This window comes from Chenopodium quinoa, unplaced genomic scaffold (assembly GCF_001683475.1).
Source record: "Chenopodium quinoa cultivar QQ74 unplaced genomic scaffold, ASM168347v1, whole genome shotgun sequence".
NCBI lineage: Eukaryota > Viridiplantae > Streptophyta > Magnoliopsida > Caryophyllales > Amaranthaceae > Chenopodium > Chenopodium quinoa.
Window position 1 is genome coordinate 2,897,732 of NW_018744460.1, and position 126,804 is coordinate 3,024,535.

At 35.8% G+C, this 126,804-nt stretch overlaps 14 protein-coding genes and 1 pseudogene across 18 annotated transcripts; 14 read left to right on the plus strand and 1 right to left on the minus strand.

Moving 5' to 3' along the window:
• Window positions 1-649: 649 nt before the first annotated feature.
• Window positions 650-8,065, plus strand: LOC110697291 (zinc finger protein 830-like). 5 transcript variants are annotated; one of them, XM_021874659.1, is made up of 9 exons: window positions 650-783; window positions 897-1,127; window positions 1,528-1,627; window positions 3,128-3,344; window positions 4,788-5,004; window positions 6,752-6,827; window positions 7,353-7,399; window positions 7,497-7,693; window positions 7,820-8,065. In XM_021874659.1, the coding sequence occupies exons 2-8, from the start codon at window positions 1,039-1,041 to the stop codon at window positions 7,681-7,683; spliced, it is 933 nt and encodes a 310-aa protein (XP_021730351.1). In that variant the 5' UTR covers window positions 650-783; window positions 897-1,038; the 3' UTR covers window positions 7,684-7,693; window positions 7,820-8,065. The 5 variants fall into 5 exon arrangements, with proteins under 5 accessions (XP_021730351.1, XP_021730353.1, XP_021730355.1 ...); XM_021874661.1 differs by having other exon boundaries at window positions 7,858-8,065; XM_021874663.1 differs by having other exon boundaries at window positions 7,497-7,689.
• Window positions 8,066-10,142: 2,077 nt separating this feature from the next.
• On the plus strand, window positions 10,143-17,749 carry LOC110697387 (pathogenesis-related homeodomain protein-like). Its single transcript, XM_021874766.1, has 11 exons — window positions 10,143-10,180; window positions 10,506-11,048; window positions 12,849-13,014; window positions 13,361-13,484; window positions 13,572-13,684; window positions 13,774-14,130; window positions 14,700-14,933; window positions 15,065-15,154; window positions 15,610-15,660; window positions 15,979-16,185; window positions 17,202-17,749. The coding sequence occupies exons 1-11, from the start codon at window positions 10,143-10,145 to the stop codon at window positions 17,490-17,492; spliced, it is 2,214 nt and encodes a 737-aa protein (XP_021730458.1). The 3' UTR covers window positions 17,493-17,749.
• Window positions 17,750-19,786: 2,037 nt separating this feature from the next.
• Window positions 19,787-23,393, plus strand: LOC110697429 (GDSL esterase/lipase At4g16230-like). Its single transcript, XM_021874806.1, has 5 exons — window positions 19,787-20,064; window positions 20,529-20,662; window positions 20,902-21,147; window positions 21,692-21,947; window positions 22,071-23,393. Exons 1-5 carry the CDS (start codon window positions 19,824-19,826, stop codon window positions 22,292-22,294), a joined length of 1,101 nt encoding a protein of 366 aa, XP_021730498.1. The 5' UTR covers window positions 19,787-19,823; the 3' UTR covers window positions 22,295-23,393.
• Window positions 23,394-27,347: 3,954 nt separating this feature from the next.
• On the plus strand, window positions 27,348-29,941 carry LOC110697388 (annotated as a pseudogene).
• A 1,104-nt stretch (window positions 29,942-31,045) lies between these two features.
• LOC110697389 (GDSL esterase/lipase At4g16230-like) lies at window positions 31,046-34,061 on the plus strand. Its single transcript, XM_021874767.1, is given in 5 exon segments — window positions 31,046-31,247; window positions 31,624-31,751; window positions 31,943-32,194; window positions 32,539-32,797; window positions 33,838-34,061. Coding segments are annotated over 5 exon segments (1,065 nt in total).
• A 1,404-nt stretch (window positions 34,062-35,465) lies between these two features.
• LOC110697390 (uncharacterized mitochondrial protein AtMg00810-like) lies at window positions 35,466-35,942 on the minus strand. Its single transcript, XM_021874768.1, has one exon. The coding sequence runs from the start codon at window positions 35,940-35,942 to the stop codon at window positions 35,466-35,468; it is 477 nt and encodes a 158-aa protein (XP_021730460.1).
• Window positions 35,943-48,066: 12,124 nt separating this feature from the next.
• Window positions 48,067-50,230, plus strand: LOC110697430 (1-aminocyclopropane-1-carboxylate oxidase homolog 1-like). Its single transcript, XM_021874807.1, has 3 exons — window positions 48,067-48,794; window positions 49,182-49,503; window positions 49,580-50,230. The coding sequence occupies exons 1-3, from the start codon at window positions 48,268-48,270 to the stop codon at window positions 49,829-49,831; spliced, it is 1,101 nt and encodes a 366-aa protein (XP_021730499.1). The 5' UTR covers window positions 48,067-48,267; the 3' UTR covers window positions 49,832-50,230.
• A 2,546-nt stretch (window positions 50,231-52,776) lies between these two features.
• On the plus strand, window positions 52,777-55,193 carry LOC110697292 (1-aminocyclopropane-1-carboxylate oxidase homolog 1-like). The gene is made up of 3 exons (XM_021874665.1): window positions 52,777-53,459; window positions 53,983-54,304; window positions 54,380-55,193. Exons 1-3 carry the CDS (start codon window positions 52,852-52,854, stop codon window positions 54,629-54,631), a joined length of 1,182 nt encoding a protein of 393 aa, XP_021730357.1. The 5' UTR covers window positions 52,777-52,851; the 3' UTR covers window positions 54,632-55,193.
• A 1,591-nt stretch (window positions 55,194-56,784) lies between these two features.
• On the plus strand, window positions 56,785-57,963 carry LOC110697391 (glutathione S-transferase T3-like). The gene has a single exon (XM_021874769.1). It carries the CDS (start codon window positions 56,785-56,787, stop codon window positions 57,961-57,963), a length of 1,179 nt encoding a protein of 392 aa, XP_021730461.1.
• Window positions 57,964-58,523: 560 nt separating this feature from the next.
• Window positions 58,524-59,912, plus strand: LOC110697393 (putative nuclease HARBI1). The gene has a single exon (XM_021874770.1). The coding sequence runs from the start codon at window positions 58,524-58,526 to the stop codon at window positions 59,910-59,912; it is 1,389 nt and encodes a 462-aa protein (XP_021730462.1).
• A 3,673-nt stretch (window positions 59,913-63,585) lies between these two features.
• On the plus strand, window positions 63,586-67,631 carry LOC110697293 (probable enoyl-CoA hydratase 1, peroxisomal). Its single transcript, XM_021874666.1, has 3 exons — window positions 63,586-64,400; window positions 66,244-66,526; window positions 67,250-67,631. Exons 1-3 carry the CDS (start codon window positions 63,988-63,990, stop codon window positions 67,346-67,348), a joined length of 795 nt encoding a protein of 264 aa, XP_021730358.1. The 5' UTR covers window positions 63,586-63,987; the 3' UTR covers window positions 67,349-67,631.
• A 15,008-nt stretch (window positions 67,632-82,639) lies between these two features.
• LOC110697294 (probable ubiquitin-conjugating enzyme E2 25) lies at window positions 82,640-85,446 on the plus strand. Its single transcript, XM_021874667.1, has 2 exons — window positions 82,640-83,322; window positions 84,190-85,446. The coding sequence occupies exons 1-2, from the start codon at window positions 82,885-82,887 to the stop codon at window positions 84,775-84,777; spliced, it is 1,026 nt and encodes a 341-aa protein (XP_021730359.1). The 5' UTR covers window positions 82,640-82,884; the 3' UTR covers window positions 84,778-85,446.
• A 1,366-nt stretch (window positions 85,447-86,812) lies between these two features.
• On the plus strand, window positions 86,813-92,999 carry LOC110697295 (probable protein phosphatase 2C 42). The gene is made up of 4 exons (XM_021874668.1): window positions 86,813-87,550; window positions 88,792-89,162; window positions 90,951-91,187; window positions 92,277-92,999. The coding sequence occupies exons 1-4, from the start codon at window positions 87,235-87,237 to the stop codon at window positions 92,487-92,489; spliced, it is 1,137 nt and encodes a 378-aa protein (XP_021730360.1). The 5' UTR covers window positions 86,813-87,234; the 3' UTR covers window positions 92,490-92,999.
• A 1,241-nt stretch (window positions 93,000-94,240) lies between these two features.
• LOC110697296 lies at window positions 94,241-104,564 on the plus strand. Its single transcript, XM_021874669.1, has 16 exons — window positions 94,241-94,732; window positions 97,126-97,320; window positions 97,665-97,739; window positions 98,384-98,551; window positions 98,945-99,108; window positions 99,220-99,435; window positions 99,758-99,884; window positions 100,413-100,601; window positions 100,809-100,895; window positions 101,445-101,602; window positions 101,932-102,051; window positions 103,165-103,390; window positions 103,545-103,604; window positions 103,710-103,883; window positions 103,972-104,081; window positions 104,194-104,564. The coding sequence occupies exons 1-16, from the start codon at window positions 94,511-94,513 to the stop codon at window positions 104,357-104,359; spliced, it is 2,457 nt and encodes an 818-aa protein (XP_021730361.1). The 5' UTR covers window positions 94,241-94,510; the 3' UTR covers window positions 104,360-104,564.
• A 14,448-nt stretch (window positions 104,565-119,012) lies between these two features.
• Window positions 119,013-119,995, plus strand: LOC110697297 (calmodulin-like). The gene has a single exon (XM_021874670.1). It carries the CDS (start codon window positions 119,150-119,152, stop codon window positions 119,645-119,647), a length of 498 nt encoding a protein of 165 aa, XP_021730362.1. The 5' UTR covers window positions 119,013-119,149; the 3' UTR covers window positions 119,648-119,995.
• Window positions 119,996-126,804: the final 6,809 nt, after the last annotated feature.

Sequence of the window (126,804 nt, forward strand, 5' to 3'; positions counted from 1 at the left end):
ACTTAACTAGACGCTTCCTAACGTTTTTGAAACTCTGTTTTTGTTCTTCATTCTGGAACATACGAGCTTTCATACAACCTTGTTCCTTTCTCCTCTCTCCTCTCGCTGTACTCTTCTCCGCCATATCGAAAGCCGATTTCCCTCTCCGCCATATCGCTCAGATCTCCGCCATATCAGACACAAACCAAGAAACAATACTGACTGTTGTTAAGTTCAACATTGATAATTTGTCTTCGCTATTGAAGAACTATTTTCAGTCATTAACAACTTGGTGATAATATTAGATGAACAACAGCTCAAAGCAAAGCTGCACCGCAGCAGATTATTGTCTGATTTGGAGATATCACAGTAGGAGGAGAAAAAAGGGACAAAAGATATATATTCACAGATCCAAATCGATTGCCGGTGAACAACACCATGATGCATAATCGAATTACCAAATTTTTTGTGTAATAATCAAATTTGATAAAGTCATAATCAAATTACATATGGGACCAAAATTCTAGTCCAACAACGAACAAATTACACCTAAAACACCGACTAAATGATGAGTCTACCCTTACTAAAGTGTGCGAATTGATCACTGCACCCCATATAAACATAAGATGTTAATATGCTATATTAACCGGTATTTTCTCCTCTCACAACCAAGGCAACAAACACTAAAAATAGCTTATTAAATTGATCAAACTCCTAATATTGGTCAAATCCGCTAATTTTACCCCAAGGTGGGAAACCGCTGATAATTCTTCCCGCTCGACTCCCAGCTCAACACAGCGTTACGTATGTATTTATTTTCAATCTTTTGATTTGTTTTTATTGCAAATTAATTTTTTCTACTGCAAGATTACGAAAATTTATTTTAATTAACGAAAATTGCAATATTTATTTTGCAGAGTAGAAATTCCAATGGTAAATTGGTAATATAATAAATTACATGCTGAAGGAAGAAGCAAAGTTCGTAAAATCTCAAATTCTAGGGTTTTTTTCTGCACACTATCATAAATTTCTGGAATTTTTTTTAATTGAATCTTAACAATGGCTGATCGAGATAGGAAGAAGGCTTTGTTTCGTGCTAAATTAAACGAGAAACAGCGAAAAAATCGCATTGATTCGCCCCTTGTGAGGTATAATTGTCTAATTTCATTCAATTTGATTTCAATTTTTGGTTCGAATTGTTTGTAGAAACCCTAATTAAGGAGATACATGGTATTAGTAGTAGTTAGCTTGTTGCAGGTGGTGTCAATTGGCATATAATAGGATAAGACAGGAATTTTTTTGATAGTGCATACATATTATGTGTCATATTCTGCTGCTTGTTTTGCTGGTATATTAATTGGATTGTAACTCATCATTAAGATTAGAATTTTGATTCCCGATTGATGGAATTGCTAAAGTTTTCTTTTTGGTGTTGTTGCAATCTATGATTGGTGATTTTCATGTACTTGTAGATTTGATTTTGAGCTTAAGGTGGTGCTGTATCAGATTATTGATTTCCAATTTGTCTGTTTTCCTTCTTAAATGCAGGTATAATGAAATTGGCAAGCCTGTTTGTCGAGTTTGTGACTTTGTCTTAAAATCTGATTCTGATTGGACAGTACACCAAGCCTCTCGGAAGCATCATGAGGTAATATCGAAATAGTTCTACCTGATTACTCAGAGTTCTTTCTGTAAAAATGAATTGATTATAAAAGCAAACAAAGTAGGTCCATTTCTAGACTCCTGCCCTATTATTAGTTACTGTTTAAAATCTTAAGACAAGGCTTGAATGAGCTTTTTAAAGCTGAGAAGAACTAGCAGCAGTAACTTTTTTTTTTTTTGTTGGGGGGTGGGGTGAGATGGGGTGGTGGTGGGTGTGGGTGGTTAAGATGTAAGTGACCTTACTCTTCAGTCTTCACAATGGCAGTTTGTTGAATTCTATCCACAGTACAGGAAGTTGTGGAATGACCTAAATAGTTAAGAGCATCTAGAAAGGCACGAGGGACAGTGTTTAAAAGCACCAGCGGATGTGCGAAGCTAGGAGCAGCTGTGAAAAGCATTAGAAACTAGAAATAGGTGCCCTCTGATAGAAGTGAGCTGTGAGAACTCTTGAGCATCAAAAAGTCCCTATAATTGTCATATCTTTGAAGTATATCAGCTAACTCAATATATGTATATTGTCGTCTCCAGTTTTTCTTCTCTTCATATCTTGATTGTGATCTTGTAACTTCTTAGTGGCATGTCAAGTTGACTGGATTGCTTCTCAAAGTTTGTTATTAAAATGCATCCTATTTTAACCACCAGACTTAGGGGAATGAGTGGGTAAAATTGCCTGCAACTTTACCCTGACAAGTTGATCCTTGATTATGTTAACATGTGCCCAGATATGGCTCGTACTATTTGGCCAATTTTTGATACATTATAATCCTTCCATCCCGTATTCTAATCTCTAATGAATATCGAACCATTTTTTTTATAATATGCTATTTACCATCTTCAGTATTTCCTTATTATCAGACAGTCCGGCCTTTTTGTGTTCTATATTTTTCTTTTGTTTGTTTTTTAGTTGACATGTTTATTTCATCACATTTGCCAACGCATAAGCTCATCATTTTATATCTTGAATTATTAATAAGTAAAGACTATAAAAAGTTGATGTTATGAAAATATACATTGAAACGATTCTAACAAGATCCCACATGATTACGTTGTATCATAACTATAGATCACAAAAGGTAGTCAAATTGGAGTTTGTGAATAGTGTCAAAGTAAAAAACATGTCAATATTAAACTTGCCTATTACGTCCCTTCATTCATGTCATTCTTGGTTTTCCTCAACCATGAGGTATCTTAGCTTGGTAAATACATCTGGAAATGTTTTATTACTTCTTTTTTTCTCTTGCATGGTCTACCTGGTGATTTTCCTTGTTTTCCATAGTCATCTTATAAAACAGTAAAGCCTCAATAGATGGACAACTTTAGTGTTCTGACTTATGTAACATCAGTTCTGTGCTTGTAATTTTCTTTCTTTTTTATTTATTTATTTATTTTTATATATATCAGAAGATATAGTGTGTATCCTAAAGATATGTGCATTTAGTTTTTTTTTTTTTCCCAGCAACTAATCATATTAGTGGATACTTTTCAGGCAATTAACAATCTTAAAGCAAGTGCTTCCAAAAAAGGTGCGGTCAACAATGCAAAATCTGAGACTGTTAAAGAGTCTTCGAAGAAACAAGTGGACAATTTTCCAAAGTCCAAGGATGATAAATCAAGAATATCTTCTGATGTACAGAAGTCCCGGTCATCCTCAGCGCTTCCTGCTGATTTCTTTGACCATGGGGACAATAAAAGACAGAAAGTTGGTGAGTACCTGTATTTTATGCAGATATTCTCTCCTCTTGAACTCGCTGTGCCTCCTTCCAAATAATGTACGGAGTATTTGCCTTCTAACTCGTTAAAACAAAAAGTTCTTGGGAAAGAGGGAAATTTGAAAAAAAATAAATATATATGCAACTTAAGAAGACTAATAAGTAATAAAGTATTACTCCGAATTCCTCATGCAAACCAAACTACTTTAAATAGTTTTGAATTCGGTTAACATTTTCATAAGAAGAAATCTTGAATTATTATCAACTTCACAATAATTATGAAATGCTTTGTTTACTCATTATTTATCTGGGTGGGTTAAGATTTTTAAGAATGATGCGTTTTGTCTTATTAGGCTAGTCTCCGCATGGCACAAAAATTAGTGATTCCTATGGCTTCATACTAAAACATTGCATTACAGTCAATATTAAATCATCTGAATTTCCCCTTATTTTTTTTCTTGTCTTAGATGTAGTAGAAGAAATAAATTAGGTTTCTCTTTATGGGAAAGAGTATATATTGTGTTTGAGATTGCATAAAGTTCCTGTGGTTCTGCAAGGTGCCTTTGCCTAGTTTCTTTTCCATGCTTTCTACTTGTAGATTAGATCACTTGGACTTTTCTTTGTACCCTTTCTGCGAGCTACAAACTTGACACTGGATAGGGGTTACACTATGTTTTTTTAGACCTCCTTAAAACTTGACAAGTGTGGATACTGACTCACACTAGGTTACTGTTGTCATCATCTGATATACAGGGATGGTGTGCCCTCTTTCTTTAGTTCCATTAAAATGAGATGCATACATGCATCGGTGCAAATAGTGTAATTAAGGTTCTAGTCTTTTACTTTATTGGTTTTTGCTTGCTCTTTCTTATAAAGGAGCTATGAAATGTTTAATAGAACAACATAAGACACGATCTAAAATGCTAGTGTGATATATCTGTCACATATTGTGGTGATGTTATAGATTTTCTAATCAATATTCATTGGACCATTAAACTATGATATATCTGCCACATGAATTTGTTTTTAACTGTGCAATATCCATTGGACCTTTCAAGTGAAGAATCATACTTTCCTTAAAGAGGGTCCTCTTTTTATTTTGTAAATACTTCCTCTGTTTCTTTTAACATGACACTTTTCTTTAAAGATGTGTGCCAAACTGCCAATGCAAAACTTAAGTTATTAATGCCTTTCAATTTCATTAAGTAAAAATTATTAAAATATGATTTATTGAAATTATTTATCGAGATGAATGCATGAATCTAACTCACATGATGACTGTGTTTACCCTTACACATAAATGACAAAAGACATAAGTAGAATGTGTGAATTGTGCAAAAGTCAATTAACAACTAAAAAAAACTGAGGAAGTAACATTTAGGAATTACTACCCAGTACCCACCATTTGACCCATATATCTGGAACTTTTATTTGCAGTATCTGCTCGAGTACAGGAAATTGATACTAGTGTGGGTGCAATCCCATCTATGCCTGCAAAATCTAGTCAACATGAAATTCAGCCTGCTAGGGTTGCAGAAAATGTAACGGCTCCTTCTGAAACTAAGCAGATTGGAGAGTTGCCCCAAGGTTTCTTTGATAACAAAGAAGCTGATCTACGTGCACGCGGTATTGAACCTGTGAAGCCAGATGTCAAGTGAGTTTCTCATTTTTCCAATTTGCATTCATCTTGTAGTTCTGGCTCTTACATTGCTGTAATTATCTTGATTCTATACCTTTGATTGTATTGTATAGGCGGTATAGCTTAAAAACTGATAATTAAGCTTTGGAAAAATCACATACTGGTCAAGTTTTTTTTTTTTTTTTGTTTTTTTTTTTGGGTTGTTGATTTTCAGAAATGCTTCTAAAATTAGTGTTTCAGCGCGGCAGTTCCAGTATCTGAGGGTCAAAGAGTCAAAACATAAACAAAATCAACTGGGCTTTACAGTAGCATACTTCTGTAACAACAAAAAACTACTGTAAATTAAGTATAAACATGTGAAGAAGAAAAGATCTACTGTAGGTTAATGTAGAGCAAACACATATCAAAGCACAAATGCACCACCTCCCCCCCCCCCCCCCCCCCCCGTGCGTCTTTTGTAGTATGAAAACAGGTTTTAAAATGACTATCATACCAAGATTATGTTTATGCTCTTGGAGAGCGGTGGATATGCTATCTGACTTCCCTAATCTTCACAGTTCAAATGCATGTATAATCATCCTATGAAAGTTATGTGCAGAAAAGATGTGCTATAGTAGTAAGGAATTTTGATGTGCTAATGATTGATTAGGATTTTGTTCTGAGGTTTGAATTTATTGCCCTGATATTAGGAGTCCTGATATGAAAATAAGCATCAGATAACAATAAACCTGAGGTCAAACATTGCTTTTAGTGTCCTTTAGTTTTGCCTTTGTTTTGATGCCTGTAGGTGTTAGGAAGAATTATCTAGGATAAGGAAGGCAATCTTATGGTCGACTTTAACATTTAACATTGGAACAATGTCTTTTCCTCCTCTGGTTTGTGCTTTTGTCTCATTGGCGAGGAAGAGCAACAACAACGTCCTTTGTTCTCTCTATTTTTTTAGTGTTGCTTTGCATTCATCCTTTCATCAACTTGGCCCAACTATGTTTTCTTTGTACTAATATACTAATCTTGCACCATAACTTCTGATGTTACACTTGCACTTGCTGCTGGTCCAGCTAAAAACCATGGACCTAAGACTGACCTCTTTTTGCTTAAGCTGCTTAATTGGTACCTTTGGTCTCAAATTACCTTAAGTACATCCATCTTTTTTCTTGGAGAGGGGAATGTGTTGAGAACTTTTTCTTTTCTAGTGCTAGACTTCAAAAGCCATTGGTGAAATCACTAAGCAGGCTGACCAATTTCCTGTAGAACTTTGCCTACATTATATACTGGACCTTTGAAATTGGCCAATCTACCGAGGTATTTTTTTTTTCTCTATTTGTTAAAAGGAGGCTTAAACATCTCATCTGTGTTGGTGAGTATTATTTTCAGACAAGCTGCGATAGCATACTGTATATAGAAGGTAGTTTCATGTGACCTGACCATTCATGATCTTGTGAAGTTTTCTGTGGGTCTGATTTTGATTTTATTTACTGGAGTCTGATTATAACTGCTAGGCTTCAAGTATTTTGGGGTTGTGCGTGTATGATTGAATTAATTCTCTATTTCTTTGATATTATTGATTCATAATATATTTCCTTTTCCTATTGCTGTGGGATTTGTGAATGACATCAACTCAATGTGTTTAAAATGAATCTGAGAACCTCTGATGTGCATTAGGATTTAATCTTATTTGTTCAGTAGGTAATTAGAAGGTTGCCACATTTTTATTATACTAATTATGGCTTTGGATGATGATATATTTGTTGATCTTTGTCAGAGATGAGTACAAGGAATTTGAAAAGTTGATCCAAGAGGACTTGGCAGAGGTGGACAACCGCTTTGAAGAAGAAGAGGTGAGATCTTGCCTGTTCCCTTGAATAAAGAAACATTACTCTCTCAGTCTTTTGATAACAATGTATCTATTCTTTCACAGCTTGTTTGGTAAAGGCTAAAGGGTAATAAATGAGGGCAATATGAATGAATATATATATATATATATATATATATATATATATATATATATATATATATATATATATATATATTTTTTTTTTTTTTTTTTTTCCCTTTTTTTTTTATTTTGTGAGTTTCAAGTAAAATCCTATGTCGGCACTCATGAAATACTTGAGGGGTTGTGTTACCGACTTTACAGTGACTTTAGCGTGATACTTACCTTGCAGAATTTGATTTCATTTACATTCCATGACTGCAATTTGATACAACCTACCAAATTTTTTGGCAGGGCTTAGTTTTATTTTTGAATGAGATTGCATTCTTGTGTGTTGGTTTAATTGGGTTCTTGTCATGGCTCATGAAAGATAATTTTGATGAAGTATGGCTTGACACTCATGCCTTGTTTGCATTATATTTTGTTACAGATTGACGCAGCTGAGCAGATAGAGGAGGAAGAAATTGTAGAGCAAAAGTAAGCTGAATTGCTGAACTATTTACAAAATTACAAGACTTCTGACTGATTTCAAATAAATGTATAACTGTGTTTCTCCACCCCTTCCCCTTCTCAGGACCTACAGGAACAAAGTGGAGGAGCTAAAGAGAAAGAAAATGGAACTTCTAGCTGCTAGATCTTCCAGAGCTGGTAAGGTGTCTGAAGATCCAGGATCAAAGGCTAAACAAGATAGCTCGTCAAGTGAAGACGAAGATGAAGATGATAAGAGCTTTGCAGTTGATTGGAGAGCACAACATCTGTGAAACGCTGTAGGTAAGTCCCCATTTTCCTTTCTATCTGTTTAGTGCTTTAACCAGTCTTCATATATAACTATGATACTGAAAATTCTATCGCTGCTACATTTAATGACTAGGCATTTTTTTTAAACTTTCGTTACAGATTGAAGTGCTAGTTGAGTAGTTGGTCACATTTTTCAGGTTCAATGAAGTAAGCCAATTTCTTGTAGCAGTCTACAGTCAAGGATCCTGGAACTGAGAAGAACAAACAATTTTGTGTATTGCACTAACCTGTACATTCTCTTATGTATGTGAACAAAGCCAATGTTGGTCAACAAAGGAAAATTAAACAATATTATCCTCTCAAGGGATTGAGTTGAGAATATATATTCCATTGGTTCATTTTTCATGCTGTTGTCACTTTAAGATTACAATTACATCCTGGTTTTGACGAGTCGGAAATTTTTGGAAGATGAAGTGTAATTTGGTGATCCTGCATGAAATGAACTTTTAACAACCTTTCTGTAATTTCACAGAAAGTTCCCTCCTTTAGCCTGTTCACGAGAGTATAAATCTCACAACATTAGCATTTGAGTCCCCATAAAATGATTGAGCTAGAGACTGAACAATCAATCCATTGCTTTTGCTCGAGTTTTTCCTGTTCGATATGCCTTGTCTTAGCTGTTTGTTGATTTCCCTACCAAGGTACTTTCATGGAGGAACAAACAGATGATTTCCTCGGTGGTTGACTGGTTGTATAATAAACTTAAAGATCACGGTGGACTCTGATTCAGTGGAAGTACAGAAAGTGGACGTGAGAGATGAAGCAGAGAAAAACATCTACTCCGTATGAAAATAATATATACATCGTACTTGTCGACCATTATTGTGCTAGTTTTATGCAACAAGATCCTAAGCTTGATAAATCAACTTGATTGATATTCAATAGGTGCGATTGCTGAAAATTATGTCCTTGGCTTGAGATCGGATGCAAGATGTATATAACTCAAAAACTATGTAAACGTTGTACAAAACTTGACATTATTCAGTTCAAATAATATGAACATATTTACATATTATAACAGCGAAGTAAGAACTTTTTTCATTGATGACAAAATAAAGAAAAAATAAAGAACATTTTTCATTTTTGACAAAATAAAGAATTTTTTTTTCATAGCATAAAATATACATTCAAATTTGTCCATAATATTTTAATTATTCTTTATTTAACAATTTTATTCATTTGGGAATATGTTAATACTATGTAAATTAGATTCAATCTTGTGTTTGTTGACATTAATTATGGTGCATTTTATTCATTTGATTTTCTCTTTTAAAGTTCATATTAGTTGTAAATTAAAGTTCAAGGTAGCCTTTATTAACTCTTAAAACTTATGAAGAAAAATAACTTCAAATAAGGTCATGATATACTTAAGTGTAATGTTTGACATAAAAAACAATGGAACTTAAAATTCTTGTGGTGTTTGGTTGACTAATTTATAGGAAGTACAAATTCATGGTCAATTCTATTTTTCGCAAAATGAATTTACCTAAGGGGCCTTAGGTAGGTCATAGGTGGAACTTCCTTCAAGAATATTCACTTCTTATGACTAACCAAATACATAAATATATTTAACATTTTCAAGGAAATATAAATTTCCAATGAATTTGTACTTCTTATATTCATTTAACCAAATAAACACTTGATATATTTTATGAATTTGTATTAATTTTAAAATGAGTGACCAAGTCACACACCAATTGTCATTCGATGAATTTACTCTGTATTTTACATGGCGACTTAAAATCTGTATATATTTCAACGTTTTCCTATAATTACCTTACCAACCCGGGATCAAAATTCGTAATCCGGTCACCTGAAGTTTCTATTCGGGTCGTCGAGTTTCGGATTTACTTCTTCAGGAAAACGAATTTTAAAGTAAAACCAAATCACCCCAATTTTAAATTTGTTAAAAGTCAAAGATTCATGCTTGCGGTTGAGGAGAAGGGTAAAGAGAACTGCTTCAACAAAGGAGAAATTGAGTGAAAATTTATAAGTGTACATTTTAGAGTAAGATTAATAGAAATACTTATTAAACTATGTTTCATAAAATAATTTTTTAAATATTGAGGGTTCTAAATTTTAAAAATTTAGAGCTCATTTTCCATTCTTTGTGTCGCAGAATTTGACATGCTTCAGAAAAAAGGAATTAAAATTCAAGGTTGGTAAGGTTCCAACCAAATTTCTACTCATGATTTCAGGTATGCTATTTTTCTGAAGAATTCGTTGATAATTATATTATATTGATTGGAAATTTTGAGCATTAAATTATGTATATGATCTTTCACCTTCTTGAAAATGGAGATTATTATGCATTGCATATAATTTTTTTTTTTCTGATTTGGGTTTTAAGGAAATTGAAGAAAAATCCAGTTTTTTATAATCTTGCAAAATTTTCAGATTAATTGTTTGGGTTATTAGTTAGATGGGTATACTATCAGTCTTTCTGCTAAATGTTATATTGTGATTTTTGTGGAAGTTAGTGGAGTTAATTCTTTTTCAAATCCTTGCAACTGTATGTTCTTTAGACAATTGGAATACAAGAAAAGATGCGCATCATGCTCTCGCGTGTAGGATCTAATTTGCATTTTTACATTATAGTAAGTTATCTGATAGCAGTATATAAAGCCTGCAACTGGCAACTAAATTTTGTTTGCCCAAAACAATTTTGACATTTCCTGAGATATTTGGTTATGATGTATTTAATGGAGGTCAAACTGAATGAATTACTTTGGAAAGTTGATTTAATTAGGCTTGTTTATTCATGACGATATTGTTGCATTTGCAGTTCCTTTGTAATTGGGAATGTTAAGCTTGGAGGTGGAGGAAAATTGTGCCTTTTAGAATTAGACCTGTATCCTAAATCTGTTAAATCTAAGCTGAAGATGAAAACGTTGGCGCAAATGCGAAATGGGGTGCTTAAGAAGCTCAATAAGAAAAAAAAATTAGAATTCTCTTCTTTGGTAGTGAGCCCTGGCAAGCAGCTGCTGAAGCAATCAGATCAGAAAAAGAAGGCTGAATCCGCCAGAAGGAGATTGATTCATAAATCTGATGTTTCCAAAGGCCATCGAGTTGATTCTTCTAAGAAGAAGTATCGTGAAGAGAGTCGGGGTGATCGATCTTTTTGCTCAAGTTCTAAAGGTAAAAAGGACAGTGGGGGTTTGCAAAGTGTAAGTTTAAAGAGATTGAGAAAACAGAAGAGAAAGAAAGATAAGGTTGTTCCAGATAAAGCTGCACAACTGCAGAGAAGAGCTAGATACCTTTTGGTTAAAATGAAGCTAGAACAAAGTCTCATTGATGCTTATGCGGGAGAAGGTTGGAAAGGTCAGAGGTACCGGAAGCATCTTACTTTTTGAACATTTAGTTCTGTGATTGAAGAAACTCAAACCATCTTGCAGAAAATCTGGATCTATTAATTTCTGTGCATGTATTTTGCTTTATAATCAATTATGGTGAGGCATAAAGCATCATGAATTGCGACCCTTGAACCTGCTTTCTGGAGCATGATGAACAATCAATAGCAGCTAACACAGTTAGTTTCCTGTAAGCTGTAGACTTGTAGCGTGCTTAGTGTTGCATGCCATTGCCTGTCAGTTAACATGGTAGTCTAATTGAGTTTAACAAACCAAATTTAACTTTCTGGCATCTCTTCTTTCTCTTCTTGTAAACACTTAAGATAGGTGTCACAACATCTAAGCATGCCTATGTTATCTGTTGTAGAATTTTATGGATGGTAATAGAGGATCGACACATTAGGTTTTAGCATAGTTACATTCAGGGTTTATTGAAAGTTGGACTTTTTGCTGTGAATTTTTTCTCTTGGTGGCCAAACAAGAAAGCTCATCTTTGTGTTGGTCCTTTCAGTTATTCTAGGTATACTAGAATTTAACCGTGCTATCTCTTGCTAAGATGTAGTCTAGAAGTGTCTTCTCCTATTTAGTCAAATGATGTACTTCTTAAATCTGAGAATTAATCGGAGGAGCACTCGATGTTTCTGGAGGATATTTGATATTTGTGCCTGTTTGATTGAATCTCCTTCTTAAATTTTCTATTAGGTTTACTGTGTAACTCTGTTTCTTTCATATATATATATATATATATATATATCATCATATTCTTCAGTTGGAGTTGATACCTTACGGCTCAGTGAGTATTGACATCATAGTTTTCAAATCTGCTAATTGCACTGTTGGATACTCAAATTCTTGTACATAGAAGAGGCAACTTGGAATAGAGAGGCTGGTAAATGTTCCATAGTGTTGTTTAAGAAATAGATGCATATTTGTTTGATAATTTTTATTACTTTTTTTAGGCCATCTTTTGTTCCTTGCACTTCCACACTTGATACATTTCCTTGTTAGATTTGAGGTATATGGGACCCTTTTTAAGTATTACTATTGTATTTGGAATGTTATTTTGTCATTGCACAATGTTTTTCTATTATATATTGTTAGAACAGCCTATACTAATAAAAAAAGTTATCATGGTAAGATGGTATGAACTATGAAATGATACAAAGTGAGTCCATAAGGGTGTTGTTTGTATTAATGCAAACTTTTAGTTTGCAAATGGGAAAAGATTTAGGATATCATTATGTAGGTGTACATCCATAGCCATATCTTAGAGACCTAATTTTACCACAGGAACCTTATGGTTGATGCGGAGACTGTAATTTAAAGCTCCCCAGTTCCTGTTCTTTACATATAGATTCTGCGGATAATGGGTGACAAGTTGGGTAGTGAAACACTTAGCCTTAATTTTCCTGATTCCCGCCAATTCAGATTGCTCATGATGGATGATAAATACTGTATATGCGTCACTGAGGTTGTTGAAGCTTTTTTTTGGTTCTTCTGGAGTTGAAATTATTGCTTATCTAGCTTATGTATTGGAGGTGTCAGTTCCCTCTTATATTTTGAGTGATCTTGAATTATGATGCTTATTTTACCATTTATATTTTTGGACACTGATTTCCGTTTGATAGATGTGGAGTGATCACTAATTCATCATCTTCGTTTCAATTTGAAGGGTGCAAAACCGTCATTCACCCCTACTTCTCCGTCCTTTTCTTTATCATATTAATAATGTTAAAAATCTATAGCATAATTAACATATTTCTTCTGTTTGTTAACAGTCGAGAAAAGATTAAGCCAGAAAAGGAGTTACAGAGAGCCATGAATCAGATACTGAAATGTAAGCTTGGAATTCGGGATACAATTCACCAGTTGGATTTACTTGCCTCTGTTGGGAAGATTGATGATTCTTTGATTTCTCCAGATGGTTCTGTCCATCATGAACATGTAAGTATGCACGTCTATCTTACTTTGTTGGCAATTACCATGTTTCTAGATGAGTTGACCTATAAAAAAAAACAATTAAAAAGCAGAAGCCATCTACTGTCATTAAATCTCTGTTACAATTCATGAAATTTTTATTTGTCGAAGGACATTAAGGGTGCTATCTCTGACTCTCTGATCTTCATTGCTAGGATATATAAATTTTTTCCTGATCTTCATTGACCTGGAGGATGAAAGCTTCATGCTATTTATTCTTGTTTTCGTGATGATTTGTTTCTATATTCTTCTTCAGCAGGCTATCTCTTGTGTCTAAATTTTAGATTAAAATTTTTTGGATTATTGCTTGTAGATTTTCTGCAAAAAGTGCAAATCTCAGGATGTTTCAGAGGATAATGATATAATATTATGTGATGGCACCTGCAATTGTGCTTTTCATCAAAAATGCATTGATCCCCCTTTGGCGACAATAGATAGTAAGCTCTGTGTCCATTGCTTGGAATTTGACTAGCTATTTTGTGTGAACTTATGCCATGGATTTTTTTTTGCTTTCACCTTTGAAGTTCCTCCTGAAGACGAAGGCTGGTTTTGTAAATATTGTGATTCTAAGATGGAAATATTAGAAGCAACAAATGCGCATCTTGGAACTCAATTCTCTGCTGATAGCACTTGGCAGGTTGGTAATTGCAGAAGGCTTTGATTTCGTGTTGGTCTTTGGCTCATGTTAGCACATATGAGACATAATTCCTAGTGGGGTTAATGTAGGATATTTTTAAAGAAGAAGCAAATTTATCTAGTGTCGGGACCAGAGATTTACACCCTGAAGAAGAGTGGCCTGATGATGAGTCCGATGATAATGATTATAATCCAGACAGGGATGAAAATGATACCAGTAATTGGTGTGGCATTGAGGATAGTGATTCACATGAGAAAACCAGTACTAGCAGCTCTTGTTGTTCATTAGAGAGTGAAGTTCTCTCAGAATCTGGATTCTCTGGAAGAGATGGAGTATTCAGCGATATTGCTTCGTTGCATCAAAAATGTGCTACAGTATCTAATGAAAATGAATGTACTAGTGGTCCCAGAAAGCGATGTGCTGTGGATTATATAAAGCTCTATGATGTAAGTAGTTCTAAATTCCATTGTTCAAGGTTTAAAATTTAAAAGCACTGTTTGCTAATTATAATGAAGATGAAATCAGAAGTTTGGCTACATCTACCTAGGATATGTTATTTTATCTTGATTTTGAGTTCCCTGCCTTTCTAAAATACAGCTCACTCTAGATGCTAATTGGAAAATTTGGATATGACAACTGTGATGTTTTTACTCTAATTACAACGCCCTCTTATTAGTTAAGTTATAATAACTGAAAATCATGGAATTAGAAGAACAAGATATTGGGAGAGGGGGGATAAGTTGTGCAATCTCAAGCACCAATAAGTTTTGAGGGGCCAAGGTAGGCCATGGGACTTTGTAAAACACTTATCACTTGTTTAATAGTTGATGTTATTAATATAAATACTATAAAATGGATTTAAGTTAGTTAATTAATGGATATAAGTTAGTCATGATCCTTTGTGTAAGTCATGATGTGTGCAAGATTGCGTCACCGTTTTTTTATTCCCCTTTTGGGGTTAACAAAATGAACAAATGATTCAGTTATACGACCATAACCTTTCTCCTGCTTGCAGGAAATGTTTGGGAAGGATGCTACTACATGTGATATGGTAAGCGAAGATGAAGATTGGGGCCCTTCTAAAAGAAGGCGGAGGGAAAAGGAGAGTGATGTTGCTAGTACCCTTATGACTTTGTGTGAAAGTGAAGCTAAACATCCAGATCTGCAAAATCTGGAAGTGGGTAACAATCACCTTCCATTTGGAAAAGTTAAAAAGCCTCTCTCAAGGATTCCTAGTGACGCCGTGCAGGTATTGGTTCCTTCATCTTCTCCCTTCCTCCTGGCAATAACCTAGAGACAATATAAACATCATGGAGACATATACAAGAAACATGGTGTCCTTGATTTGCGTCAGTGTCCTGATTCTGTTTGATGTTTCAGAAACTTCGTCAGGCATTTTCTGAGAATGAGCTTCCATCCAGAGATGTTAAGAAAAATTTATCAGAGCTGGTGGGTCTTGAGTATGCAAAGGTACAAAGAACTATTACCCTCGATGAGGAAAAGAATCGAGTCTTAACTCTTAGTTGTTGCATTGTATATTCAAATGTTAACAATTACTCCATCTATCTTGCTACCAATCTTCTCATTTATCCATCCAAATTTAACCATAAACATTCATAACTATATTTACTGGATTTGTACGAAGCACTGCTCTAAGGAATAAGGATAGTATATTTCATGTTAAATTTAGCATCAATGTTTCAATATTATCACGTGTACATATACTGGATCATTTAGTGTTAAGGTTGTTGATTTATTTTTATTTTTTTTGGCCCCCAAAGATTAATGTGGTCTATGTAAATGAGGGAGTAACATATATTTAGGCTCAAATTTTCATGCTCCTCACTCCTTACATCCCTGCTAATTGAAACCATTGGCATTTTCTGGTCACTTTGTAACTACTGATCTATTTGGGTTATGAACAGGTGAACAAGTGGTTCAAAAATGCACGCTACATGGCTCTAAAGAATAAAAAGGTAGTAAATATTCTTTAAATCTATCTTGCTGTGGGCTTCTGCTCTTGCTCGTTTTCTTGGATCATTTAGGCTTACTCTTTTCTGAGTGTCTTTTAGTATGATATTGGCAGCATTGCTACCTCTAGATGTTTTTTGGAGGGGGAAGGGGAGGGTTCATGATTAAATTTGATTGTGTCATATATTTTCAGATATACGCTGCTCTTTCTTTCTTATTTTACCATTATATTATTCATTTTGATAATGTAGCCTATACCTGTCTAGTCATTATTATTTGTTTGTCGCAGAAACTGATTCGCCTAAATTTTGTTTGTTTGGCAGAGAGAAAGAGCTTTGGACCAGTCTCCCAAGAAATCTGATACAGAAATTGGTAAAACAACTGAGGTTGTTTCTAAGAGCTCCTCCACACCCATTTTAAGCCATAAGAAGAAACGATTGAAGAAAGTCAGCTGGAAAGCTAATCTAACGTCTTTGCTCAGCCCTTCAAAGAAACAGAAATTGATGAAATCCTCTCTTGGTTGTACCAAGGTAATGTTTTTAACCATTGCATTTTTTTCTCTTTGTTTTTTCTCCGAACCAGTAGCATGCTAGAAGTGGCAGCATCTTGCACTTGGGATTTCATGGATATAAATGCCTTAGCAACTTTTCAAAAACTAGACATCATCGTTCATGTTGTAATTCTGACATACAAGTATGATCATATTTTCATCTTTTTTAATGGACTATATGGTCCTATCATTATTATGTTCTGTAATGTATAGTATAGGTATTGGAAACAAGCTACCTACTTTTGTTAATGCTTGTCTTATATATTGACTTCTACTTCAATCTATTACTGAACAAGGTCATGAAACTACATACTTAATGATAGACGGCATTACACGTTTACACATACAGTTATAGAACTAGAACATTTTGCTGTTTTTCTGAGGAGCCTGTATTACATATATAGAACCCCAAAAGTATAGAACACTGAAAGTATCTGAGGAAGACTCGCCTGTTTAAGTTCCTGAAATTGTTGGGTTTTTCATGCTTTCGATATTACCACTGTGCAGTCTCTGGGAAACTAAAAGGCTGGAAATTTTAAAAGTGAATGTTTTGCTAATAATCATGATCCTGATACTTTTAAGCTGTAGCAGCCAGTATTGTAAGTTGTCAAACTTGTCATTAGATATGAATTTGCTGCCAAAAAATGGGATTTAAGTTTAAGAGCCTTGCCGTGTCTTATTTCAAGGTCTAGGTTACTGCTGTTGAAAGACTCAGTTAAGAATAAGATAGCTGACGTTTGCAGTTATATATCGTTTGTGACTTGTGCCTTCATTTGGCTGCTTTGACATTTCAATTACTTGTAGAAGCTGCATTATTTTCGGTGCTACTATTGTTTGTTTTTCATCAAGTCTCTTCTCTTCCTCTCCGCCCCTCCTCTTTTCTGTAGCATCTTAGATTTGATTGCTCTTGCATCTTCTTCCATATTTCCTTTCCCCTGTCCACTTAACTTGAGCGTTTGAGTTACACCTTATCTCTTTCATTTGGTGATACAACAGGCTAATGCGGAGCTAAGTGATGACATGAGCTTAAAGAAGCACCTTTTATACTTGAAGGCGAAAAGTGGTCAGAAAAAAATAGTTAAACGTAAAACCGAGCCACTTCAAAGACAAAGCGCGGAAATACTGATGGAGCATGTATGCTGGATTGAAGCAAAGATCCGAAAGTTGAAACAAGCTCTATCGACTATTCAGATGGTCATAAACAATGAATCAGACGACTCTAGCTCGAGTAAACAACAGGTGGTCTATGTTCCTATTGCAGAGCTCAAAGAGAAAGCTCTATGCTGATCATTCATCACTCCAGTGAAACCCAGATTAACATACTGCCAAAATCGAATTATTAATTTTGTGAAAGGATATAGCATCAATCATTTAATTTCGGGTGATGCTGAATATGTTTCATTTGTTTTGTGGATGCTATTCTGGGGACCATATAGCTTTATCTATTGATTCAGCTCTGTAATTAGTCTCAAAAGGGTGTTGTAAATACTGGAGTACGGAAAATTTTGCAAGCTTATATATATTGACAGGAAATACCAATCTAACCTTGTATTCATCTTGATGAATATGACATGGCCGAGAAGCAATAGCATTTGGTAGTATCTGAGCTTAGTTGGTCAAAGTGTTAGAGGTATTAAAAAACAAACCCTAAGATTAGATGTCGGCGTGTATTTATTTGTCATTTGTGGGTACGGTGACTACTCAATCTCTAACTTTTGGTGCACTGTACGAATCAATAGTTATTCGCACTTACCAAAGCCGCCATAACACCTTATTTATAAATATTTACCCAAAAAAAAAAAAAAAAAACTTATTTATAAATAATTACTCGTACATTTAACTTTTAAATTGTTATAGCATAGAGTAGGGTCATAAACATTATTGTTACAATATTATGAATTTCTTACCAAAGTAGTTGCTGGTTGTTGAGTAAGTAAGTACTACAGGTCTACAGTATTTAACCTCCAAAGATAAAATAAAATCATGCACTTATTTTATCCTGTACTCCGCATTAAAATAAAAATAAAAATAAAAGGTATGAATAATCTAAATGATTTTACATGGCAGAAAATGTGTACAGCATTCTTCTCAATAATGCATTAATTTCCATAGTTTGTTGTTTTGTAAAGAATATTGCAGTATGTAGAGCTGTAAAAATTGACCAATATAATAACCTTAATAATTCACTCATATAGTCATATAATTGGAAAATGCATGGGCAAACACAACAGATCATTAAAATAGAAATATACGAGTAGATATAATTGGAAAAATAAATAATTGTTTGGTAGGTCCAATTTAAGAAAATTATCAGTCTCTTCACTCCGACTTAACTCCTACAACTGGAGATATTCATGAAATTTATTGTCATCCCAATAATTCTACTACAGTATTATAGAGTATACACTAGACTGTGCAGTAGTAGTAGTGTAGTATACTCAAGACTACAACAATTTAGTTTACTTTTATGAACTTTCATGCAAAAAAAATAAAAATAAACAATTGGGTTGTACATATATAGCTAATGGCTCGACATTAAACTTAGCTAAAAATATATATATGTCAATGTGATACTTCAGAAATCGAGCTTCACTTGTTTAAATTTGAGCTCAAACTTATTAGAAGAACGATTCAAGATTTATATCGACAAACAAGCTTTACCCATGCTAATTAATTCTTCTTTAAAAGTTAACATGTTCAAGTTTGAACAAATTTTTCATAATCATAAAAGAACTTATAAATGAACATGAATGGAGCTGTTCATAAGCTCAAAAAATTAGAACATCAAGATGTTCAAGCTTAATTGTGTACTTAACGGCCAATTAAGCTTTCACCATGCTTGTTCACTAATCGTTCACAAATGTATTGGATCATTTACACCCCTAGGTGTAAAAATGATTGAAAAGAGGGAAAACGATGAAAAAAAATCAGAGAGCTAGAGTATGGATAAAGAATTGAGCGACTGGTTGGAACAATGCGACAACTTAGGATATATTATTCCGGTCAAATTTGGATCGAATTACGTCTTTATCTCTTAGACAGTTAGACTGTTACCTATGCTAAGTCTCCATGTAAGAAATCAAAGAAGAAAACCCACAGGCCAACAAGCAATCTCCTGCGCAAGATGAACGTCAGAATTAGCCAGTTGATGATCATCAGTAACTATGTTAGTTGGTCGGTACATAAAAAATATATTTAAACCAAAATCAATTTATTACGAGTAATATCTTTAGTAAGTTCATGTATATTCTGTTAGCTACTTAGCTAGCAAGTATGTTCTAGTAAATCATACTGTATATATATAATTATACTAATATAAAAATAAATATTCGTGTATATTATATGCCAATTGCCAACCTTTAATATTTAATTTTCATCATATATTCATATTGTATCTTCTGTTAATGCCCAATTGCATTTGTTGGGATGACTTTCACGGGGTTGGGAGTTAGATTTTGCAGGGTAGCATTCAATGCCATTATTACTTTTTTAAAAAAAAAAAAATTCACTCAAACTTTTTTTTTTCTCCTATATAAATATCTTAACATTATTAACTTATCATCATTCAATTGTCAAAAAACTCACTTAGTTTTCCTTCGATCTTGTGATATAACAAAAATGGGTATTCATTCGAATAAACAAGCCCTTATTTTATCGATGATCGTTTCTTTAAGTATACTGAGTCGAAATGGAGTTGAGGGAACAATATCAAGTTTTGTGTTCGGAGATTCACTTGTAGATGCAGGAAATAACAACTACATTATATCGTTATCAAAGGCGAATTACGTGCCTAATGGTATCGATTTCGGAAGGCCGACGGGAAGATACACCAATGGACGTACCATTGTTGATATCATAGGCAAGTTCTACATACTGTTTTTCCTCTGTTTTTATGAGTCGGCTTTTTTTTTTCCCTAAAGAAGTAATGACAAAAACCACTTGGCTTTCATTTCTCCAAATCTTCACGTATTTTTAGGAAGAATGTGCAGGAATTTAAGGCTATCCTAGTATAAATGTATACCATATATCATTGACTTGAAAAGGAAAAAAACATATCATATGCTAAATTTATAATTCCTCATTTTATAAATTCCTCAAATTGTATAACGACAAAATCTCATCTGCATCATCGTCATGTTCTCTACTTATGTTACTTTATTTTCGTGCATAGTACAATATGGGCACATGTGTGATTAAAAGCGTTACATATTTTCTTGCTATTTCCCACTAGCTACCCCTTATTAAAAATGTCATTAAGTTTATAGTTATGAAATTTCTTTCTATTTATTATTTATTTATTTATTTATTATTATGTGAATTTAGGCCAGCAGCTGGGATTAGCAGGAGGATTTAGCCCACCATACTTGGCTCCAAGCACAAAAGGGAGTGTGATTATGCAAGGAGTTAATTATGCTTCTGGTGGTGGTGGCATTCTCAACCATACTGGCGCCATTTTTGTAAGACCTCTTTTTGTCTTTCTACTTAATCTCATACAAAATTAACGATCTCATAATCATCAAAAACAAAAAAATTTTAAAAATCACTCTACATATTAATTTTAAAAATGTGACAACTTTTTTCTACTATTCTACATTGTAATATTATGGTTGCGTGTATTAATTGCTAGATTATAAATTTGCTTATTAAGGTGATATACTTGTATTTTCTCTTAACGTGATAATGTGATATGTTTCAGGGTGGGAGATTGAATTTTGACGCGCAATTGGATAACTTTGCAAACACAAAGCAAGATATTATCGACAGTATAGGAGAAGCAGCAGCAAATGAGCTTATTAATAAAGCCTTGTTTTCAGTAACAATGGGTTCCAATGACTTCATCAACAATTACTTAACTCCAATATTTTCTAAACTAGAGCAGGAGTTGGTGTCACCTGATTCTTTTGTAGGTGCTATGATATCAAAATACAGTATACAACTTACGGTAAGATATATGATTATCTCGAAGATAATAAGTATTATTGAAATGAAATTGACAAAAATGAAAAAACAAATGACAAAGCTTACAAAAACGGAAGAAGTATTTTTTTTTGTATTAATTAATTTCAAATTATATGACATGTTCACTTATTAATGTGTATGTTGATTATTGTTTAGTACATCCTTATTAGGGTTACATTTTTTTTTTATTGAACTAACCATTTATAATGATGACACACTTCTGTTAGTAGAAGATCATAATAATTAGTAAACATCCTTCGTCAATAAGCTGTCACGTATAAGCTGTCACGTTGAAAGACGTACCATCTTTATTACAAAACCACCACACTTCAAAATAGTAAATGTAAAGAATTAAAAATGTTTAAATTTATATTCTACTTATGTGTCTAAAACTCAAATTTAGTTGTCACGTTACTACTTCACATACGTTATTTATGGCAATGAATTCCGAATGATGGACTAGTACATTGTTCCTAGACAATAACTTAAATAAATAAGCTGATTTTGGTTCATGTGGTTTTGAACAGAGACTTTACAATATGGGAGCAAGGAAGATAGTAGTAGTAAATGTTGGACCAATTGGTTGCATACCTTACGAGAGGGATACGAACCCATCAACTGGAGATGATTGTGTTGCACTCCCTAATCAATTAGCTCAATCATTTAATCTCCGATTGAAGAGCTTAATTACAGAACTAAGCAACAACCTCGAGGGATCTAAGTTCGTTTATGGAGATGCTTACAACATCGTTAGTGATGTCCTCGCTAATTACCAAAGTTATGGTAAGCTTTTTAATTAAATTAAACGATCTCATAAATTATTTTTTGACTTCGATCATTGACTCACTTGTTGCGAGTATATATACTCGGGTGTACCTTAAATTTGTGACTTATGTATGGTGGCAGGTTTTGAAAATGCAAATTCAGCATGTTGCTATGCGGGTGGGCGTTTTGGAGGTTTAATTCCATGTGGTCCGACATCTAAGTATTGCAGTGATAGGTCAAAGTATGTGTTTTGGGATCCATATCATCCATCTGATGCTGCTAATGTGCTGTTTGCCAATCGTCTGATTGATGGGGATATCAATGATGTTTCACCAATTAACATCCGCCAACTAGTCAACTCTTGAAACTCTATACGGAAACTCAAAAGTAGGAAGAATTTCATGAAATGAGTATTAGATAAATAAGATAATACACGAAGCTCACTTAGATTAGTAAATATTTTAAGCATGAAGTAATTAGCCAATTAGGGTCCTTAAGGAAAGCTAGTTAGGGCTAATTTTTGTATCTTTATGATTCATTTTTTTGATGATATTGAAATATAAGTGCTATTGGTAATTATGTATGTTTCCTTGGAAAGAAAATGATACGAGTAGAATTTATAAGTTTTTATATTATATTATTTGGAATAAATGTCAAAGAAAACAACAAAATATTGGGGGATGCAACAATTTAGTTTACTTCTATGAACTTTCATACAATTTTTTTTTTTTTTTTGGGCTGTACATATATAGCTAATAGCTCGACACCTTAAACCTAGCCAAAACATTTGTCAATGTGATACTTTAGAAATAGAGCTTCGCTTGTTTAAATTTAAGCTCTAATGAACTTATAATAAGAACGGTTCAAGATTTAAATCGCCAAACAAGCTTTACACAGTACATGCTAAATCTTCTTTGAAAGTTAACATGTTCGAGTTTGAACAAATTTTACATGATCATAAAAGAACTAATAGATGAACATGAAAGGAGCAGTTCATAAGCTCAAAAAAATTAGAACATCAAGATGTTCAAGCATAATTATGTCCTTAACGACCAATTAAGCTTTCACCATGCTTGTTCACTAAGGGGCCGTTTGGTTGGGGGTATTCAACAAAGGGAAAGGGAATCAACTGTCATGATTCCCTTTGTTGATGTTTGATAGGCAAATTCAATCATTCCCTTTACCCCTCCCATTACCCCATTTCCCTTTACTTTCATTCCCCACCCACCCCCACCCCCCAAGGGAATCACCCTAACCCCCAAACTCCTCTTCACCCAACTACCTTGACCAACCTTTTAACTACCTTGACCACCCTCGAAACACCAACTGCCCACCGACACCACTGCCCAACCAACCTCACCGGACCTCACTCACTTTTCGCCGGAACTCGCCGCCCCTCACCGGAACATCGCCGGCCTCCCCCGACCCTCGTTGCCCCTCACCGGAAGCTCGTCGCCCCTCCTCTCACCCGAAAATCCTTCCCTCGACCATTGCCGGAGGATCCGTGTCACGAGACTCACGACATCCTTCCCTCGACCATTGCCGGAGGATCGTTGCCCCTCCCCTGACACGGATCCTTCTTCTCGATCGTCAGCCCTTCAATCTCATCACCTTCAATACGCCCAATCCACCACGAAAACACCACCCAACGGTTGGAGAGGGGGGTTTTAGGGTATTTCGGGGCTGGGGGAAGTTTAATGAGGAAGGGGAGATCTTTTCCGGTGGTTTGCGGCGACAAGGAGGCGTGTCTAGCTTGGGCCTAGGGTGGGGGAAGGGGCGGCGTGGGGAGGCGGTGGGGTAGGTGACCAAGGTGGGTGGTGGGGGATCTTCAAAGTGTTCGAAAAAAAGAGAAACAGAACCAAAGAGGTAGGTGGTTCATGGTTGTATGTGTGGTGGCTCTCATTCCCTTTGTTATTTAAAACAAACAACATTGCAAATTAAAGGGAGTTGCATTCTATTCTTCTCCTTTCCCTTTGTTTTAGTCAGTCCCTTTCCCTTTGATGAACCAAACGGCCCCTAATTGTTCACAAACGTATTGAATCAGTTACACCCCTAGATGTAAAAATGATTGAAATAGGGTACATGAAGAAGAAAAATCAGAGAACTAGATAATATGGATTGGATAAAGTGTTGAGGGATTGGTTGAAAGCTTGGAACAATGCGACAATTGATTATAGTTGAACAACCTGGGATAAATTATTCAGGTCAATTAAATTCGGATCCAACAATGTCTATATCTTTTAGACAGTTAGACTGTTACCTATGCTAATAAGTCTCCATGTAAAATCAAATAAAAGAAGAAAACCCGCAGGCCTACTAGCAATCTCCCGCAACAAGATGAGCGTCAGAATTAGCCAGTCGATGATCATCAGTAACTATTTTAGTTGGTCGGTGCATTTAAAAATATTTAAACCAAAATCAATTTATTAATATCTTTAGTAAGTTCATGTATATTCTGTTAACTACTTAGCTAGAAAGTACTTGGTATATATGTTCTAGCAAATCGTATGTACTTCATACAATATTTATATAGTTATATAAAATTCATGTATGTATATTATATGCCAACCTTTTATATATTATCCCTGTTTCATATTATTTACAACGCTTTGATATAAAGTATGAATTATAAAAAAAAAAAAAAAGTCCAATTGTTGCAAATATTATGAAATGGAAGTAGTATTTAATTTTCATCATATTGTATCTGCTGCTAGTGTCCAATTGCATTTGTTGGGATAACTTTCGATTAGAGATATGAGATATTGGAAAATATATGTTTGATATATTTTCCGTATTGATATTATTAGGGGGAAGTTAGTGGCGGGGCGCCGGCGAAGGAGGGGGCCTGGGTTGCTGGCGGCCGGGGTGGGGTGGGGATGGCTGGCTGGCTGGCTAGTAGGAAAAGAGGGTATTTAAAAAAAAATTATTTCTAATAATATAATTTTAATGTAAATATATATATATATATATATATATATATATATATATATCCCAACTACAGTTAAATACTTAGTTTATTTTATTAATAATGTTATGTTTAACTTTGAATAAAAAAATCATGATTACTAATGATAATAAGTTTTTACAATTTACCAAAAAGAAAAATTAAAAATGGAGTGTTACCAAAGATAATTTCCCTAAATCGAAATCAAATTAAATATTAGATTAACAATATAAGAATATACTTTCCTTAATTAGCTCATTCAACTATGGTCTAAATAAGAACGAAACACACTAACATGTCACATAGGCCGTATGGCCTGTCTTGTGCCTAACTTTATGAAACTGTAGTTAGCAAATCATTTAAACGCGTGGGCAGATATGTGATATGAGCTCTACAAAAATAGTGCGGCCACAAAATAGAGTATATACACACACCAACAATGGTGACTATTAAAGGATGAGAAACGAAGATGCATTCGCAAGATCAGCTAACAATACACTATGATCTTTAAACTAAGGGGTCAAGGCCTCATGAGTCAACAAAAATTAGGCTGTGCTCTTAAAAAATGGATCGGAGTTATAGCTACGAAAGAGAAATGTAGAGTGTGTTTATCTCAGGAAAAAAAAAAAAAAAAAGGCTAAATTTTTGTACAAAGTGGTCAAGATACCTCCTAGCAATCCTACCATATGTCCATATGTACAAAGGTGAAATAATAATTATTGATACAACATTTCACGAGATGACGAGAATATTACTATCCCACCTTATAAAAAATACAAGATTATTTTTATAAATAGTGTGTTGTCAATTATATCTTTTAAAATGTGCATTTATATGTTACCCTTATCATTAATATGTACAAATTTACTTTTAAAATTATTCTCTTTTTCCAAATGTGTTATAATATCAAGAGCAGGTTAAATCTTGGGATTGTTTACAAAAATTTCCCCTGCTAAACCCACTGGGATAGATGAACCTTTAGCAAAAAATATAGAATGAAAAAAAAAAAAAAAACCTTTCGCCATATTAATGTTTTTTAGGGATCTTTGATATTGTTTAGTGTCGATGAAAAACATGAGCGGTTCATTGCTAGTGGTTGATGGTGTCTTCAGGCAAAGATGAAAACAAAGACATCAATCTAAGATTTTTTTTTTTTTTTAAAAAAAAAAAATCGGCTCTCTTGTGTCGTAAGACAAGATATTTGTAATTCGCCTTATGTCATGAGATTGGAAATATTGGTTCTCCTTGTACAGTGAGACAGTGTATTTATATATAGGTTCTCCTTGTATCGTGAGATTATATAATATTTACAGGTTCGAAAAGAATGACGGATTGGTTGATGATTGATGGATTCGGAAAGCGGAACGTTCTTGTCATTAAAAAAAATGAAGGCGACACAAGATAGAGTAGTGCATCTGGGCTTCAACAAAGTGAAAGAAATTCCAATCGCAACATTTGTGTTACTGCTGTTACAATTGTGGGAGGGTATTAGAGATAAGACATTTTAGAAATATATATGTTAATATTTTTCGTATTGATATTATTAGGAGAATAATATGTTTAGGATTATTTATGTTAAGATATTGTGTAATGAATATATCTTTTGGATATATGGTTATGAGTTATGACGGTGTATCTTTTAGGAAAATTGTTTTCTATCTTATGAGCGTAGGTTTTGTACGTATAAATAATCTACATACTCTCTTTGTGTTTTTTAATAAGTGTTACACTTTGACCGGCACATAGTTTAGACAATTTAGATAGTAAGTAAAAAAAAATAACAATAATAATAATAAAAATAAATAAAAGAAAATTAGTAGTGGGTTTGGGTGAGGACCATGAAAGAAGAAGGATATATTATTAAAATGTTCTGTTTTTTATAGTTGCAAAACTTCTCTTTTTGTGCTTGTCGATGAATGATTTCAATCGTTAATATTTTTAATTACCAATAAGTAAAAGTTATAAACATTTGATATTAAAATAGTATAAGTCGAGACGAATCTAAGATCCCACATTACTATATTTTTGCTTAAGTATATATCATCAAAGCTAGTCAAAGTGAAACGCATGAATAGTGTAAAAGTCAAACTGTTGCAACTATAAAAATAAATAAATAAACACAGAAAATAGCTTTTTGCTAAAAAAAATAAAAATAAAAGAAATGCAACACTTATTAAAATATGGTCGTATTTGATAAGTGTAACACTTATCAAAACACTGGGAAGTATTGATCAATAATAATCAAGCAGACTAATAACTCTTTCCCCAAATGTGTCACTGTCACGGGGTTGGGAGTTAGATTTTGTAGGGTAGCATTCAACGCCTTTAATCTAGTGATACAATTCACTCGAACTTTTTTTTTTTCCTCCTATGTAAATGTCTTTAACATTATTAGCTTATCATCATTCAATTGTCAAAAAACTCAAAACCAAACTTAGTTTTCCTTTAATCTTGTGATATACGAAGTAATAAAAATGGGTTTTCATTTGAATAATCAACAAGCGCTTATCTTATCGATGATCATGTCTTTAAGTATGCTTAGTCGAAATGGAGTAGAGGGAACAATAGCGAGTTTTGTGTTCGGAGATTCACTTGTAGATGCAGGAAATAACAAATACATTATATCGTTATCGAAGGCGAATTACGTGCCGAATGGTATCCATTTCGGAAGGCCGACGGGAAGATACACCAATGGACGTACCATTGTTGATATCATAGGCAAGTTCTACATACTCCACAAATAATGAACTTGTAGTTTTTAGTACTCTGTTTTCTGTTTTTGAGACTTGGCTTTTTTTTTTTCCAAAAAGAAGTAATGATAAAAACGGGAAATTCTCTGTTTCTTATTGTAAGAAACAAGTTTTGTTTCTCATGGGGTATATATCAAGATTTGGGGCTCCCACTTATGAGTTATGACACATATGCGGTCCCCACCAGTGAAAAACATCACATTATTTTCCAAAATATTATGATGAGAAACAAAAGTGTTTTTCATAATGAGGAACTGGGCTCTCTCGATAAAAACCACTTGGCTTTCGTTCTCCTAATCTTTACTTGTTTATTTTAGGAAGAATATGCAGGAAATTAAGGCTCTCTTTTATACCATATCATTGACTTGAAAAGGAAAAACACATATCATATGCTAAATTTGGTATTTTAAAATGTTCAAATAATAGTTCATGTATTGGTGAAATCTCATCTGCATCATTACTACGTTCTCCACTTATGTTACTTTATTATCGTGCATAGTGCAATATGGGCTCATGTGTGTGCGTAAAAGCGTCACATATTTTCTAGTTTGTCGACAACAACATGCTTATCTGAGTCGAATTTATTTATTTATTTATTATTATGTGAATTTAGCGCAGCAGCTGGGATTAGCAGGATTTAGCCCACCATACTTGGCTCCAAGCACAAAAGGGAATGTGATTATGCAAGGAGTCAATTATGCTTCTGGTGGTGGTAGCATTCTCAACATACCGGCGCCATTTTTGTAAGTCTTTTTTTTTTCTTTCTATTATATCTCATAATCGTCACAATAACGAATAAAAAAATCACTCTATACATTTATATTATTTTAAGTAATGTGACAACTTTTTATTAAAAAAAGAAATAAAGTAATGTGACAACTTTTTTTTTCCTACATGGCCGTAATATAATGATTGTGTATACTGCATAGTGCTAACGTGATAATGTGGTATGTTTCAGGGTGGGAGATTGAATTTTGACACACAATTGGATAACTTTGCAAACACAAAGCAAGATATTATCTATAGTATAGGAGAAGAAGCAGCAAATGAGCTTATAAATAAACTAATAAAGCCTTGTTTACAGTAAATATGGCCAATATGGGTGCCAACGACTTCCTCGACAATTACTTAACTCCAATAGTTTCAAAACTAGAGCAGAAGTTGGTGTCTCCTGATGCTTTTATAGGCGCTATGATATCAAAATACAATATACAGCTTATGGTAAGATAATATGACTATCTTGAGGATAATAAGTATTGTCAAAGTAAAATATTGACAATAATTGGAAATATATATATATATATATATATAGAATTTAAAAAACGAAGAAGTAATATTTCAAAGTATATGACATATTCGCTTGTCCATTTTTTCACACTATAAAATGGACGAGATTAATATTTTAATATAATTTTTGAAAATTTTAATCCAACGGAAAATATATATTTTTTGAGAAACTATAAAATAAGAATTAAAAACTACATAAATAAAACTAAAATTTTGATATATTAAAAAAATGTTGATAATAATATTTTATACAAAAAATAAAGTAATATAATTAATTACTTAGAGAAAAATAAGTCAATTATAAACTATATAGTCATTAAAACATTATAGTAGTCATATTTCACCGACCACTATAGAATTTTCATGTCCCTAGACAATTACATTACTGTAAATAATAAGCTGTTAGGGTTCATGTGGTTTTGAACAGAGACTTTACAATATGGGAGCAAGGAAGATAGTAGTAGCAAATGTTACACCAATTGGTTGCATACCTTTCGAGAGGGATACGAACCCATCAATGGGAGATGATTGTGTTGCATTCTCTAATCAATTAGCTCAATCATATTTACAGAACTAAGCAACAACCTCGAGGGATCTAAGTTCGTTTATGCAGATGCTTACAAAATCGTTAGTGATGTCCTCGATAATTACCAAAGTTATGATAAGCTTTTTAAATTAAACGGTCTCATAAATTATTTTAATTTCAATCATTGACTCACTTAATTGTTGCGAGTATGTATAGTATAGTTTTAAAACTGCACTTGGGTGTACCTAAAATTTGTAACTTATGTATGGTATTGGTGGCAGGTTTTGAGAATGCAAATTCAGCATGTTGCTATGTGGGTGGACGTTTCGGAGGTTTAATTCCATGTGGTCCGACATCTAAGTATTGTAGTAATAGGTCTAAGTATGTGTTTTGGGATCCTTATCATCCATCTGAAGCTGCCAAAGTATTGTTTGCCAATCGTCTGATTGATGGGGATATCAATTATATTTCACCTATTAACATCCGTTCATTGGTTAACTCTTAAAACTCTAAACGAAAAGTGAGATAAATTTTATAGAACGATTGGATCGGAGTTCTAGCTAGATGATACACTTTTACATAGTGTAGTAAATAGTTTATAAATTATGAAGTAATTAATAAGGGTCCTCGAGGATAGCTAGCTAGGGCCATTTAAAATTATAAATTCCTTAATTAATTTTTGTATCTTTATGATCCATCCATTCTTTTGATGATATGGAAATAATGTAAGTGCTATTCAGTCTTGGTGATGAATTGGTTATTATGTATGTTTCCTTGGGAAGAAAATGATTTGAGTAGGATTTATAAGTTTTTGTATTATATTATTTAGAATAAATGACAAGGAAAACAACAAAATATAGATAGCTAGGTTGTTTACAAGTTACTCGTCTTGTTTTAATTACATAAATTAAACTTACAATTTTATATTAAAAACTGTGTATCCTATTCACCCTTTTATGATTTTCCTTCAACAAACCTATAACAATTGCTTTCTATTGTATTTTTCTCCATTTTGCAAACATTGAACATGTAAATACGCATAATTTTGAACACTATTGAAATATTTCCTTTTCCTCCCCCTCTCCTTCCCTTTCCTATATTTTACTCCATTTTATCCATTTGTTTTTATCATCTCGAATTTGGTAACGTTTGAAAATTCAATAACAACCTAATTAAGTATATAAATCTAATTAAAGATAATTACAGAAGGCTGAGAAGATAATTACAGTAATCTAAGAAGAAGAAAAAGACTAATTAAGTCCAAGTCTATCCTATGAGACAAACAACTTAACATTGATATGAACATTATTAGTAAATTTAGGATGTTTATTCTTATCAAAATCATCTGTTTGTGTCCAATTGCAGGGGTGGCATTCAAATTAATATTTAATGCCTTTTTCTTTAAATTCATTTATTTACAAGCTTTTTTCTAAATCACTTTCTCCCATATAACTATTTTCATTCATTTCTCAAAAAATTTCTTCTTACCAAAATTTGATATTCATCACCTACTACATTTGATTTTACCTCATTCTTCTAGGTTAAATAAATGGGTAATTTTCGAAATAAACAAAGGACACTCATTTTAATGATGATTATTTCTATAAGTATGCTTAGCAATTGCAATTGTATAATTAGTAATGGACCAAATGCTAAAATAGCAATTTTTGCGTTTGGAGATTCATTAATTGATGTGGGAAACAACAACTACATTGTAACTCTCAGTAGGGCGGATTATCCTCCTAATGGTATCGATTTCGGTATGCCGACGGGAAGATTTTGCAACGGACGTACCATGCTTGACATCTTAGGCAAGATTTATTAATTTACTGGCAAGATTTAATGTCCCGAGTTATGAAATTAAAGTTATATGTTATGCTCTGTTTATTTCACCTTACAAGAAAGTAATATTTAATAGGAATTAATAACTTTAAACAAGAAATATAACATAGAATTAGTAAAAATAAATTCAGTTTAGTAAAAAATATTTTGAATTCAGCATGAATAATTTCAGTCCAACAAAAATAAGGTGGAGTGAACAGGGTCTTATACTACATTAAATAACTTTTTTTTTTTTTGAAATTTTAACTATTTATATTTATATAGTAGTAAATCTTATTTAAGTTAACTTTAGTTTTTTTTTTTTTAAGAAAGATTAAATATTTTTAATTGTTTTGGTGGATTTAGCCCAAGAACTTGGTACAAAAGTTAGCCCACCTTACTTGGCTCCATACACAAAAGGGCCTGTGATTCTGCAAGGGGTCAACTATGCGTCTTCTGGTTCGGGAATTCTCAACGAGACTGGCCAAATATTAGTAAAACTCCATTCTGATCTTTTTCGCCCTCTTTGTTGAATGTTTAGAGTGTATTCAATAATTACTACTCTCTCCGTTTTTAATTAGCTGTTCTACTTTTACTTATTTTCACCCAAATTCACTTAAAGTACGGAGTAATATCCCAACGAAAGTATACTAATGTGACTAATGTTAGTTACTCATGTTATTAGATTGGGAGGATAAATTTTGACGCGCAACTGGATAACTTTGCAAACACAAAGAATGATATAATCTCCCTTATAGGAGCAGCAGCAACCGAGGAACTTGTGAATAAAGCTCTTTTTGCAGTAAATTTTGGCTCCAATGATTTCATTGCCAACTACTTTGTTCCAGATATAATCAAAGAATTTTGGCAACCAAAGACACCATCTCCTGAAGAATTCACAGATTACATGATATCAAAATTAAGACTACAACTTACGGTTAGATTCGTACCATAACCTCTGACTTATATTTGAAATTAGGTACCTAATCGATGATTCTACACGGTGCTTTTTTTGTGTGGCTGGGGTTACTTATTAAGGAGTTACTCAGTTGGTCATGGGTTACTAAAGTAACTCCAGCCCGACCATACGGTGTAACCAGCCACATATAAAAATTTGTGTGCGTTGTAATATCCTTCTATGGAGTACGTAGTAGGTACTCTGTCAGAATTAGGTCTCATATTATGGAGTACGTATTTAAATTACACTATCGATGAGACTATTAATTAATTATTCGGGGTAGATTATGTAGTGCTGACATGAGTCGATGTGGTTTGGAACAGAGACTCTTCAATATGGGTGCAAGGAAATTAGTAGTGGCAAATGTTGGACCGATTGGCTGTGCGCCTGCTGAGTGATAATTGAACGGAAAAGTGGGAGATCCTAGTTGTGCTGCATCTCCTAATCAAATAGCTCAATTATATAATGTTCGGTTGAAGAACCTTCTTACAGAGTTAAGCAGCAATCTTAAGGGATCAATATTCATTTATGTTGATGCTTATCACATTTTCAATGACATCATCACTAATTACCTATCTTATGGTACGTTGTAAATTTAGTTTTAATTTATGTTTAACATTAATTTGAAGTTACTGTTAGAAATATGCCTTGAATCTGTTTTCGGGTCTTAGAGTAGTGAGCGGTAGCTCGCGAGGTAGCTCAGTAGTTCGTTGGCAAGATTGAAGGTTGCAAATAAATTAGAGCTATAGCTCGCAGAGGTATTTAGGTGCGGCTAGGTCGAGCGAGAGCTCGGGCGCGCGCAACTCCATGAGTTGCGCACGTAGTGAGGCGGTCAGCGTTTTCTACGCGTCTATCTATCTTATTCCGGAGTGTTATATATACCCCTAGGGTTGTTTTGTAGCAATATGATTGTGTCATTGAGTGTTATTAAAAAATCTGAGAGTCTTTTGTGTATTTCTCATCTGTAAGATCTGAGAAAGATAACATTAGAGATCTGAGAGACAATCAATCTGTTTTCTGTGATTGGTCTCAAATCTGTTCTGAATCTGTATTCTGTTTTCCCAAGATCAATAAAACTATTACTCTCGCCTGCCCGTGGACGTAGCGAACACATTGTTGGTGAACCACGTAAATCTGTGTGTGTTTTTCTTGTCAATTTTACATTCGATATTTGTTCTTTCTTGCATCCGTTATAACAGTTACCTTATTTGTTGAGTGTAGCGTAAATTGAAACTCAAAGATAAACTAACAACATTATTTTCTCTGTGTTATATAATATGTACTCGAGTGTACTAGTATACTACAATAAGAGGTGTCAATTCGGCACCAGGGTTGGGTTTGGTTAAGTTGGGTGAGTCTAGTTTATTTCAAAGTCGAGTCTTGCAAAATATTGTATTCATACAAGTCGAAATCTGAATCAGGTTTATTTTGAGTCGATCAAGTCATTTTTTGACACCTCGTACCTCAAACAAGGGTAATGTCAGTGCACATGCCACGAAGTTGCGCAACCAAAACACCCACAAGCAAGATTAAACTTAAGAAGTGAATTATGTTTTGAATTGTATCAATGAATTAAATTTGATGTTTCTAATGTTAGTTTGGCCTGGTATGGAATGTGGCAGGTTTTGAAGTAGCCGATAAAGCATGTTGCACTGAGGGTGGACGTTACGGGCAAATGATTCTTTGTAATCCAACATCTACATATTGCAAAGATAGATCAAAGTACGTGTTTTGGGACATGTTTCATCCAACTGAAGCTACTAATTTGGCAATTGTCAAACGTCTCATGGATGGGGATATCAATGACATTTCACCTATGAACATCCGCCAATTACTCAGCTCATGAAACCACGATTAATTAATCTATAAATATTACTCCGTATATATTGTGTGATACATTATTACATATAAAGTGTATTAAATAATAAATTTAATTAGGGTCGGGCCATAATCGAGAGAGATATTTGCAACTAGATGGGGTCATTCAAGTATTGGACTATTTACATCTCTAAATAATTATTTGTTTGGATAATGATTGTCACACAAAAAGTCAAAACAAGAAGTTTTTAGAGACAAAAAAGTCATACCATCTTATTATTGACTATCTATGTGAACGAACCATACTTTTAATATTGAAATTAAGTCTCTTGCCTCATGATGACTTGATAATAAGTGTACTACTTGCATAAAAATAGTACGAATGATTATGTAGGAATTATGAATTTTTGGATTACATTCTCTTATGTACGGACTACGGATTTATACGCAAGTTATTGTAATAAAAATAGAAGAATGTTGATGTAATTAGTTGAGATATACACTGTACTATATATGAATGAAGTTATCAATGTATATATTGAAGTGTTAATGAGTATCATTCAAAAGACGAGATGCAATTTGGCTAGCAAATCTAATTATTTAACTTTTTTTGAATAAAATGTGAAATAATTCAATGGCTAATTATATGAACTATGTTGTCAAAAGTTGGCTGCAAGAAGCCAAGAGCAGAAGGACTGCTTCATTCATTCATTATTGAAGAGAAGAGAGGATTACAAGGAGCAATCTAAGAAGAAAGAAAATTACAGAAAATGTAATCTATGTGAATGAATAATATCCTTGATGATATATATCACAAGTTGTAACTAACTTGTAACAAACTTGCTGATGTGTACAATCTGTTTTGCTCATGAATAATGCATGCGTAATCCAGCTCAGCATGTAATATGCTTTTCTATTTCTTCAGCATCATCATGTATTCTAACACCCCCACTCAAACTATGCATTGTGTTAACCATGCCTAGTTTGGAAAGTAACTCATTGAATTGCCTTGAAGGAAGAACTTTTGTAAACAAATCTGCAATCTGTGACTTTGTAGGCAAATATGTAATATGAATTATACCTTCTAATACCTTATCTCTTGTGAAATGCACATCAATCTGAATGTGTTTTGTTCTTTCATGATGCACTGGATTCTTTGCAATATGAATGGCACTTTGATTATCACAATGTAGAGTGACAGGTTTCAACTGTTGAACCCCTAGTTCTTCAAGTAATCTTACAATCCATGCCACCTCTCCTGCTGCTGCTGACATAGCCCTATACTCTGCTTCTGAGGAACTCTTTGACACAACTCCTTGTTTCTTTGACTTCCAAGTTATAGGAGACTTTCCCAACATTAGAATATAGCCTGATATTGATCTTCTGCTATCTAGGCAAGCTCCCCAATCTGAGTCTGAAAATGCTTGTAGGATTAGTTTCTTAGTAAAATGCCTTGCCCTATTGTTCCATTTATATACTTCAAAGTATGATGCAATGCCCTGAAATGAGGCATTCTAGGTTCTTGCAATAACTGACTAAGATGTTGCACAGTATATGACAGATCTGGTCTGGTATGAGTCAAAAAATTCAACTTTCCAACAAGGCATCTATACTTGCTAGGATCATCATAAAGCTCTCCTTCTGTTGCTTGTAGTTTAAGGTTCACAGGCAAAGGAGTCACTGCTGTTTTGTCTTCCTGTACACCAGCTTCTTTCAACAGTTCTTTAGTGAATTTCTTCTGTGACATAGTTATACCAGTATCCATATATCCAATTTCCATTCCAAGAAAATAGCTAAGCTTCCCCAAATTTTTGATACTGAAAACAGCATCCAGGTGGACTTTTAATTTGCAGATCTCTAATTCATCACTTCCTGTCACAATAATATCATCTATATACACTGCTGCCATGATGATGTTGTCCTGGGTTTATTTAATAAAGAGGGAATAGTCATTCTTAGACTGTTCATAACCCATAGACTTCAATTCCCCCACTAACTTGGCAAACCATTGTCTAGAAGCTTGTTTAAGCCCATACAATGATTTGACAAGTTTGCAAACTCTGTGTTCTGGGTTATGAAAACCCTCAGGAGCTGTCATATACACCTCTTCAGTCAAGTCACCATGCAAGAATGCATTATTTACATCCAATTGATGCAATTGCCAACCTTTAAATGCAACTAGAGCCAGAATACATCTAACAGTCCCCATCTTCACAACTGGTGAGAAAACTTCATCAAAATCAATCCCCCACTTTTGATTATAACCCTTAGCCACTAATCTTGCCTTGAACTTTTCAACAGAATCATCAGCCTTGAGTTTGATTTTGTAAACCCACTTGCAATCAATGGGCTTCTTATTAGGAGGGAGAGAAACTAGAACCCATGTATTATTCTTCTGTAAAGCAAGAAGTTCATTATTCATAGCCTGAACCCATCTGTCATCCTGCATAGCCTGAGAGTAAGAAGTAGGCTCTTGTAACTCTTTTGCAATGGAAGCTAAGGCATGAACTGATGAGGAGATGTGGTTGAAATGAACAAGACCACACCAGTGTGCCTCAGTGCTGCAAGATTCACTAATATTGCAAATGTAATTGTCAAAATGAGAAGGAAATTTTTATTGTCTTGAACTCTTTCTCACTGTAGGAACAGGACACTCAGTAGCTGTATCAGACAAGTCAGTAGAAAGGGAAGAATCTACTGACAAGTCAAGAGAAGGGTCAGGAGAGGAAACTGATGTAGGAACATGAGGGTTATCATTCTCCCTAATGATGATAGGAAGAAAATCATAAGAGAAAGAAAAAAAAAATCTGTGGATATAGGTAGGAAAAATTTGTGCTGTGTTTTGGCTGAGAAATGGTAAGGGAAATGTTTTTCATGGAAAGTGACATCTCTAGAAACAGAAATTTGCATTGACTCTAGATGAAGCACTTTATAACCCTTTTGATATGAAGAATATCCAATGAAAACATGAGGTGTTGCTCTTGGTTCAAACTTTGTCCTATGCTGTTTTGGGGTTGAAACAAAACACAGACAGCCAAAAACCCTCAAATGGTCTAATGAAGGTGTTGTTCCAAGCACCTTTTCATATGGTGAGCAATTTCCAAGGACTTGAAGAGGCATTCTATTTATTAAATGAACAACATATAATACACATTCACCCCAAAATTGTATAGGAAGATTGGCTTGAAAGGATAAAGCTCTAGAAGTTTCAAGAAGGTGTTTGTGTTTTCTCTCAACCACCCCATTCTGTTGTGGTGTATCTACACAGCTTCTCTGTTGAGATATACCCTTTTCAAGAAAGAAACTCTTCAATTCTCCCTCACAAAGCTCAAGAGCATTATCACTTCTAACCATTTTAACATTTTTGTCAAACTGAGTCTCCACATATTGAACAAAATTCTTAAAGAATTTAACAACATCTGACTTATAATGCATTAAAAAGATCCAAGTCATTCTACTAAAATCATCAACAATTGTTAGAAAAATTTTACAACCATTGTAAGTAGGTTTTGGATTAGGACCCCATACATCAATGTGTAAGAGTTCAAATGGTCCCTTAGACTTAATACTACTAATGGGAAAAGAGTTTCTAGTCTGTCTAGCAGCAGGACATATTTGACAAAAACTATCAAGTACACAATCTTTATTACAGACATCAGATACAGCATGGTGTAATCTGTTGACAGGAATATGACCCAACCTAAGATGCCATAACTTGACTTTATTAGAATCATTGGTACGTGTAATAGCAGCAGCAAGAGATTTTTGACCACCTTCCTTTCTTAACACTGTGTCATCCAAACAGTATAACCCATTTTTGAGCTTACCAAGAAGAATTGGCTTCTGTGAGGAGCCCTGAATATGACACTCATTATCAGTAAAAAGAGCATGACAACCCAAGTCTTTGCACAATTTAGGTATTGAAATCAAATTATACCTAAAATCAGGAACATATAGCACATTATTTAACACTATGTGACTGTCAGTGTTATAGTTCCTAGATGTGTTACTCTCGCTTGTTTTCCATTAGGAATAGTGATTGAGTTTTCAGTACCATTATATTGGTGTAGAGCATCAAATAAGGAACTGTCACAACACATATGGTCTGTAGCTCCACTATCCAATATCCGTTTAGTATGAATTAGAGAAGTGAAACATAATTTACCTGCCACATGTGTAGATTTGCTGTGTATGATAGTATCTCCTGAAATATGTGACTGCGTTTCTGCTTTCTGTTGAGTTAGTTGATATCTCAAAAACTTCTCATATTGTTCTCCAGAAATTGTAACTTCATTGCCCTGATTCTCTTTCTCTTCATGTTCAATGAATTCTGCACTTGCAGCTAATCTTTTGCCCTTGCCAGAATAGTTATTCTGAGGGTAGCCTTTAAGCTTATAGCATCTTTGCACACTGTGTCCTGGAATCTTGCAATGATCACAGTAATAGTTGACTTTTCTCTGTTCACTGTTTTTGTAATTGTGATAACCTTGTTTGCCTCTATCTTGATCAAGGTACCTCCTATTGTTCACAGCAAAAGCCATAAGTTCACTGGAAGTATTATGCACCTGATTCAATTGCTTATGTTTTTCTTCTTGTACAAGAAGTCTGTAAGCATGTGAAACGTTAGGTAAAGGATTTAGCATCAGTATACTTCCTCTAACTATTTCAAAGCCATCATTTAACTTCATCAAGAACTCAACCAATCTTCTGTCCTGTTGTGACTTGAGCAACCTCTGAGTAATTCCACAGTTGCAATTGGTGCAATCACAAATAGGAATTGGATCAATTGCATTTAATTGATCCCAAATAATCTTTATCTTGGTGAAAAATCCTAAGATATTATCCTGATCTTGCTTAATTTCATATAATGCTTGTTGTAAAGAAAATAACAATGTACCAGAAGATTGACCATATCTCTCTTCTAAATTCTGCCATATCTCTCTAGCTGTGCCAAAATACAATACACTCCTTGCTATATCTTGTTCAAGAACACCTAACAGCCATGAGATGATCATGTTGTTGCATCTTTCCCAAGCAGAATAAAGATCACTGGTTATATCAGGTCTAATCAAACTTCCATCAACAAATCCAAGCTTTTTTTTTTGCTGATAAGCTAATCAACATTGAACGCTTCCAATCACCATAAATATTTCCATCAAACTTAAAATTCACTAGTTTCTGACCTGGACTATCAGATGGATGCAAATAATATGGTGAAGTAGGATTCTGTGAAGGATCCATTGCCATGTTTATAACACAAATGCAATCACAAATTCAAGATTCAACTTCAATTTCAATAACAGCAAACAATCTGACCTCAGACACAGCAACGATCTTGATTGAGCAAAAATTTCAGATGAATGAACAAAATATGTTGAACTTCTACAGATTGTAGTCTTGTATTGCAAGATTTGAACACAATTTCAAAGAATCTGTACCAATTTGATCACCAGAAGAAAAAAAAGAAAAAAAAAACTTCAATAATTTGATCGAAAACAAATACCTCAAACAAAGGATCTCATTGAGAAATGATCAAAAACTCTTCATCTCCAGATCGTAAACCATGCTCTGATACCATGTCAAAAGTTGGCTGCAAGAAGCCAAGAGCAGAAGGACTGCTTCATTCATTCATTATTGAAGAGAAGAGAGGATTACAAGGAGCAATATAAGAAGAAAGAAAATTACAGAAAATGTAATCTATGTGAATGAATAATACCCTTGATGATCAGCTAAATATATATCACAAGTTGTAACTAACTTGTAACAAACTTGCTGATGTGTACAATCTGTTTTGCTCATGAATAATGCGTGTGTAATCCAACTCAGCATGTAATATGCTTTTCTATTTCTTCAGCATCATCATGTATTCTAACATATGTCTTCTTTGGGCTGATAATAAGACTTTGGCCTTGACTATATTCAAAATTGTTATGCAACTAGAACTATAGAAGTGTCGGGCTAAAAGTATTAATGTTCAAGAAGACACATAGGGAGTGTTTAGTTAGGTGCAAAATATTTTTCAGGAAGATTAATTTTCTATTTTCTCAAAAAAAAATTCTTGTTTAATATTTTTCTTAATTGTGAAAATAAATTGTTGAAGATGGAAAACATTTTGCCAAAGAAAGTAAAACCACTTTTTTTTTTTTTCTCCTTATTCTTTCCTCCTATTTATCCTCACACTTCCACTATCAATTTCTCTTTCTCTATACTTCTCTTGCAAAAAAAAAAGAAAAAAAAAAAACTAATTTACAAATTTATTTTTCCTCGAAAATATACTTTGAATAAAAAAAAAACGTTTCATATTCAATAATTCATGAAAACCTTTCCTAAATTTCTAAGAAATTTCGTGAATGGTTTTGGTTGACAACATGGAAACAATATTTTATATATATATATATATATGGGGAGTTTTTTCCCGAGTTTTTAGAGCACCACGTAGGATTTTAATTTTTAAAGTCATATAGAGCGCCACTTAGGATTAATTATTTTATAACGCTACAATAGGATTATGCCACGTAAAATTAGTTTTTTTAAAGCGCTACGTAGGATTATAATAATAATAAAAATAAAAAAAGCGCCACGTAAGATTGATAATTTTAAAACACTACAATAGAATTATGCCACGTAAGATTAATTTTAGACCGTTACATAGGAAAATGTTATATTTTAGCCAATGGAAAAAAAAAAGAATTGCAATTTATTTTAGATCAAAAAATTTTAATTATAAAAATAAAATCAACGCGTCTTTTGGGTGGCTAGCCATATCATAAGGCCGACTAAGACACACCCAAACACTGACCGAGTAACCCCCGATCGTCCGAGTAACCCCTAATTGATTGAGTAACCCTTGACCAACCATATAATTCCTGACCAAGTAATCCCGACTACACGGTTTGACCAGCCACATATATGAAACTTTGTGAATCAAATATTATCTATTTATATTACGAATTTTATCTAAATATGAGAATCAAGTTAATAATTCATTTTATAATAACAAAATTCAAGTAGTAAGCAAGTAAATATGTAACACCCGTTCTTTTAGAACTGAAAGCATTAGCGGAATTACGCCTGAACGGGAGGCTACTTAACTTTGATTGGCAAAGTCAAGCTTAACCTAGGTCTAAAAGTTAAATTTAAGTCATTTAAACATCCAAATTAAGTTGTTTTAACCTCAGCGCGAACTAAGTAAAGAAGAAGACAATAACAAATGAACTCAACCATAGGCAAATCAATTACATTCAAAAGCCAAGGGCAGAACAACCCTTATTGGCCAAACGAAAATCAAATAAAACCAAAATTCAAACCACTTAAACAATCAACTAACAACAAAGGCATACAAGCCCAAAAGTTGGTTTCTAAACTCTCAATTCCCAACCCATCGTCACATAGATCAAATAAACAAATAGAACCTGCAAATTATAACAACGTTCAACCCTCAAATCAGTGGGAAGCAACTAGCAGTTCTACCTCAAATCAGAAATAGAAGATTTCAGACTCAAACTAATAGAAAGAAACAACAAACAACTTGAAAACTCAAATGAAAAATCACTTAAAACCATCAAACCATACAACTATAAAATATGTATTTCAGAATAAACTTGAAACAGGAAAAAATCGATATTAAAACACTTAACTTCAATCATAATTTATATAAACTTCAAAATAAGTAATAATTTCATAGTTTCAATATTTCAAACTCAAAACCTTCAAAATAGTAGAACTGGCATGGAGGGAACGCTAGTGGCCTCACAATCCACTTCCTAAGGTTTGTCAGAACGAACCCCCGGATATCTCGCAAAGACCGTGTCTAATATTAGCCAACTCCCGGTTATGGGTTGATGCCTATAAGGTCTTACACACACCCCGGATGACAACAATTAATCCAGGTAGTTAGCATGTTCATTAACCATCAAGAAGCAACTCGGCCTCACACCTGACTATGGCCCCACACACAATTCAAAATCAATTAAAATACTTAATATAATATATATCACTCATAAATCTGTAGTGAAGCCTAAATGGTCTTACACTCAATTAAAACTGCATAAGAAAATCATATTTCTTAAATTCATTGAAACTCCATTTCAAAAGATATTTCAACTTAATAAACCACAAAAGGTATCGTCTGAGTTCGGGAATATAATTAATTATCGAAAAAAATCAACAATTAATTGCATTCACTACTCTTGGCTAAGTGATGCTCAAAGACAGTGTTATCCTTCTCCAAAGCATTACGACGTCGACAATACAATTTACAACTCACCCATATTCAAACACACATCAAAATATTTCACTTTAGGGGTTTATAATACCCAAAAACTCACTCATCACTTATTTTAAATATAATTTTCAACTAATATATGATACAATAAAAATTTCATAAATTCATTTGATAAACCCAAAAATCCAAACTACAATTTCATAAAACAACCAAAATAGGGCAGCAACATATAAGTCCAAATATCATCATAAAAACTTAATCAAACATGCTTCAAATGTGAAATAAAAATTAGGGCACATACATATACTTAATAACATAAAATTCATGATTTAAAATGCTTAAACAAAAATAAAAATGCAGCAGCCCCAAGTTTAATTCCAACAGCACTATTCACACAAATCACCTTAAAAACCCACCTTAAACATGAAACTAAGCTTAGCCCATAAGAGTATACACTCTAAAAACTTAATAGGTCATGTTAAACATGCATTTGGGATTAGAAATTTGACAAAACACATCATAAAAACTCTCTAATCACACACCTTTCACAGTGGATGGCAACGGCTCCTATAGTTAGTTTTAAGCCATTAAAACAAATCAAACTTGCTTAGAATCATGCCAAATTAATTAGGTGATAGCCTAACATGATACTAATTCATTTTAGGCAATAAAATCAACATAAATAATTATTTCAAAGCCTAGGAACATGTGAAACACAAGCAGTCATTACAGCACACTAATTCGAAAGTACATGCATTTAAAAGATAGAATTTTGCCTCAAACACACATAATTTGACTAAGATACAAACTCCTATATAATCCTAACATTATGATAATCTAGAAAATACATTCAATTGGTCACAAAAATAATATATTTACATGCTCATAAACTCTATCTAACATCACGTCCTAATTCACGTTGGCAGCACAGCTTGTCTCACAAAATCAGTCATTTGGTGGCCTTAAACACCTCCGAATTTTACCCATAATATATCAAGTCGATCGTAAAACAATCCTCTTCAATATTATAAAATAAAATCATTGAAATCAGGGCTCAGTCACAACCAAAAATCACCACAAAAACTGCTGTCTTATACGCACATAATCAGGTTATATAATCAGATTTTAAGTACCCAAAAGTCATCACAAAACCTAATGTAATCACATCAAAATATCATACACCAATTAGGGATTGATAGTAAGATATTTCAAGCATGAAAAACATGATTCAAACAACCACAATCACCCTAATTGTACACAAAAATCTGACATACATATCAAGAACGACAATCAACAAATTAATCTAACCCTAACATGATTTCTACCTATCAATTCAACTCTAAAACCTAGCATTTCTAATCTAAGGGAAGAAAGGCTAGTTACCTTTGATTAGGAGGCATGAAAATTCAGATTAAGAAGATAAAGGAGAAGAGCCACGAGATCAGACCACCCACGCCTAAAACAACCCTCTAGACACCCTTGTTGTTCATCCACTTTTGATGCTCCAAGGGGGATGAATAAGGCACGAAATTAGGAGCACTTGACAGCAGCAACTAGGGTTCAAATCACCCTTGAATTACCCCTTGAAACCCACGAAAAATAGAATGGAAGAAGGAAGATATGTGCTGCGTTTTTTTGGTGAAGAAAAACATGCAGATGAAAGCTTGCTATTTTATACGTAGAAAAGGAAGGAGAAGAGGAGGAGTTGAGCAGCCATAATTAGGTGTTATTACCATTGATTAGAGGAGGTTACTTAGGGTAAAATGATCAGCCACTAATCCCTCAAAGCTGCTGTGTAAATCAGCCTAAAATGGGCTCAAATGAAGCTCACAAATAAGCCTCACAATATATCGGTTCAAGGCTCCTCTTTTGGGCTTGATTGAATGATTAAATTAGTTTAGGCTTAAAATTGGGATTAAGGAAGCTAATAAACAAGCCTATCTTAATCTATTTAGTCATGAAATCTTTAAGGCAAAATCCGATCCATAAACAAATTCTAGTTGGCCCGAAACTAGACTAGGAAGGGAATGTAACGGGAGGCGATTTGATTCGCGTTTAAAAAACGATAATAATAAATTATATTATTGATATCTCAATAACAATAATATTAATAACTATAATAAGAATGAAAACAGTAATTTAAATAACAATACAAAAATATATATAAAGTTCATATTTATAGAAAAGCAACATAAAAAGACGAAATGCAAAACAATAATATTATTTACTTATAATGACCTAATTAACAAAAGGACATCATAACGAGTTTTATAAATATAAAATGAAAGAATAGTTTATAAACAATATCAATTTGATAAACGAGTTGACGGAAACACCCAATACAACTTTATTTATCGATATTGATACGGCCGTACGTAAAACGTCTTAAAACCTTAAAATCATTTCATACCTATTAAATTGGCACTTTAGTCAAGGAATCACCCATGATGACCCATATCAATTTTAATAGGTTAAATATCAAAAATACAATTTAAGTGTAACACTTATTGAATTGATGCTTAAGCTTAAGGAATCACCCTTTAAGGCTAATATCAACTCAGACAAGTCAAATATAATTGATAGGATTAAATCTCAAATATAAAACCTTTTAAATAAAACTTTTAATCGTTTTGTCAAAACATTATAATTAGGGTTTCAAAAGCTTGGGATGACACTTAAATCAAAATAACGATTTTAATAATTAAATTAACATTTCAATTTAGAAATTGAGATTTAAATTAGAAATTAGGTTTAATAGTTTGAAATGCATATAAAATAGTGGTTCGAAAATACGGAGTGTTACAAATATCACAAATTTTATTAGATAAATATATATTTAGTAAAATAGTTTATTCGAAAAAATACAAACAAAATATGCATCGCACGAGCTTCATCTAGTACGAGTATAAAATAGATTAAGTTTCAGCCTGTTGGCTTTCGATCTATTCTATCCAAAAAATAGTTTATTAAAAAGTATCTCAAGTGACGGAAGCAGTGACAATATAACTCAAAAGCAACTACGATGAATTTATTACGTGCGAAAAAAGAAAAAAAAAATTGATCACTCAAAAACAAACACTTTTTAAAATAATACTTGTACAGTACTTGTTTTCTCTGTAATTCCTTGGAGTCCAAGAAAATGAGACAGAGGATCATATTAGCTTCAATAATAATACATTAATAGTATAATACGTAATGATGCTTTAATATCTTTGTCACTTTGCTACAATAAGAAATTAAATAATTTTTCGATATTTGATATTTTTAGTTGTTGTACCATTTTGATTTTAACTTTATTCATATATTTTATTTTTATCTTAACTAGGTAATTATATAATGAAAAATAATAATTTGTCACTTTGCTTCAATAAGAAATTTAATGATTTCTTGATATTTTTTATTGTACCATTATGATTTTAACATTATATATGTATTTTATTTTTTTCTTCATTAGGTAATTATATAATGAAATAAATTCTTATGTTCTTATGTGTGTTTACAGCCATGACATGGGCAGCGTAGACGAGCCGGAATATGAGTGTTTTTGATGCTCCTCCTCACGATCCGAAACAGCTAGCAATTGGCTTTGTAAATTATACTCGCGAGTATATGCACTACTCTCACAAAGTACATGGTCGTGTTGTAGGTGGAGGTGGGGGAGGGATTGTGATAGAACAATGTATACTACAAGAGGGGGGGTGAATTGTAGTGTATGTAGACTATGGTAAATTTTGCGGAATTAAATCTACTACTAAGAGAAAAGACACTGAGATAGGCAATGAATAAATTCACTATGTAAAAATGATTTACAATCACTAATACGTTGCCTAGACTCAAGTTCCGTGAGGAACTCAAGTTACCCAACTGTGATCCCTCAATCACAGTTTCTCACACTTTGTGATTCTACTCCGAATCACTTGTACAGTGTAAACAACTCTCTCAAATCTCACACTTTACAACTCTCACAACCCAAACCCAATTACACAATGATTACAAGTATTTTCTAAAGAACTTAAGAGACTAAGGATGGAAGGAACTTCTCTTTTAAACACTTTGAAACTCTATGCTCAGAATACTTAAGATTGTTTTTCCACGCTTTCAAAACTTAACGTTGATCTGTTTTTATAGGGAGATTATCCAAGCTTCCATCATGTTCCTACTTCCCCCTCAATCCCACGTTCACCTATACTGGGAAGTTGGGATGTAAGTGGAGGAAGTTGAGAACCATGATTTCACTAACTTGACTCCCAAATCCAACGTGCATCCTGTTTTTAAGCAAACAGAATTTTACCAAGTCAAAAATCAGTTTAAAAGAACATTTATTAAAAAGATAAATATTTATTTATTAAAAAGATATTTAAACAATTAATTAATTTAAAATAAATTTATCTTTTAAATTAAAGAATTATTTAGATTTTATTTATTTATAAAATAAATCTTTTCAACTGATTTTATCCCAATATTTTCAAACTGATTTTATCTCTTCCTTAAATTAAGGATTTTGAAAACTGTTAAAAACTTTTCTGAGTCATCCGTCAATCGTCAAGTTCCTTCAGGAACTTCAGGTTCCTTCAGGAACTTCATGTTTCTTCTTAGTTCCTTCCAACACTTTTGTTTCTTAAGTTCATACACTGAGTAACTAAGTATATAGAGATATGAGGACATCTTGAAAGCTTGCATTCATCATCAAGTCTTCCAAACTTTGTTGTTCCTACTCCGGAACATATTACTTCAAACCTGAATCTTCTGCTTAACCAAGACTCTTTTAAACATCATTAGTCGGAGTTTGTTTTACGTAAGTCAATCATCAAAATATAAGGTAGTCAATTCAACAGATTGGCACCTGGATAAAGCCTCCAAATGGCACTGTAAAGGTGAACACTGATGCTGCAATTCTGCCTAATGGTACGGTGGGGCTGGGAGTAGTAGCCAGAAACAGTGAGGGTGCTATCCTATTTACAGGTACGAAAAGATTGAAAGGGAATTGGGAACCTAGTGTTTCGGAGGCTGCTGCCATGTACTATGGTTTGGAATTGGCCAAGCGTTTTGATGTGGACAATGTGTGGCTAGAGAGTGACGCCCTTGGTGTGGTTCAAAAAGTACGGGCTAAGAGAGTTGGTTTTAACTATGTTTTCTTGTTTGTTAGTAGAGTTATCAGTTTATGTTCGTTTTTCTCTTCGTTTTTTTGTAGTCATGTTAAACATGGAGGAAATACGGTGGCTCATTTAATTGTTAGAAATGAGGTGAACACCGGCAATGAGCTTGTAAGTTTTGCCCCATTCTCTGAAAGTCTCTTAAGGCTTGCGGAAATGGATTCTTAATATTATTTATGTGACTGCTTTTCCTCACAAAAAAAAAAATATTAATGTATATTTTCAAAATGTCAGTTTATATATATATATATATATATATTTTTAAAATAATTGACAATTTAGTAAAAGTTAAGTTATGCATTAACAATTCTTGTAAAAAAATGTGTATTAACAAACATACACAATCAAAATAAAATAACTCATAATACTCCCTCCGTCCCTTTCTTAGAAGCTTATTTCTAATATTTATTACTCACATAATAAAAAGAAATAAGCTTCTAATTTAAGGACGGATAGAGTACTGAATAATTAAGCAGAAAAAATACCCCATCATTTGTAAGTTAAAAAAATATTTCATCATTAATTTATTATCGTGGTTTAATTTTTAAAAGGCTCGCGCCTGATTAATTTATTTTTGTATTGTGCTTAATCGGCCCTTAGCAAATTGTGATGGTCTAACCCACGTGTGCCGGCTTTACATAGGTACTAGGTTAAAAGTCATCTTTTTAGTCAATTATTGTTAGATATACTCCTTGGAGTCCAAGAAAAGAAAATAGACGTAGTGGAAAAACCGAAAAGGCAACACTTTATTCTTGTCACTTAATAGCAGCCTTTGCAAAATGCAACCATAAACAAGTATATAAATCCTGATATTACATTCCAAGTGTATTAACCTTAGCCAACCAAAACAATATAAGATGTTAACTAATATGGGTGACCGAGAAGCACAATTAAGAGCATTTGATGAAACAAAATTAGGAGTTAAAGGAATTGTTGATGCTGGTGTTACTACCATTCCTTCCATCTTCATTCACCCAATTTCTAAACGACCATTACCTCAAAAAACAAACACTACTAATGTTGATGATGCTAGGTTTCAATTTCCAATCATTGATCTTCGTGTGAGCGAAAATGATTTGGATCATAAGAAGAAGGTTGTCGATAAGATTAGAGAAGCCTCGGAGACATGGGGATTTTTTCAAGTTATAAATCATGGGATTTCTGATGAAGTTACGGAGGATACATTCAAAGGAGTAAAAGAGTTTTTTGAGCTTGATGATGAGGTTAAGAAGGGTTATTATTCAAGAGATTATGCCAATAAGAAGGTTACTTATCATAGCAATACTGATCTTTACACCGGGCTTGCAACTAATTGGAGAGACACTATTGCTTGTACGATGGTTCCTAATCCTCCTCATCCCGATGAATTCCCTCCTCCTTGCAGGTTTGTCCCTTCTCATAACTCTTTCGGCTTTTTGTATCCAAAATTAGTTATCACATTGTTTCATCTTCTAGGGAAACAATATGATATAAAGTGTAAAAATATCATTTATTATCATAAAATTGTATTATTATAGTCCTTGAGTTCTTTCATCACTTTTAAAGTAAAAGCACGGTAAAAATTTATAGTTATAAACGTGCACACAATCTAATTTACAAGAGGTCGGTAACAATTGATTTAAAATTCCAAACTATAAATTCTACACATATTATGAAGTATTGTGTGTAGTAAAACTATTTTACAAATTTTGTTCAAAAAAAAAAATAACTATTTTATATGAAGTATAACGTCATATATCATCATAAGTTAAAATTTGATTATGAAATGCAGGGAGATACTACCGGAGTATACAAGTCAAGTGATGAAACTTGGAAAAGTGTTATTTGGGCTATTATCAGAGTCACTTGGGCTGCAACAAACCCATTTATGTGACATTGGTTGTGCCGAAGGGCTAAACGTTGTGGGTCAATATTATCCGGCTTGTCCACAACCCGAATTGACAATGGGTACCGCAAAACATGCTGATAGTGTCTTTTTAACTATTTTGTTACAAGATCAAATTGGTGGTCTCCAAGTTCTTCATCAAGACCATTGGGTCGATGTTCCTCCTACTCCTGGAGCTTTAGTCATTAATATAGGCGATCACTTACAGGTAAATAATTTTAAATGTATATTTTGAGATAACAAACAATTGAGTTACGAGTTTAATGCATAGTTTTTAATTTCAGTTGGTATCAAACGACAAATTTAAAAGTGTGGAACACAAAGTACTAGCTAACTACAAAGGACCAAGAATATCAGTGGCATCCTTTTTCACCACATTTTATCAAGAGACTTCTACAAGGTTTGGACCCATCAAAGAATTATTATCAGAAGAAAATCCTCCAAAGTATCGTGAGAATACGGCGAAAGAGTATAATACCTACTTCCTGGAAAAAGGACTTGATGGCACCTTTCCCCTCCTACATTTCAGGCTTTGATCTACATTTATTTAAGTTCGTGCAAGTACTCCCTCTGTCCTTTAGAGAGGGATTGGCGAGCATATATTTCACTACATACATTTTATGTGAACCTTTTTGAATTTTCAAAGTTCAATTGGTTTATTTAACTTGTTGGACATGGTTATGTTTAGTGATAGTTAGTGGTATTACACAGTTTTACCATGCCTTCTTAAGTGTGGATTTTACGTGTAAGTTTATAATTAATGTCGAATATTATGGGTAAATTAGAGGGTCATTAGGCTTCCAACTTGTTTCATTAAGTTTCTGTTTTGATTTTTAATAAGTTATTGGTTTGTTGTGGCAAAAATTTTAGAAAATTGTTGAGTACTTAACTATTTATGCACGATTTTAAACAATGTTATTACGTTGCATGTCTTTCGTTTTATATGTAAACTAGTTATGGCAAAGGCAATATCTTGAGTTTTTAGTTATGATTTGAAATTATTATCTTTAATAAATAAATAATATTTCAATTTAACTTTATTTGATTTAATATTAAATGATATCACTTAACTGACATGTTTTTTCCTTTTTTACCTTTTACGGAGTATTAGCAAATAAACGACTAGAATGCCTAGTTTTGCGTGCAGGAAATTGCCTCTGTTTGCGTGCTTCGGTTTTGAGCCGTGAAAATTGCTCGGTTAAAAAAATAAATATAGGTGCCGATCAAATGACAATTTTATTTCACAATTTGAAAATTCTATTTTAAAAGAGCAATTAGTAAAGTGTTTAACTGGTTTTAAAAAAACGTAAATTGTTTAACTTGCAATTGTCAAATGTTCTTACGAGTAAAGAAAATGGATAAAATATGTGGTACTTCTTTTTTTTTTTTTTTTTTTTATAAATAAATCAATTTATTTATAAAATCACCTTACGATATCTACAAATAAAATATAAATTTAACAAATACATAAACATTGAGTCAATCAATTAAAGAGGGGATCATTTAGTGGGGAGTAAAATAGTAAAATTTACAAGTTTATAAGAAGAGGAATAGAGCAAGTAATAAAATATGGCCGCAAAAGGAAAAGCGAAACATGTAATTATATACGTAATAAGTCTTGTGTAAGGCAGGTGTACGTTAATTTTATTGTAAGACAGTCAGTTTGAGAATAATTTTAACTTTTGTTATGATAACTTTAACTAAATTAACCACTTAAAGAGTAACTTTTAATTTGTCGTTGGTTTGAATTTTATTTTTATGTGTAATTTTTTATAAATTCTTGATTACATACTATAAAGGTTAAATAGTATTAATCTAATACATTTTAAATTTTTTTGTAAGATAAAATTTATTAAAAATAATAAATTTTGTAGTATAAAGGGTAACTTTAAATACTTTTATGATAACTTTAACCCGTCTTACAATAAGTTAACATACACCCCCCTTTTTGGAGAATTTGTGTTCAATACGGAGGAAGTACTACGACCTACGTATAAGAGTTGCATGCATGAGTATAAAACAATCACAAGTTTGACCTGTTGGCTCTCTATCCAAAATATAGTACAAAGTATATGTTAAAAAAAAACAATAATTCTTGTATAAGGTGGACTTAAAGTATAGGTAATTTTATGGTAAGACGGTCAATTTTAAGATAATTTTAACATTTTTTAAGGTAAATTTAACCCTTTTAAGGGTAACTTTTAATTTGTAATGAGTTTAATTTATTTTAATGTGTATAATCTAATGAATACATGTTATAAAAGCTAATATAATTGATTTAATACATTATAAATGTTTTTCTAAGAGTAAAATTTATGTTAAGAAAATACAGTAGTAAATTTAAAACTCCGTATTATATAAGGATAAATTTCTATACTTTTAGATCATTTTAATCCGTTTATAATAATTAATAAAAATCCACCTTAACCAGGAATTTGTGTTTAAGAGTATTTCAAGTGACGGAAGCAGTCACAAACTCAAAAGCAACAATGATCGTGCGAAAAAAATAATTGATCGGTCAAACCCATACACCTTTTAAAAACAATACTTGTACTGTTTTTTCTCTGTGATTCCTTGGAGCCCAAGAAAATCAAATAGAGGATCAAAACTATACGTTCTTTCTCAAAAAAATAAAATTACATTAATACGTAATGATGCTTTAATATCTTTGACACTTGCTTACTACGAACTTACGAAGTAAGAAATTTAATGACTCGTATTTTTAGTGTACTACTAGCTACTACGTATATGTCTATATTGATTATTTATATGTACTTAAATTATCTTCATACATTATTTAACTATATTATACAGCGTATAATGATAAACATTATTATATTACTTGTACATCTTGTTAAATGCGTATCGATATATATTTTAAATATTATTATTTATTTTTTTTTTATAATTTTAAGTAATTGACAATAGAATAAAAGTTTGTGCATAAACAAACAAACATGCACAATCAAAGTGATGAAATTTTTTTAAATACATCTTGGTGCAAGAAATGATGAAAATTTGATAATTAAATGAGCAATAATATCATTTAATCATCAAAATGAAAAATAAAAAAAACCTTGAATACACTATGCAACTGTGTGTGTAAAAAAAAAAAAAAAAAAAAAAAAAAAAAAAAAAAAAAAAAAAAAAAAAAAAACTTTTGTTAAAATGGAAGTATCCATATTAAATAAGTAGTGAAAATGCTTCATCAGGTTAACAAGTACTTCATCATTATTGTGCTTCTTATGTCGTGTCAAACTTGTGATGAATTTGTATCTGATTAGATCACTTTTGTATTGTGCTTAACCAACCCTCGTGATGGTGTAACCCGGCCATGTATGCCGACTTTACATAGGTACTACGAGCAACTTATTAGGAGTCATCCACTTGGTCAGTCAAAGAATCAAACACAAACATGTATTCTTCTTCATTTCTTATTTTTTATTGTTAGATTAGATATACTCCTTGGAGTCCAAGAAAAGATGACATAGTGGAAAAAAATAAACTTTAATCTTGTCGTTTATAGCCTTTGCAACCATATATATTCTTACAACTTATGTCCACTTTTATTTCAGCTGATAACCAAATCTTGATATTACATTCCAAGTGTATTAACCTTAGCCAACCAAAACAAAATAAGATGTCCACTAAAAGTGATCGAGAAGCACAATTAAGAGCATTTGATGAAACAAAATTAGGAGTTAAAGGAATTGTTGATGCTGGTGTTACAACAATTCCCTCCATCTTCATTCACCCAATTTCTAAACGACCTCTACCTCAAAAAACCAGCACTTCTAATGTTGATGATGCTAGATTTCAATTTCCAATCATTGATCTTCGCGCGAGCGAAAATGATTTGGATTATAAGAAGATGATAGTTGATAAGATTCGAGAAGCCTCGGAGACATGGGGATTTTTTCAAGTGATAAATCATGGGATTCCAGTGATAGTTATGGAGGAGACGTTGAAAGGAGTAAAAGAGTTTTTTGAACTTGATGATGAGGTTAAGAAAGCTTACTATTCAAGGGATTATGCCAATAAGAGGTTTACTTATCATAGCAATGCTGATCTTTATACTGGACCTGCAACTAATTGGAGAGACACTTTTGGTTGTACAATGGTTCCTAATCCTCCTCGTCCTGATGAGTTGCCTCCCCCTTGCAGGTTTGTCCCTTATAATATCTCGTTCTACTTTTAGTATTTAGAATTAGTTGTCACATTATTTCATCTACTTAAGAAATGGCATAAATAAAAATAATAAAAAAAACATTATAAATTTTTGGTTTATATGAGCCACTAGAGCGGGGATGAGAATCAATCCCAAGATCACCTGGAACCGGGAAGAAAGCTCTTACCAACTGAGTTATCCCTCACTCCAAAAAAAAAAAAAAACATTATATATAATATAACTATATTATCATACACTTTTATAATCCTTGAACTCTTTCATCAATTTTTAAGTAGAAGCGTAGTAAAAAAATATTAATTAATAACGTACCTAAATTTAGGAAAGGTCGGTTAAGACAATTGATGTAAAATTCCAACTAGATATAAATTCCACGCAAATTAGAAAGTATCATGTGTTGCAAAACTATTTTATTTTACAAAAAGGTGACAGTTGCTTGTCCCAATTAAGTGTATAACGTCAAAGATTATCATAAGTTAAAATTTGATTATGGATATGCAGGGAGATACTACCGGAGTATACAAGTCAAGTGATGAAACTTGGAAAAGTGTTGTTTGGGCTATTATCAGATTCACTTGGGCTGCAACAAACCCATTTATATGACATGGGTTGTGCCGAAGGCCTAAACGTTTCGGGTCATTATTATCCGGGTTGCCCACAACCCGAATTGACAATGGGTACTGCAAAGCATGCTGATAGTGTCTTCTTAACTATTTTGTTACAAGATCAAATTGGCGGTCTCCAAGTTCTTCATCAAGACCATTGGGTTGATGTTCCTCCTACTCCTGGAGCTTTAGTCATTAATATAGGTGATCACTTACAGGTAAATAAGTGTTAATGCATATTTTGAGACGACAATTAATTGAGTTACGAGTTTAATGCATAGTTTTATTTTCAGTTAGTATCAAACGACAAATTCAAAAGTGTGGAACACAGAGTACTAGCTAACTATAAAGGACCAAGAATATCAGTGGCATCCTTTTTCACCACATTTTTTCAAGAGACTTCTACAAGGTTTGGGCCCATTAAAGAATTACTCTCCGATACAAATCCTCCAAAGTATCGTGACATCACGGTGAAAGAGTATAATACCTACTCCCTAAATAAAGGACTTGATGGCACCTCGGCCCTTCCACATTTCAAGCTTTGACTCACAATTAAATTTGTGCACGTACATGCTCCCTTTGTCCTTTCAAGAGAGATCGAGTATATGTTTTACTTTTTTACTACATACATTTTATGTGAGCCCCTTTGAATTTTCAAAGTTCAACTAGTTTAATTTAATTTGTTGGACTTAGTTATGTTTAATGATATATAGTAAGATTTATCATGGCTTCTTAAGCGTGAGCTTTATGTGTAAATTTATAATTAATGTCAAATTTTATGGGTGAATAAGGGGGTCAGTGGGAGCTTCCAACTTGTTTCATTAAGTTTGTATTTAGATTTTAAATTAATATTGATTTATTGTGGCACAAGTTTTAGAAAATTGTTGAGTATTTAACTATTTATGCATGTTTTTAAATGTTGTTATGAAGTTTGCCTTTCATTTCATATGTTTACTAGCCTATTGGCCTAAGCAATATCTTTTTTGAATAATTTTTTTATTAAATCAAATAGTATTGCAATTTAACTTTTTTTTTATTTGATATTAAATGATATCAATTGAGTGGCACGTTTTTTCCTTTTTTATCTTTTATTGGCAAAAAAAAAACGACTAGAACATCTAGTTTTGCATGCATTAAATTACCTCTGTTTGCGTACTTTGAATTTCCATGCGTGAAAATTGCTTGGTTAGGAAAATAAATATGGGTGCTGATCAACTATTCCGTATTTTATAACACTTATTGGGTTACAATTTGCAATTATTATTTTAAAAGAGCAATTAGCAAAGTGTTTAACTTGCATTTGTCAAATGTTCTTACGAGTAAAGAATGGGTAAAGTATGTGGTATAAGGTTTTTTTTTTTAAAAAAAAAAAAATAAACCAATTCATTAATAAAATAACCATATGACATTTACAAATAAAATCTTCTTTTTTTTGACGAGTACAAACAAAAGCTAAATTTAACAAATACATAAACCTTAGATCAATCAAAGGTTTATTTCATTGGAGCTATAATCATTGAATATAACTCAGCATATATCGCTGAAATATAAAGCCTCATATTAATCAAGAAGATGATTTACCCTCATTGTGTATATTTTTTTTGTAAGAATACAAATTTAGTAAAAAATAATAATAATAAGAATAAGGGTTGAAAATAATGGAAATTAGACTAATTTCGACCCAAAAAATAAATTAACCAAACCTTTTTATAAAAACCATTAAAAAAAGTGATAAAAAACACAAATTCTTACATGTAGCTGGCCACATCGTGTAGTACTTCGTTAGTGTTAAAGGGTTACTCGTTTAATGGTGCAGGGGTTCTTCGTCAATGTTATAAGGGTTACTTAGAGCACTCCCAGCAGTGAGTGAAAAAACCCTCACGAGAGAAACTTGAGGTGTTAAAAAAAAAACCGTACTCTACAACAATGAGGATAATTCCTCTCATCCTTGAGGAGAATGAAAAACGCTCATAACTTGAGGGGATTTAAGAATGAATAGTGATTGTGTGGGGCCCACGAGCTGCTGACGCCACTTGCTTCAATTTGCTGAGAAAAGAACCAAAACGACGTGTTTTGGTGCTGCATGCATCAAAAACGACGCCGTTTGGTTTCGTTGCCAGCAAAAAAAATTTAAAATGCATGGGTACTGGCGCGCGTCAGAGCAACGAATGAGGAGGCGACACGCGTCAGTCCCATGTAATTGAGCCAATCAGATTTTTTCTCTTTTTCCCAACGGTTATGTTAAAAAAACGGTAATATTGCCGTTAAAAATATAAAAAAAAAAAAAAAAAAAATTCACCAACGGCCATAAAATTTTTTTCTCTATAAATAGACATGCATTTTGATATATTTTGATATACTTTCAAAAACACCAAAAATCTCCTATATTCACTAATTTCCTAATCCTCACTTCTTATTATTATAATTATTATTTACGTTTTTCTGAAAAAAAAATATTATTATTATTATTATTATTATTAGTGTTATTATTATTATTATTATTATTATTGTTATTATCATTATTATTATTATAATTATCATTAATATTATTGTTGTTGTAGCTGTTTTTATTTTTTGAAAATATAATTTAGTTTTTGTTCTTTTAGTAATTGTTGATTTTTTTACTAATTATTGTTTAAAGCTTTATTTATTTTTTCCAAAAATAAAAAGCTTTATTACTTTTCTACTCTATTAACTTATGGATCCTAATAACCCTAATTTTTCTAATCATTTCTCTGATTTGGGTGATGATTTTGTCACTAATCCTCGATTTCAGCTTTTCCTACAAAGGCTTGGAAACAATTCTTTGCAAAATTCAACACAACAAACACCTCATCAAACTCCTTTCCAAAACACTACCTATGAACCACATTCACCTCTTGTTTATCAAGGCACCGATTCTCAATTAGATGATGAAATGGAAGAAAATGTTCCAGACACTCCTCAATACTCTCCACCTCCTTCAAGAGTGTCTGTGAATCAAAACCAACCACTAACAAAAGGAAGTCGAATGTGGTCTGTTGCGGAGGATGAAGCTCTAATTGGTTTGTATCTTCAATTCAGTGAGGATGCAATTGTTGGTACAAGCCAAAAAGCAGCTGCGCTATGGCGAAAAATATCTGCAGCATATGATCAAGCACAGGCTGAGAGACCCCACATCCTGCCGCCAAGACCTTTGAGGAGTTTGGAAAGCCGTTGGAGAAGGATGGCAACTGATTTAATACAATGGAGTAGTTGCTATGACGAAGCTGGTAGGGCAAATGGAAGTGGTTACAACGAAGCAGACCGAATTAATAATGCAAGTAAGTTATTCTATATTTCCTCCAAGCCTACTCCACATAATTTTAATTGTCACCATGGTTGGGAAATGGTTAAAAATGACCCGAAGTGGAGGACAAAACTGAGATGGGCGTTGTCAAGAGAGGAAAGATTAGCTTGCGGTGATGCTGTCGAGGATGACAGTAGTGGAAGTGAAAAGCGGTGTAGAACTGATGATGAAGATGTTGTTCACGTTACCGGTTTCACTTCTGGGGGTCTTGCTCGACCTGATGGCGTTAAAAAGGCAAAGTCCAGGCGTAATAAGGGAAAAGGAGTGGTTGTTGACGTCTCAAACATTACCGAGCAATTAAAGCAGAATAATGCTACGAGGGAAATCGAGGCACAAATGCGGTTGAAGAAGATGGATTTCGACATGGAAAGGGAAAGAAGGAAGCAAAAACAAGTAGAGCTTCACCAAAAACAAGTCGAAATTCAAGAGAGAAGGCTTAACTACGAAATGCTGCAAGATCTAATGGCAAAGGGACCGGACCTAACTCCTGATGAAGAGGCTTACAAGGAAGAATTACGTGCACTACTCTATGGTAGAAGGAACATGTAATTTAGATCAGCTTAATGTGTTTGCTACTGTTTTTATTTAATTAATGTTTAATGTAGTCCTTTTTATTTTAATTAATGTTAAGATGTACTCCTTTTTATTTACATTAATGTGAAATGAATTATGTTTTTTATAACATTAATTATGCAGTAAATTATTTACTTTATGAAATTTGTTTTTAATAAAAATCACATGTAATGGTTAATGACAAATAAACATCTCCCAATAAAATCTCCACAGCTTTATGTTGATTAGTCAAATCAACTGTTCAAGTGTCATACATCACATGCATCTATAATTCAATTGCAATTTAGAGTGCAACGACACATCAATTTCATTGCAGAGATTGCATTGAAGTGTCATATGGACTATATATACATGCATGACACATCAATTTCATTGCAGAGATTGCAATGATACATGAATTTCAATTCAGAGTTACTCACATGCAAAATCAGAGCAACTCACATGCATTGATAGTCACTTGGACTATATATACATGCAAGTGTTATTCAAAACGGAAAGAATCCCAAACAAACCAACTATCAAACCATAACCAAAACATGTCTTTCATTTCCTCCACCTCAAGCTCTAGTTCTTCTGACGTCTCAAATAACGTTGAATTTGATCGGTTAGTTGATGATTATGCTGCTAACCACCTACCTCATATTTTAATTCCCCAACACTCATCACAAGAATCCCAGCTTAATAATGATATAGCAAATGTTCCGGAGCCTAAAAGGGATAGGGAAAGAGAAAAAGGGCATGTACAACTATATAACGATTATTTTGCGAGTAATGCAGTGTATAACGACAACCAATTCCGCCGTAGATTTCGTATGCGAAGATCTTTGTTCTGTCGCATTATGAATAAGGTGGTTGAAGGGGATCAATTCTTCCAACAACGTCCGAATGCAGCTGGAAAGCTTGGTTTATCACCGTTGCAGAAATGCACCGCTGCAATAAGAATGTTAGCGTATGGCGTAGCCCCCGATGTCGTGGATGAATATCTACGTATCGGCCAAACAACCTCAAGGAATGCATTGCAACATTTTTGTCAGGGGGTTATTTCACAATTTGAAAGTGAATATCTACGTAAACCTACAGATGAAGATTTAAGGAGAATCCTTCATCAAAATGAATTGCGTGGGTTTCCAGGCATGATTGGTAGTATAGACTGCATGCATTGGGAGTGGAAGAATTGTCCTACGGCTTGGAAAGCACAATATGCTGGTCGTAGCAAGACTGCAACCCTCATTCTTGAAGCCGTTGCTGATCAGGATTTATGGATTTGGCATGCATTCTTTGGAATGCCTGGCTCATGTAATGATCTTAATGTCCTTTACCGTTCACCGGTGTTTGATGATGTTTTACAAGGTCGTGCACCACCAATAAATTTTTGGGTAAACGGACATCAATATGAGTTGGCCTACTACTTGGCAGATGGGATTTATCCGAAATGGCCAACTTTTATACAAGGTATTACACATCCTCAAGTTCAAAAAGATAAGTTGTTTGCTGATCAACAAGCAGCAGTTCGGAAAGACGTTGAACGGGCTTTCGGAGTTTTACAAGCTAGGTTTGCTATACTACGACAACCTGCACTGGCCTTCGACGAAGATATTCTTTGTGACATTATGAAAGCCTGTATAATAATGCACAACATGATCGTCGAGGATGAACGACACAACTACACACGGGCAGATGTTTTGAGACGATACTACGAAGAAGATCGACCACAACGTCCAGCAGCGCGGGCGGGACCGAGCACAAGTGCCACGGTGAATAACAACGAGCCATTTGAATTCAACGTCGGGCGGCCGCCCAACATAGATTTCAACGCGTATTTTCAGAGGAGGATTGCCCTTCGTGATAGAGAAATTCATTCGTCTCTCAAACAAGATTTAGTAGAACACATATGGCAGAACTTTCGTCATAATACGACCGAATAAGCAAAGTTGTAGAATGTAATCGTATCGTGTTTAAGTTTTAATACTCGTCCTCGTGTATTATTTTAGCTCAAACCGCTTTTATTAAGTTCGTAAACGTACTGTTATTTAATATCCGATGTATTTGTATTGCCGTTTATGTGTTCATTTCAAAAATGTGCTTCTTATTATGTAATCGTTTAAGTTTAAGAAAACATCTTTCGTACAATCTATAATTGCTGTAATTTTTATTAATTATTATATTCTAATAAGAGCGTAAAATTCAAAATTATATTGAAAATGTTTTTTTTATTAATTTTACCCGTCATTAAATAAATACAAATATAAAACAAAAAAAATAAAAATTTACCAAAATAATTAAAAAATTATTAAAAAATATTACATTACAATTAAAATGTAATGAAAAAAAAAATTACATATTTTTAATTGTATTGGAAAGTTAAATATGTAGTATAAACATTATTAAAAAAAAAAGGATAAAAAAAAGGTGATGTGTATTTATGGTGGGGTATAGTAAATAGTGGAGGATAAAGTGATGAGGAGTTTTTTTTTAGAGCATTGGTGTAGAAAAAAAAAACCTCTCATGAGAGGAATTGGATGGGAAGAGAGAGAAAGTGGGTAGAGAGAGATTGAGGGGTTTGTTTTCTCCTCATTGCTGATAATGGTCTTAGTTAGTGTAAATGTGTTGTAGGGATTACTCGGTTAATATTACAAGGGTTACTTGACATGTTATTGGGGTCCCTTATTCGTTTACAAGCCATGGACAAGACGGGCTAGATAAAAAATAAAAAAAAGAAAGGTTTTTGTTGACAAATCTCAATCGTCCATCGTAATTTACAATATTGGCTCAATAGAAGAACCGTAAATACTCCTCCAAAACCCTCTTCTTCAATGGTTTGAGGTTTTTTAAATTTTTACGGTGACACCGGTTTATTCTGGTAAGAACCTTCTTACTTTTGTCTTTTCTAGACTAAATTATGTTCAATATTTGAGATTGGTTGTTTAATTTAAATGTAATTGTTTACTTATTAAAGGTTTGCCATTGAATTTTTGCAAATAACCTAAATGATTAAATGAATGAGCAGTTGTTTGTGATTGTTTATGGGAGTAAAACCTTAAAAAATTCGAAATTTCATAAATTCGATGTTTTGTTAAATCAAGATATTTGGAAAGTAGACCCTTTGTTTATTATGAATTTTCCGTTAATTCGAGGTTTTGTTTATTTTGAAATTCTGTGTATTCGAGGTTTTCTTTATTTTGAATTTCTGTGAATTCGAGGTTTTTTTTTTTTTTTTTTTTGAAAATTCCATATTTCAATCGTCTAGTTTTGTCGAGTACTTAAGGGATGAGTTATTGAGTTTCAATATGAGGGATGTTAGCACTCTATTATCTTGTAATTTTTTTCAATTACTAGAACATTCTTTTCTCGGTTTTTTCACCAAATACCCTTGAATTTTAACATAATTCATCAAATACCAACATTTTTCAAATTCACCATATACTCTTTAGTTTTATGAAAATTACAGTATGCCATTAATGACTAACGGACGTTAACACCATTAGTCATTATGGCTAATAATGTCACGTGGAAACCTATAATTGGTTCCTTTTTAATTATTTAATTTTAAAATAATTATTTAGTTAATTATCAAAAAAAAAAAAAAAAACCAGCCAGCCACCACCCGCCGGCGCAAATCTGACCAGAACCCCCTCGCCGGCGCGAATTCGACCAGAACATCACCTGCCGCGAGCGGAATCCGACCAGAATACCACTCGTTGGCGCTACTCCCTTTCCCTTGAACCACGGTGTCCAAGAAACAACCTAACCACCGGCCGCGAAACAACCTATCTCCTTCGAAAAACCCTTTTCTAACCACCGATCGGCGCCCAAACTTCCCTTTCTTGCGTCGGCGAACCGATTTCGCCCCTCCCGGCGCCATCTCCACCCCAACTGAACCACCACGAATGTCGAAACCCTAAAAACAAAATCTAGGGTTTTGATTTTGGTGTTTTAGCTTGATCCTCAAAATTTTCCTCCGTTACTAGATATTTTACAATGACAAAATGGATTTTGCTTCCTTATTTTATACAATTATTGCGTTATTTTGCACTTACATTTACAGTGGTTTTCGAAAAAAAGAAAAGAAAAGGAATTAATGGTATAGGTTTTGTCAGTAAGTAATGATTGAATAGTTTTGGGTGGAGTAGCCTTAAATTGTTTTACTCGTATAAAACTCATGATCTTGGTTTAAAGATCATTGTTTTTATAAAACCAAACTTTAGTATGTAACTATTATATTTTGATTATATGGGTTTTACAGATTGCTTACTTAATAGCGAGTAGTGTACGATATTACTAACTTAGACCCCGTTTATCTGTTTATTTGTAGACGGAGGCTACTAGGTGAACGTTTTAGAGGTTACTTACCTTGAGATTTACGCACGATCAAGGTAATTTTCAATGTTCATCATCTTTAGAATCCCGTTAGGAAATTGTTTTGAAATATTGTGTGCCAACTACGTGTTTATGTAATTATATGTGATGAGTGTGTTATCGTATGATAAGTGGAATCATATTTATACTAGTTTTCTATATTTTGTGTACTAGTATAAGTATTTTCGAAAATTTAAATAATTGATATCATATGAGTTTTTTAATATAATTAAAATCTTGGGAATTAGATGATTGATTATATGTAATTGATGGTCTCTAAGGCCTATTGGGAAATGAGTGGTAATTCGTATGTCATGTAAAATGACTATGTTCTAATAATACTAAAATTGAAATATTGTTACTTGGGATTAAATTGATTTGTGCAATACTTGTGTGCAATGTGATCGGATAATTTAATCTATTAAATCTACATTACAATTAAGAAGGGAAATGAAACCCGAAAGGGTGAAGAACAGGTTGCCCACTAGTAGTTATGGTTGCTACTAGTTGGTTTAAATTAACGTACATTGTTGTTTAGTCTTCCTCCTAATCACTGGGTATTAGTGAAGGGTGTGCACACTAGGGACATTTTGTTTATTTTCATGGTCATTTGGGGTCACGCGTGACCCTCTTTAAAGTAGGTGGTGACAGGGACTAGTCCCGGCTTACTGACATTCTCTTTCCCTTTCTTAATAATAAGTAATAAAAGTGTTATGTGACAATGTGGTAATGGTTTAATATCATAATGTCTATGTATTTGTATTATGTATAAAATGTTTTCGAACTAAAATTATTTATTTTACGGGATGGAGTTGGAATTACTCAGTTTATCTTATTTTGGGAGTTTTCTCTCTTTTCTTGTTTCTGATTTATTCTGCAGGTTGGTAAGAGGGTACTCGATTACGTGTGAGGAGACGTTAGAATAAACACGTAGCTAAGACAATTTAGTTTACTTCCGAACTTAGTAATTTTCCTTTTTTTTTTTACTTTATTTAAATGTTTTACAGTTTGGATGTATTGACTATTTTATTTGCCACCACTTAGACTACTTAGTTTATCAAATTGTATTTTGTTTTGCTTTGCATTTGTTTTCTATGGAAAATAAGTGTAACAGTAACACTCTCAAGATTCGATGGTTGAGTTTTGAAAGTTAAACAGGTTACTCTATTATTTTAAAAGACTCGAATTCTGGGGGTGTTGCATGACTTTTGCTTGGCCCAATTTAGGTATCTCCTGTTGGAGCCTGTGAGCTTGAACGCCCAACTCTCGAGTCTCTGCTAAATCTGGCAGACGAATTATTTAGGTCGGGTCATTTTGGATCAGCTAACATTCGTTTCGAGTTGCGTTAATTCAGGATTCGGACATGTTATGGATTGGGTCAATTTTGAGTTATATTAGATTTTGGATTTTGGGTCAATTTTTAAGTCATGAATTGGGTCAAGATTGTCGGGTATAGTCTCTACCCAAGACTCAATTGATCATTTGGCACACTCTCCAACATCACCCTCCTGGAGTCCTAGTCTCTCAATCGCTCCCGCCTTGATCAACCAATAGTTCATCTCATCGACTCACAGCAAATATAAAAAAAAAAAACAACCAAAAAAAAACATTTTCTCTTTCCACCTTCAACCAAATCCGGCAACAATGGAGAAACCCACATCAGAAAATCTGATAATCGTAACCCAAGAACCCTCAACTGGTATAGCCCAAGTAATAATAAACCGACCCAAATCCCTGAATTCGTTGACCAAATCCATGATGAGATCATTAGCTCAAGCATTCAAATCCCTCAACGCAGATGAATCCGTCAAAGTCATCATCTTGTCGGGTTCGGGTCGGGCCTTCTGTTCTGGGGTTGATCTGACTGCTGCGGAAGACGTATTCAAAGGTGATGTTAAGGATGTTGAGGGTGATCCTGTGGCTCAGATGGAGCGGTGTAAGAAGCCTATAATTGGGGCTATTTCTGGGTTTGCTGTTACTGCTGGTTTTGAGATTGCTCTTGCTTGTGATTTGATTGTTGCTGCTAAAAACACCAAGTTTATTGATACTCATGCTAGGTAATGATTTTTTTTATTTTGTTTTAATTTTTGGGGTGATTCATGAATTGGGTTTATGTAATTGTTGATAATTTATTGGAATTTTGGAGCATGATTCTTGTTTATGGGAGTAATTTGATATCTGGGTTTTGATTTTATTGATATAGAAATATATTGCTAGGAAATGGGGAATGTTGTTAATCAAATTGTTATGTCAATGTTTTATATGCTGGTATTTGGATTGCTATAGTGTTAATTAATTAATAAATCCTGGAAGTGTGATTGGGAGCTGTCCGAATGAGCAGAAATAGTCTTGGGTGTACGTAACTCTTGGTATGACAGAGTGAGTGATGGAACTTGCAGTTGTCCAACAAATGTGATTTGGGGCTCTCTGAATGTGATAAAAACATAGTCTTGGGTGCACGTAGATTTATGCGCACTTAGGAGTGTAATTGGAATGTCAAGTGTGAAGTTTAGGAAATAAGGAATGATACATTTGCTAAAATAGATGGGAAATTAGAGTGCAAGTTGGGGCTAATTAGGAGATATAGAACTATATATAGAGTTGCTATAATTTTTACCTACTAATCAGGCATATCAGGTTTGTGTGCATTTCCTGGAGGATTTAATTATTAGGCATGTGGAACTATGTAATATGGAAAATCTACTTGCTAAGAACTTAATGATGTTTCAATTACGGTTTAAGAGAGTTTATGCAGAACTATTTGTTTACATAACTCTTATAGAGTTGGGAACAATTGTGTGGCTCAACTTGCTAAACAGGTTTTGTGTAGCTCACTTGTTGCACGGGCTTAGCAATAGCATGACAATTATGAACTCTTGATAAGGAGATGAGTGTGGCTTGTTTCATGAGGCAAATGATGTCCATATTATTTTTATTATTAATAATAATGTAGCCAATAAGATTGTAGTGCATTAGCCAACTGATGGAGCACATCCTTGTCCTAGAGAGTTTGATCAATATTATAGTAAGCATGTATGTTTGTTCAAAGGCCCACCTTGTCGGAATATTTCCAGTAAAAAATGCACAGCTAACACCGGGCAACAGACAGAAAGCTAGAGAGACCATTGGAAAGTCTGGTGCAACTATAATCGGTATCCTAGAGCTAGGCATACCACAGAGAGGCATCCAGATCAGTCCAGGATCAACAAAAGAAGGGTTTGCAATTTGTGGATTAGACCTGGAACAAAACGAGGAAAGTCAACAAGAGGAATTGAAGTGGAAATATGTAATACATTCTCTCATCTTGGAAAATAAATGCAGCAAGTTTAGTGATCATAAAGTTAGGGGAGGATGAAAACATGTGGAAAAAATTAAGGAGGCTAGTTCCAGATTACTTTGAATCTGGCAGATCAACCAAGATTGCATAACTCACATGCTTTATGAGATTAACAGATTAGGAATTGGAAGAAAGTGAAACTAAAGGGTCTGCTTTCCCTTTTTTAGACGTGGAATGAGAGAAGGGAATTTGATAAGCTAAAACTTCCAAACAATGTTAGAAAGATTTCAAAGAATAATGCAAGCCTTTTCTTTTTCTCACCTCCCCTTCCTCTGTGAATGCCTTACCAAACGCATAATTTTATTAATTTGTTGTTTCTTCCTCTCCTTGGCCATTATCATTAAGTTGAAGCTAAAAGTCAGTATAATAATTTTAAATTAAATTGTAACTTTTTTTTTGGTTTGTGTGTGTGTGTGTGTGTGGCAGAAAACTACTGTATGTTCTCACTGGAAACATGCCCTTTTATTTAGCTTCAGTTGCTAGTGCAGTAGTGCTCATAATTTTTGTGTAATAATTTGTTCATAGTTCATTCACTATCATTTTCATCTGTGCTAATACTGCAGATTTGGGATATTTCCTTCATGGGGGCTCTCACAGAAGCTTTCTCGCATTATAGGGCCAAATAAAGCTCGTGAAGTGTCACTGTCTGCCACTCCTTTGACTGCAGAGCAGGGTGAAAAATTGGGATTTGTTAATCACGTAGTTGAAGTCAGTGAATTGATGAAAAAAGCTCAGGAAATCGCAACTTCAATTGCAAAGAACAACCAAGACCTTGTTTTGCGGTATAAATCAGTCATAAATGATGGTCTGAAGCTCAGCTTGGGTGATGCACTTGCACTGGAAAAGGTATTTATCTTTTCTGAGCTCATGGGCTTTTTGTTGATTTCTTTGTTTTCTGGCTGAGCTCTGAGGGTAATTAGTTCATTAATTTGGTGAGAGCCTTGCTTATTATTAGTATAATTGCATGACTTCCACATCCCCAATGAAGCTATATTGTTCTGAATTGTAATGATAATCAAATTCAGCATGCTTTCTTTCAAAAGGGTATTACTTGGTAAAGCTTAAAGTTCTCTTTCCCGTTTAAGCTGACGTGGGAGAAGGGCAAGTGGTTGTAAGAACACTGGTCTTGTTTCCAGAGCTTTACATACCAACTTTCTGCCATATAATTATACTGTGTGAGTTTTTTGTTGCTTCCCGTTTTGCATTTGACTGGTTGTTAATGCCATGTAAATATGTTATCTCCTCTATCGCAATTAAAGAATCTATTTGATCGTGGGCTGGAGCTCATTGTTTATATATCATCTGATCAATTGGAGAACTTGAGAATGTGCACATATTCCCAAGTTCTAACTGTATAGGGTTGTTTAATTATTGTTTTATATTTGTTCCATTTGAACTGTACATAATTCTAGTAATGAAAGAAGTTGCTGATACAATGTAGTAATTGTATCTCATTTTTCTCTGAGGGAATTTTAACTGATGAATCTGTAATGTTTGTCATGTTCATTTCCAATTGATATGTGTCATCTGCTTATAACTTACCATGTAAACTATGCTTCTATCTTGCAGGCGAGGGCTCATAGTTATTATGATGGAATGACAAAAGAGCAGTTTAAGAAAATGCAGGACTTTATAGCTGGGCGAAATACAGGACGGTCCAAGCTGTAAAAATGGTATCCTTTCACTTTGTTGTAAGTGTTCCAGTGATCACTGGAGACATCATTTCACCATGTTGTAAATAGTGTTCTGTGATCACTGGAGACTTCCTTTCACCTTGTTGTCGATTAAGTGTTCAGTGATCACTGGAGACTGTAAAGTTGCTGCAGATGACATTAAGGTTTCAGATCAATAATCTATTACATATTGAACCATTTTCAGATCAATATTGTAATAGATCAATAATCTATAACAATAAGTTGCTGCGGATATCTGAAAAAGCTGTCTTCCTTTATTTTGTTTTAAATTCTGCAATTTAGGATGTTTGAAAAAGTTGTCATTTGTTCTTAACACTTACTCTGTACTAGGTACTAGGTGATATCGTAACAAGTTAGACTACTAATTCTTTACAAATGACAATGTGTGACTAATATCTATGAATATGATTCTGTGATATTGGAGTAGTATATTGCTTCCAATAATAAATTTCCTTCCCTCCTTTACCTTGAAAATAAAATTGAAAAGTGCAGAGGTGGATTAGCCAAATGTTTTTATTATGTATACTCATTTTATTCATCTGCATCATATGGTGTATACACTTTGCAATTTCCCAAAACTTTTATTTAAAAAATCAAATAGCTATACTTTCGTTGTTTCTGAATGATATAGTCTTGCATTACATAGTTTTCATTGTGACATTGAGTGATTGAGAAGAATGAGAACTAATTTATTGAGAGATGTTCTTACCCAATAGAATTAAAGTAAAAGAAAAAATAACTTACGGAGTATTTTTAAAGGATTTTTTTTTTAATGAAAGGATTCCTATTTTTATAGATGAAAGTACATAATAATATAAAAATCTAAAGAAAAAAAAAATCAATTACTTGTACAAATTTATAACCTAAAATCACTATATTAAAATCTAAATTAGGCAACAAATTTACGCAAGCTTCGTGGTCACTACTAACTTTACTAATGTGAGTTAGAGAGTTAGGTGAAAAGTTTCTGCATATATCACCTACTCTACTTTTTCCCAAATTAGGTTTATTTTCAACCTTTTTCTAAATAAGGATTCATCATTTTAAACCGTCTACCAAATCCTACTCAGAAGACATTCCAATCATCGTCCATCAATTTTTCAAATCAACATCAACAATTTAATACTCTTTAGTGGCTAAACTTTCATTAATACGCCTATTTTTTGTTTTGTGAGGTAACAAAAATTAGATTATGAAAATCACGGTTTTCCTTCAATTTTTTTTTTTTTTTTTTTGAAAGGGAAATATGAGCCAATGCATAAAACATGCATTTATTAATCTCAAAGAATTGAATGACTAAATAAGTCTAATTAAGAGGTGTTTCGGGGTTTTCTGATGTCCTGCGGGAGAGTTACAATTCCGAGACTGGAACCGGGCGCCTGTACCTGCAAAACAAACGGATGCTCCGGATGATTGGAGATCCGCCTCCGACGGTCAAGTTAGTACTTGATTAAGGAGTAATTAATGCGGAAATTAAAGTGATTGGGTCTCTCTAGGTGAGAGAGTTTAATGTGTGTAATCTGCGTAATCTCCCTTAATGAGGATTAAGGGAGGTATTTATAACCTCGGGAAACGTGCCAATCTAGGTTTAGGTTAACCTTGGGCTGATTGGGCTTCCCACGGAAGTTGGGCCTAGGTGACCGGTTATCCCAGGTGTCATGGGAAGGACACGTGTCGTGTCGTAATTGGTCCATAGTGGACGGATCATTGCTTGACACGTGGCAGGCTCCTATTGGCCCATGTGACGGACACATGGCAGAACCTGATTGGTCCACTTGTCAGATGATGATTGGTGGGGAAAAATCCCCTAATCATTGGCCCCTCACAGGTGGCACGTGACTGGTCACGTGTTACCTGTGACAGGTATCGCCCTGTAACAGGCGACGGCCTGCTACAGGTGTCACTCGGCGAGAGGCCGAGAGATTCTCCCGCCAAAATTTTGAATTCTGGAAGTGACCCTTCGCCTTCTCACTTCGCCTATATAAAGGAGTGTTGACTTCGGTCATTTTCACACTTGAAAACTTTGTGAGAGAACATTCGGACCCCTGAACTTGCTCTGACATTTTGGACCCTTTCTGCCAACCGCCTGCTCTGACAAGCCGACTGCAAAGGATTTTCAGAACTTCATCAATCGTCACTCGTTCAGGTAACCGTCGGTTCTCTTACTCTTAATTTTCTCTTTACTTTATTCTTTTTTTGAAATGGCACCACGGAAGCACACGACACGACCTAGGTTAGTGATCAGCCGGTCACCGAGGACGGCTGAATCTAGGACTAGGAGTGCCGCCTGCCCTTTTCTGGACCCATCTTTGCCCTTTATACAAAGTCCGACTGTATCTGTGTCTATGCAGAGCATGATGGCCAGAACAAAAAAGACTGCCAGGATCTCAAACTCAGACGGCTCCTCCCACAGGGTGCCGATTAGTGAAACATCTGACCAGGCGCCAGATGTGGAAGTGAAACAAAGCGGCTTGAAAGCCAGCAGTTCTGAGGGAGGAGTCAAAGTGACCCCTTCCCATTTTACAGTTGACAATTCTACATTCTCTCCTGCTCCTTTTAAAGGAGAAGAGGTGGGCCCCTCCGGGAGAGGGGAGGAGTCGTCCTCTTCGGACTCGTCAGAGGACGATTCCGAGTCTAGCTCTTCTGGCCATGCTTCTCTGGACACAGAAGAGAAAAACAGTCGCCTACAAGAGGCGAGGCTTTCTCACGCAGTTGAGAAGGGGGACGATTGGGCGGAGCCATCCGCCTCTCACCGAGAGCAAAATACCCCCTACTACTGCACGGTACCTCGGGGCCAGATCACATCTATGCAAGAGAAAGTGGAGAGCTTTATCGCAAACCACAAAATGGGCCCCGACTTTTTAGTGTTCGTGCCGGATCCAGAAGACACAGTCGTCTGGCCGGCTGGTACCAGTTATGATGGCGCCTGCTTTGGCTGCTACGAGGCGGCCATCAAGGCTGGGCTGCGCTTCCCACTACATCCGGCTGTTCAGCGGATCTTGGATGGGTATGAGTTGGGGTTATGGCAGTTAGCCCCGAACTCCTGGGTCAACGTACTCGGCTATGTGGCCGGGTGCGAACTGCACGGGGTGGAGCCGAAATTCGAGGCTTTCGCCCACATGAACTACCTCAGCCGGACCCCTAAGGCAGGTGGTACCGGCTGGTATCAATTGACGAGCCACAGGGGCTACCTCATGACGAGAGGTAAAGCAAACAAATGGAAGGACTGGCGGAGCACCTTCCTTATCATTGAGAGTTCAGACACAGAGCTGAACAAGCGCTTCAACAGGTGGAACAGGAATCCGCCCCTTCTTGCAGGCGGCCGCAGCATGCCGCCTGTTCCCCCCAAGGCTAAGAAAGAGATCCTAGATAAAGGACTCTTCAAAGTAGAGTCGAAGGTGAACTCTACTTCAGGGGTACGAGAGCAAGTACCCCTGCACTGCGTCCCGAGCTTCAAATGGCTCTACGACGAGTACTTTTTGGCCGCCTGTGGCCTCAGCAGTCGGTGCTCAAGAGGTAGCCGACCTGTCGAATACTCTGTTGTTCCATGCATTTCTTGTTATGACTTTTATTAACTTTGCTATTTGTTTTTGCAGCAGACGCCATGAGCAAAATTACCGCCTCCAAGACTGCGGCGGCCATGTTGCGGGCCTCCATCATGCAACAGTCTTCAACCGACTCCCTCAACAAGGGGGCACCCTTGGTGGGCTTCGAACCTTTCACCCTCTTTTTGGAGTTGTGTTTATGCATATACTGACTCTTTTCTTCTTTTTTAGACGGGCGCTCCAAGAGCTTCTTCTTTCCAACAGCCGGACCCCAAGGCCCGGAGGACGACTGTTGCGAGCTCTCCTGGTTCTGCCAGGAAACATGTGGCGGCTGCGAACCAGCTTGGCCACCTAGAAGTATGAAATTATCCTTGTAAATTTTTGACTTGCTCCCTTCTTTACTAGGTCTAATCCGTTTGTTTATGCTTGATGCAGCCGGCCCTCAGGAGCCTGACTTGGTCGAGGTGGCCAAGTCTATGATCAAGGTCGTTCCTCCAGCTGAAAGGGAGGCGGTCAGGGGTGTCGGCACCCTTGACCTAGACGGGATTGCAGGGGTCCTTGCTGAGGTATACTTAACATATTTTTGAGTATTTGAATTCCAGGACGCCTGTTTTCTTTTTTGTTTGGAAACTGACGTCTGTTCCCCTTTTTACTTAGGCCCTGCTCCGAGTGAACGGCCTTCGCAAGCCGCTTGACCGGAAGAACAAAGAGGTAAAGGCTGCAAAAGCTATGGCCGCCTCTGACTGTGATAAGGCAATGTTTCAAATTGCGCAAAATGAAGTTCTGACCATTGATATTCTTTATTATCAGGCGCAGGCTACCGCCGCTATCCGGGCTCAGTTAGAGGCGGCCCAGAAGAGGAATAGCGAGCTGGAGGCGACCATCAACAACCTCAAGGCCGAGCTGAGACCTCTTCGCCAAAAGATGTCCTCATACGAAACCTTGGAGAAATCATTGGCGAGCGTAAAGGTACGCCTGGTGACCCAGGAGAAGAGTCTTACTCAGGAGCTCTCGGAAAAAGGCCGAGCAAGAAAAGAAAGAGCTGGTCCGGGAGATGATGGAAGACTCTGCTCAAATCCAGCGCATGACTTGGGGCCGCCTCTTCCCCAATGTCGACTTTGCCTCATGGGAAAAAACGTACCGCCAGTGTTCTGATAGATATAATCAAGAGATCCTGGCGGCTGCTGAGGAAGAGGCGTTGGAGGAGGAGGAGCAGCCGGTAGTGGCGCTTGTGCCGCTTGGGGGTAATGCATCAAAGAAGGATGCAGCTGAAGCCGAGTCCAGCAAGAAGAGTGCTGACCAGGTGGCAGCTGCTAATATTGAAGATCTGCCCCCTTCTTAAGCTTTATGTCTTCTTTCCACGGCCTGCGTGCCGTTTGTTTGTATTTACCCGGCCACGGGGCCGGGGCTCTGAATATTTTGCCGGTCTTTAATGACCGGCTTCTTTTTAATGAATTTTTTTGTTTTGCTTCAAATTTGTTCAAGTATTGAATTATTCTGATATCCAATTGTACACTATACCGACTGTTTTACATGGCCGATAGTTGCAGACAGGTACAGATAGTTAGTCACGCTGCCTATGACCCTGGACGACTGGTTGTGTGTTTCCAGGCTAGACGATCAGTCGGCCATTTATCCAATCGGTATTCGAACCATTTTAAAGACTGAATCCCCTTTAGGCAGGCGGTCCTGTCATTTGTAAAATTAACCAAGTAGGAAAGTTGTTTCCTACTTGTCATGCTTTTAGGCTAGAGACTTTAGGCCGTCTAGGCCGACTGTTTCCCGCCATATTAAATCTAGTGTGAACAGGTGCTGTATGAACACCTTTTTAGTTTCATACTAAAATTTTTAAGGAGTGACCAAGTAAACATGATTGTTACCTAGTCGCCAAGTAACTGAGTAGTAGAGGTATCAAGCGGTGGGTACCGGTTGTTCCCCTTTATTCGCCAATGTTTGTTTGCTTTTAACTCATAGGTTGTTAACCTAGCAGGAGTAGTGGTTGAGAGCCCCTGTTTGCTAAAAACAGGCGGACGACTCATACCTTTTAGGCTCCATACTGAGTTTGAGAGAGTGACTATGAGTTAACTTTGGTGTTACTCAGTCGCCGTCACTCCTGCTTGAGTAGTAAAGGTACCAGGCGGCGGAGGCCGACTGAACCTTTTGATTCGCCAATGTTTGTTGGCTATTAACTCAAGAGGTACCCCCTGCATTTATCCCAAGTAATACAGGCGGTCATCTGACTCAGATGCCAACTGCTACCACTGGTTTGGTTAGTGATAGAGTTATCCTTGTCTCAAAAAGGGCTACGTGGTTGCCCTTGGGGACAGTCGTATAGGTGCCGTGTAATTAGTTTATAGAGCAATGTTCCACCCAAAAGGGAGCTGCTCTCTGCGACGAATTTCATCCGGAGGGATGCCGCCGGACGCCTGCTATGATGTTGGGACAGGTCGTATTAGTTTAAAGATTGGATCAGTTGGCTTGGCGCCTGGACTGATCATTCGGCTTGTGGAATTGGTTAGTTCTTGGTGAACGTAGGTGCTAAGTAAGAGATGGGTAGCCGATAAGAATAAAAATTAAACATGGAGAGTAGCCGACTGTTTGTGAGTAGGCATGCCCCTCTTAAGTAAAAATGAAAACTGAGTAAAGAGAGTAGCCGACTGTTTGTTAGTAGGCGTGCCCCTCTTAGTACAAAATTGAATATTAAGTATGCAAACTTTTATTAAGTAGCCCTTGACTATTTATATCATTCAAAAGAAATATTTCTTAAGATTATCTGCATTCCAAGTTCGAGGCAACGGTTGGCCGTCTGGTGTTTCCAGACGGTAGGTACCGTCCCTGACCTCTTCACAGATTCGGTAGGGTCCTTCCCAGTTTGGAGTTAGTTTGCCAGACTCATTAGCCCTTCCAACTGCTTCCATTTTTCTAAGTACAAAGTCCCCCACTTTGAGTGGACGCCTGTGTACTTTTTTGTTGTATGATCTAGTCATTCCCAGGCGGTAAATTTCATGGCGCAAGACAGCATTGCCCCTCCTTTCAGGAAGTGAGTCTAATGCCAGGCGCATGGCTTCCCAGTTTGTCTCTTCGTCATATAGCATTACTCGAAGAGTCGGCTCGTAGTGTTCTATTGGAAGAACAGCTTCCGCACCATAAGTTAGGAGGAATGGAGTTTCTCCAGTCGCCCCTTTTTCAGTCGTCCTAATGGCCCAGAGAACATGTGGTAATTCATCCGCCCATAGGCCGCCTGCTCGTTCAATCTTTTTCTTGAGACCGTCTGAGATGATTTTATTAAAGGCTTCTACCTGGCTGTTTGCTTGTGGACGGCCGACAGATGCAAAGAAGTGTGCAATTCCTTGGTCACCCAACCAGCTTTTGAGAACAGGCGTCTCAAATTGGGGACCATTATCAAAAACCATAGACATGGGAACCCCGAACCGAGTGATAACATTTTTCCAAATGAATGAAATTACATCCTTCGTCTTGATTCCCTTTACAGCCTCCGCCTCTACCCATTTAGTGAAGTAGTCGACGGCAACAAGTATGTACCTCCTTCCGCCTGTAGCAGGCGTATATGGACCCAGAATATCCATGCCCCACTTAGCAAACGGTAGTGGGCTATGAATGGTAGTAGGGTCAGTAGCCGGACGGTGAATTAGCTTGTCAAACCTTTGGCACTTGTCACATTTTTTCACCATCTCCATTGCATCTGCTTCTAAAGTAGGCCAAAACTAGCCCTGCCGCCTTGCCCGTTGAGCAAGCGTCCTACCGCCTATATGGGAAGCACAGTAACCAGAGTGAAGATCGTCTACTATCTCTCGTCCCTTTTCTGGAGTAACACACTTTAAGAAGGGTTGAAGGTACCCCCTTTTGTGAAGTTCTCCCTTTATTATTTCAAAACTGGTTGCTCGTTTTTTCAGTGCTGCCGCCTGTTGATGATCATCCGGCAGGGTACCGTTTGTCAGATATGCCCTGATTGGATCCATCCAGGTTGAGCTTCTGTCTAAGATTCCAATAGGGTCTTCCTCAATGCTTATCTTCTCCATTACTTCCCAAAAAACAGTTCGAGGAGTATCACAGGAGGCGGAAGATGCTAATTTTGACAGTGCATCTGCCTGGTTGTTTTCTGATCTCGACACTTGGGTCAGATGGAAATCCTCAAGGGAGCCGAATGCTTGTCGTACCGCCTGTAAATACTTGATCATGGCCGGATGGGTTGCTTCGTATTCGCCATTGTACTGACTCACTATCAATTGTGAATCGGAACAGGCGTCTATTTTTCTTGCCCCTGCCGCCTTGCACATGCGGATTCCGGCTAGTAAAGCTTCATATTCTGCCTCATTGTTTGAGGCCTGAAAACTGAAGCGTAGAGCATACTCGTACCTGTCGCCCTCTGGCGACTGACATATGACGCCTTCTCCACAACCATTTGAAGTAGAGCTTCCGTCCACATATACCTTCCAGACTTGGTCTGTAACTTGAGAGTCAGGAGGACGAGTCATCTCAACAATAAAGTCAGCAAAGGCTTGCCCCTTCACTGCTTTTCTAGGCTCGAAAGTAACTTCGAGGCTCTGTATTTCTATGGCCCATTTGATCATTCGGCCTGACGACTCCATGATGGTCAGTGGCCGCTTGATAGGTTGGTCTGTATACACGACGACTGCATGTGCCAAAAAGTAGGGCTTCAATTTTTTAACAGCCATGAAGAGTGCAAGACCAAATTTCTCCACTAAGGGATACCTCAACTCGGAATTTTTCAGTACATGACTGACAAAGTAGACCGGGAGCTGACAGCCGTCTCTTTCAGCAAGGAGAACAGCGCTTAACGCATGATCAGAGACGGCCAGGTACATGTAGAGTACTTCTTTGGGCAAAGGGCTGACCAGCCTCGGCAAGGAATGCAAGTGAACTTTCAATTTCTGGAAGGCCGCCTGAGCATCCGGCCCCCATTCAAACCTTGCCTTTTTCTTAATTGCCTGGAAAAAGTATAGTCATTTGTCGCCTGATCGGCTTAGAAATCTTCCCAAGGCCGCCAGACAACCTGTTAACTTCTGAACCTCTCGGATGGTACGAGGCGACTGCATGTCGATGACCGCCTGCACCTTCTCAGGGTTCGCCTTTATTCCTCTCTGATTGATAAGGAATCCGAGAAATTTCCCAGACTCAACTCCAAAGACACATTTCTTGGGATTGAGCATGACATGGTGCCGCCTGAGTGTGGCGAAAGTTTCTCGGAGGTCCGACAGATGATCTTTCTGAAGTTTAGACTTGACAATCATATCATCAATATATGCCTCGACATTTCTCCCAATCTGATCAAAGAACACAGTGTTTATCATTCGCTGGAAAGTGGCCGGGGCATTCTTAAGACCAAACGGCATGACCGTGTAACAGTATAACCCCTGATCAGTGACGAAGGCCGTCTTCTCCTGATCTTTCTCCCATAAAGGAATTTGATGGAAACCAGAGTAGGCGTCCATAAAGCTCATCAAAGCATGGCCGGCTGTTGAGTCGACCAGGTTATCAATTTTAGGCAGAGGGTAACTGTCTTTGGGGCACGCCTTGTTTAAGTATGTGTAGTCTACACACATTCGCCAGGTGCCATTCGGCTTTTTAACAAGCACCACATTTGCAACTCAGTCTGGGAAGTAACATTGCCGGATGAACCCTGCATCAAGTAATTTTTTAACTTCAGCGGCTGCCGCCTGACTTCTTTCTTCGCCATGGTTCCGCTTCTTCTGCCATACCGGCTTCTTTTTCGGATCCACGGCCAGTTTATGTACCGCCAGATCAGGACTAATGCCTGGCATTTCATGGACTTCGAATGCAAAGATGTCCTTGTATTCTTTCAATAGTTTGTGAAAGTCGTCGCCCAGGTCCCTTAGAGCAGTCGTCCCAACCTTGATCGTTCTGTTAGGACGCGAGTCATCTAACATCAGGTCCGTATGCTCACCAGCTGGCTGAGGGCGGAATTCATCCGACCGCTCCTCTGCCAATGATTGCTATTTTCTGTCTTTTCTTGCGGCCCCTGTCTGGGATGCCTTTCTCTTCTTGCCGCCTGCTTCTTGAACAGGCGCACTCTCCTTGACATTGTCAAGGTCTATTTTTCCACCGCTCGACATAGTGGCCATAACAGTGGGCTTGACATCCAAGAGATAGCACTCTCGGGCCATCTTCTGATCTCCCCTTAGGGACCCGACTGTTCCATTATCCCTCTCAAACTTGAGCAACATAAGAGATGGGATTATAACAGCCTTGGAATTATTCAGGGTTGGTCGTCCCAGAATCATGTTGTAGGCCGAGAGTTCTTCTACTATCAGGAACCGGACTACCATGTGTCGTCCTTCCCCTTTTTCACCCAGGCAGATGGGTAAATCCACTCGTCCAACTGGGTGGACGACTCCTCCTCCAAACCCTACTAAAGGGTGGGATGCCGGATGTATGCAATCAGTCTGATATTTTAGTTTCGACAAACATTTGCTACTGATGAGATCTGAGGAGCTTCCGGTATCTATGAGGATTCGGCCAACTCTCTGGTTGGCCACTTTACATTCAATAACGATAGGGTCGTCATGCGGCCCTCTTACCCCTCCTAGATCTTCTTCAGTGATGACAATCTCAGGAAATGAATATTTGGAGGGCCGTTCTTGGTGAACGGAATTTACATCTAACCGTCTGATATTGTCTTTGTTGCCCCTAATAGTGGGGCCGCCTCCTGAGAAACCGCCTGCAATGGTGTAGACGACTGCATCATCTGTATCGGAACTGTCGGCCTGTTGATTCTTTTTGGCCGACTGCTTTTTCGAGGAAGTGTTCCCCGTAGATTTCTTGACATAAGTGTCAAGATCACCTTGCTCAGCCAGGCGGTCCAGATACCGCATGAGACTGATGCATTCATTGGTGTGATGACCAACATCTTCATGATAATCACATAATTTTTCTTGGTTCCGGTTGTTTGCAGAACCCTTCATGGGGACCGGCTTCTCAATTGAGATCCGTCCCTTGATTTCCTTTAGGATAAATTGGCTATCCTTGTTAAACGCATACTTTGGGGAGTATGGTTTGAATTCTTTTTTCTTTTTCTGGGCCGGCTGTTTAGAGGAATCAGCCGCCCAGACCTCTTTTTTCTTCTCGTCTTTGTTTGACGACTGCTTCTGTCGTCCTTCTCTTTTGTCGGACCTTCTCCCGTCTGACTGTTTTACCGTACTACAAAGATCAGTCGCCTGTATATAAGCTTCCGCTTCAATCAAGGCCTCTTGAAGAGTCGCCACCCTCTTTCGGACCAAATCAAATTTGAAGGTCGACCCGTCTTTGAGACCTCTGAAAAAGTCAGTATAGGCTACTTCATCCGGTAACCCTTGAATCTGTATTCTCATCAGGTTAAACCGCCTGATGTAAGAACGAAGCCCCTCCTTCTCGCCCTGCTGAATTGTTCCTAAATCAAGGGTCGTCTTCTTCGCAGGGATGTTCATGGCGAAGTTGGAGGTGAATAAGTAAGCAAGCGTCTTGAAGTTATTTACACAACCAGTCGGCAGGTTGCCGAACCATTGTTGTGCGATTCCTTTGAGAGTCGCTGGGAAACACTTGCACCAAGTGGGATCATCCAACCCTTGAAGGTACATCAGGTTGGTGAATGCCATCAGATGGTCTTCTGGGTTAGTAGTGCCGTCATAGGCGCCTACTAATACATTTTTCACTTTGGCCGGCTGAGCGGCTTCAGTAATTTTCTTGGAGAAGGCCGACGGCTGTTCACCAAGTCTAAGCAACCGTAGCTGCCAGTCCATAGGTTGGACATTTTTTGCTGCATGTCCACCAAACGGAGGTGGCTGTAAAAAATACTGTTGTTGCGGTACAAACGGTAAGTTTGGTACCGCCTGGTCGCTATGATAGCCGGACTGACGGGAGGTGCCGCCTGACTGACTCTCATGATACGACTGAGTATGCCTCATCGAGGCATTTCGCAGACTGTCTTGGAAGTTTGAAGTAGAGGCCGACTCTGACAATCGGTCACTCTTCTTCTGCTCTAGCAGTAGCCGAGCGTCTGTGTATGTTTTCCTCGACCCGTCCGCCTGAATATGACGAACAAGTTTCCTATTTCCTGGAGTAGGAAAACGGTATTTTGTGAAATCAAGGGCAGGTGGCTCCCACTTCCTAGATTTAGGATGAGGGGTCGCCTCTCGCCCTTGAACTGGCTTCCTCTTCCGTGAAGTGGAGGGTTTCTTAGCCGACTGCTCCTTGTCCAGAGCAGGCGGCTTCTTGTTGATCAACTCTTGAATTTCTCCCTTGAAGTCCCTCATGAAGGTCATGAGTTCGTTCCTTGTGATGGGAGCAGACCCATCAGTCGGCTGCTGCCGAACAGGCGGTGCGCCTGCTGGCTCGCTTCCTGTATGAAGATGTTCCCGTTCCCTCCTTTCGGTATGACGGGTACGTCGGGCCCTTAGGGTCTCGTCTGAAGCTGTGTGAGCTTCAACTTCAAATTCATTCTCAGTATCGTGGTCCGACTGAACTAGAGGGTCGTCCAGGGGACGTCTCTCTTCAGGAGCCGGTACAAACGTGGATGCCATCTCAGAAGTACTCTCCCCACAGACGGCGCCAAGATGTTTCGGGGTTTTCTGATGTCCTGCGGGAGAGTTACAATTCCGAGACTGGAACCGGGCGCCTGTACCTGCAAAACAAACGGATGCTCCGGATGATTGGAGATCCGCCTCCGACGGTCAAGTTAGTACTTGATTAAGGAGTAATTAATGCGGAAATTAAAGTGATTGGGTCTCTCTAGGTGAGAGAGTTTAATGTGTGTAATCTGCGTAATCTCCCTTAATGAGGATTAAGGGAGGTATTTATAACCTCGGGAAACGTGTCAATCTAGGTTTAGGTTAACCTTGGGCTGATTGGGCTTCCCACGGAAGTTGGGCCTAGGTGACCGGTTATCCCAGGTGTCATGGGAAGGACACGTGTCGTGTCGTAATTGGTCCATAGTGGACGGATCATTGCTTGACACGTGGCAGGCTCCTATTGGCCCATGTGACGGACACATGGCAGAACCTGATTGGTCCACTTGTCAGATGGTGATTGGTGGGAAAAAATCTCCTAATCAAGAGGTGTTAGCTAAGTAAGTCGATGTACGAAATTGTAAAATAATTTTTTTTTCCCCGGAAATTTTACTTAGGAGTATTATTCTTTTATACTATAAACTTATTGTAATTGTGTTATGAGATGTGATACACATACACACGCGACCTAAAATTAACAAAGTTATTGCTTTTGGGCAAGTTCTTTTTCTTTGAAAAAAAAGTAAAACTATACCGTATATACCTAAAGAGTAAAGACTCTAAAAGGAACTAGAGATCTAAAATGTAATGAGGTATCTACTTGCTTAAATATTATCCAATATCACTTTATTATATGTAATCCTAGAGTATTTTTGTGCAATACAATCTCAATTGTATACATAATCATTCAATAGACTTTCCTAAAACTACACCAAAAAAAAAAAAAAAAAAAATAGTTACTAAATTAGTGAGTAAATTTATTTTAAAATTTAATATCACGCTTTTATTCTTGTGATCTTGTCTATAATTAGTACTCCGAAATACGGAGTAGTACTACTAAAACTATAGTAATGGAGTATTTAAGTTCAATATATCAAACAATCTTTAAAATATCTAATGTGTTCTAAACTTTCGATATTTTATGTGACATGATTGATGATTATTTTAAATACAGTACTAAACATATTCATGTTTTATGTATAATTTTATTTTCATTATCTAACTTTACAAAAATTTGAGTTTTGACTCAAATTTTTATCAGTATATACACACAAAAAAAAAAAAAAATCCAAAGTATTAATGTTTAATATCAAATTTTGTTTTTGTTTTTTTTACCTAATATAGTATTCCAAGTATCAATAATAAAAAAATACATGTACAGTATCATATCATATACTAACTCCGTTTTTTTAACTGACACGTTTTGACTTTAGCACAATTCACACATTCCCCTTTGATCGTTTTTCGTGCTTTATACGTAATGAAAAATATAGTTGTGTGAGATCTTGTTAGATTCGGCACGATATATATTTTCAAAATATCAACTTTTCATAATTTTTACTTATCGATAATTAAAGATATTGATGGTTGAATTTGTGCATATACATACGTGACTAAAAAAACGTGTCAACTAAAAAGAAACGAAGGAAGTATATACAACTAATATAAAGCTAAACTTTTAGTCAGGCCACGAAACAGCAACACCTGGCGTTTCAACTTTTCGCCAAGTGTCGCGCCACGTAGGCAACAATTAAATATTCATAAGAAGTGTAGGACTTATTTGGCTAAATTTTTTATGAATAAAAAAGTTGTTTTTTTTATTAGAAAAAAAACTTGGATAGATTTTGTAGGATAAAAAAGTTAGTTAGGGACTTGTTTGGCATCGTTTTTTGTTTTCAGTTTCTTTTTTTAAAAATAAAAACCAAAAACAGGAAACAAGAAAAAACTAAAAAACAGAAAATCATAACGATGCCAAACTAACCCTTAGAGTTTATTTTCAATAAAATTTGGAATTGATAAAATTGTTGGTTTAGAGTTTTATTTCAAATAAAATGTCAATATTTCACGGGTACAAAATAAATTATAAATTTAGTCAGACCACAAGACAACGACACTTGACGTTTCAACTTTTGACCAAAAGCTGCACCACGTAGACAACGATTAAATATTTAATCATATAAATTTATTTTTATATCACAATTTTTTTTGGAGCGAAGAAAACGTACAACATTCATTTATAATATGTTCTAATAGATTAGTTTTAGGAAACGTATTAACTTTTACGAAGTTTTAAGAAGGTTACTTGAATTTAATAAAATAATAGGTAGTGGGGTATAAGTTTGAGGATTGAGAAGAAAGTAAGGGGTTTTGTGGGAACCATAAATTAGTTAAACATTATTAAAAATAAAGATAATATTACGTAGTATTAAAAAAATGGAGAGAATTTTATAAAAAAGGAAACGTTTCATTTATTAAATTACGGCCGAAAAAGGAAAATGTTTCATTTATATTTATACACAGCGGGAGTATTACTGTATGTAGATTTGTCGATCGGGTCGAGTCACGGGTCATTTCAGGTCGACTCACTTCAGGTCACGGATCAAGAAATGTTCAAAGATAGCCAAAAGTTTCGGGTTCGGGTCAACCCAACAAGCTTAGAACAATTTTTTTTTAATTTATTTTTGGCTAATATTTAGAAATTTCTAATACTTCAACCTTCTTTGCTATTTTTTTTTTAATAATCTTTTAAATCGAACATTCTCACCAATATTATTATTAGTCATTTACATGTCTACTACATAATTTAAATCATCACAAAATTACATAATTCCTAACTAATTTTGTATCAATGATATGTTTTAAAACTTGGTATATAGATAAAAAAATTATCTTAAAATTCAATAAACAACCCGAATAGTTAATAATAAAAATATACAAGTACTACACCGTATGTCAAAAACCATAATATTAATACGAGTAATATCTCCCCCAAATCTCTCAATGTTTGAAGAATTTAAAACTCTTTGGAAAATTCTACTTCCTCTTCTCCATAAATATTGCAACAAGGATGAAATTAAGCTAAATATCTATAATTATATAAGATAAAAATTATAAAAAGTTGATATTATTTTACGAGACGAATCTAACAAGACCCTATATGACTATATTTTACTTTACGTATAAATCATAATACGTAGTCAAACAAGCGTGATGAATAGTATAAAACTCCAATTATTACAATATTATTGGAATAGAGGAAGTAAAATCCCGAATTTCCCCCCTTAAAATTTCTCTCTATTTTTATTAAATCATTCCCATACTTTTGACTACTTCCTTAAAACCTTTTTTCAACTCCAAAAATAACAGACCTCAAAAACACACTCTCCCACTCCACTCTCTCTCTCTCTCCAGACCCCACAACCATGACGTCACTTTCCGACAACAAATTCCCCCAATTCGACGCAGTTTCTGATCTTTCCGACCACCATTTCGCCGGAAAACACCCTAGAACACCCTCAATGCCAACAACAGCCCAGAAAAAGATAATGCAAGAATGGAAGCTTTTTAAAAAGGACTTACCCGAAACCATTTTTGTTCGGGCCTATGAAACCCGGATGGACCTTCTTCGGGCCGCAATTGTCGGTGCTCGTGGAACTCCTTATCATGATGGGTTGTTCTTCTTTGATATTGCTTTTCCGGCGGATTATCCGGCGAAACCACCTTTGGTTCATTATCAGTCATTCGGGTATCGGATCAACCCGAATTTGTATAATAATGGCCGGGTTTGTCTTAGTTTGTTGAATACTTGGTCAGGTAAAATGTGTGAGAAATGGGATCCTAATAAATCTACTATTCTTCAGGTTTGAATCTTTTCTTTAGAATTATCAGTTTAATCCTCTGTTTTTAAATTATCAGTTTAATTAAATGTGTGATATTAGAGTTATGTTATTTCTAGTTATAAAGATTGAGTTGGAAATTTTGGGTTTTGATTATGATTTTAAGTGTTACTCTTTCCGTTCGTTAAAGATTGTTTTTTAATGTTTCGGTTTTAATTTTGATCATGAGTATAAGAAATAAGCTGTTGTTTGATTAGTATTAAAAAAAATAAAAAAAATTCGTTTATTTTATTGACTTGACCCTGCTCCAAAATTGACTAGAAAGATAGTTTTACTGCCGATAGAAAGTTACTTGATGTGAAAATCGGCTTGTTTGATTCGTTTAAGCGTGAGTTCTCGTTGATCCCCTCGAATTCACGTGAATGTGTGATTGTTGTTTGTTTCCAGTCATGTTTTAGTGACGGTTCGTTCAAGTTAATTTTGGTTCGGGTCTCATGTTTTAGTGACGGTCGTGCAATTTAGTTTTGGTTGGGGTCATGTTTTAGGGATAGTCATACAATTTAATTTTGGTTCGGGTCATGTTTTAGTGATGCTGGTTCAATTTTGGTTAGAGTTACTAGTATGTTTTAGTGATGGTCATTTGGTTTATTTTTGGTTCGAGTGGGTCCATTTTATGGTCAATTACTTTTAACATGAGGTCACTATCGATTAATATGCCAAAGTTCATAGTTTTTGTGTTTTTTTTGGTGTGTTAAAGTACTGTACTACTTATTACACAATGTTTTTGGTTTGTTAAAGTATTGTAATTTAGATTGTTAGCTCTAATTTGACGAAAAGGCTTGGAGATTGGAATGCTCATATTAACTTGAAATCATTGGAAAATTATTGCAGCTACTCTTGTCAATCCAAGCATTAGTCCTCAATGAAAGGCCATACTTCAACGAGCCAGGTAATGCGGGATGGGCTGGGCGAACTTACGGGGAGAAGAAATCTTTGGCATACAGCGAAGAAGTGTTTGTTCTAAGCTGCAAAACAATGCTTTGTGTGCTTCGAAGGCCTCCAAAGAACTTTGAGCAACTGGTTACTGAACACTTCAAGGATAGCGCTGAGTTTATACTGAATTCTTGTGATGCATACAGGAAAGGGTTAGCAGGAGTTGGGTTATTCAATGGGGTTCTGAAGGGAACTAAAGCGGAAATTTCAGTCAAGTTTAAGGGGGCAGTGAATCAGGTTTATGGGGAGTTGATGGTGGCATTATCGAAAACTGGTGCTTCTGTAGACCTGTTTGTCCAACAGTTTAAGGAAGAGGAAGAACAGAAGGCGAAAGAGAAAGAACTGAAGGCGAAAGACAAAGCTGCTGCTGCCAAGAACAAAGTAGGTGGATTTGGGAAAAGTGTTGTTCAGAAGTTGAAGAAGATTATGTCTCTGGGATCAATATTGAAGAAGAAGAGTCAGAAATCGAAGACAATTCCTGTCTAAGCTGTTTTCGGGCTGCTTGAACATGATCTTTAACTATGTGCAGATTATAGAAAAAGAAGAAAGTAGTAGAAAATTTCTGATATGGTACATACATAGTAAGTAGGAATTAAGATTTGCTTAGTATATATTACTAGGATGAGTAGTATTGATGGTATTCAAAAGACATTGACTTGGTTAAGTCATGGTGGAATTCCAGAAGATGGTAGACAAAGGAAGATTCGGTTTGAACATTGAAAACTTAGTTTGCGTTCAAGTTTGGAGAAGTGAGCAGTTTATCAAATCATCAGAATTGTTGTTGCATGATTCGAAGGCGATTCTAATAAGTGTAATAACACATTGTGATGATTACAATTTTCAATGACACGATTTACACTAGAATGCAATGTGAATTGGTGAAGTGTTGAGTATAGTACCGTATTCCCTCCGTTCCTTATTTATATGTCTACTTTTCTTTTTGGGGGTTTTAAAATTACATGCCTATGCCTATTTTAAGAATGTACTTTTTGACAATATTTCCTATTTTTTGGTACTTTTGACATCATTTACAACACTTTATCTCTCCATCTTTTCAATAATTACCAATTATCTTTTCTTTCTCTCTATCTCTCTCTAATTCCGCATACATATTTGTACTTCCCGATCATGGCTATTAAGTTCCTTAATTCTTGCGTAAATAAGGAACGGAGGGAGTAGTACCCAAAAACTTTGTATAAATTCTTTTGTTTGCTATGGTTATACAATGATTTGTATGACCAAAATATCTAAGCTGGGCTCTAGCCATTTCCCTTCTTACTATCATGGATAAGGTTTTAGCAAAAAGTCACTTAAAAGAGCCTTAGAAATTTGGAATTGTGATAATTGTTCACCACATCAAATAGGTACTAATCGAGTAATCGTACTATTGTTAAAAAATTGATCTGATTTGAGAGCAATGTGACTAAGTTTTTAAATGTTTGAACCAAAATTTGATCGGTATAAGCACAATGATTTAGCATGACTTAAATTTAAAGTGATCCAATATGAATTCACTTGGTATGTACAATTATTAAACAAAAAATAGTTTATTGTTTATTAGTGATTTAATTTTTGGGCTTGCATGCGCTACTAAGAGCGTGTTTAACACTAGATTTTGAGTGGCTTTTAGTGGTTTGACTAAGTCACCAACAACTCAATAAAAATATACGAGCGTTTAACAAAGTAGTGGTTGGGGCAGTAGTTTTTAGTGGTGGAGCTAATCAAAAGCTAATAGTAATATTAACTGTTGAAATTTATTACAAGTATATATTTTTTGGAAAAAAATATTAATTAATATTATATGTTCACAGCTAGTCAACGACAACTTATCGAACACTTATATTTCAATTGTCTATTTCACTACTAACAACCTGTTGACGTCTAACAACTACTTGTACAACTAAACGCTACTATCACAACTATATTTTGCCCAACACGCCCTAAGTCTTTCACTCCCATGGTAGAGAATTCTTTATTTTCTCAGCTAGGGATGTGATTAGCCCTAAATGACTATAAACCGTAAATGCATTAGTGGAATTAGGCTTGCTTCCAACTTTCCAAGGTAATGATCAAACCAAGACCTTCTTCTTCTTAATTTACACTTCAACAACTTTTTGTTCACCATTGAACTTTAATCAACTAACTATTTGTTCCTCATATAATCAAGGTGTTTGAAGTAAAGAAGTTATTGAGATTCTCAAGTATCATGACACCTTTATTGGCTCATCAAAAAATTAAAATCTCTTTATTACATTATATTAATTTCTTATACATTTATAGTCAATACATAATATCCATTATAAAAACCATAAGACATTTTATTTTAAATAACACCTTACAATATTTATAAATGACTTTTCTTTTCGAAGAAGGGGCTCATATCCAGATTTAACTTGTGACTAAACTTCTAATACTGCTTAATTCAACACGTCTAATTCGACAATGGCATAACAAGGGACCATCCCTCTCCGAACAATAATAGGCAAAGGAGCGACCACTCGACCATTGAAATCGGACAATGTATGAAGACACCCGCATGACCCGTTCATCAAACCAGAAGAAACAAGAACAACAACAACAAGAAGAACAACAACATAGCCAGCCAGCCAGGCAGGCAGCCATGCCCTCCCCACACCCCTTGCCTTTCCCATGACCCTAAATTCCACATTGAAAACGACCCTTTTACCTTTGGCCCAATCACAATCCTTCCTCAAAAACCTCCCTTTATTCTCTCTCCTCTGCCTCTCCACCACCCAACACAAACCACCCCACAATTAAAACCCAGAAAACCCATCTTCTTCCTCTCTCTCTCTAACTAAATCAAAATCAAAATCCCACCATTTCCCCCCTGCAAATTTCGAATTTTTGATGTGGGTTTTGATTATCGAATAGTAGTTCTTCGATAATTTCAGGAATTGGGTTTTTCCCCCCGAGAAATGTTTGATGCTCAAAGCTTTGATGAACTTTCTCTCTCTATGTTGGAAGCCTTTCGGCGTTGATATCGTCGGCGGAAGCAGCGGAGGAGACAACGATGGTGGCGGTGGTAGAGATGGCAGAGATGGGTTGCTTTGGTACCGTGATTTGGGAAAGTGTGCTACTGGGGAGTTTTCTATGGCGGTTGTTCAGGCTAATCAGGTGCTTGAAGATCAGAGTCAAATCGAGTGTGGGCCTTTTGGCACCTTTGTCGGTGTTTATGACGGTCATGGTGGGCCCGAGGCCGCTCGGTTTGTCTGCGATAATCTGTTTCGCCACCTTCAAGGTTCGTTCTTACTATATTATTTTGTTTGATTGATGTTATAATTTGATTGATGTTTGTATGAATGATTTTGGAAATGTGGGATTAGATGCTGGATTTTAATTGGGTTTTTGTGGTTTTGACTTGAAGTTGTTTGATTAATTTTTAGGGTTGAAATGTGAATAAAATAGCATAGACTTTGTATGATCATATTCTTGATTATCTTTAGTTGATGAGCTGGGAGTAAAGACTAAATTCGTGTTAATTGGAAGAGATCCTGGTTGAGGATATTGATGAGTTGAGAGTTGATAATAGATATTAAAATGTTTTAATTGAAGGAGAACCTGTTTGAGGATACTGATGAGTTGGAGTAGATATAGCATGTGTTTATTGGCTGAGAGCGCGATTGGGGATATTAAAGAGAAGCCATAGGCATGTTTTTACTAATAATGTAGAATGGTGATTTGGGTTGTTTCTTTTTTTGGGTGATGGACGAAGGCCTATGTTGAAAGAGTGAAATGGGAATTAGCTCAATGCATAGAATATGCAATCAATATGAAGAGTTTGATGTAGTTTATATATTAATCTCTACATTAGTGTTCTCCAAGACCAATTGCTCCGGAGTTTGAAGAGCATGGTACATAGCAAATGGAATGATTGGAAGGATGGTTTATTAGGGCACACTGATTTGTAGTTAGTGATAGTATTGCATGTGGAGAGATGTTTGACTAAATTGAAGTTTGATGGCAGCATAGTGTATGGTGTACCTTTTGGATTGTAAGCATGTGTAGGGTGCATATGTAGGGCTCCCACCATACACTGATTCATCATGTCTATTATTCTTTCATGATGTGGAGCATAGTAGCATACTTGAAGTTGCTATGTGTTGTTCAGGATTTATTCGAATTTTAAGTAGGAGCTTTTTGGGGGAAATCTAAGTATCAATTTTGTTACTCTTTACATCCTAGTTACCAAAATGGTCTTGGTGTTTCTGTGACATCAGGGATAACAATGTTTATATCTTATTATCTTCCTTCGCCCCCTCAATACTTTTTTCAACATGTGGATCTTGCAAATATGTGATTAGTTTCATCTGATAAGTTAGTTAAGTTTTTGCTGACTTTAGTCATTGGTATCTGCATTCTGCTGTGTACCACTAAATTGAATATTTGCTCCCTTTTTTTTTTGTTATTTCAATTTCTTTAGCTAAATATGTAGAAGATGCCTACCTTATGTTTGCGTTCTTAGGATTTCTATTGATGCAGCAAAATCAGCTGAGACTGATGGTGTAGTCACAGCAGAGACCATAAAAAGAGCTTTTCGTGAAACAGAGGATGGTTTTCTTGATGTGGTTTCGGAGTTGTGGAGCACAAAACCACAAATAGCCACTGTAGGGTCATGCTGTCTTGTTGGTGTGATATCACAACACACTCTTTTTGTGGCAAATCTTGGAGATTCCCGTGCTGTTCTTGGGAGGAAAAATGCTAATACTGGAGGTGTGGATGCTGTTCAATTAACAAGTGAGCATAATGCTAATGAAGAGGCAGTAAGAAGAGATCTAAGAGACTTACATCCAGATGATCCCCAGATTGTCATGTTAAAGCATGGAGTTTGGAGAGTGAAAGGAATTATTCAGGTTAGTTATCGTGCTACCATTTCTTCTTCTGTTGATCCTTTTTAAGCCTGTTATTGATGTTTTGTGTGGTGTGCAATTTTGGAATTTTTGGGGTATATTGTGGATTTGGAAATAAATGTTGATAGTCCTTTATATGTGTAAAATCTGTAAATGAATAGTGTCTTTTTTGGGTGGTTGTATTCTTATTTTCTTAGCTCTTTATCTGGCATTGTAACCATGAGCTTCATAGAAATATGTATGTTTTTTCCGTAGATTTCCTAGAAGCTAACCATGAAAGGTAAAGACAACCCTCTTGAGAGGCTGAGACCAGCTCGGCACCTATTGAGCATGTGTGGCTATATATTTTTATTCGTGTTTATTTGCTATGCTATCCAAAATCAGGGATAAGGGATTAAGGGTCATCTTTTTGTTTGAAACTAGTTTTTTAGATTTGCCATCTTTTATTTTTTGATACTAGACTTTTCAGATTTCTGATTTTTTGTATTGGTAAATATTGTTGTAGTATTGATGGTTTAATGAATTAAAGGGATTCAGAAGGCATTTCAATTTTGGATGTGGTCATGGTTAACACCTCTTTTATTAATAAGATATACTTTAGGAGTTTGAGCTACTTTGTATCCTTTAAAACCATCTAGGCTCTTAAGATTTTATAGTGTGGCTTCTTTGACCCCCCTCTTTGATGTTATGTTTGCATTTGTGGCTAAGATTGGTGGAAAACCCAACATCAAAGGCCAAAAACTGTTGAGTATTGGTGGTGCCTTTTAGAGTGAGATTAACTGTTTTGGTTTCCACGATCAAATCTAGTCCTATCAAAAATTGGTCTGGCATGGAAATACTTGGTCTTGAACCAAATTTTTTGACTCAAAACCTGATTTTATCATAACTTAAGTAACCTGAAAAATATTGATTCAAATCCAACTTTGCCCGAGAATCCTCGTATTTACTGTAATAGAATGAGCTTATGAGGACTTTTCTGCACAAATATCTCTGATTATAATAGTTTTTGGGTTTAACATGGCTCTGGTTGGACTTATACATCATCTATAGTTGGATGTGGTTATAATTAAATATGTTTAATATGATTTTTTATTGGCATGGTATAGTTCATATTTTTTATCAAGATATGGTTATACTTTGGTTTAGAAAAACCAAATTTTAATGGGCATTGAACGTTAGGTTGACCGGAACCTGAAGATTCTGAGTCATGAATAAGCAATACCCAAACCTGAAGAATATTGTCCCGCGGGGGGGGGGGGGGGGGGTGGAATTCAAACCCCAACTTGACCCAACAAGCTTGTTTGACATGTTAATCAAGCTGGTGTGTTCAATGCAAAGGAGGGGGGTGGGTGAAGCTGACAGTTTCCGGAGTTTAGAGAGAAATTGAGATGGTGAGTTGAGTTAATGATGGAAGAACCGAAGGAGGAAATCGTGGGTCTATGAGGGAGGAGGAATGGGGTGAGGGATGGGTGGTTGGGGCTCTTTATTACTCTTGAAACCAATAATTATTAATGAATTTGTAGGTAACTTGAAATATCGATAATATTCACTTTATTGCCTTAGATTGTTTGGACAGAAAAGGCGAATTTGTAGGAATTTGTAGTTATGAGCTAACGTATTGGAGTATTTTTAACTTCTTTTTTTTTTTTTTTTTTTTTTCCTCTATATTTTATATATATAAAATAATTCATTTACCTATCTGTTGTTTGTTTATTTTGACTGTTTCTTACATCTTGGTGTATTATATGTGAAAATAAACTACTTTCAATGTTGTGATCATCTCTTGTGCAGGTTTCTAGATCTATAGGGGATTTTTATATGAAACATGCTCAGTATAACAGGGAACCTATTAATGCAAAATTCAGGCTTTCAGAACCAATACACATGCCTATCTTGACTGCAATTCCATCTATTGTTTCACATCATCTACAGCCGAATGATTCTTTCCTTATTTTCGCTTCTGATGGTCTATGGGAACACTTGTCTAATGAAACTGCTGTTGATATTGTGCACAGTCATCCCCATGCTGTAAGATTTTACTTGTATTATTTTATTATCTGTTTCTTAGGATCATTTACTTAATAAGGATGTTTCTGTATATGCTTGTGCTTCACGAATGTAAGGTTGGGCCTTTGTGGCTGTATGTGTGTTAATGTAGGGAGAATTGACTTTCAATATCCATTAATTGGGAAACACTAGTTGTTAGGTGTACTTTATGTGTGATTACATTTCAGTCTATGTGTTTTTATCTCAAGTATCATGTATGTTGGTTGTTTTTGTTTTATACATTATCAAATCTTCAGTGAATATAATTTTGCCCTTATGTGCTTTATATCATATTGAGTTTCTTCCCGCCCCCCTTTTTTGGGATAACTGGAAGTATTAATTTAGAGACGGATTGCTGTTGCTGTGTTGTTGGTGACTAGATCTTGAACAATGAATGAAATATGAATAGCTGGAGTATTTGTACTCTCCTTGGTGGTTTGGCCACTTTTTTTTTTTTTTTTTTTTCTCTGGTTCAGGCTTTCATCACCTTTTTTGTATGGTAGTGTAATAGACTAGCCTAGTGGGATGGGGTCCTCTTGGTAATGCAAATTAGTTCATTACCTTTAGCTTGAAGAGGAAAGTAGTTAGTTGATTAGAGGCAAGAGACGCAAAGGAAGTGTGAGAGGATGTAAATTGAGCAGATCAGTTAGAAAGGAGATAAGTAATAGTTGAGAATTTATTTTACTTTGATTAGTATGTAAGTGGGAGTGTCCAGCCACTCTAAAGACTGGGATTATGAACCCCATTTGTTGATTTAATTGCATCAAATTACAATCTACTATCTTTATCCTCTAAATTTGTTCTTCATAATTCTCACAAATTGGACTTTCCATGCTATTACAGATATACAGTGGAATTTACACTTTTAAAATCTTTACAGAGAGATTCTTGATCCTCTCATATTGTTATCAATGTAGTGATGTTAAGACTTATCTAATTGAACAAGGATCTACTCCGTATTTGTGAATCTCTTAGCATCTGTGGCTTTCGTTTGATTATTAAGTTTATTTTATCATATTGGAGCATGCATTCTTGGTACTTTGGTAGCTCACAAGCTTCTGGATATTGCAGGGAAGTGCTAAACGGCTTGTCAAAGCTGCACTACATGAGGCTGCTAGAAAAAGAGAGATGCGGTTTTCTGATCTCCAGAAAATCGACAAGAAAGTTAGACGTCATTTCCATGATGACATTTCTGTCATTGTGTTGTTCTTTAACCATGATCTTATCCGCAGAGGTGTGGTACAGGACCCTCCATTTTCTATCCGAAGTGCTTTAGAACACTAGTTGCATGTGACAACTTACATGGCTGTTAACCGAAGACGAGTTTCATGATTTTTGTGCCAAGCATTCAAATGCGAGACACACCATGTCACTGAGGCAGCATATTCCAGTTTTTTGCTGGTGGACTTGTATTCTGGAACAGACGAACTGTTAGAGAGTTGACATCTTTTCGGATATCATAGGCTTGCAGGAGCAGCTGAGCATCATTCAGTTGGTTACTTTTGGAGATTTACTTACAAAGGAAATCGCACTGCTCACTGATATGGGGCTTCTGGATGAATCATATTTTATCAAATTTTCCTGTCCTGTACTTGTATTTGCTATCAGAAGTCCATTTACTTGATGTGCAATGGCAGCCTTGCAGTTAACCAGCACAGAACATACCTTTTCTTTGACTTCCCCCCACCCCCTTATTGTTTCTCACATTTCACAACACTGATCATTGATGTTTGAAATTTTATAAGACACGGGATGGTATCTCAATCAGCAAATGAAATGAGTTATTTTTTTTTTTTTCCATTTCCATCCAGAATTCTAACCCCATACATACTACTGCGTATACAAAATTACCACTCTCAATTGATGGAGCAAGATCACATTCTCTTTGGTTTATCAATTGATCGATAAGGGTTGCTTACATTGGCAGGTTTGGTTACCAGTCGAGTGCGGTCAATTAGGATTGCTATGGGGTGGATGTAGATGGGATAATTTCTCTGCTCAACCAATAAACATATTTGCTTACTTTGGCAGGTTTGATTGCAGGTAAGGGCTAGTCTAAAAAATCAGTGTACCCTCGAATCACAATTTCTGAAGCCTAAATAAATCGGACTTATAAATATGACTATTTTTATTGCACGTTTTGTAAAGATTAAAAATTTTCATTTGTAAGCCTCCCTGATGTCTCTATATTGACAGAAATAAGGCAACCTTTGTCATTACTACTCAAGAAAACTCTTGCAGTTGGAGACTTGGAGGCTTGGAGTTTCAAACTCGTAGCCCTTGAAGATAGTTTGTAAAAAACATTGGTAACAAAAATGAACATATAATCTTTGAGCTATATGTACATTATATTAGAATTATTTGTTCATATAGAATCCAAGTGCACGCCTACAACAAAATTACAAAATATATAGTTGCCCTCCCCCATCCCCATTCACGACAAGCAAGCCCTCATGTTGTTACCTTCTTTGACAAACACGCATATCCACCATCTCTAATGAAATAGGAGTTTATTACATCTTTGAACTTTATCCTCTTGCTTCTCTCTCTATCTCTCGCTACGTAGCTATTTGTATCTTATAAATTACACTTCTATCAAGAGTTTATGAACACTTGTTAAGTTTCATCTTCGTTCTATATTTAATGAATCAAATTAATGATTAAGGAAATAACCTTTCTATGCTAAAAACATGTTTAATATCAAGGAATTAAACAATTTTCCCTTTGGAATCACCATTCCCCTAATTTAGTTCTAATTTATACTCAATAGGAAATTTTTAATGAATCCATGGTGAATATGCTAAAATGTAGAGGAAGTTTAATAAGTGACGACGTGTCGTCCATGGATACACTTGTTAGAAAAATACATATTAAAAAATATAAATTGTTTGTCTAAAGGTAAAATTGAACGGAGTAGTATTTTAGGATAAAATTGGGTAAAATCATTAGAATCAGTAGCGGTTTTAGGAATCCCAAAACCTCTAATACCATGAAGTGTGCGAATTTATGTAATTTATTTACTCGTACAAGTTTGCTATTTCTTCGGTTGACACAATCACCCCCCAAAACTTTATCCGACTAATGGTTTATGTGTATTAGCCCAAAACCAAGTCTGGTGCTGCCCGTGCTGGTACCCACTACCCAGTGATCTTCTTCGTCTACTCTGGTCTACGATCCCACGACCATTAACCACACTACTACATTCTCAGCTCCTTGCTTGTTGCTACTCCCCCTTTTCTACCCCAAATTCAACAATCACACCAATAACCTTAAACTGAATCAATTGCGAATTGCAATTCAGATTGATGATTCCAATTCAATTTCCATGGAAGATGAAATTAGCAAGAAACTGTGTAACAATGGTGATACTATTGATTCTGTTAATGGCGGAGTTTCCATCAATGGAGTCAGCGCACAAAGCCTTCAAAAGGGACCCCGGAAGCCCTCATTGGCATCATGGCGCTTTCCACGATGTCAAAGATAGTGTTCGATCTGATGTTCGTCGTATGCTTCACTCTCGCGCTGAGGTGATTTTTCTAGGGTTTATCCTTCGAATTTTCTTATATTTTATTGATTTGGGAATTTGTTATTCTGATTTTGGCTGTAGTTTAATTTGATTTGGGTTTGATTTTATGATGATTTTTGGATTTAGAGCTTGGTTGCTACTTTGATTGCATTAGTTTGATGTTGTGGGATGTGAAATTTTTGGTGGATGAAGAATTATTCAGTGATAATTGACAATTAGGTTGGATTTTGGTATGAAAGATTGTTCCTGTTGGTAGTGACCTATTCAGTAATGAATTATGTTAAGGTCATATTGGTGATCATTCTGCTTACTTCATTAGACGGGTATTCTACCGAATTCTGATCACGAAAAACTGCGGTGGGAAGAATTGTGATTATACTGATTAATTGTTTTTCTGCTGTTTTTTTATAATTAATTACATATGTCCAAGACTATAATTTTTTTTTTTTTTTTTTTTTTTTTTTTTTGAGGTTTGGCTGGTACATATAGTAATGTATCCTCTCTTTGGAAGAAAAGACAACAAAATTCAAGTCTTTGACATATTTTGAGGCAACAAACACATTTAGTAGGAACTGTGGAAATTGATGTAGACCCGAGTAAAATTGGAGCGAATTGGTGATTAGATTATAGGTTCTTTTGGTGATTATATTTGCCTTTAGATAGGATGCAATTGATTGGATGGTCTCTTGCAAAGCTTTTTTCTAAGGTGTATGTTACTTTTGGCTCGGGTTCCTATGTCTAACACGGGTATGTGTCCAAGCGTCTAACTTGGCTATTTGTGAAAAAATTCCATGATTTAAGTGTTCAAGTGTCATACCCATGTCAGAGTGTTAAGGAGCTGACACAGGTAGTTAGGGTGTTATGAAGAGTCAGAGTAACTTAAGGTATAGTAATTGTAGGGGTAGCTAGGTAGGGTTCTGCTGTTAGTTTTACCTCAATGAATGTTGAGAGACTGTTCTTTGCTATAATCATTGGCCAGAAATGAGTAATGAATAGCTACACAATGGCTGACACAGTGAGAAATTTGTTTTAGTTAGATACATTTCAATTTTGAAGTTTATCCAAATACTGAGATCTTGTCAACTGAAGCAAAACTATTTATTTTATATTTCTGCCTCGCTCCAATCTGTAAATGAGGTTCCTGTTCTTGTTTAGTTGCAATTCTCACCATATGCTCAGTTACGCATTGGTTTGTCCTGTCATCTCATGTTGACATGATGTATTCAGGGCTTTCAGGCTTACTTAGTTTGGTGGCTCCCTTTGTGTTGTCAAGTGGCACAAACAGTGTGTGTGTTACTCTTTGGTTCCATCTTTTCTGTAATTTGGCTAAGAAAATTTCCCATTGACTATGTACTACAATTTATTTTGCCAAATATCAGTGCCTCTGTCCCTCTCGGTTTAGTTTTCCAGCTTGAGTACAATCTATGTGTTTTGCTTTTACACAGATAAGGCCATGCTGTGATAGCACGCTTAATGTTGCTAAACTTGCTAAGATATATCTTCTTATGTTTTCTTCTTTGATTGTTGCTGATGTCTTATATTTTACTTCAGGGGATAAGCGCTCATATACTATGATTCTTCCAATATAACAAATATGTTTGGTTGTCAAAAGAAATTAAATATAAAATACATTGTAAAGAAAGAAATTTTTTACTACCTCTCTTTCTTTCATTTCCAAATATAATATACAATGTGAAGAAAGAATTTTTTTTTTTACTACTAAATCACAACTATGATAACCTGTACTTTAAATTAGTTGACACTTATGAACTGTCTGAAGAAGATTGCACTCAAGAGTTGTGGGTGAAGATTTTTATGTGTTCAAGATTAAATAGGATAAAAAGGGAAATGACTAACATAAGAAAAAGACCAGTATGTCTACAGTGCAATCTCCTTTTCTCTCCTCAAACTCATTTTCTCTCTTTCTTTCACTGTTGTCTTACTCTGCTACCAGTTCTTTGCTGTAAAAACCTCAGCAGCCTTCAAACCCCGAGAGCTGCTAACATCAAACTGCTTTCTTTCTCCTCAGTTGGCTTGAAGGTTCTGCTGAAAGCGCTCACCTCTATTGAAGACTTTAAGCTTTCTAGCTATGTGATGCATTTCTAATAGATGGAGCCTTGAGTGATGCTTTCATTTGAATGAATTTTCTAAACAAATGACTGACCTTATATATATATCTCATTTTTTTTTCTAGTATACTCCTATAAAAGTATATTGTTTGTTATTTTAATTTTTTACGTTTTTGTCTCTGTTTCTGTGCTACTTTATATATATCTCATTTTTTCTAGTGCTTTCTGCTGTCCTTGCACTGGAAATTTTGCATTTGGCAGCATACCATTGTTAAATTCTTCTTCTCAAATTAAAATTAATCACTTGAAATTAAATGCTATGCAGGTTCCATTCCAAGTCCCACTCGAAGTGAACATAGTTCTTGTTGGGTTCAATAGCGATGGAGGCTATAGGTACTCACTCGACTTGCACAAATTGCAGGAGTTCTTAAAAATAGGCTTTCCAACTCATCGACCCTCCTGCTTGGAGACTGGAGAGCCCCTGGATATTGAACATCATCTTGTCTACAATGTCTTACCTGTAAGGACTGCTGATGTATATGGTTCTTTTGGTGTCATTTATTGCGTTCAGATAAGTCAGAGATTCTAGACTGCCTAACTATGATCTTCTGTATGATATGCGATGTGTCCCTACTCCATTATAAGATGATATATGCAAAATTTTAGAATTTTGTCTGTAAATATACATTATAGAGGTTAGCGTCCAGATTTATACACATGGCTCATCTTTTTTTTTATTTTTTTTTTTTAATTTTTTATTTTTTTTATTATTATTATTATTTTTTTTTTTTAAATGTGAATCACTTGCTTCTTACTTTAGAGATATCATGTAGCTGAGAACATGTGTATTTTACTGTGTTGCAGGCTGGAGAAGCAGAACTAGTATCTCTCGAGAAGGTGTTAAAGGAGGCTATGGTTCCTGCTGGAACCGCTAGAGAGGTGATGAGAATAATATCTCTGTTGCTTCTCACCCTCTCCCTCTCTTTCAAAGAAACCTAATATGCCTGGTCCATTCTACCTTTTTTCCCCTTATTTTAATGGGTAGTAATTTAGTGAGGGACCATAAGAATGAAAATATGAATTTATGACAAGTTGATTAAATATTTATTTAGTGTATCAAACAGATCTCTTCTTCCGTATTGAGTGAAATCATGATTTTAGTCATGAATAATGTGAATTATCAAGTTTATTCTTAATGGATTGCTTTCTAATGTTAAAATCATAGTTGTGGATTGTGGCAGCAAAATTAAATAAGAAAGAGAAATTTTCAAAAGGAGATCAAATAGGGAATTTATTTTTTGTTAATTTTACATGAACTTCAGTATATCTGCATTAAAGACCATTATTTCACTGAAAGTAATCTGGATAAGGAATTTGACACATTGCACTAAAAATTTCCTCTACTTCATAGAATACCTTTAGAGATTTTATAAAACCACTGGGGCACTCAATGCCTCGTCATAATAAAGTGAACGTTATTATACCTTGTTGAAAAAAAATCAAATGCAAAATTTGAAGTGTTGCTTTTATGTTTCATGAAGTTTATTGGTTTCACATGTCTTTTGGTGAATTATCAATCATAGACTGAATTTGGAAAGGAAGTGCCTGCATTTGATGTGGAAGCAACAGCTGTGGAGCCTATTTTTGAGCAGCTGTATTCCTACATATTTGGTGTTGAGAGTGCGGGATATACTGCGCCAGAGATTGACCGACCAGTGCCAACTGCGATATTTGTTCTAAATTTTGACAAGGTATCGTAATATCGAGTAATTTGCATAGTAATATATGGCATTGTTGAACGTTTTTAGAAAATATTAGTTCCGAAATTGATGATGATATAACCTGTAATTATGAGTTCTTTTGGTTGAGAGAGAGAGAGAGAGAGAGGGGGGGGGGGGGGTATGACTGCTAGTGCAAACGACAATGGTTTTTACCTCCTGACCACTGGTATATCATTCTTGAAAAGTTACCAATGTAGGTGTATCTTTAACCATTCCCTCTGCTGACTAATGGATACGACTATGCTAGTGCACTGTTTTAGCTCCAAGCCTCCTTTTGATCACTGCTATATTATTTTAACAATTACAAGTGTAGATGTTGCATTTATTCCCTCATCTGACAAATGGTTTTAGTAATTCAAACAGGTCAGAATGGATCCTAGAAATCAGGATATAAATCTTGATGATTTAGTGTATAGTAGAATTACACAACTTACAGAAGATGATACGAAGAAGCAAGAAGGGGATTACATATATCGATATCGTTACAATGGAGGAGGAGCATCTCAGGTTTGGCTGAGCTCAAGCAGGTATTTCCTATGCTATGACAAAGTCACTCCCTTGTTGTGTGTAGGCAGTCTCATATGATACCTCAACTCTAACTTTTTAGCTGGAGATTTATGCTCTACATATTTTTGCAGATTCGCTGTTATTGACTTGTCAGCAGGTCCTTGCACATATGGCAAGATTGAAACTGAGGAAGGAAGCATCAGTTCAAGAACACTCCCACGCATACGTAACATGTTTTCTAAAGAGTTAAGTGCTGCTGCTGTCCATTCAAGCCATGATGTATTTGTTGGTCAACTTGGAGCAGTAATTACAACCACAGTTGAGCATGTTCTAGCTCCAGATGTTAGGTATGCTTTGGATTACTAACCTGGTATTATCTTTTGCATTTATAAGAATTTCCTATGGGTCTTAGTAAACAGATCAGCGACAGAACCCATAGCAGACTGTTGTTCTATGTAGTTTATGACAATAATATTGCTTAGTTTGTGTGTAACCACAATATTCCTTCTGTTTAGCAGCCTTTTTAAAATTTTGACAAAAGCTCCAATTTGGGGTACTTGGTGGTAATAAGTGTAATAAAAGTTGTGGCATTTTGGTGACTTTGTTTGACCTCTAGGGATAAGGCTTTGTTGTTGATGTATATTGTTGATTTTCCTTTCGCTCATGTAGGTTTGAATCTGTTGATATGACGAGAAGGTTGCTTATACCAATCATTGTCCTACAGAATCATAACCGTTACAACATCATGACAAAAGGCCATAATTACAGTATTGATGTTGAAGCAATTAAAGAAGAGGTAGGTTTTCTACTTGCTGCTCTTTAGGCAGGAGTTTGATCAGTAGTGTTTTATTTTGGGTCCATTGTTGTAAATGGTGCCTTCTGTAATCTCTGTGTTATATCTGATGAGCTTTATGAGAAACTATAAATGCTTCCTTTCGTTTGAACTTCTGAATGTGTTATATCTGATGAGCTCTATGAGAAATTATAAATGCTTGCTTCTTTGAACACTTTTTTTTGTGTTAGCAGCTAGATTTATAAGGTTGCTTTTATCAGTAAAGTACTATCGACTCAAACAAAATAAGGTTCAGTGAACAATAGTGCAGAGCTTAGGCTGTTGCTCATCACTTCTGTTGATGTTGGGCAAATTCCAATATTATTGCAGAGGATATTTTTTTACCCTATCAGTCTAAAGAAAGGAGATATTGGACTGTACGAACTAAGCAGCAAATTGAAAGTGTTTGTAGTGCTCTAGGCTCTACATAATTGACTGGTAAATTCATCCGGGAAAATGTTAATCTCAGTGCTCCATATTGTATCTTTTCAGGTCAAGAAAATGGTCCATCAAGACCAAGAAGTGGTGATTGTTGGGGGTACATATCCATTACATCAGCATGAGAAGTTGGCTGTTGCTGTCTCTAAAGCAATGCGGGGCCATTCAGTCCATGAAACTAAAACTGATGGACGTTTTCATGTCCAAACAAAAACATATGTCGATGGTGCTATTCTCAAAGAGGTCTGCTTTTTCTTTCTCCTGTTCTGTATATTATTAGAACAAACATCATGAAGCCACGAAGGGTTGCTCTGTGCAGATGTTTTGTTACAACTTATAACCACCACTTCTATTTGTTGTTCTCATTTAAGTTCCTGTGCTAGTTCCATGCATCTTGCTCGGTGGAATCATCACAGATGTGGTTTTGTAACATGAAAATATCATCTGCAGGAAATGGAAAGGTCAGCTGATGTTCTCGCCGGCGGTATATTAGAGGTGGCTGATCCATCTCTTTCAAACAAATTTTTTCTTCGCCAGGTTTGCCCAATCCTATAATTCTATTGTGTTACCTATGGAATTCTATTCTTTTTTCTTGTAGCCTTGGCCCTGCATATTTCAATTTTGGTTGTGATATTTTTTTTGTGGTATGCATATTATTTTGTTATTCTATCTTTGCAAATATTTGAGATAACTTTTTTTTAACCTAACTAGTTTGGCAACTAATAGGGGGGCAATGTCCTGACTCAACCCTTAATGAGCACTTTAACAGAGTAACTAGACTTGAGCAAGTTTTTCCAAATTAGGGTACTATGAACATTTTGCTTCATTTTGTTGCCTCTTAGGCAATTAGCCTAACTCGTTATTTTGACAAACCTATATGGACTTTCATGTCTCGAGAATAGGATCTCTAATGTCAATTATCTGCTCTTTTTGAAACTGCTTTTACTTGTGGGACGTTAGCACTTATGGGTGCTAATTTCTGTACTGCATGATATATGGTATTTCCTGAAAGGACTTGTGATATTTGAATATTTTCATTTGCCATTTAGCTTCTTGATTCTCATAACTGCAGTGCAACATTTTCAGAGTTTCATGGATGAATCAGCTGATTCAAGTGATTCCATTTTAAAGCACAAACCTCTTTGGGCTACTTACAGCAGCAAGTTCAGCGCCCAAAAGAGAAAGAAAACTATAAAGAAAGAGGGGAATTTATACAGGACCTATGGGACTAGAGTCATACCAATGTAAGTACAAAACATTGGTATCGATGACCGTGTGTAAATAATTCTGATGAATACAAGTTTAGACTATAGATGTAAAAATGTAGATCTTTTTTTTTTATTTTTTTTTATTATTATTATTTTTTTTTTGGCTAATTAAATTCCACCTGATCTACACATTTTGGACAAGAAAATAATGTTCAGCAGTATCCCATGAAAAAAAAGGCAGAATGGTTTCCTATGTAAACATATCTATCAAATCTTAAGTTAGATCCCTGATTTTTTAGTTGGTATTAATGTGAAAATTGCTGACAATCATTTCAGATATTAAGTCTACTAACCTCCTTTACCAGTTTTGTGCTATCATTAGCTGATGTTGATCCTCACCTTATGATGGAAGATGAAAGCTTGGTTTGGACAAGCAAGGACGTTGTCATTGTACTTGAGCATCAAAGTGCAAATATACCTTTAAGGTGAGTCAACTAAATTATTGAGGAACTTGCTTTGCTCTTTAATTAATTTGGACTCTGTTATACATTGTTAAAAATGCTTAATGTGATTGATTCAATATCGATGAATCTAGAAAAGTGGATTGATGGTTGGAACAGACGTATTAATATTTAATGGTGTAAAACCTTCACCAATTTCGTTTCAGTCAGTGGTGTGGGAGTGAGATATGTGATGGCTGATGGGTATGCTGCGAAATTTTCAATTTTAGATGCTTATTGCTCATATTTTATCTCTGTCTAGAAGCATTTGAAATATTTGGATCTTAGCTTCAACAACTTCTTAGGCCAACCTATCCCTAAATTTATCAGTTCCCTTGCCAATTTAGAGCACCTTAATCTCTCAAATTCCGGCTTTACAGGGAAAATTCCATCATAAGGTATATTTGCACTTATATATAGTTTGGCTAAAACAGACTAATAACATGTTTGGGTCTAAAATTTGAAAAAATCAAAATTTGAAAATTCCATCAAGCTGGTAATGACCATCATTGCTACTCAATACAGTCAATACCATATTACCATGCCCCAAAATTTGATATAATTTTTTGAAAAGCCAGGAGCCAAGTTCTTCAATTTCTGAACAAGTAATTGTACTTTACGTTGGGATTGTGAAGCTTATAGAAATTTTCAGTAGAATATTGATTGGCAAAGAACGATTGTCTTAACTCTGTATGATGAAAATGTGCGACAGCATTGTTGTTGGTGCATCACCAATGAGAGGGATAAGACAAAAATAATTATCCTCGTGGTGTAAAAATCACTGTTTATACATATTGTGTCTCACATTTTCACTCCCTTCTTGTATAGAGATGGAGAGCAACCTTGTAATGCTACATTCTAATTTTGTTGCATCATCTCTCTAAACTCTGTGGATGGCATCTGATCTTGTCAAATTACTTTTTTTTTTTTTTTTCCCTCCCTCTTCATTGATGCTTGCTGTTTTTCACACTTGAATGCATTTATTTGGTTTGAGTTATCACTTTTCAGTTTGGAAATTCTACTTTCAGTATAGCTCTCCCCTGTTTAACTGTTGTAACCATTCTTAACCTTGCTTATGTGCTTTGCTTCTTTCAACAGCTATGTTTCTGAAACTGAAAGGAGGCATGCTCTTCCATCACAAGCACAACGTCATATATTGGCAGGCCTTGCTTCAGCTGTTGGTGGGCTGAGTGCTCCTTTTGAAAGGGCTTCCCATGTACACGAAAGGCCAGTGTTAAATTGGCTTTGGGCAGTTGGTTGTCATCCTTTTGGACCATTTTCCAATACGTCGAGAATCAGTCAAATGCTTCATGATGTTGCACAAGTAATGACCAAATTTTATATTTAACTGAACAACAAAATTGATTATAGAAAATCATAGTAATGTTTAATTATCGTGGTAGTGTTTATTGATGTCTAATTTTAGTAGTTTCCTGGATAAGTAACATATATCAGCTCATTTTACTCGTGATTTGCAGAGGAACACAATATATGCTCATGTTGATTCTGCACTCCGGAGGATCAGGGATACATCACAGGTGATTGAATTTGCATTTTGGTGTCTTGATCTGCCATACGGATGAGTAATAATCTATTAATTTCCAATGTGGATGGAACTCGTGACATCCTTACTTTTCCTGCAGGCTGTTCAAGCTTTTGCTGGTGATTACCTGAAGACTCCTCTTGGAGAACCAGTAAAGGGAAAAAAGAACAAGTCAACTACTGAACTTTGGGTGGAGAAATTCTACAAAAAGACCACCCATCTTCCAGAACCATTTCCACATGAATTAGTTGAAAGACTGGAGAAATATTTGGACGTAAGTCCTCAAGCTCCATAAATAGCTAGTTTTATGTTTATGGTTATATATGTTAAAGTAGTGATCTCAGATGATAATTTGATGACAGGTACTTGAGGAACAGCTTGTTGACTTGTCGTCCCTGCTGTATGACCATCGGTTACAGGAAGCACATTTCAATAGTACAGAAATTCTGCAATCATCAATGTTCACGCAGCAGTGAGTTATCCTTCCAAATATTCTAAAATGACGTCTCACATGAATATTTTTTTGATGTATTGCCCTTCTACCCATCGTCTTTCCTTACATCTTTGACACCAATCTGATGCAGGTACGTTGATAGTATCCTGGCCAGCGAGCGCGAGAAGATGAAATGCTGCAATATTGAATACAAAGCCCCTATCCAGACATCTCAAACATTTATATATGGGGGAATTCTTATTGTTGGGTTTCTTGTATATTTCCTTGTCATTTTTTTCTCGAATCCAGTTCGCTAATCATAGTTTAATGTCACGTGCTGACTAATCCCCCTAGTCTTATGCACGCTAGCCTACTAACTTCCCTCCCTCGGATGCTAGTCAAGGCTTAACCCCGAAATGCTTCAAGCAAGAGTGTGCAACGAAAGTTAAGGAATGTTGAGAACACGAGAGGATATAAATATTTTGAATGCTTTGATTGCTTGAGAGAGAGTGTTTACAAGTATTTTCTGAGATGCCTCCAAATGAAGGCCAAGTCCCTTATTTATAGTGTTCTAAGCATGGCCTAGAACCTTCACTAACCTCCTCAAATGGAGGGTTCTAGATCTAATCATTTCCAGAGTATTCTATACATTTCTTTAGTACATTCCCTCTATGTACAAGGCTCTAGAATTATCTACACAACTCTAGAATTTACAGATGATTCAAGGATGTCCTAGGAGGTTCTAGAAGCTTCCGGATGCATCTCGAGTCTCCTTGAGTATTCTGGAACCTTCCGGACTTCTCCTTCAAAATCTAACACCACCATGATGTTTATTGGGCCTAAAAATGGTGGACCCCCAAATTTGGGCTCAATCGGACTTCATTTGGGTCCCCAAATAGCCCATTATTGTGTTACTGTCACTTGGGTGTTCACTAGGGTGACAGCACTAGAGCAATATAAAGCTCTATAGGGGGAGGGTGTCTCTGGCCTAGCCAGCGCGCACCAAGGGCATTCCCCCTAGCCATGATTGTTGCCTACCGTCCAATGGCCCTAGTGAGGGGTGGAATGTGTGGGTCGTGACATGCTCCCCCACCTAAGTCTTGACGCCCTCGTCAAGATCCCGACTCGAACGCCTCGATCTTGTCCGCAAATTGCCACAAATCTTCTTCTTTTTCCCACGAGGCCTCGCTGTCCTGGAGACCCTTCCAACGAACAAAGTATTCATTGTAGCTTGGCACACCTCGACGCCTTATGACTCTCTTTGCCTCGATGCTCTCAATGTCCCTTTCAAACGATGCTACCACGGCCGTAGGTGCCCGTTGTGATTTTCCCCTGGTCTGATCCTCCCGATCGGCATGGTAAGACTTTAACATGCTAACATGGAACACCGGATGTATTTTCAGCTTGGGAGGTAGCTCAAGCTTATAGGAAACTTTCCCGACCTTCCTAATGATCGGGAATGGCCCTTCATACTTCCGCACTAGCCCCTTATGCACCTTGCGGAAGACTTTGAATTGGTGCGGCAAGAGCTTCACCATGACTAGGTCGCCTTCTTGAAACTCCAATGGGCGCCTGTTTTTGTCGGCCCACTTCTTCATCTTCTTAGCGGCCTTATTCAAGTAAGCCTTGGTGATGTCGAGCTGCTCGTGCCATCCCTTAGCTAATCTGTAGGCAGCGGGACTGCTACCCGTGTAACCCGATACAACTGCTTGTGGAGTCAAGGGTTGTTGACCCATGACTATCTCAAAGGGGCTTTGCTGGGTTGCCTCGGACCGCTGCAGATTAAAGGAGAATTGGGCAATGTCTATGAGCTTCGCCCAATCTCGCTGATTGGCACTCACAAAATGCCTCAAATAGAGCTCCAACAAAGCGTTCACTCGCTCTGTCTGCCCATCCGTCTGCGGGTGGAAGCTTGTGGAGAAATGTAGACCTGACCCCAGCAACTTGAAAAGCTCCGTCCAAAATTTGGCGGTGAACCTTGGATCACGGTCGCTGACGATGCTCTTTGGCAAGCCCCAGTACTTGACCACATTCTTGAAGAATAACTTGGCGGCTTGCTCCCCTGTGCAAACCTTATGTGCCGGTATAAAAGTCCCATACTTGGAAAAGCGATCAACTACCACCATGATAGAGCGAAACCCCTCTGACTTGGGCAAGGCAGATATGAAATCCATTGAGACGCTTTCCCATGGCCTCTCTGGTATAGGCAAGGGCTCCAAGAGTCCTGCTGGCACACATTGCTCTACCTTGTCTTGTTGGCACACAAGACAAGTCTTCACATAGGCCTCTATATCGTCCTGCATGTGAGGCCAGTAGTATACCTCCTCCAAGAGTGCCATTGTCCGCTGTATCCCAGGGTGACCAGCCCATAATGAATCATGACACTCCTTCAAGATGTCACGCCTAATGTTGTCCCACTTAGGCACATAGGTGCGACGTCCGACGGTGTAGAGTATCTCATCCTCTATCCAGAAGCGTCGGGTCTTTCCTTCGTTAGCCAAGTCCATCAAACTCTTGGCCATAGAATCCTCCTTTAAACCGTCCTTGACTCGATCAAGGAGGGTGCTAGCTATGTTGCTCACGCTAGCAAATATTGCCTTGCGGCTTAGAGCATCAGCAACTACATTCACCTTCCCTGGCTTGTACTCCATAGCGTAGTCAAAATCAGCCAGGAAGTCTTGCCATCGAGCTTGCTTGGGGCTAAGCTTCTTTTGATTTTGGAAGTAACTTGTTGCAACATTGTCGGTATAGATTGTGAACCGACTCCCAAGCAAATAATGTCTCCAGACGCGCAAGCAACGAATGATAGCTGTCATCTCCTTATCATGCACTGGGTATCTCCTCTCAGTGTCATTGAGCTTACGTGACTCATAGGCCACTGGATGCCCTTCTTGCATGAGAACTCCTCCGATAGAAAAATCTGAGGCATCAGTGTGTAGCTCGAATGGCTTTGAGTAGTCGGGCAGTGCTAATACGGGCTCTTTGGTGACGGCATCTTTCAAGTCATTAAAGGTCTCTTGACATTTGTCGCTCCAACACCATTGTGCCTTCTTCTTTAACAGGTCAGTCAATGGTGCCGCCCGTGCTGAGTAGCTCATGATGAACCGCCTGTAATAGTTGGCGAGCCCAAGGAAAGAACGTAGTTCCGACACGTTCTTGGGCTCCTCCCATTCCCTGATGGCTTGCACCTTGTCATGCTCCATCATTATCTTTCCGGCTTTAATATGGTGTCCCAGGAATGACACCTCCTCCTGTCCGAACGAGCACTTCTCTTGCTTCACATAAAGCTCGTTCTCTCGTAAGACCTGGAACACCTGTCTCAAATGCTCCACATGATCTTGTAAGTTGTCGCTATACACGACGATATCGTCGAGATAGACGACTACAAATTTATCAAGGAAAGGCCGAAAAATCTTATTCATTAAGGTGCAAAAAGTAGTAGGGGCGTTGGTGAGTCCAAAAGGCATCACCAAGAACTCATAAGAACCATACCTGGTCACGCATGCCGTCTTCGCCTCGTCCCCTTCGGCGATGCGCACCTGCCAATACCCCGATCGCAGGTCCAACTTGGAGAAGTATCGGGCTTTGCCGAGTCGATCGAACAAATCGGCGACTAACGGGATTGGATACTTGTTCTTGACAGTGATCTTGTTGAGAGCCCGATAGTCAATGTACATTCGCAAGCTGCCATCATGCTTGCGTTGAAATAGTACTGGTGCTCCAAATGGTGCCTTTGAGGGCCTAATGAACCCTGCTTCCAGCAGCTCCTTCAATTGCTTCCTCAATTCCTCGAGCTCTGGTGGGGCCATGCGGTATGGTGCCATGGCTGGAGGCTTGGTCCCTGGCTCCAGCTCAATCTCGTGATCCACCTCCCTTCTAGGAGGTAGTCTCTTCGGTAGCTCCGGAGGCATCACATCCTTATACTCTACAAGGACTCCGGAGATTTCTGATGGAACCTCATTCCCATGGGGATCCTCTTCCTCCACTAATGCAGCCAAGAAAGTCTCTTGTCCCTTTTTGATCCCCCTGGACACCTGGATTGCTGAGATTGTCTTGGCTTCAACTTCTTCTCGTGTGACAGGAACGGACCATGACCCTTGATCCCTTTTGATCATAATTGACCCGTCCGCTTCAAAAGAAAAGGGCCTTACTGTGTCGATGAACTCAAGTCCCAACACCAAAGAGAAGTCGTCCATATGCACGACTGTGAGATTTATGGTGCCACTCCATTGTCCCAGACAAATAGGCACCTTGTGCGCCACACCAAGGATAGGAACGGGCGAGGTGTTGACTGTCTTGATCCTCCCCGGTTCCTTGGTGTACTTGATTCCCAACTTCATTGCTTCCTTCCCCGTAATGAATTTGTGTGAGGCACCACAGTCCACGAGTGCCTTAGAAGCTCTCCCATTCACTAATGTATCAACAAACATAAGTGAGCCCTTCGGGCGAGGTAACGTGCTTACCTTGACCACTTTGGTGTTCTCCTCAGCTTTTGGTGTGGCCCGTACGCTACTAAAGAGACGCAACGACCCCATTTGTGCATCGTCCCCCGACGATTCACCGCCCGAAGCTATGATGGCGCTGAGCTTCTGTCTCCCAGGGCAATCCCTTGCCCAGTGCGGCCCTCCGCACAAGTAACAGCCCCTGTTGTTGGGCTTGTCAGATGATGAAGAAGACGACGATGATCCCTTTGCCTTGTCCTTTTTCACCGTCTTGTTGCTACTGGTGCTGCTTCGATCGGTGGGCTTGGCTCCCCCACCTTTTCCCTTGCTGCCGTTGCTGCGCCCTTCCTTCCTTGTGTCCTTGTAATCAACCAAGGACTCTGCGGCTGCGATGGCCTCAGCAAGTGTTTGAACGTTCCTCCTTTCTACCTCTTGTTGAGCCCATCGTTGCAACCCTCCAATGAAATATATAAGTTGTGTAGCCTCCGGCAAATCATCAACTTCGAGCACGAGGGTTGTAAATTGCTTGATGTACTCCTTGATGGTGCTGCTATGCTTGAGTTCACGCAGCTTCATCATGGAGACCTTGGTTGCGTCATGCGGGCGGAATTGCTTCTTGAAATCTTCCTTGAATTGGTCCCATGTTCGGATGGAACATGAACCACTCTTGATGTCTTGTTCACGCCTTCTCCACCACAGAATGGCATCATCTCCGAGATACATAGTGGCAGCATTAATCTTGGAGGCATCCTCCTCCAAGTGCACAGCCTCAAAGTATCGCTCCATGCTCCATAGGAAGTTGTCAATTTCCCGAGCATCCCTCTTTCCATGATACTTTGGAGGCTTGGGGATTTCCACCTTAGGACCGGCTTGAATGGTGGCGCCCCCAGCCACCGTAGCCCTTTTTAGCAACGTGAGTTCCTCCTTGAAGAGCTCATTCTCCTTCTTCAAAGCAAGGAGTTCCCCCATGAACTCCTCACGCATTTTCGCCATCTCTCCCGTCATCTTCTCAAAAGCCTGATCAGCGAGTGATTGAGCATCAAGGGATACCTCCTCTAGACGATTGTCTAGTTCCCCTAATTGCCCTTTGAGCGTAATAACTTCATTCTCGACCTTGCCGACAGAATCCGTCATGTCGCAAGCAGCAACTTCGGCTTTGGCCGATCTCTCATCAACTTTATTCACTCGCTTCTCAAGCTTTTGGACAGCTTGAATGAGAGCCTCAGGCGCATAGCCCTCGGTTGTTTGTGAAGCACTAGCGTCCTTGCCGTCTTTGCTCTTTGCCATTCTTCCTCCTTTTCTCACAACTTGCTAACAAAGCTCGATAGCACTATAGTCCCCCGCGACCGTAGCTGCTCTGATACCACGTTGTCACGTGCTGACTAATCCCCCTAGTCTTATGCACGCTAGCCTACTAACTTCCCTCCCTCGGATGCTAGTCAAGGCTTAACCCCGAAATGCTTCAAGCAAGAGTGTGCAACGAAAGTTAAGGAATGTTGAGAACACAAGAGGATATAAATATTTTAAATGCTTTGATTGCTTGAGAGAGAGTGTTTACAAGTATTTTCTGAGATGCCTCCAAATGAAGGCCAAGTCCCTTATTTATAGTGTTCTAAGCATGGCCTAGAACCTTCACTAACCTCCTCAAATGGAGGGCTCTAGATCTAATCCTTTACAGAGTATTCTATACATTTCTTTAGTACATTCCCTCTATGTACAAGGCTCTAGAATTATCTACACAACTCTAGAATTTACAGATGATTCAAGGATGTCCTAGGAGGTTCTAGAAGCTTCCGGATGCATCTCGAGTCTCCTTGAGTATTCTGGAACCTTCCGGACTTCTCCTTCAAAATCTAACACCACCATGATGTTTATTGGGTCTAAAAATGGTGGACCCCCAAATTTGGGCTCAATCGGACTTCATTTGGGTCCCCAAATAGCCCATTATTGTGTTACTGTCACTTGGGTGTTCACTAGGGTGACAGCACTAGAGCAATATAAAGCTCTATAGGGGGAGGGTGTCTCTGGCCTAGCCAGCGCGCACCAAGGGCATTCCCCCTAGCCACGATTGTTGCCTACCGTCCAATGGCCCTAGTGAGGGGTGGAATGTGTGGGTCGTGACATTAAGCTGACTTAGCTAAGATTATTTGTTTACCCACCTGAATACAGTTTTGATGAGGCTTCTTCTCAAGTTTAACGCAAATTTACACCGTGCTAGTTATTTTGGGCTCAATATTTCTTAAAGAAAAGGTCATTATTATTATAGCAAAATGCATAAACTTTTCACTTGATTTTTCGCGGCCATCTTATTTGCAGAATTTCCTACATCACAAAAGTTCGAAACAATTAGTGTAGTTCTTCCTTCTTTTTTCTTCACTTTTGACTTTTGCCATTATTTGTGTAATATGCATATAATAAATGTAGAAATTCATGATAAAATTCAACATCATGCGTAGATTTGTGAATTTAGTGTTTTTTCTAATCTTAATACTATTCTCTAAGAGTATGTTTATCATTTTCCTTTACAATTAATTAGCTTTAAAAACTTATAATTATGTATTATGGGATCTTGTTATACTCATCTCCATTTAATTTCAAATTTTAAACTTTTTTATTAAAATATTAATTGTTGAATTTATGCATTGACAAGCATGATTAAAGCACGAAAGATAACTAAAAAAATAGCAATATTAAGTATATATTGACTATTGAGTCAACCATCAAGGATGGTATAAAAATCTCAATGCGAGGGGCTGAGGGCTAGTGATTTTCGACCATCTTCTAGGAAAATAGAGAAATATTTCTTGATTTGTTAACATAAATAAAGACCAAAATTAAATGGCAAATATAGAAATGGATACAATAGGGTGACACAAAAAAATCTCAATAAAAATGGATAAAATCAGGGTGGCTATAATTCTACAGTTTCACTATAATATAGGTGTAAAATCAGTGTTTACAAGTACAGTATATGCTGTAAAATTATGTAAAAGCGTACTGTAAATAAATACTAATAATACCAAGAGATGGGATCAGAGTGATTTGTGTAGTTTAGTTTACTCTAGTCTAGGATGAAAACATCGTATTCCTTATAAGACTTCAAGTACTCGTAGTAACTTAGAGAAAGATATGCATGACTCCCTTGAATTTAGAAGGTAGATGTTGGCCCTTTGACTTAGTCCTCTGCTGAATGTAGAACAATTTAGGTTATATACTAGTATAGTATCCATGCAATTGCACGGCTTTGATAGTTCAAACATTATGTTTTACAAAATCAAAATCAAATTTAGCCTAATGCATAATTAATAGTGATATTTTTTACATTATTTGATTATTCATTCACAATAATATGCATCATGATATCGCGTATCATTATTTTTATTCAATGTTGAATAAAAAAAAATAGAGATATAAAAGGGTTTTATGTTCTTTACATATTTTACCTTTGAGATTAGAATGACTAATACGAGTCATGCCCATTCATATATCTCATATATTACTTAGAGTTGGCAGTGGCCGGGATCAGGAGTCGACCTAAACCTAACCCATATTTTAGGTTGGGCCTTAAATGGATCTGGGTCTCAGTGCAATAGGTCCGGTCTGAAAAGTTCAAACATAGACCCGATCTAGATTCTACCTATAGATATTTATTTTATAAAAAACTCACATAAGTCAAGAGTTATCTAATTTAAGGAATTGAATCAGATGAAAGGAAAACCTAAAGAACCTAACTCCAAACTATAGCCGACCTTCTTGAAATATTTTATACACACCCGGGTATACCGTGCACCCAACTAACCCAAAATTAATTTTTGCTCTTCATTTGACGATTAAATGAAAAACAATCATCAAAATGAGAAAAAAAAATGCTCATGGGTGAGTGTATCATACACTCGGATTTAATTTATATAGCAATCTCTTGGCACTCCTTAGCTCTAAGGGCTAGCTCCTACTCTCGCCAAGTTGATTGTCGTATGTTTAGTAGTATTTTTTTGTGTGTTTAGTAGTATGTTATTAATGTATCTTTTTTATATGAAGTTTATTTTGCTATGCAATATGCGGCTAAGATTGTTTAATGTATCTATATGACTATATATGAAGACGTGTAGTCACACAAGTAATAGGCAAGTTATAATCTATTTGTAATACTTGGTATAAGTGATTATAAAAAAATCATAATAAGACCCATTTTGGACCCGTTTTAGACTCGAGACCCGCTAGTTCAATGGATGCATGTCTGATTTTTTATACCCATTAGATTTGGGTCGGATTTTTGGATCCACCTCCAAAAACCATGTCTAGGTCTTGTCAGACTCGACCCAGATTCGACTCATTATCACCCCTACTATTACCAATATGTGTACTTTTGGTTTAATCAACATAATTAAAACTTACTCTTCGTCCTATAATGTGGTCACAAAATTTTGAATCAGGTACTTAAGTTATGCACAATATTAAGTCCTTGGTTTAAAGACAAAGATAAACCTTTAGCAAAAACATACTCAGCTTCCACCAAAATTATGAGAACCACACAAGTAAATTTACCTTCTTTAATTCTATCATGCATATGGAAGTAGCTAGGAAATAACCATTATCACAAGTATTGTGGTAGAAAGAAATGCATAACCAACCACTAAATTTTGGATTAAATCCATGTGATTTTCATTATTGCCAGTAATTTAAACATCCATTTCTTTTTCAAATGTAAAATTTATATATTTATTAACAACTTTTGATTATGGGTGATGAAATCTATGTTGCTTTGCAGTTCCATGTTTATTTATTTTTTCCTAATTTTGCTGAAATGATTGCGACAATTCAATTTGGATTTTGATGCTATAGTGGGGTAGCTAAGTTTTTTTTTGTAATTTTTATTTTTTTTGTAATTGGATATTAATAAGTTTTTTGGAGAAGTAGAATTAGGCCCTGTTTACTTCACCTTAAAAAATTAATATTCAATAAAAATAATTTTAGTTCACTATAAATAATTTTTAGTTTTATAAAAATAAGTTCAGTTCACTAAAAATAATTTTAGTTCAGCAAAAATAAGTTCTGTCCAGTAAAAATAATTACAGTTTAGTAAAAATTAGTAACTTTAAAGAAGAAATATAACAAAAAATCAGTACGAATTTCAGTTCAGCAAAAATAATATCAATTTAATAAAATTATTCAGTTCAGTAAAAATAATTTAAGTTCAGCAAAAATAATTTTGAGCAAAAATAAAATGAAGTGAACGGGGCCTTAAAGGGTAAATTTGTAGACTTAAAGCTACTAAGATATATATATATATATATATATATATATATATATATATATATATATATATATATTATTTTATTTTTTATCTATTGCATAATGATATATTGTTGAATGATCAACATTATAGAATGATATAAAATATTGATATAAGGAAATACTACACTATTTTAATCATATTTATTTGATTTTTTGAAATCAAGGAAATCATATTGACTGATTCATATATTATGCCTAAATATTCTCTTATTTCTCCCTATATATCTTAGTTTATTATTATTTTATTTTTTAAGAATATCTTTTGTTTATTATTCTATTTGACATTTTACTTTCTTGTGTTTTTTTACAATCTATAACTAATACTAAAATAGCAACCGGTGACATTATCTTATCCTAAAATTAGATACATATCACATTGTCATTACGAAAATTTCCTCTAAAACTATAAATGATGTCATCATTTTATGATTTTTTTTTATTAAAATTCCAGTCAGATATATTATTATTAATATCAATTTCCGAAAAAAATTATATTCTCTCTAACAATAATATATAATTTATGTTTTCTTCCTCCTCAAGTACTACCCCTTTCATTGCATCATTCAGTTTTTTTATGATCTCTAATTTTTCTTTTTTAAAATATTTGATGTATTTATTTGGATTTTTTTTCATTTTTAATTTTAATATGAAAAAATAAACAAATTTAGAAAACTTTATTTGTTATTAGTAATTAAACAAATATTGATTATTATTAGTAATTAAAAAGATTCATTTAGATTGCATATTAATATATTGCAATAGACTTTAGAATTACCATAAATAGTAATCTGTAATTAGGCGAAATTTTTTTTATTGTAAGAACGACATGTGTCAAGTTTTAAAGGACGGTAAGTATATTTTAAATTATTTATGTAAATATCAACTTGTGATATTTACGGGTCAAGAATTTTACATAAATATCAAGTTTAGAATAACTCATGCGATAGTATTGAAGTTGACACATGTGAACTTGATATTTTCAATACAAGTTCACATGTGTAAATATTTATGTAAATACAAGTTCACATTGTAAATATTTATTTATGTAAATGAAGCCTAGAATAACTCAAGCGTATATATCAAGGTTTAAGGAAAATAATGAAAATATTTTTTACGTATGATTAATAAAATTTATGATTTTTTTTTTTGGAAAAAAAAAAATTATATAAGATCAATTAATATTATTTTAATATATACATACTGATATTTTTCTAATATTATGCGTAATGTTTATAGGAAATAGAAGGTCTTGAAAAATTTAGTGAATAATTACTTTATTTATTTAGGATAGTGGAAAAGAGCAGAAATTTTTTTAATATCGAGGTGACACGTGGAGCTTCTGTCTGGGGTGCCCTCTATTTTAGTATAACTATAAATAGATAGATTCATTAAAATCGCCTTTCTGACTCATTCTTGCTATGAAATATTATCCTCGTCTTAGGAAGCTCTAAAAGCAACCTTGACTCGCTCTGCGCCTCCTTGGCGTAGTCTGGCCGCGGCAGCCTATTGCAGCGTTGGTCATAATGTTGGTCACAACAGAAATATTTGTTGCCGTGGCTTGTTAAGTTGTTATATCATTTGAAAAATACAAGTAAGCAAATACATTCAAATGAGCCAAAAAAAAGTGTGATTAACTGACTATACATAAGTGGGATTTCTTTTTCTTTCACTTTTTCTTTTTGTTGTCAAATTTACTGATTAAAACTCATTTAAACTAACACATTCTTTTTATAATTTGTACAAAAAAGAAAGCCTTAAAACTTCATTACTGTGTTAATCCTTCAGGTCATCATGTCCGAACAATTTGCACATTGCAGCTCATCACTTGTCAAGTTCTTTTAGCCTATTAACTTAAATTTATTGAAAATAAACTAAGAAGATGGGATTTCTCTCAGACAAATGCCTCGTTTTGTCCTCACGATTTAAAAGAATGGATTAATCAGACTCGTCATCTGTTGTAATCATCATCGAGAAATCACTATATTTAATTATTTCCACTAATTTTTAAATCAACAAATTTCTAGGATCCTCAGCTAAATATTGGTAAAAATATTTCATCAAATTAAAATTCAGCTCTGATGATTCGTATTTAGAACATCCTTGGACCCATAAACCCTCGGATGAATATCAGTAAATTAATAATAATAAGTTTGAAATCGATTTAATGAATTGAATAAGATCAGAAGAAGCTTTTCTAGGGCTTGCAATTATGCATCAAAAATTTCAGAGCCCAGTGCACATTCATCCTTTCAATTTCTAAATCAAATTTGATTAATAAAATAAAAAAATAAAAAATAAAAAATCTAAGAGAATCCTCAGAAAACATGCTTGAAAGTTTGTCATCATGGAAAGACAAATCTCAGGTCTCAAAGATTATTTACCATCACTGGACCCTCCAAAAATAAATCATTTAAAATAAAACCCTCAAGATTAATATTACTTTTATCAACAAAGAAAACGAATTAAAGGAGAGAGAATATGGCAAGGTATAATTCATTGGACCTCATTAAATTGAAGGCACAATGACTCAACTCCTGCTATGAAAATCTCTGCCCCTTCATTTTAATTTCTTCAAAAATTGAAGAAAACACTGGGGAAATTTCCCAAGTATCGATGAAAATTGGATACTAGGGTTCCTCCAGAAAGAGGCAAATTTGATTTGAAAATGAAGAGTAACAAAGATTAAACCCAGAAAAAAGAGAGCTGGAGAAGTTGACGATATGGTAGCTGTTTCTGAGTTGATGAATATATATTGAAGAAATTAGGGTTTTGCTAAAATAATACAAAGCCCATGTTATGTTAACCTAGTGTTTTATGAGGCCCATTTCATTTTTATGAGTCAAGGGATTCAAAACAAGCTGGATTGTGTTGTGTTGCCTCAGGTTGGGTCTTGCATTGGTTTGGTTTTTTTTTTTGGTTTTTGGTAGAAGGTTGGTTTGGTTTGAGTGTCTTAAAGGAGTGATCGATTTTAAAGTTGAGAAAGGTTAATTGACTCGATCCGGTGATTCAACTCGAACCTAATCTAAGCATAGCGGGTTAAGTTTGGGGATTTTTAATTTTTGTATGGGATAGGAAAACCATCTATAGTAAATCATCATTAGACATTTTATAACAATAATTAACCTCATGCGATAAAATTATAAAATATCAGGACAAATAATTTTCTTTAATTCGATACCTGAAAAAAATGGTATGAGCTATTTACCTCCTCTTGGGTTTCCAAACCCCATACCATGTGGGTTTGAAAGATTGGTTTAAAGTTGAAAATTTAAAAAGCACGATGTATGAGTTTTACCCATTCTAAAATCATACATCTTACTTGAACAAAGTGTCAATCGAAGTTCATGACTACGACTTTCATGCCCAATGTTAGAAATTGAACTATAGAGAAAAATGCAAGTCGGTAGTGTTTATTGTGGATAAGAAAACACCATTCCCTCTCATATCATCACTGATATATGACATTAGAATAATCAATCGAGGGGGTTTTTAGGAAAATAAGCTTGGTGAGATTCGACTCTGTCCTCATGTCTAGAAGTCGAATAACAAATTGCTCTAGCCTCCTATCTCACAGTAATCCTATTTAGTTGGTTGATAAAATATCACCTTCCTTTCAAATACTTTGTATTACAAGTAGATGATTAGGGATATTGATGATCAAATTAAAGTCATATGCTATTATGTTAACAACCATATCACCATTATTAAAAATGTTACAACCAATTAATTTAAAATAATAAACGAATTATGCATTATTAAAATCTCCAAACAATAAAGTAATTACTACTGCTCTGTATAGTATTTGCAAAAATGCAATGAGTTATAATAATAAGACTTATAGTTGATTTTATTATGATGAAAAAGTCACAATGCAAGTAGTTTTGGACAATCAAAACGTTTCTAATAACATGCTAGTGGTATCTTCATATTCAATTATTCATATTCCTCTCGTTTCTAACTTTTAAGCATTCCAAAACGTTTCTTGTTATGTTTCATTAAGTCAAAAACAAAGCCTCGTGGACAATTTCATGCTTCACAAAATCTAACCACAAATGACAGAAGAAGCAAAAATGGAAAGAAAGTGGGGAATCTATTTTTATAAGCATAATTCATTTGAAAATTCCAGCTCCACAACTTAATGGTGCCGTTGCACAAGCATAATTCATTTTATTTTTTTGTTTGAAGTATGAACCACAACAATCTTAGAAACAGCCAAAGTACACCTCCCAAAAACTAGTAAGACAAACAATTCAACACGTTTCATGGCTATGCCTAAACTCATATTCGTCCATAATTTGACTCGACTCATCACATGACATCACGCCATACGTTTTCTCATTAATAATTCTTAATGAAAAACCGTCTCCCAAGTAACGAAAACATTTGACTCAAATATATGCATACGATTAGTTGATAAATTTCAAATAAAATGCGGATGTTAATTTGAAAAATTTATGATAAAACTACATTATTATTATTATTAAATAGGTAATGTAGTTAATTTATGATAAAACCCCATTAAGAAAGAAGAGAAACGCAACAAATTTTATAAAACATACTTCCTTCGTTCTTTTTTACTTAACCGCTTTGACCTTACACTATTCACCACCCTTTTTTTTGACCATCTTTTGTGAATTATATGTAAGTGATAATATATTTACGTGGGATCTTGTTAGATTCGTTTCAATAAATACTATTAAAATATCCTCTATAATTTTTACTTATGGGGAGTTAAATTTATTGATCGTTAAAGTTTTACATTAGCAAGCGTGATAAATGAAATAGGTCAAGTAAAAAAGAATGGAGGAAGTAAGAGTTACTCTTACGATTGGGTTTGTAAGTTGACTGAACTTTGCTTTTTGTCTGAGTTAATTTCATAAATTTTTATTGTTGCTATATAGAATAGGAGAAAAATAAACAAGGACCAGCACCCTATTTTTTTTTGTTTTTTTTTTGGTGTTCCATCCGATTCACCCTTTGGGTTAATCTTGATTTATGGCTCAATTTTAGGTGATTAGGTTCCAATACCCTTCCAATTGTTATTGCGAGGGATTGAACACACGATCCTCCCTACTTTGATATAAGAGATACTCTATAGTACTTCTTTAAATCCTTTTAAGTTTTTTTTCCCTATTTTCTTTTTATAGGTTTGTTCATAAGACAAATTAAAAGAATAGAGAAATATTTTAAGGACAAATGAAGTACAATTAATAGTCTTAAATAAAGAGGTTTATTTAAGTCTTAAATCAAGGAGAGAGACTAAAAACCTCTATAAATACCCCTAAACTCCCATACACTTCTCTCAATTTCCCTCTGGCAAAAAAACGAACTTTTGAAAAACCCTCCCTATTTTATAACACAAATACAATAATGTGTCCTACCGGAACTTCCCTAACTCCGGCGAGTTTTGCCGACGAACCCACGTCAGGATTCCGGCGAGCTTTCGACGTCCTAGACTTCGACCACGACGGTAAAATCTCCGGCGAAGATCTCCGATCATTCTACACCTCATTCTCCGGCAGCGGCGACGATGAAGAAATGATTAAAGCAATGATTTCAGTAGCCGACGCGAATAAAGATGGGTACGTACAATACGACGAGTTTGAGAAGATTTTGGAGAGGAGAGAGAAAGAGAAGAAGGTGGAGAAAAGCTACGGTGACGGCGGCGGGGTGATGGAAGAGATGTTCAAAGTAATGGATAAAGATGGTGATGGAATATTAGGGGTTAATGATTTGAAGGATTATTTGAAATTGGCTGGATTAGAGGTTGGTGATGACGAGATTAAGGCTATGATTAAATTGGGTTGTGGTGATGGTACAAATGGTGTTTCTTTTGATGGCTTTGTCAACATTTTTGGATCTTTATGAAATTAATTAGTAAGTTGTTTCTATTTTTTTTTTTTTTGAGTAGGTATGTGAAATTTTTGTAAGCAATTTCACAGAAAATGGGATTGAATTTTGGGTTTGAGAAATAATGTGAGGAATAATTGTTTGTTTATATTATATGATTATGATATGGTAATTGTTGATGAATGAATATAAGCTATGTTTTCATGTTTGTTGGAGTACAATTTTCTTTTAGTCTTTGCTTATCTCTAAATAAATAAAAATGTTAAAATTGATTGTGTAAGGTAATTAGTGAAAAATGAAGAATTCTCAAAGTTTAGTGAGTCAAAGTAGGGTGATTGGCCAATTAGTGGATGAATTACTATGTACTCCGTATATTGTAATTGGTGGTTGAATTATTTAGTAACCACACTTTCCAAGGTAGATATAGTTCAATATTAGTCCCACACTCCCACGGGCAACTAGCATTCATTAGTTGTAACTTGTAAAGTCATCAATTAATCAAAAGAAAAGTGTCAAAGCCAAACTAAAACTACCTTGCTAGCAATGCAACTCTTTTAGTACCATATCTATGCAATCAATTGAGATAGATAGACGGCAAACATGACTTCATGAGAAATAGGAGAATTGTAATGTTCTAACACAAGATTATCACTCAATCACTCATACATTCTATTTCAACAAAATTGTGTGATGAAAATAGTCACAAGGTTAGTTCATAATGCATGATAGGAATTTTTTTGAGTGAAATAATGGTAATTAGCAAATTGGATGTTGATTTTTTTTTTCTTTTTCCCGCAACTACACTTCCAAGAAGGAAAAAATTGTGTTGTATGAGGAAAGTCCCACGGGCATTTAGCTTTCATTAGTCATAAAGTCACTAATCAACAAACACAAATCAAAATTAGAAAACCACACTTTTCCACGTGTAACGACAATCAATGAGCTTACTAATGAGCAATGCAACTCCTTTACCATTTACAGTAAAACAATTAAGACACAATATCAAAAGAGTGACAAACATACGGATCGAAACAGGTGAATTGTACCATCTAACCAAGGTGACTGTTGCAAACAAAAAAAGCACTCCAACAATATTTTTTACAGAATCGTGTTTATGAAATATAGTTTTGCTTTGGTAATAATTTGTTTTAGAATCCTTAATTTTTTTAATAAATCAAAGTATAAAATGTGACAAACCTAGTTTACAAAAGATTTTTTGCCCCTTTGTTCAATTATCTTCAGGTGTGACGTGAAGAGGTCAAATCTTCTTTGAAAGGGATCCTTTCTATGACTGAAACCTCGAACATGGGGCTGCATCTGGGCGCACCAATCGATATCCAAGGAAAAAAGAAGTTTTCCTTTCAATATTTAGTGGACAAGGTTACGGAGAAAATTGTCTCTTGGGCTTCTCTGCGTCTCTCCCAAGCGGCAAAGCTGATTCTCATCAACACTGTTCTGGTTAGTATTTCGGCCCATGTCATGAAATGTTTGAAGCTCCCTCAAATCATTGCAAACAAAATCGACTCGCTTATCACCAAATTTTGGTGGGCTAATAATGGAAATAAAGGCATGCACTGGGTCAGCAGGGCGGTAATTCAACTGCCTAAGAGCATGGGAGGGCTGGGCATTCGAGCTACAACAAAGCTTAATGATGCTTTACTTTTCAAACAAGCATCAAGGATGCACTTTAATCCTCAGCTCCTTATTTCAAAGATTTACACCAATTTTCAACCATGTGGCAGTTGTAACATTTCAAGTCCCTATAGGAGAATCGGGATGCCTTCGATGGGAAGAATAGGGATACAATAAGTGGTTGCCTCTTTCAAAGATGGCTTTGCTTGGAAGGTAGGCAACGATGAGAGCATAAGGGCAATTAGCATGCCTTGGGTTCGAGGGGAAACCCCGATAATGCATTCTAACCAAACTCTTGGTTCTTCTATGCAGTGGATGGTGAGCAACTATATTGACAGGAATCTCGCTTCTTGGGACCCGAGTAAGGTAAGGCAGTCTTTTGATTGGAATAGTGCCAAAAACACCCTTTCTATGGAACTCCCCTCTGAACCTAGAAGTGATTATTTATACTGGAAGCACCACCCATCTGGAAGATACACTGTTAAGACAGGGTACTACTACCTCTTTAAAGAGCACAAGTTAGATAATTTTTCGTTATCCACAATAGATGAAGCCTTTGTGAAGCTCATTTGGAGATTGGATATCCAACCAAAGTGGAAGATCTTTTTGTGGAAACTTTTTCACAAGGGCATTGCAGTTAAGTTTAACTTGGTAAACAGAGGGATCAGGATTACCAATATTGCAGTATGTGACTTATGTGGTATAGAGTTGGAAGATTGCCAACATCTATTCCGTTTTTGTACTCTAGCAAAAGCTGTTTGGGAGAATGACCCCATGACCAATTGCTATGACACTACTGGGCTTATTTCATTTTGAAATTGGGTCCAACACTTTATCCTGCTCTTTTATAGCGAGGATGGTAGACAAAGTACTCGTCTCATCAGTTTTGTTGCGTAGCTGTGGGGTCTTTGGAAAACCAGAAATGCGAGGACTTTTAGAGGAGAAGATGTAACTATGGATACGGTCACGTAATTAGTTGACCTCGCAACAAAGGATCACAAGGTGTTCATTCAAAGGAGAGGGGAATCGAACCCCCCTATGACAGACCAAAGGGCAGAGCCGACATTACCACCTGGTTTCACCCATGTGCAGTTAGGTGTACACAAAGATGGTTTTGCTAACTTTATTTTGCAGGTGGATGGGTCTTGGGATAAGGCAACGACAAGAGCTGACATAAGATGGGCAGTGACTGGGCCTGATCAGTCATACACGTTCGTTGATTGAGGTAAATATGGAGCGGCTTCCTCGGCCTTACAATGTGAAGCTTGGGCATGCCTTGAAGCCCTACTTTGGGCTGGAGCTCAAGGCAAGGATGAGGTGCTCATCCTCTCGAATTCGGTTCTACTACTGGAAAACCTAAAAGGTTTTAAAGGGAGTGATATCTCCATATTCTGGACGATTGAGGAAATCAGAAGGGTGGCAATGGGATTTAGAAAATGCGCGATTATTAAAGTTAATAGGGATCAGGTGCAGAGGGCTAATGACATTGCGAAGAAGTGCCGTAGCACTCTATCAAATTTAGACCTTCCTTTGTGGTTTCCGTTTTTCCTTTGCTATTGTCAAAAAAAAAAAAAAAAAAAAAAAAAAAAAAAAAAAAGACAAACCTAGTTAACAAGGGCTTTATTGAAATCCAATTTGTTTTTATATAAGAGCTCATGGAAGGACCATATTTGGTTTATAAATTGTTAGTTACTAGTAAGAATCCCGAAGTCCCAAAAAGAAATTTTTTTTTTTAAAAAGAATCCTCCGTTCAATTCTACTGAAACTGTCCCTTTTGACCATTGGTACTCCTTCGTTTTTATTTGCAACCATTTTGTTTTTCAGGTTTGCCAATGCATAACTTCAACCATTAATATCTTTGATATTTCTTTTTAATACCAAATTATAATAAAATTTTAATAGACATTAAGATGAATTTAATAAAATCTCATATGATTATGTTTTTCTTTTAAGTATAAGTCAAGAAATATAATTAAAGTTAATTATACAAATACATTAGTGTAAACTTTTGACATGTTACAAGCAAAAAAAAAAAAAACTAAAAAAAAAAAAAAAAAAAAAAAAAGGAAAAATTGATTCTAATAATCCCACCTTTAGTCGATTCGCTGTTAATAATCCTACTTTTATAGGGGATCTTTTTTTTATTGGTCCCTTATGACTGGTAACCTGTACATTGGGTAAACTCTTTCTTTTTTAATTTGAGTGACACATGTCACTAAAAAATTGGTCAAAAAATTAAAAAAAAAACTATATATTTTATTTATGGTAACTTTATTTTTTTTTAAAAAAAAAACCCAGCCCCCCTCCCCTTGCCCCGCTGACGACCAGGCCACACTCCCCCGACGGCGAGATCCATCCTGACACCCTCAGCCCCACCACCAAAATCGCCCCCAAAACCACCAAAAAAACCCAACGAAATTACCCAAATTAATCCGATTCGAACCCAGATCAAACACGGGCAGCGGGAATAGCATGAGCTCCAGCAAACGAGGGGACGATCAGAGGGTTTGAAGAGATTTTCGACTGTCTTCGGCGATATTTGGGGGGTTTTCGGCGATTTCAAGGTGGTAGTTGTAGTGGTTATGGTGGTTTCGGGGGTGGGATTTGGTTTAGGTGGTGATTTCAAGGGTGACTTTAGGTCGGCGGGGTGGTTTTTGGTATTGGGGGGTTCCGTGGTTGGTCGTTTTCGGGGGTTTAGGGTGGCTGCCGTCGGGTTTTGGTGGGGCTAGGGTATGGAAGAGGGTTTCACGGTAGGTGGGAGATGGCTGGTAGGTAGTGGGTTTTTTTCTTTTTTTTTTGTTTAGTTTTTAATTTTCTTTTTTAAGCAATTACAAAATGACACGTGGCATCTTAACCTATCACAACTGGTTACCAACAAGTTAGCGACCAGTAGAAGAAGATTCTCTATAAAGGTGGGATTAATAGAACCAATTTTTAAAAAAAAAATCAAAAGATATACACAATGTTTTTTTTTTTTTTTTTTTTTTTGAGAAACTACATTATTACGCCTCTAGTCAAAAGATCAACTTAAATAAATTGGAGGTTTCTTTTAGCAAAAACATCTCAACTAATAAAAGAATGTCAATTTGCTACAATTTGGGGGTGAGAGAAGTCTACAGTCACGAAAAGTATCTGGGGTTACCTACTGCAGTTGGGAGATAAAAAAAAGAGATATTTATGGGTATAAAGAATAGGATATGGAAGAAGCTGCAGGGTTGGAAGGAGAAATTATTATCACGAGCCGGGAAAGAGGTACTCTTGAAGGCGGTAGCTCAAGCCATTCCTACATATGTTATGGGAGTTTTCAAGCTCCCTGACGGGTTGATTGACGAAATCCATTCTATAATGGCTCGGTTTTGGTGGGGCAATGGTGGAGAAAGAAAAATTCACTGGAAATCATGGGAAAGCCTCTGCAAGCCGAAAGCCCAAGGAGGGATGGGCTTTAGAAATCTGAAAATTTTCAATCAAGCCCTTCTTGCTAAACAAGGCTGGAGGCTTATTCATGGTGGAGATACTTTACTCTTCAGAGCTCTTAAGGCTAAGTACTTCAAGCATTCGACTTTTTTGGATGCTAGAAGAGGGTTTGATCCCAGCTATACATGGCGGAGTATTTGGGGGGCCAAGTCTTTGTTGCTCGATGGACTGCAATGGCGGGTGGGTAATGGCACAAATATAAAGGTGTGGAGGGACAAATTGCTGGATGCGGACACAGGGGGTTATATCCCATCTCCCCCTCCGAACAGATTACATGACCCTGACCTCAAAGTGTCACAATTAATTGATATGCACAACTGGGAATGGGACAAAAATGAGTTAGCTCTTCACCTTTGCCCTGAGGATGTGGAAAGAGTTCTTGCAATCCCTCTGCTCACACCCTCCAATCATGATACTGTTTATTGGTATAGGTCGCAACATGGCTCTTTCACTGTCAAATCAGCGTACTGGTTTGGTCTCTTGGGACAACAACCGACTGACTCTAATGTGGATATTAAGCTCTGGAGGAAGGTCTGGGGGGTTGATGGGCCTCCGAAATTGAGATACCTTCTGTGGAGAGCATGCACTGGCACTCTGGCTGTCAATAAGGAACTGCAGTGTAGACACTTGCGAGAATCAGGTGAATGCTCTGTATGCAATATGGCAGATGAATCACTGGTTCACTCTCTGCTAGAGTGCAACAATGCCAAGGAAATCTGGAACCCAAGTGAAGTGTGGGGGCTGATTCAGCAAATCCAAGGGGATACTTTTGATAATATATTTCTCAAATGGTGTGAAAAGGTGAATAAAAATCAACTTATTGAAGCATGCTCCCTAGTCTGGGCAGTATGGATGAGAAGAAACAAAAAAATCTTCGAAGGGGATGATCAGGACCCCACGACCTTGGCATCAAAGCTCCTCAAGTATGTGACTGATTACAACCTATATGCGACAAAAGTTTATACAGGGGCGAAGAATATAATTTTTCCATCTGCTGATAAATGGAAACGGCCACCAGAAAATGTGATTAAGCTGAACTCTGATGCAACAAAATTTCAGAATGGTGATGTGGGGTTGGGTGTGATTGCTAGAAAGGCTGATGGTGAGATTGCCTTCGTTGCTGCTAAGAGAATTGCTGTGCGTTGGGAGATTGCTATAGCGGAGGCTGCGGCGGTACTAATGGGTATGGAGATTGCAGGGCAGCTAGGTATCCATGATATCTGGGCTGAATGTGATGCTCTCGGTGTAGTCTCAAGGATCAAAGGCATGAATAAGGGCCATGATTACCTTTCCCTTGTTATTGATAAAATTGTCACTTTGTCTTCTACCTTTTCATCCTTTGTTTGTAGTCATGTTAAAAGGGGAGGAAATACGTGTGCTCACTTCCTTTCCCGTTATTGCGCTGTGGATGTATCTGAAATCTTGTATTTTGACTCCTTCCCGGAAGGTATTACAAACCTTGCGGAGTTGGATAATATTTAATGATACTTCCCCTTTTCTTTCAAAAAAATAAAATAAAATTGAAGATAGATATTTTTTAGGGTAAAAACTTTGTCTACCCACCGAGCATACTATCCAACACTAATAAAAAGTAATGATAATGAAATCCAACTCAACAAGATTAATGATGTTTGGTCTAGGCCATATTGCTGCCCCGAGGAAAGAAGCAGGTACGCTGGTTGGTGGGTTCTGAACACTGATGGGGCTGCTATAGGGGTTCCTGGTGTAGCTATTGGTGGAGGGATTATCAGAGATGAAGAGGGCAGATTTGTAGCTGGTTTTGCAGCTAATCATGGCATCTGTAACGCTTACAGAGCTGAGCTTCTAGCACTTGAACAAGGGTTGAAGTTAGCTAAACAAAAAGGCATAACAAAGCTAGTCGTTCAAATGGATAATAAAGCGTGTGTTTAAGCCATCATCAAGCCAAGTCAGCAGCGTAGCGAATTTGTGCACATCATTAATTTTTATCGTAATCTTTGTAATTCGTTTGGTTCATTTTCTTAATATGTTTCACTGTTTTATGGAGGGTAATAGGGTAGCGGATAAACTCGCTAATATGGGGGTTATCC

What these genes read in the sequence shown, in the direction of transcription:
- LOC110697391 (XM_021874769.1), top strand. Translation starts at nt 56,785, where the DNA reads ATGGATCCTAATAACCCTAATTTTTCTAATCATTTCTCTGATTTGGGT.
- LOC110697296 (XM_021874669.1), top strand. Translation starts at nt 94,511, where the DNA reads ATGATTCCAATTCAATTTCCATGGAAGATGAAATTAGCAAGAAACTGT. An exon ending in TTGTCTACAATGTCTTACCT is followed by an intron (nt 97,321 to 97,664) that starts GTAAGGACTGCT and finishes ACTGTGTTGCAG; the next exon opens with GCTGGAGAAGCAGAACTAGT. An exon ending in ATGGTGCTATTCTCAAAGAG is followed by an intron (nt 100,602 to 100,808) that starts GTCTGCTTTTTC and finishes TATCATCTGCAG; the next exon opens with GAAATGGAAAGGTCAGCTGA.
- LOC110697293 (XM_021874666.1), top strand. Translation starts at nt 63,988, where the DNA reads ATGGAGAAACCCACATCAGAAAATCTGATAATCGTAACCCAAGAACCC. An exon ending in TTTATTGATACTCATGCTAG is followed by an intron (nt 64,401 to 66,243) that starts GTAATGATTTTT and finishes CTAATACTGCAG; the next exon opens with ATTTGGGATATTTCCTTCAT. An exon ending in ATGCACTTGCACTGGAAAAG is followed by an intron (nt 66,527 to 67,249) that starts GTATTTATCTTT and finishes TCTATCTTGCAG; the next exon opens with GCGAGGGCTCATAGTTATTA.
- LOC110697390 (XM_021874768.1), bottom strand. Translation starts at nt 35,942, where the DNA reads ATGGCAGCAGTGTATATAGATGATATTATTGTGACAGGAAGTGATGAA.
- LOC110697297 (XM_021874670.1), top strand. Translation starts at nt 119,150, where the DNA reads ATGTGTCCTACCGGAACTTCCCTAACTCCGGCGAGTTTTGCCGACGAA.
- LOC110697387 (XM_021874766.1), top strand. Translation starts at nt 10,143, where the DNA reads ATGGGTATACTATCAGTCTTTCTGCTAAATGTTATATT. An exon ending in CCCTTTGGCGACAATAGATA is followed by an intron (nt 13,485 to 13,571) that starts GTAAGCTCTGTG and finishes TCACCTTTGAAG; the next exon opens with TTCCTCCTGAAGACGAAGGC. An exon ending in CCTCTCTTGGTTGTACCAAG is followed by an intron (nt 16,186 to 17,201) that starts GTAATGTTTTTA and finishes GTGATACAACAG; the next exon opens with GCTAATGCGGAGCTAAGTGA.
- LOC110697295 (XM_021874668.1), top strand. Translation starts at nt 87,235, where the DNA reads ATGCTCAAAGCTTTGATGAACTTTCTCTCTCTATGTTGGAAGCCTTTC. An exon ending in TCTGTTTCGCCACCTTCAAG is followed by an intron (nt 87,551 to 88,791) that starts GTTCGTTCTTAC and finishes CTATTGATGCAG; the next exon opens with CAAAATCAGCTGAGACTGAT. An exon ending in TGCACAGTCATCCCCATGCT is followed by an intron (nt 91,188 to 92,276) that starts GTAAGATTTTAC and finishes TGGATATTGCAG; the next exon opens with GGAAGTGCTAAACGGCTTGT.
- LOC110697292 (XM_021874665.1), top strand. Translation starts at nt 52,852, where the DNA reads ATGTCCACTTTTATTTCAGCTGATAACCAAATCTTGATATTACATTCC. An exon ending in GAGTTGCCTCCCCCTTGCAG is followed by an intron (nt 53,460 to 53,982) that starts GTTTGTCCCTTA and finishes ATGGATATGCAG; the next exon opens with GGAGATACTACCGGAGTATA. An exon ending in ATATAGGTGATCACTTACAG is followed by an intron (nt 54,305 to 54,379) that starts GTAAATAAGTGT and finishes TTTTATTTTCAG; the next exon opens with TTAGTATCAAACGACAAATT.
- LOC110697291 (XM_021874659.1), top strand. Translation starts at nt 1,039, where the DNA reads ATGGCTGATCGAGATAGGAAGAAGGCTTTGTTTCGTGCTAAATTAAAC. An exon ending in CAATAAAAGACAGAAAGTTG is followed by an intron (nt 3,345 to 4,787) that starts GTGAGTACCTGT and finishes TTTTATTTGCAG; the next exon opens with TATCTGCTCGAGTACAGGAA. An exon ending in ACCGCTTTGAAGAAGAAGAG is followed by an intron (nt 6,828 to 7,352) that starts GTGAGATCTTGC and finishes ATTTTGTTACAG; the next exon opens with ATTGACGCAGCTGAGCAGAT.
- LOC110697393 (XM_021874770.1), top strand. Translation starts at nt 58,524, where the DNA reads ATGTCTTTCATTTCCTCCACCTCAAGCTCTAGTTCTTCTGACGTCTCA.
- LOC110697294 (XM_021874667.1), top strand. Translation starts at nt 82,885, where the DNA reads ATGACGTCACTTTCCGACAACAAATTCCCCCAATTCGACGCAGTTTCT. An exon ending in ATAAATCTACTATTCTTCAG is followed by an intron (nt 83,323 to 84,189) that starts GTTTGAATCTTT and finishes AAATTATTGCAG; the next exon opens with CTACTCTTGTCAATCCAAGC.
- LOC110697430 (XM_021874807.1), top strand. Translation starts at nt 48,268, where the DNA reads ATGTTAACTAATATGGGTGACCGAGAAGCACAATTAAGAGCATTTGAT. An exon ending in GAATTCCCTCCTCCTTGCAG is followed by an intron (nt 48,795 to 49,181) that starts GTTTGTCCCTTC and finishes TATGAAATGCAG; the next exon opens with GGAGATACTACCGGAGTATA. An exon ending in ATATAGGCGATCACTTACAG is followed by an intron (nt 49,504 to 49,579) that starts GTAAATAATTTT and finishes TTTTAATTTCAG; the next exon opens with TTGGTATCAAACGACAAATT.
- LOC110697429 (XM_021874806.1), top strand. Translation starts at nt 19,824, where the DNA reads ATGGGTATTCATTCGAATAAACAAGCCCTTATTTTATCGATGATCGTT. An exon ending in TACCATTGTTGATATCATAG is followed by an intron (nt 20,065 to 20,528) that starts GCAAGTTCTACA and finishes ATGTGAATTTAG; the next exon opens with GCCAGCAGCTGGGATTAGCA. An exon ending in CGCTAATTACCAAAGTTATG is followed by an intron (nt 21,948 to 22,070) that starts GTAAGCTTTTTA and finishes GTATGGTGGCAG; the next exon opens with GTTTTGAAAATGCAAATTCA.